General features: G+C 34.8%; 16 protein-coding genes, 1 long non-coding RNA gene, 1 other non-coding gene and 4 pseudogenes across 29 annotated transcripts; 6 read left to right on the top strand and 16 right to left on the bottom strand.

The window, feature by feature from the left end:
- Nucleotides 1-655: 655 nt before the first annotated feature.
- On the top strand, nucleotides 656-2,002 carry LOC140977764 (20 kDa chaperonin, chloroplastic-like; annotated as a pseudogene).
- A 233-nt stretch (nucleotides 2,003-2,235) lies between these two features.
- On the bottom strand, nucleotides 2,236-12,414 carry LOC140977334 (DEAD-box ATP-dependent RNA helicase 17). 3 transcript variants are annotated; one of them, XM_073442048.1, is made up of 10 exons: nucleotides 12,205-12,414; nucleotides 12,053-12,125; nucleotides 11,856-11,965; nucleotides 11,142-11,285; nucleotides 10,362-10,470; nucleotides 9,921-10,276; nucleotides 9,764-9,837; nucleotides 9,305-9,609; nucleotides 3,193-3,439; nucleotides 2,236-2,701 (listed from the first exon to the last, which is right to left on the bottom strand). In XM_073442048.1, exons 1-10 carry the CDS (start codon nucleotides 12,314-12,316, stop codon nucleotides 2,453-2,455), a joined length of 1,779 nt encoding a protein of 592 aa, XP_073298149.1. In that variant the 5' UTR covers nucleotides 12,317-12,414; the 3' UTR covers nucleotides 2,236-2,452. The 3 variants fall into 3 exon arrangements, with proteins under 3 accessions (XP_073298149.1, XP_073298150.1, XP_073298151.1); XM_073442049.1 differs by having other exon boundaries at nucleotides 11,142-11,247; nucleotides 11,856-11,951; nucleotides 12,205-12,409; XM_073442050.1 differs by having other exon boundaries at nucleotides 11,142-11,247; nucleotides 12,205-12,376.
- Nucleotides 12,415-13,448: 1,034 nt separating this feature from the next.
- LOC140977333 (3-oxoacyl-[acyl-carrier-protein] synthase II, chloroplastic-like) lies at nucleotides 13,449-20,891 on the top strand. 2 transcript variants are annotated; one of them, XM_073442046.1, is made up of 14 exons: nucleotides 13,449-14,013; nucleotides 14,679-14,881; nucleotides 14,958-15,161; nucleotides 15,579-15,689; nucleotides 15,784-15,879; nucleotides 16,009-16,054; nucleotides 16,126-16,205; nucleotides 16,922-16,990; nucleotides 17,458-17,542; nucleotides 18,592-18,746; nucleotides 18,841-18,921; nucleotides 19,482-19,541; nucleotides 20,015-20,170; nucleotides 20,612-20,891. In XM_073442046.1, the coding sequence occupies exons 1-13, from the start codon at nucleotides 13,695-13,697 to the stop codon at nucleotides 20,129-20,131; spliced, it is 1,626 nt and encodes a 541-aa protein (XP_073298147.1). In that variant the 5' UTR covers nucleotides 13,449-13,694; the 3' UTR covers nucleotides 20,132-20,170; nucleotides 20,612-20,891. The 2 variants fall into 2 exon arrangements, with proteins under 2 accessions (XP_073298147.1, XP_073298148.1); XM_073442047.1 differs by lacking the exon at nucleotides 13,449-14,013 and adding an exon at nucleotides 14,094-14,343.
- Nucleotides 20,892-22,158: 1,267 nt separating this feature from the next.
- Nucleotides 22,159-22,232, bottom strand: TRNAV-CAC (transfer RNA valine (anticodon CAC)). Its single transcript has one exon. It is a non-coding gene; the product is annotated as a tRNA-Val (tRNA).
- An 801-nt stretch (nucleotides 22,233-23,033) lies between these two features.
- Nucleotides 23,034-23,573, bottom strand: LOC140977763 (uncharacterized). Its single transcript, XM_073442499.1, has one exon. It carries the CDS (start codon nucleotides 23,571-23,573, stop codon nucleotides 23,034-23,036), a length of 540 nt encoding a protein of 179 aa, XP_073298600.1.
- Nucleotides 23,574-24,525: 952 nt separating this feature from the next.
- Nucleotides 24,526-27,148, bottom strand: LOC140977332 (peroxiredoxin Q, chloroplastic-like). Its single transcript, XM_073442045.1, has 4 exons — nucleotides 26,808-27,148; nucleotides 26,177-26,314; nucleotides 25,363-25,452; nucleotides 24,526-24,881 (listed from the first exon to the last, which is right to left on the bottom strand). Exons 1-4 carry the CDS (start codon nucleotides 27,003-27,005, stop codon nucleotides 24,663-24,665), a joined length of 645 nt encoding a protein of 214 aa, XP_073298146.1. The 5' UTR covers nucleotides 27,006-27,148; the 3' UTR covers nucleotides 24,526-24,662.
- A 5,323-nt stretch (nucleotides 27,149-32,471) lies between these two features.
- On the top strand, nucleotides 32,472-33,646 carry LOC140977489 (uncharacterized). The gene is made up of 3 exons (XR_012175415.1): nucleotides 32,472-32,561; nucleotides 32,866-32,954; nucleotides 33,549-33,646. It is a non-coding gene; the product is annotated as an uncharacterized lncRNA (long non-coding RNA).
- Nucleotides 33,647-36,318: 2,672 nt separating this feature from the next.
- LOC140977800 (auxin-responsive protein SAUR76-like) lies at nucleotides 36,319-36,881 on the bottom strand. The gene has a single exon (XM_073442537.1). It carries the CDS (start codon nucleotides 36,816-36,818, stop codon nucleotides 36,453-36,455), a length of 366 nt encoding a protein of 121 aa, XP_073298638.1. The 5' UTR covers nucleotides 36,819-36,881; the 3' UTR covers nucleotides 36,319-36,452.
- A 5,212-nt stretch (nucleotides 36,882-42,093) lies between these two features.
- On the bottom strand, nucleotides 42,094-46,505 carry LOC140977331 (sucrose synthase). Its single transcript, XM_073442044.1, has 14 exons — nucleotides 46,279-46,505; nucleotides 45,861-46,002; nucleotides 45,529-45,655; nucleotides 45,293-45,444; nucleotides 45,008-45,200; nucleotides 44,558-44,893; nucleotides 44,384-44,479; nucleotides 44,132-44,305; nucleotides 43,930-44,046; nucleotides 43,659-43,825; nucleotides 43,339-43,563; nucleotides 42,675-43,238; nucleotides 42,443-42,581; nucleotides 42,094-42,345 (listed from the first exon to the last, which is right to left on the bottom strand). The coding sequence occupies exons 2-14, from the start codon at nucleotides 45,956-45,958 to the stop codon at nucleotides 42,316-42,318; spliced, it is 2,418 nt and encodes an 805-aa protein (XP_073298145.1). The 5' UTR covers nucleotides 45,959-46,002; nucleotides 46,279-46,505; the 3' UTR covers nucleotides 42,094-42,315.
- A 4,546-nt stretch (nucleotides 46,506-51,051) lies between these two features.
- Nucleotides 51,052-53,147, bottom strand: LOC140977330 (putative pectinesterase/pectinesterase inhibitor 45; annotated as a pseudogene).
- Nucleotides 53,148-53,371: 224 nt separating this feature from the next.
- LOC140977329 (pectinesterase/pectinesterase inhibitor PPE8B) lies at nucleotides 53,372-58,303 on the bottom strand. The gene is made up of 3 exons (XM_073442043.1): nucleotides 57,795-58,303; nucleotides 54,575-55,153; nucleotides 53,372-54,172 (listed from the first exon to the last, which is right to left on the bottom strand). Exons 1-3 carry the CDS (start codon nucleotides 58,093-58,095, stop codon nucleotides 53,484-53,486), a joined length of 1,569 nt encoding a protein of 522 aa, XP_073298144.1. The 5' UTR covers nucleotides 58,096-58,303; the 3' UTR covers nucleotides 53,372-53,483.
- Nucleotides 58,304-62,036: 3,733 nt separating this feature from the next.
- On the top strand, nucleotides 62,037-63,868 carry LOC140977762 (alpha-aminoadipic semialdehyde synthase-like). The gene is made up of 6 exons (XM_073442498.1): nucleotides 62,037-62,319; nucleotides 62,663-62,745; nucleotides 62,826-63,087; nucleotides 63,172-63,258; nucleotides 63,339-63,518; nucleotides 63,863-63,868. Exons 3-6 carry the CDS (start codon nucleotides 62,839-62,841, stop codon nucleotides 63,866-63,868), a joined length of 522 nt encoding a protein of 173 aa, XP_073298599.1. The 5' UTR covers nucleotides 62,037-62,319; nucleotides 62,663-62,745; nucleotides 62,826-62,838.
- Nucleotides 63,614-74,889, top strand: LOC140977325 (alpha-aminoadipic semialdehyde synthase). 4 transcript variants are annotated; one of them, XM_073442036.1, is made up of 26 exons: nucleotides 63,614-63,862; nucleotides 64,206-64,288; nucleotides 64,369-64,630; nucleotides 64,715-64,801; nucleotides 64,882-65,011; nucleotides 65,352-65,525; nucleotides 65,884-65,966; nucleotides 67,107-67,223; nucleotides 67,430-67,505; nucleotides 68,515-68,686; nucleotides 68,921-69,017; nucleotides 69,138-69,304; nucleotides 69,956-70,013; nucleotides 70,124-70,264; nucleotides 70,782-71,123; nucleotides 71,231-71,311; nucleotides 71,439-71,504; nucleotides 72,339-72,456; nucleotides 72,543-72,672; nucleotides 72,862-72,941; nucleotides 73,250-73,408; nucleotides 73,662-73,899; nucleotides 74,065-74,173; nucleotides 74,255-74,422; nucleotides 74,517-74,586; nucleotides 74,674-74,889. In XM_073442036.1, the coding sequence occupies exons 3-26, from the start codon at nucleotides 64,382-64,384 to the stop codon at nucleotides 74,724-74,726; spliced, it is 3,165 nt and encodes a 1,054-aa protein (XP_073298137.1). In that variant the 5' UTR covers nucleotides 63,614-63,862; nucleotides 64,206-64,288; nucleotides 64,369-64,381; the 3' UTR covers nucleotides 74,727-74,889. The 4 variants fall into 4 exon arrangements, with proteins under 4 accessions (XP_073298137.1, XP_073298139.1, XP_073298136.1 ...); XM_073442037.1 differs by lacking the exon at nucleotides 63,614-63,862 and adding an exon at nucleotides 63,951-64,125; XM_073442038.1 differs by lacking the exon at nucleotides 63,614-63,862 and having other exon boundaries at nucleotides 63,948-64,288; nucleotides 68,966-69,017.
- A 95-nt stretch (nucleotides 74,890-74,984) lies between these two features.
- On the bottom strand, nucleotides 74,985-79,077 carry LOC140977327 (uncharacterized). Its single transcript, XM_073442039.1, has 6 exons — nucleotides 78,153-79,077; nucleotides 77,561-77,658; nucleotides 76,357-76,381; nucleotides 75,759-75,879; nucleotides 75,540-75,674; nucleotides 74,985-75,420 (listed from the first exon to the last, which is right to left on the bottom strand). The coding sequence occupies exons 1-6, from the start codon at nucleotides 78,634-78,636 to the stop codon at nucleotides 75,216-75,218; spliced, it is 1,068 nt and encodes a 355-aa protein (XP_073298140.1). The 5' UTR covers nucleotides 78,637-79,077; the 3' UTR covers nucleotides 74,985-75,215.
- Nucleotides 79,078-79,534: 457 nt separating this feature from the next.
- LOC140977328 (uncharacterized) lies at nucleotides 79,535-83,026 on the bottom strand. Of its 2 annotated transcripts, none has more exons than XM_073442040.1 (11): nucleotides 82,882-83,026; nucleotides 82,238-82,294; nucleotides 82,055-82,122; nucleotides 81,246-81,456; nucleotides 81,061-81,164; nucleotides 80,830-80,905; nucleotides 80,646-80,705; nucleotides 80,516-80,566; nucleotides 80,346-80,424; nucleotides 79,899-80,000; nucleotides 79,535-79,788 (listed from the first exon to the last, which is right to left on the bottom strand). In XM_073442040.1, exons 1-10 carry the CDS (start codon nucleotides 82,954-82,956, stop codon nucleotides 79,915-79,917), a joined length of 867 nt encoding a protein of 288 aa, XP_073298141.1. In that variant the 5' UTR covers nucleotides 82,957-83,026; the 3' UTR covers nucleotides 79,535-79,788; nucleotides 79,899-79,914. The 2 variants fall into 2 exon arrangements, with proteins under 2 accessions (XP_073298141.1, XP_073298142.1); XM_073442041.1 differs by having other exon boundaries at nucleotides 79,535-79,773.
- An 835-nt stretch (nucleotides 83,027-83,861) lies between these two features.
- LOC140977324 (zinc finger CCCH domain-containing protein 16) lies at nucleotides 83,862-87,780 on the bottom strand. 2 transcript variants are annotated; one of them, XM_073442034.1, is made up of 10 exons: nucleotides 87,640-87,780; nucleotides 87,016-87,190; nucleotides 86,737-86,834; nucleotides 86,533-86,628; nucleotides 86,321-86,414; nucleotides 85,587-85,789; nucleotides 85,366-85,472; nucleotides 85,103-85,292; nucleotides 84,904-84,982; nucleotides 83,862-84,372 (listed from the first exon to the last, which is right to left on the bottom strand). In XM_073442034.1, the coding sequence occupies exons 1-10, from the start codon at nucleotides 87,681-87,683 to the stop codon at nucleotides 84,334-84,336; spliced, it is 1,125 nt and encodes a 374-aa protein (XP_073298135.1). In that variant the 5' UTR covers nucleotides 87,684-87,780; the 3' UTR covers nucleotides 83,862-84,333. The 2 variants fall into 2 exon arrangements, with proteins under 2 accessions (XP_073298135.1, XP_073298134.1); XM_073442033.1 differs by lacking the exon at nucleotides 83,862-84,372 and adding an exon at nucleotides 84,401-84,794.
- Nucleotides 87,781-88,744: 964 nt separating this feature from the next.
- On the bottom strand, nucleotides 88,745-91,561 carry LOC140977322 (glucan endo-1,3-beta-glucosidase 5-like). Its single transcript, XM_073442032.1, has 2 exons — nucleotides 90,102-91,561; nucleotides 88,745-90,036 (listed from the first exon to the last, which is right to left on the bottom strand). Exons 1-2 carry the CDS (start codon nucleotides 90,524-90,526, stop codon nucleotides 89,601-89,603), a joined length of 861 nt encoding a protein of 286 aa, XP_073298133.1. The 5' UTR covers nucleotides 90,527-91,561; the 3' UTR covers nucleotides 88,745-89,600.
- An 80-nt stretch (nucleotides 91,562-91,641) lies between these two features.
- Nucleotides 91,642-95,022, bottom strand: LOC140977323 (26S proteasome regulatory subunit RPN13-like; annotated as a pseudogene).
- A 427-nt stretch (nucleotides 95,023-95,449) lies between these two features.
- LOC140977321 (DExH-box ATP-dependent RNA helicase DExH10) lies at nucleotides 95,450-104,328 on the top strand. Of its 3 annotated transcripts, XM_073442028.1 has the most exons (18): nucleotides 95,450-95,563; nucleotides 96,099-97,106; nucleotides 97,329-97,643; nucleotides 97,881-97,985; nucleotides 98,074-98,142; nucleotides 98,828-98,995; nucleotides 99,084-99,155; nucleotides 99,238-99,354; nucleotides 99,803-100,027; nucleotides 100,188-100,346; nucleotides 100,890-100,979; nucleotides 101,106-101,204; nucleotides 101,420-101,573; nucleotides 101,759-101,907; nucleotides 101,999-102,094; nucleotides 102,627-102,719; nucleotides 103,454-103,603; nucleotides 104,017-104,328. In XM_073442028.1, exons 2-17 carry the CDS (start codon nucleotides 96,132-96,134, stop codon nucleotides 103,562-103,564), a joined length of 2,997 nt encoding a protein of 998 aa, XP_073298129.1. In that variant the 5' UTR covers nucleotides 95,450-95,563; nucleotides 96,099-96,131; the 3' UTR covers nucleotides 103,565-103,603; nucleotides 104,017-104,328. The 3 variants fall into 3 exon arrangements, with proteins under 3 accessions (XP_073298129.1, XP_073298132.1, XP_073298130.1); XM_073442031.1 differs by lacking the exon at nucleotides 95,450-95,563 and having other exon boundaries at nucleotides 96,132-97,106; nucleotides 101,112-101,204; XM_073442029.1 differs by lacking the exon at nucleotides 95,450-95,563 and having other exon boundaries at nucleotides 96,132-97,106; nucleotides 103,918-104,328.
- On the bottom strand, nucleotides 103,903-105,181 carry LOC140977761 (beta-amyrin 28-monooxygenase). The gene is given in 2 exon segments (XM_073442497.1): nucleotides 103,903-104,199; nucleotides 104,391-105,181. Coding segments are annotated over 2 exon segments (471 nt in total). The 5' UTR covers nucleotides 104,565-105,181.
- Nucleotides 104,573-105,989, bottom strand: LOC140977760 (beta-amyrin 28-monooxygenase-like; annotated as a pseudogene).
- Nucleotides 105,990-106,184: 195 nt separating this feature from the next.
- Nucleotides 106,185-113,557, bottom strand: LOC140977320 (auxin response factor 19-like). 2 transcript variants are annotated; one of them, XM_073442026.1, is made up of 14 exons: nucleotides 112,896-113,557; nucleotides 112,482-112,597; nucleotides 111,474-111,572; nucleotides 111,325-111,381; nucleotides 111,058-111,213; nucleotides 110,895-110,979; nucleotides 110,198-110,288; nucleotides 109,924-110,088; nucleotides 109,690-109,812; nucleotides 109,498-109,573; nucleotides 109,242-109,383; nucleotides 107,116-108,971; nucleotides 106,801-106,991; nucleotides 106,185-106,722 (listed from the first exon to the last, which is right to left on the bottom strand). In XM_073442026.1, exons 1-14 carry the CDS (start codon nucleotides 112,951-112,953, stop codon nucleotides 106,590-106,592), a joined length of 3,348 nt encoding a protein of 1,115 aa, XP_073298127.1. In that variant the 5' UTR covers nucleotides 112,954-113,557; the 3' UTR covers nucleotides 106,185-106,589. The 2 variants fall into 2 exon arrangements, with proteins under 2 accessions (XP_073298127.1, XP_073298128.1); XM_073442027.1 differs by having other exon boundaries at nucleotides 112,482-112,594; nucleotides 112,896-113,556.
- Between the last annotated feature and the right edge of the window lie 19,404 nt (nucleotides 113,558-132,961).

The raw sequence follows: 132,961 nt of genomic DNA, 5'->3' as shown, positions 1-132,961 counted from the left end.
GATTTGTCTTTAGAGAGGAGAAAACACCGTCTTTTGAGTGAGAAAGAGAGATATATGGGTGAGAATGAGAAAATGCCGTCTTTTTATTCTATTAAAAGTCTACCAAAATCTTTAGGGTGAGTAGAAGACAATTTTTGAGTTTTTATAGTTGTACCTAGAGTTTTAAGGTTTGTACATAGAGAATTATATTAGAATCATTGTAAATCTATGGAAATATTGGATACCTATAGATTTTTATAGATTTTTAAAAAGTCAAGTTTGAATACCACTATACTTTTCATGACTCTAGAAAAATCTAATTTGGATACCACAAAACTTTTATAGAGTTTATAAAAGTCTATGTTCAATACCTCTAGACTTTTAAACTCTATAAAAGTCAATAAAAATAATTAAATTTCCAAGGTTGAATACACCTCCTTAGTAATGAATTTCAAATGACATAATTCTATTTGAAATCTAATAAAATTGTTATTAAATTTGTTTAACTTTATGGAAAACACTTTCTGAAATTCAGTAAATTTTAAATTCGTGGAACAAAACATAACCTCAATGCATGGGTCGAATTTTTTCTTAACATATTAAATTTTATATTATTCAACTAAAATTCAAATTTAAATAATCAATAGAAAAGGTGCCGATTCATCCAACCAAATGGATGGGTTTGCCGCATTTTGTTGTAGAACTTGACTTGATTGTCTGTTGGTAATCAACGGTCCTTGTTTATATCCATCGTTTTATCTTTTTCTAGTGTACTTCAACCGCTCAGTATACGACTCTCAAGCCGTTGGGAGACAGGGTGTTGGGGAAAATCAAGTCAGCAGTGGAAAAGACTTCAGATGGTATCATGCTACCGACCACTGCCCAATCAAAACCTCAAGGGGGTGAGATGGTTGCAGTTGGAACAGGTCGCATGATAGGGAAGAAATCAGTAGCCATTAGTCTAAAAGTATTGTAAAAGTTGGGTTATATTTTGGTTGTTATGGTTTTTATTCGGATTATTTTGATGCACTGCATTACGGGATGCTTCCCAGTTCCCATCTCAGACTGGCTCCCAAGTTGTGTACTTGAAGTATGCTGGGACGGAAGTGGAGTTGAATGGATCGAATCATCTCATTTTGAAGGAAGACGACATTGTTGGTATTCTTGAAACCGATGAGGTGAAAGATTAAAGCCTCAAAATGACACAGTTCTCATAAAGGTTATCTCCCCAGTTGATTTTGCTACGTTGACTTCAAGATAAATTTATTTATGCTTTCTTTTTTTACTTGTCAAAATAGTGAAATGAGCAAATTATGGATAATTTTGTGGACATCAACTCGGTCTACATGTATATGGTGCTGACCGTGTGCCATATCTTTTGTTCTTTCATAGGTTGCAGTGGCTGAAGAGAAAACGGCAGGTAGTTTGTACCTAAAAGATGCAAGCAAGGAAAAACCTTCAATCGGCACGGTAGGTTATCTTTTTGCAAAGTAATGTAGGAAAGTCTCTGGTAAGTAATCTCTTTTCCCCGCATGTCCAAAATCCTGGATTGGCATCTGCTATGTGCAGTGTACTCTTAGTCATCCTGGGTGTCAATAGTTGTCTTCTTGAATTACAGGTTGTTGCAGTTGGGCCTGGTTGCCTTGATGATGAAGGCAATAAGAAGCCATCGTTAATTGCCCCTGGAAATACAGTTCTGTACTCCAAATATGCCGGTAATGATTTTAAGGGTAGTGATGGTTCCGAATACATAGCTCTCTACAAGCTTCGGATGTAATGGCTATCCTTTCATAATTCGCCAATCCCCTTTTTCTATGGGAAAAACCATAGAGGAGAACACCATAGCTGGGAATGTAAGTTTTTTGCATCTCAATGGAGTTCAGGCTTAGTTCTTTTTTTATTTATTGATGTAAAAATGTTGGGGGCAAGAGGTATTCTGGTTTCTGAATCGCGAAGCATGTTTTGATTAGTGATTCGTAAATCCTAAGATCTAATTCTTACCTAAAAAGCTCCAGTTTGGAAAGTACGTGTTTCTTACATCATCACTTAGTTTGATTGGGAACGATTATAAATGCATTTGCGCTTGTGAAATTCAAAGTTCTAGCTCGTGTCAAGTTGTGTATGATGCAATTTCTTTGTTCAGAAGTGTGAAGATTGCAAAGTAGAGGCCTTGAAGTGTGATTCTTTCCTCAAATTTATAAGAGACAAGATTGTGAATACTACAATGTTTTTAAGTATCTAGCAAGTACGGCGACGTTGATGATGAAGCCCGACTAATGCAAAATTTGAATTCAAATTGCTGTCAATTTAGTGCTCGCACCAAAAACACCTCTGTAACATATAATTTAAGGATGACTCATGCATAGCGTCAGGAACAATGGTTTTGGTCTGCCTTTTACTATGCATTCTTCAGATTTACTATTACATCCGCACGTCTTGCACGCACTTTTCCCAGGGTTCCAGCCTTGAGAAATCAAGATTTTGCAGTCACCCTTTTCTTCCTTGAATTTACTCTCTGCTTCTCGTCTCTTTTCCTCTTCTGAAGTTGCTTTTGAATTGATTTGTTAACTAAGGAAGGCTGATCCTTCAATGCAAAGCTTTTAGCCACATGTCCTAAGTGAAGTTTCTTCACCATAAAAATCCTTTTTAGCTCACCGCGATGGGCAGTATAAGCACGCACCCACGAACAGAATGCATCCTGGGCTAACTTCTTCATCCTTGACTGGTGAAAAACATCGACCTTGTTATCAAATCTTATCATCCCAATCCCCAAATATGTAATATGCAAAGAATTTATATGTCTTGAGAATCATGAGACAGATAAATCAGCATCCACTTCTATCTTTCATAACACTAGCTAAACCGAAGCAAGTCAAATGTTGTCGTTGCCTGTAATGGGAGGAAATTTTACCGGGGGGGGGGGGGGTGGTCTAGCTAAGAAAATTAGTCTACCAAAACTTAGGACTCATAATAACAAGGTTCCTTGAGATGTCTTGACCCCAGAATAAATCAACTAGGCATATACCCATTGATTCCCGGCTGGAGGACAAGGAAAGTTTGGTTTGCAGAAACAGAGCTTAAAATTGCATTATACAAGGCATAAATGTGGTATTAAAAGAACAAATCAAAGTACACGTAAAGAATAGCAAATGTAGTGGCCAAGCCTCCAAGGTATATGCACAATATAAAGACAGTCGAAAGAAAATTGCATACCTCTGAAGAAATATAGGATTCTAATGCTCTCTCCAAGGTTAGCAGCCACGGGTGCATGTCTATTGAAACAAACTTTTTGACCTGATGCTTAAGATTGTATAAAGGGAAGCTACCAAGCAGTTTGAGAAGAGGATGTTCTGTTAGCATCACCCCGTGCTTCTCCAGGTCCTTTAGGTAATCTATTTCAACTGGTTGTAAAAAAAGCAGCGAGTCACCTTTCTCACCCAACCTGGCAGTCCTTCCAACCCTGTATTGAGCAGTGAAATATCATATCAGTTATGTTGGGGAATTACACCCCCGAAGCGACGCCAACCACGATGATAATATAGTACCCAAAACTTGCGGAATAAAATAACCAACAAGAACACAAAGATTTACGTGGTTCACCCAATATAGGCTACGTCCACGGAGCACTGCAACTTTTATAACTGGAAGAAATATTACAACAAGTGTATACACCAATACACTCAATATTTCTCACACTCCCAACCCCAGTATACCGAGAAAATAATTTCTCTAACTCACACAAAGAGAACTCCCGCACTCAAGAAAAAAATACACTCTTTTTTTCTATGCACTCTCTTTTTTATCAAAGCTAAAAAGCTTTTGATTTTGGGATACAATAACTGAAGGAATTGAGCTCTATTTATAACTAATTCCCTACAGCAATTTTGTAAACAAACCGATGTGGGATACCAATTTCTAAATATTTTATTTTGACGTGGGGCCCGCTTTTACCTAACATTTCTCCCACTTGAAGACTTGATTTCAATCATGTCTTCACACCATCATTGCAGCAGCTCATATATCTCCATTTATACTTGCAGTCCAACTGATGTTGAACACAACTTCAGTTTGTCAATGGTTACCGTCTTCGTGAGCATATCGGCTGGATTTTTACTTCCAGGAATCTTCTCCAGCATCAAGACTCCATCTTCCAGCACTGATCTGATGAAATGGTACCTAACCTGTATATGCTTTGTCCTAGCATGATAAACAGGATTTTTTGCTAAATGAATAGCACTCTGACTGTCACAGTATAATGTGCTATCTTCAAGCTTCTGACCCAATTCCTCCAGAAAGGATTTCAACCATATCATCTCCTTGCTAGCTTCTGTAACTGCAACATACTCAGCCTCAGTAGTCGAAAGCGCAACAATCTTTTGCAGCTTAGACACCCAGCTTACAACTGTACCACCTAATGTGAACACATATCCAGTAGTACTTTTCCTGCCATCCAGGTCACCACCCATATCGGCATCGACAAAACCCTGTAAGCCAAATTTTGATCTCCTGAAGCATAAAGAACAACTAGCAGTACCTTTCAAATACCTGAGAATCCACTTAACTGCTTCCCAGTGTTGCTTTCCTGGATTACTCATAAACCTGCTCACAACTCCCACTGCGTGTGCTATGTCTGGTCTTGTGCACACCATTGCATACATGAGGCTTCCGACAGCAGAAGCATAAGGAACCTTATTCATATAAGCCTGCTCCTGCTCCGTCGATGGTGATTGTGCTTTGGTTAGTTTGAAATGACTAGCCAAAGGAGTACTCACAGATTTAGCTTCATCCATATTAAATCTGCTAACCACCTTTTTCACGTACTCTTCTTGAGATAACTTCAAGAATCCATTCACCCGGTCTCTGAAGATCCTCATTCCAAGGATTTGCTTTGCAGCACCCAAATCCTTCATGGCAAATTCCTTTGATAAATCTTTCTTGAGTTTATCAATTTCTTCCAGATAAGCTCCAGCTATCAGCATATCATCTACATATAGCAGTAGTATGATATAAGAACCGTCAAACTTTTTCACATAACAGCAGTGATCAGCTTGACACCTTAGGAATCCATTTTCACTCATGAATCCATCAAACTTCTTGTACCACTGTCTTGGAGCTTGTTTGAGACCGTACAAGCTCTTCTGAAGTTTGCACACCATTCTCTCTTTTCCCCGTACTTCAAAGCCCTGTGGCTGCTTCATATAAATTTCTTCATCTAGGTCACCGTGAAGAAACGCAGTCTTTACATCCAACTGCTCCAAATGTAAGTCTTCCTTCGCCACTAGTCCAAGTACAGTCCTGATAGTGGTTAATTTAACCACCGGAGAGAAAATCTCGGTATAATCAATTCCTTCCCGTTGTTGGAAGCCTTTTACAACAAGTCTTGCCTTGTACCGCTTGCTACCATCATGCTCTTCTTTTAACCGGTACACCCACTTGTTATGTAACGCCTTTTTGCCTTGCGGAAGTTCTGTCAACTCCCACGTCTGATTGGATGACAGTGAATCCATCTCATCTTCCATGGCCAACTCCCACTTGGTTGAATCATCATTTTGCATTGCCTCTTCATAAGTCTCCGGTTCACCTTTGTCTGTCAGCAAAATATAGTGAAGTGCAGGGGAGTATCTATCAGGTGGTCTAATGGTTCTCAAAGATCTCCTGAGTTCAATCACCGGAGTTTGTGGGTCATCATCTTGTGCAGTTTCTTCTTCATCTTCCTGGTTACTGGTTTTCGATTCATTCACAGGAATGTTTGTCAATGGCACTTCATCAGTCTTCTTGACTTCAGGACATTCATCTCCAACTCCAATGTCTGACTTGTCCTTGTACAGAAGTTTCTCATTAAAGATTACATCCCTGCTCCGAATGATCTTCCGATTTTGGTCATCCCAGAAACGATAACCAAACTCATTATCTCCATAACCAATAAAGAAGCACTTCTTTGATTTCGGATCAAGTTTTGTTCTGCTTGCTGAATCAATATGAACATAGGATAGACATCCAAACACTTTCAAGAAAGAAAGGTTTACTTCTTTGCCGCTCCAAACCTCTTCGGGTATTTTGAAGTCCAATGGTACCGAAGGTCCTCTGTTGATCAGATATGCTGCAGTGTTAACAGCATCAGCCCAGAATGATTTTGGCAATCCAGACTGCAATCTTATGCTCCTTGCGCGTTCATTCAAGGTCATGTTCATCCTTTCAGCTACACCATTCTGTTGAGGTGTACCAGGAATGGTTTTCTCCATCTTGATCCCGTTCTGTGCACAATATTTCTTGAACTCATCATCTTCATATTCTCCACCATTGTCAGACCGTAAGCATTTCACCTTCAAGTTGGTCTCATTTTCCACCATGGCTTTCCACCTTTTAAAGGTCACGTAAACATCAGATTTATTTTTCAAAAAATAAACCCAAACTTTTCTACTCGAATCGTCAATGAAAGTGAAATAGTATCTCGAGCCTCCAAGGGATGTCACAGGAGATGGTCCCCATACATCAGTATGAACCAGCTCCAACTTTGCTGCTTTTGGTTCTCTACCGTCTTTTGAAAAGCTCACCTTCTTCTGCTTTCCAAAGATACAGCTTTCACATAGTTGGTGTTCAACAGTCTTTAATTCTGGTAGCTTTCCTTTTGACACCAACATCTTCATTCCCTTCTCACTCATGTGTCCAAATCTATAATGCCATAGACTTGAATTGGCTCCAGCATCCACAGCTGCTAATGTGTCTCTGCAACTGGAAGTCATATACAATGTTCCAGTTTTCTTTCCTCGAGCAACAATCATGGCTCCTTTGTTCACTTTCCAGGAACCATCACCGAAGGTCACATTGTGGCCTTCATCATCGAGCTGTCCCACCGAGATCAGATTGCGTGTCAATTTTGGTACATGTCTGACTTTGTTGATTTTCCAGACAGATCCATTTGACATCTTCATCCGTACATCACCCATACCAACAATTTCCAAGGGTTTTCCATCAGCCAGGAAAACTTTTCCGTAATCGCCAGCGATGTAATTATCAAATACATCGCGATCACCAGTGGTATGAAACGAAGCTCCCGAGTCCATAACCCAAGAATCAACAGGGCTTTCCATGGATAATAGCAGAGCATCATGTACTTCATCAGTGACAGCATTGGCATTATTCTTCGTTGATCTGCAGTTCTTTTTCAGGTGACCAGTCTCACCACAGCTCCAGCACTTCATATTCTTTTCAAAGATGTTTTTGTCTTTTCCATTTCTTGACTTGGATCTACCGCGCCATCGGTTGGAACTCCTTTCACCACTCCTGCCTCTTCCTCTGTTATCAAGATTTAGAGCAGATCTCGATGATGTTGCTTCACCCGAGTCTTTCCTGCGAACTTCTTCAGCAAGGATTTGATCTCTAACATCATTGAGTTGTAGTTTTCCTTTTCCAACAGGGTTGCTATCCGCTGCCCGCATCGGTTCCCAATTGTCTGGTAAAGACGCCAGAAGAATAAGTGCTCGAATCTCATCATCAAATTTGATGTCCACCGATGTCAGCTGGGAGACAATCGTGTTAAATTCATTTATGTGTTTTGCCACCGAAGCACCTTCTCCCATCTTCAAGTTGAATAACTTCTTCATGAGATGTACTTTGTTGTTTTCTGATGGCTTCTCGTACATGTCTGATAGAATGGTCATCATCTCCTCCGTGGTTTTGGCCTCCGCCACGTTATGCGCTACGTTCTTTGTTAGGGTCAATCGTATGACACCTAAAACCTGTCGGTCAAGGAGCTCCCAATCATCATCCTCCATCTTTTCCGGTTTCTTTCCTGATAGAGGTTGATGCAGCTTCTTACTGTACAGATAATCCCTTATCTGTAACCGCCAGAACGAAAAATCTGTTCCATCGAACTTGTTGATTCCAGGTCCTGATCCATCATCTCCGGCCATCACTTCTCTAGCCTTAGCAAAAAATCTAAAAAATCTTTTCTGATGTGGAAGATCAGACAAAGCTGCAACCACAGAGCATACTCAGAATTCTTAAGAATTTTCACAACAAGGCTCTGATACCAGTTGTTGGGGAATTACACCCCCGAAGCGATGCCAACCACGATGATAATATAGTACCCAAAACTTGCGGAATAAAATAACCAACAAGAACACAAAGATTTACGTGGTTCACCCAATATAGGCTACGTCCACGGAGCACTGCAACTTTTATAACTGGAAGAAATATTACAACAAGTGTATACACCAATACACTCAATATTTCTCACACTCCCAACCCAAGTATACCGAGAAAATAATTTCTCTAACTCACACAAAGAGAACTCCCGCACTCAAGAAAAAAATACACTCTTTTTTTCTATGCACTCTCTTTTTTATCAAAGCTAAAAAGCTTTTGATTTTGGGATACAATAACTGAAGGAATTGAGCTCTATTTATAACTAATTACCTACAGCAATTTTGTAAACAAACCGATGTGGGATACCAATTTCTAAATATTTTATTTTGACATGGGGCCCGCTTTTACCTAACAAGTTAAATGTTTGACCTTTTCACCACTCAACCAAAGTAAGATAACAACGAGCCACATCACGAATGCCAGCAAATATAGCTATTTCACTAGACCTTTTCAACCCCTAGATATGCAAAATCACAAAACCGCGTTCTTTGTGTGTGGACCAAAGACAAATTTATCCCAACAGGTTGATATAGCATCGATTTAATCAAAAGAATTCAGAAAAAATATCACTAGAATTTTAGAGATGGGATTTGTCAGTGCAAATTGAATTCATACATCTCAGAAAAAATAATTATCACTTAAATTTTAGAGATGGGATGTGTAGATACTTCATTTACTTTAAAAATTACAAATTTAATCTCAGACATGCAGTTTTGGACTGAGCATGGAAATAATGGACTCGGATGCTCTGGCCAAAATTAAATTTGATGATCACCTTCAAACGCTATCAATGAACAAATCTACCTGGCTATAAAGAGGTAAAACAAGTAGGTTGGTGCACAAAGATGATCTAAGACTAGAAAAATACTCTTCCCTCCACTCTACTTTTGGATTATCTTCGTCCAATTATCCTCAAATGTAGAAGTATGGTGTATAAGAAATAAAAAAATCTTTTTTTATTTAAATACAATTTGATTGTAAAATATCAATAAAGTTCCCAACATCACTTGTAGGCCATGTACCGGACAGAGCTTCCGGGCGAATGAGAACCCATCAATCTTTAAGGCACTACAAAAGCTGATGAACTTGAAATTCTAGAAAAATTTCAAGTGTTGATTGAGACTGGGATCCTCCAATAGATTTGTTAAGCAAAAACAGAAGAAAAGGAATGACATACCGGTGTACATATTCAGTTGCCTCTCCTGGAGAGTCATACTGGATAATGCATCTGACTTTAGGAAAATCCAAGCCTCTAGCAGAAACATCTGTTGACAAGAGAAGAGCTGACTTTTCCGTTTTGAATATCTGAAATGTTGTTTTGCGGTCCTCGTGATTCATATTCCCATGTAAACGCAAAGTTTTGCATCTCAAAAACATCTGTCTGACTTCTGCTTCTGACTGCGAAACTGGTGGCCATTGAAATTCACTAAGCAGGGAATAATGAAAATCTACAGCATCACATGTTGAAAAAAACACAACTACCTGTTTAATAAAAGGTATCGTCAGTTTCGTGGTTCCATCCTTATATCAGATTTTCCAGAAATAAATAACTTAAATACAAATAGACGTATACAACGAAAGGCACAGCAGAATACAAAAGTACATAACAAAGAGAACTTTAAAAATACACCCTAACCTTTTGGGAAGGTTCTTTCTCAAAAAGGTTCTTTAGAACAGAAAGGAGTATAACCAGTCGAGAACCGCATGGTACTGCCAAGTGATGAGTATCAGTCTGTGAAGCTAACAAAATAAAAGGTTTTGAACAGTAAGTCTAAATTTTCTTCAAGATATACCTTTAATGTATCTCTGAGCCAGCTGAGCAGGAAGCTTATATTCCTCATCTGAAGTACCATGCAACATACGAGTGGACACTTCTAATCTGTCACTTGTATCAGATTCTAGTGACACAGCATGATTGTGATTCAAATTTTGTAAGATCTTGTCATCAAGACCAATCATAACAGGATTTTCTAAGCTGATTTTAGCTAGATGATTTACTTTTTCATTTAGAGTAGCTGATAACAGCAAATTCTGTTTCTTGACTTTTGGAGCCAGAGCTGAATTTTCATTGCCAATCAATTCATGCTGCCTTGTGCCCAAATAATTAAGTATATCTTCTATGTCTTTACCATAACCAAGTTCCAGAATCCTGCCTCGAACAAGTATGTCAATAGGAATGAATTTTAAAATTCATACCTAAAGCAGGTTTAATGAAAGACATCAATATTTAATACCTATCTGCTTCGTCAAATACTGCCCACTGAAGATTGGAGTGCAGAAATGATGAAGTATTCTTCAAATGATCCAAAAGACGTCCAGGAGTTGCAACAAGAATTGACACACCTGAAATATATAATCAAGTTCCTCAAAAAATTTGAAATTTATTGTTAAAGAAGGGAGCAAGGGAAATTCACATGACGTCATGTTTTGTGTAAATTTGCTACAATGTCAGTATAACTTTGGGCAATATACATGAAAGAGATCCATTCAACCATCTACAACTCAAAAGAAAAATATTCAGGAATAAGATCCCTAAAAGTTTGGGACAGATTTTCATTGAGTTGAGACTGCAGCACTAGTAAAAATATTTGTGAGTTCGCCGGAAAGCCATTAATCACGAATCTGCAGTCGATACAATCAGAAAAGGCGAAACTTAACATGGACACTCATGATAAGATCAGATAAAAGGCTTCTAAACTAGCATAAACAGCATCAAGCACTGGTTCTAAGAACCTCGATTAAAAAAGTCAATTAGAGAGATGAAAGGGAGGTCCACAGGAAATTTTTACATTCAAGAAATGGCATCATAGTAAATGTAAACACACCCATCACTCCAATGTCAGGTTTTGCAGGATGTACAAGTTATGAGCCCTAAAGTCTAAAATAAAAATGATTTCCTGTTTTGACAACTAGATCCATACTATACTGATACCATCAAACTAAAATTATCGGCATGAAGCTTATCCAGAACAGCAAACAATTCCAAGCCTGGTAACAGCATAAATGGCTCGTACCTTTCCTTAATCTAGATTTCTCCTTTGATCGATTTTCCCCACCCATGATATAGCCCGGAACAATCCAATGAAAACGGTGCAATAACTTTTGTAAAATTTCGTACACCTGCATGCATAATTCGCGCGTTGGTACAAGCACCAACGCTATTATGGAGATGTTATGTCCTTTAGACTTCAGGGAAGGGAAGATGAACAGATTGGAAAATGGGAAAAATGCAAAATAGTATATAGAAAACTAACAAAAGTGAGCATACATCGATTTAACCCAAGCCAATACAACCTACGAGCATAATACACATTCATTAAATTAAAAATGATAAATCAACGATGAAAAGAAAATCCAACTATAAGAATCATTTCTAAATCAGTCGTACATCTTTCCAGAAAAGCCTCAATCTGCATACTTGAATATCTTACTCAGCCTAGAAATTTCGCCGATTACAAATATTTTATCCTCCTCCAATTCAAACTTCGTGGATTTCCTATTTTTATTTCATTTTATATTGCAATGGATCATATATGATACAGGAGTCAATAGTCCATACCGAATTACTGATAAAGTTTCAAAGAAGTCCCCTCCCGCACCCACCAAAAAAAAAATTGAAGCAAATGCAGACACATGAGAAAAACGCCAGAACAAACTTCTTCTGCGCGGCAAGGCCACCTGCAGATGATGGATAGGCAAGATACTCGCACGAGTTTAAAGAAGCATACCAAAAGTACCATCTGACCGCTGAATTCGTCGATCGAGATTCTGCAAGTGATGAATAATTGGAGCGAGATACGCCACAGTTTTACCAGTTCCGGTCGCTGCATTAACCAGCCTAAAATTGCATTTCCCATCACAAACTTATAAAACTAGAAATTGAGAAAGCATTAAAAAAAACCAATCAATGAACATGGATAATTACACGTGTCTGCCGGAGAGCACAACAGGAATCGTCTGCGCCTGAACCTGCGTGGGAACCTCGAATCCAAGCCTCTCTGTTCGAATGCTCAAAACAGATTTTAAACACTTTTTCTTGCCAATTTGCTAAAAGTCAGAAGAAGAAGATAACACTACCTTTGAGCTGCTCGCATAAGGTGGGGTGAAGGCCGAGGCTGGAGAAAGAGCACGAAGCGAACACCTCCGACTCGCCGTTGGTAGCTACTTTAACTTTTCTACCACCAATCATCGTAGTTGCTATGAATCAGAGCCAAATTCGCCAACTTTTCTGCATCTTTTTGGTTCCTGCTGCACACTTGGTAGGTTTAACCCACCGGAAAATAGACGGGCTCGATTTTCAGCCCATTTGATTAAAGGTGGGCGGGGTTGGCCCATGAACCAGATTTGATATTTTGAAAAATCATCACACCCCACCATTGATTTAATTTAATTTAATATTTCAAAAGCAGAGGATTAGAGGACTCTACAAAGTCGGTATTCCACTTTTCTAAGAATTGGTTTATTCTGAGATTGTCTATTTTATATATATATATAAAAGATGTGTCAATTCGATTCATATTTATTAAAATTACAAAAATAATACTTTGAATATAAAAAATTATATTTTTATGAATCGAATCGGACAAAATTGACTTACCTCAAAAGAGTTTTTCTATCATTTTCTGAAAGGTGATTAGCTTCTTAACCATTCACTTTATTAATAGTAATTTAATTGTTAAAAGGGCTAATTTAAATAGTGGCTTGAAAATATCCCTTATTACCTGTTATTCCTAAACCATTTAAATATATGTATTATTTTATTTAATTTTATGATTCAACAGTAAATATTTTCAGACACTTAAATTTGTTTTTATTTGATTTCAAATCATTTATATATTTATTATTTTTCAGAAAAATACCCAAATTATGTAATAAAACATTCATAAATTTAAATACAATAATAGTAACTGACGTTATAAAATTTTATTCGCTGATTTAAATTTGATGTAATTATATAGAAATAAACTAAAAATATCTATTTTATTCTAATATTTTATATAAATAGGAATATCTAAAATATCGATTTAAGTCCTTTCAGCGGGAAATTTTTTTGCATCAATTCGATAAATAGATCATAATGTTCATATACCGTCTCATGAAATTAGTTCGTAAGATAATTTTACAAAAGTTTTTTTGAAATTAAATTGAGAAAAAATACAAGTTAGAACATAAATAAATATCAAATTATTTGGGATTGGTGAGCCCTATTATACACCACACGTAAGCTGCTGCTCATTTGAAACAGTATGTATATACACATGTGGACTGTAGAAAAGACCAAGTGAGATATATAATACATATATATATATATATATAGATATAAGTACACAGATGTTGCATCCTGTTCATTTCCTTAGATTTCTCTCTCCCTTCAGATTCAATCAATCGAACTGGCTTTCTCGTTTATTTCACCCCCGCTAATGTGAAGCGGCGGATGGATGGATAAACTCCACTCTTGTTGATTCGAATTTCAGAGGAAACCAGTTGTTTTCTTGGGTTTCAGGTATCGTGTAGGTACGGGTTTACGTGAATTTGTAGTGTGGAGGTGTGAAGGTGAGCTGTTGAGGATGGCGGCTGCTTCATCGGCGGTGTGTTCGTGGCTAATGGCGGCATGCATGTCAGTTGCTTGTGAGAATGATTCTCCCGTTTCCATGGTCTCGACGACGTCGCATTCCCGTCTCAGCAGATGGGCATCCCGTAGGAGGAAGATTGTTCTCGCCAAGTGCGCGCCGTTGTCGTATGGCATTCGTGGCATCATGAGTTCTTGCTTAGCTTTCGAGCCCTGCGATCGATTCAAGAAATCTGAATCTTTCTTCGGCTTCGAATCGAGGAGTATCCCGCTGCATCGCAGGCGCAGGAAACTACATTTCCCTGATGCCCATTCTGGTAAGTTTTATGTTATTTCACGGGTGTGATCGGTCTAGTTTTCCGTGGCGTTGATGCGGTGTGTAAAGTTTATTCTTTAGGTGGATTGATTTTTAATTTAATTTGAGGTGTTAGTCCTTCATCTCTCTCTCTCTGTCTTTAAGTTTGATTAGTTTCAATTTAATCTAGGCTTGCTGGTGATTTGTTTCATTAGATTATTGTTTTACTTGCCCTTTTTCTCAGTAAACTTGTTAACAATCGCAAGTAAGTCTGTAACTTCCTTTGATTCATTAATTCTTGGAATCTATATAGCACGAGGAAACTGGTTGAATTGTCGTTTATCAATGATTTGTAAGTACTTTTGATTGTTCAATTTTTTGAATTAAGACCTTTGTCTAGTTTTTCTATGTTCGGTGAGGTTGGGTGAGGTTAGGTTTATGCTTTTTTCAATTTTACTGGTTGTTGCTGCCCACTGCCGTCCATCTCAACATTTTGTGCTTTTGCTTCCGAACTGACTATGAGGTACCAAAAGGTGGTCCATATTGTCTGACCAGATATATGATCATCATGCATGTGACACCTTGTGTCAAAAATTTTCCCGTGGACTTCAATTTGTTTCATGATTTTGATACCTTTGATTGTTCTTACAGTAGATCATTGACCTCTCTTGGTTATGTAAATTATAGAAGTAATGGCTATAGCTATGCAACCCGCCAATGAAGTTGTGCCCAAGAAGAAGCCTTCAACCAAGCATAGGCGAGTGGTGGTGACAGGTTTGGGTTTGGAGACACCGCTTGGTAATGACCCAGATGTGTTCTACAATAACCTGCTTGAGGGTATCAGTGGCATTAGTGAGATAGAAGCTTTTGACTGTTCCCAGTTTCCAACTGTATGGTTTATTGTGATCTCATTTTTAGCATTCTGGGTTGGCCATTCATTTTTGACTGTATGCATTTTAACTGCAGAAAATTGCTGGAGAGATCAAGGCTTTCTCCACAGACGGCTGGGTTGCACCTAAACTTTCCAAAAGAATGGACAAGTTCATGCTTTACATGCTAACAGCTGGAAAGAAAGCCTTGGCTGATGGAGGAATCACGGAAGATGTCATGGATGAAATAAATAAAGCAAGGTGTGGCGTATTAATTGGTTCTGCCATGGGTGGGATGAAGGTAAGGCTATAGTGTTGCTTTGGACAAATATGAAATTAGTGGAGGAATGGAGTTGTGCACTAACAGCCACAATTTGATGATTTTGCTTTCATGCTTTTACTTGTTGCTCATATTTCTTCAGAATATAACTTGTGTTCATTCAACACATGGCACCTTTTTCTTTTGAAATTTGTTTCCAATCCATGTTTGACAGTTCATATGCCTTGGATGAATACTGGACTGTTTTGTTCTGGTCACCTAGATCATATCTGGTATTCTGCTTGATGTTGGAAGTCTTGCAGTGGGTTGAAGCAAGCACAATATGATTCTATATCTTGGAAATATGCAATACAATTTTTAATCGTTTTAATTTAATCAAGAAAATTCTGTCTCTCAACACCAACATACTATATTCGTTGTTCCTTTGTGTCCGGGCAGGTTTTTAATGATGCAATTGAAGCTTTGCGGATCTCATATAGGAAGATGAATCCATTTTGTGTACCTTTTGCAACCACAAACATGGGTTCTGCCATGCTGGCTATGGATCTGGTTAAACGAGTTTTTTTGTCTGTTTACTACAATTGCAAGTTCAGCAAGCGATGAGTATTGTGGTATTCGAAGCTTGATTAATTATGTATTGCAGGGATGGATGGGCCCAAACTACTCAATATCCACTGCCTGTGCAACAAGCAGTTTCTGCATACTGAATGCTGCTAATCACATCATCCGGGGTGAAGCTGTAAGTCTATCGGGTTCTTCTCAAGCTTTGGAACTGAAGCTTCGTATTCTGTTTGCACTTGAAGGGTCAGCTATAAAATTATCATTGATAAATGCTCCAGCTGATTGCCGATGTTTTGTTATTTTACAGGACATGATGCTTTGTGGTGGTTCAGATGCGGCTATAATACCAATTGGTAACATTCTCTTGATTTTCATTTTTCAAACACTCTTTTCTTCAGTTTCTTGATCATAAACTTTGGTGCAGGATTGGGAGGCTTTGTTGCCTGCAGAGCACTGTCTCAGAGAAACACTGATCCTTCTAAAGCCTCACGTCCCTGGGATATTGTAATTTTCTACATTTGCGTTCTTAACCATATGTGCTGGAATTTGGCGTAGAAAACTGCTGAAAATGAGAAAGCTATCGTATTAAGTTTTATGTTTCACTTTCAAATACATTCCTTTGTTACTTTTGCTAGAGCCTGCCAAGTCAAAGCTGATGATTTGTTAATTCATGTTTTCCATTACTATATAACTCATAAATCTTTTAAAGCTGGTTTTTATATATTTGGACATTCTTCAACCAATGCACATGAAAATCTCATATATTTGGAATATTCATCAACCAATGGACATAAAAATCTTACCACTATCGGTAATAAGGATTGGAAGAACTTTTTAGTTTGTCTTGTCAGCAGGACTGTGATGGCAAACTGTGTGGCATTTCAGGGGTAAACTCTTGTGGTTGCAATGTGATCCTTTAATGAGAGACCTTAAAAGACCCTACTCTCTGAGTTTGCAAAATATGCATGAAAACAACTATTTTAATCAATTATTCATACTTTATTGCTGGATCTGCTTGTCTGTGTGATTCAAACGTTCTTCAATGATAAAACAGTTTATTTTATTACATTATCAAGGATGGAAAGTTATCCTTTTTCCCTATTCATGTGAAACGATAAAACAGTCTTTTGACTACTAGCGATGAGAAGGGAACTAAAAAAAGCCTACTAATCCATTATGCTGAGTATCACTTCCCCAGTAATTCCTTCTGTGTTGGACAGAATCGTGATGGGTTTGTTATGGGAGAAGGGGCTGGAGTATTGCTACTCGAAGAACTTGAGCATGCTAAGGTATCCCAAAACTCCAATCTGTTAAAAAGTTTGTGGCTTTGTATACATGCAAAAACTGTAGTTAGCTTATTTTATTATTTAAACTTAAGAGCATGCTGGTTTTGTTCTCGATGATTTCAGAGAGAACATGTGTTTGAAAATTTATAAGGGGAGTTATGTCTGTGTTGGTTTTGTTTTTGGCAAAAACCAGAATTTCAGTGATTGGTATGTGGGATTTTTATAATTTTAAGATTAAGATATATTATACTGTATTAGAATATAATATAATATAATAATAATAAGGTATTTTTGCTGATGAGTATAAGATTGAATTATTATGAATGATTATGTTGGAAGATGTGAAATTCAGTTTTTAAAAAATAAAATAAAAACGAGATAATTTTTGTGATTTTGTTTTTGAAGATGAGATTATTTTCTGAAATTTAAAATAATATTGCCTAAGTTTTCGATCATTTTCGAATAATCAGAAAAGAGGTGCCACTATCTATGCTGAGTTTCTTGGTGGCAGCTTCACATGTGACGCATATCATTTGACAGAGCCTCATCCTGAAGGTACCTTTGTAATTAATTTTATGGCCTTCATATTCTTGTGTAATGTGTGGAAATGTCAAGGTTCTTATTTGTCAACTGCTGAAGATAGAAAAGATAATGTTTTCTTTTAAATGCTTGACAGATTCACCCCAATCTAGCCCAAATTTTTCTCTGAAGTTTATGAATACTGTCAATCCAATCTCACAGAAAGAAAACAATTAACATATGGACAAAAACTTATGCTCTTCATCACTCAACTTTCTCAAGTCTTGTTATAAGTGAGGAAGTATTCATGCTAATATGTCACAAATCGAGAAAGGAATAAACCCACTCATTCTTAGCTCTCTCTCTAACAACCACCGAAAGAAAACAGTTAACACTGGCAGAGACAGTCTGGAATTTTACTGTAATCTTCAAATGAATGACAGTATCCAAGCACCACCTTTTGAGACTCTCAGCCTTGACCACCCTGGCTTCTAGCCTTCAAAACTGTCACTGTTAGAACCAATCCCATTAAATTAAAGCAAGATCACTAGAACTTGCAATATAATTTGACTAGTTTGTGAAATCATCAAACATGGCAAAAATTTGTAATTTTGCTGCACATTGATGTCAACATTGAACTTGGGTTGAACTATTGTTTCATTGATTAGTTAGTTCATAGCTGACTCTGGTTTTTATTATTTGATTGGACTTTGGAACTAGTTTGTTCACCAAGTACTAAAGCATGGTTGTGTATACCTATGTGTTACATACTTCTTATTGACGTCCCCTTTAATTTTTGACGGATTTGACTTATTCACCTCGTGACATCACCTGATGTGTGAACTTGACCTCCCTCCCTCGCAGGAACTGTTGCTAGATTTTTGTTTTATCCATTAATTAGGGGATTGAGCCCTTTATCCAGTTAGGCTTTCATGCTTTTACTTGATCGAAACATGATTTGGACTTGTTGGCTCTAGTAACAAAGCTTGAATCAGTGTCGATTCTGTGCAAAGACAAGATTCCATTATTTAAACCCACAAACAAGCTTTGATATAATTTGGGCTTCCTTTCTATTTTACGAGTAGGAACTGGTGTCATTCTGTGCATAGAGAAGGCTCTAGCTCAGTCAGGAGTACCTAGGGAAGATGTGAATTACATAAATGCGCATGCAACATCTACTCCAGCTGGCGACCTCAAGGAGTATCAAGCCCTCATTCATTGCTTTGGCCATAATCCCGAGGTTTCCAGATAAAAATTAGTTCTCTTTCAGACCAGAATCATAAATTGATGAAAATTTTTCTGTGCTACTTACACCTACATTTGCTTATGTGCAGTTAAGGGTGAACTCGACAAAATCAATGACTGGGCACCTTCTTGGAGCAGCTGGTGCTGTGGAGGCTGTTGCAACTGTACAGGTGCGTTGCAGATTTATATATTTTGCTGATCTAGGAAATTGTAGAGCGAGCATATTTGGTTAAGTTATTTGAGTGAAATCTGTTCGGATCTCTTCCTTCATTTGAAAATAACATTCAGCATGAAGTAGTAAATTTCTTTACCTGCTGTGTCCCCTGCAGCCAGTGACTAACAGTCGAAGTCATGGATATCTGGTCTAAAATATGAAATGATAGAAGTGAAAGTAGAGTGGACATGTACATCCTTTCTGTATCTGCTCTCAGCTATGTTGACTTGTCGAAATGAGTGGCATAGATTTCCCACTGGATGATTCATCCTTTCACTTGTTTCAGCCAACACCGTGTATAGCACTGCAGTTAGATTTCAATTGGTATCTGTAATTCATACTTCATCCTTTGTTTTTTTTCTTTAATTGAGAAATAGAAAAAAGTTCCATTTTTATGTCCCTGTAACCATTGTGTGCCCCATATCAAGGGTGTATGAATTTATGATGAACTGGTTGAATATTATTGATGTTTATGTTGAACATCAATCCGTTATTGAAGTGAACTTTATTCTACAGGCGATTCGGACTGGCTGGGTTCATCCAAATATAAATCTTGAAAATCCAGATGATGGGGTGGTATGTTCCTTTTGTCGCTATGTATCCTTAGTAGTTCTATGTGAACGGGATACTGATTAGCCACTGCTCTCCTTTTCAGTTGTTCACTTGGCTGACAAATATTTTATTCAGCTGATTAAATGTATCAAATGTTCAGTTGCTGTTCCTATTATTTCAATAGCTATGACACTTTATTGACAAGGAGCATGTGGAAAAAATATTAACTCTTGACCCTAGATATATCAAAGTAGATGAAAGCGTGCGTACTAGGTAGTTGGGCTATGAGATGGGGGATCGGCATTTCTAATGAATTCTTTTGCTTCCCATGCGAGTGATAAGATGCATTTATTCTATTTAGGATTTGTTTCACGAATGGGTATAGCATTTAGTTACCAATAAATGTGTTTTTTGACAAGTTAATTCTGCTGAAACACTCCCTTATTTACTTCATAAGGATGTATAGCGTATTGATATAGAACCACGTATTGATCCAGGATACAAATGTGCTGGTGGGACCAACCAAAGAAAGACTGGACATTAAAGTGGCATTGTCCAATTCATTTGGGTTTGGAGGCCAGAATTCATCAATATTATTTTCACCATACGAGTAGATTTTGACATGCTTGTGTTGGTCAAGCAATGTGCCAGAGGTATGTAATCGTCTTCACATTGAATAAGCCTTTCTAGATAATACCAAACTCCTGAACTATATGTCTCCACGACTAACTGATAAAACATCAGAAATAACTGAGGTTGTGGATTTGTTCAAGTATTAAATAAAAACTCTATCGAAATAAATAAAAAGCTGGATGCATCTCACTTTATGAGTTTATGTAGTGTGGCAAAAGGGTTAGCATTGTTCTACCATAGAGTAGAATCGAACATTGAAGAGATTCATTTACAACAGTAAAAAGATGGGCGCCTAATTCCAATACAATAAGGGTCTCTCAGTTTGCATTTAATTGACCCTTCGGTGTAATAGATGTTACATCAATTTCATAGAGTTTCTTAGTCAACCTGTAACGAAGTTCTGATTTAGTTGCACTTAATGTCACCTTTCTTACCTAGTCAAACGATTTTGCTGTCTGCAGGGTCTTTTTTTAGAAATCGCACGCTCAAAGGGATTATTGCAGGGACCAAAAGAAAAGAAGTGGCCTTTGAAATGCATCGGCAATCAATCAAATCTCTATAATTTCCTTGAGATTGTTGTTGTGATACTCTTTTCATCTATGTTGGAGATCTAATATGATCTCTGTGTAATCTCTCTCTCTTTGTTTTTAGATCCAAATTTTGGATGTACAACCGAACGATGATCTGGGTCTGTACATTTGTGAAATTTTGACTGATTTTTACGTAGCAAGCCAGTAGTGATATGTATTGCTGCCTGCCTTCAAATTTGTTTACCATGCTTGTTCCAAGGCTGCTTACTTTCTAGACATTAATGCTGAAAGTTTCTTGAAATGTTTTGTGTTATCTATCTGTTGATATTTGGATGAGGTTTTAATCAATTTCTCTTGTCGATGTCTGGCTAGGCAGCACTAGCATGTGGCAAGAAAATTGTTCGTTAATTTCTCCGGAATGTTGATAGGTTACACACAGGCTCATTCATTTGTCAGTGGGAGACTATAAAATGACACTCATTGAAATAATGTCAAGGATAATAAAAGATCATGACTAAGGGCAACACCCCTTTAACACCCACTCTCCAATGAGAGTGTTGGTCACAATACAACAACAATCCTTGAATTAGTATTTTGCATCTTCTGTTAAATTTAATTTATTTTCTTTTATTTTTATGCAAGTGTTATTTATTATTATATGTCGTACCGTTTTATTTTAGGTTTATAATAAATTTTTAATTTTAAGTAAATGACACTCATAAAATTAAATTATTTTACGTACTGAATATATAAAAACAAATTATTATTAATATAAAATAATAATAATTTAAATTTCTTAAAAAATTTGAAATTGAATTTATTTAATGTAAAATAAGAATAAGATGAATGAGCGGACAGCTGGACCTACAAATAATGAGTGTGAATGTTAAAATGAATGTGAGAGAATAGATGTGTTAATGTAATGTGTATGTGGCATGTGAACCCCACGATTTTTGATGAGGTTTGCTCTAATATCCATGAATCCGACAGACTGGTGATTTATAGCAGTGATCTAGCACGATAGTCGGAGTCAAAAAAAAAGGAAAAAATTTAGGGTTGATTAGATGGTACTTTTAGGGTAGTGCGCAATCAAAAGTATATGAACACATGAATAATATTAATGTTGATCGTAATGTGACAAAAATGAGTCATTATATAGCTCAACTTTATTGGTTGATGAGATGGTACTCTTTACGAATCATTAGATCAATTGTTATAATAATAATTTTGAACATGTGGTAATCGATTGATAAAAATAAATAATCAAGATCGATCTTTAATATACATATATTTCATATTATTTCAAAAAATATATATACATGCCGTCTTTTAGGTAAGAAACATGATAAATAACCAACATCAATATTAAAAACACATATATCATCTTATTTTAAAAATATATATATGCATATAATATTTTCTTTGAGGTAAGAAACATGCAGAGTGAATAAATACCGATAGATGAAAAGACCAAAAAGTGTCTGAGCCCGGGTTCGAACCGGGGACCTCTAGTGTGTGAGACTAGCGTGATAACCAACTACACCACCCAGACTCAATCGACAATATCCACAATATTTATTTGAAGAATAAATTTTATTATGATGGCATCTTCAACATTGAACCAAAATAGCTTGAAAGTTATTTAGCTACATGGTTTTGTTCTCCAACAATGGACGCATTAACGTGTTTCTAACATAACACGATTAATAAAGTTTCATTGACATAACAAATTTTTATTTTTATATACAACAAAAACATAACACGATTAACATAAATCGAGAATATGTGATTATTTAGTTATTTATCATGATAATCCTAAGACTTTATAAGCATTTTTATCCATAAATGATACAAATTAATCCGATACATATGTTTTAACCATAAAATTATTGAAAAAATAATTATATAATATTTATAGAATGTGTAAATTATTGTACTGCAAAAGGATAGAGATAAAGTATTTAAGTAACGAGTTTTTTTAATTTGTTGTCAAACTGCTACGTAATATGTAAAGCGAAAGATTTACTTAAATACATTTAAGTCCAAGATGATTATGGCAGCAGATTATTCGGCTCGATTCGGTTCGAACTTTAAATTTTTACCTGCTTGCGGATTAAAAAAATTTGTTAAATCTGATAATATTGCATATAATAACTCATATTTAGACAGACGTCCGCTGTGATTCCTGTGAATGATCCATCCATTCACGTAAAGTTCATGCAACTAGCAAGAAAACATAAAGACAATTGTATTTACAGATTCAATGTTTCTTTACTTACATCTCCTCGTCGATTGACTACAATCGGGAAACTTGTTGCAATTGTGAAGTAATCGGAATTATTATGCATATGAACTACAACACGCCACATCCGGCGATGGCTACGCGGTGGCCCATACCCGGCCACAACCGCACCACACTGCCGTTGAGCACAGCCAAATCCTGGCAACGATACCACCCCATGTCCCCCATTCTAATCGCCATCTTTCTCTCCCAATCCATGTCGCTCCACCGCCGGAACTTCTCACTCGCCGCGGCGGCGATACCATGATCAGGCTCGACTCCACCTTCCCGAGTGTCATCGTTTCTATAGTACATAACAAACTTCCCTTTCGTGCAATTCTCCGTCTCAAAAACCGAGTTAAAATTCGTTCCACCTTGCGTGGAAACTAATTTAGCAGGCACATCTGCAAGCTCGATCTCCTCCAGGCCCCTGTCGAGTAGTGGGGCACATGACGCCGACGCGGCATCTTTGGTTCGGCCACGTTGCTCCGGTCTCGGAGGTGATGAAGGCCCGATCCTCCAGAAGCAGAAGGCGGCATTAAACGCCGCCAACATTTTGTTGACGGCCGTGAAGAAGCCGTAGCTCAAGTAATCCAGAGCAAGCGCATTCATTATTGTTTGTTAGTGACCTCTCCTTGTTGGATATCCGAGTGGGGGTGGTGGGGTTTAATAGGGGAGGGTGGGTGAACCTGAGCCGTCGGATCAAAACGTCGCCAGAGCATCCCAGATTAGATGCCGAGAATCGAGAAAATAGATGCTAATTGCAAAGGTAGATCCCATTTTGTGTATTGTGAAAATAATTGGACAATTATATACTGATCAACTTGATGACCACATGAGTTTGCAGTGTTAGTTGTTCCACATCGATTAGATAAAATATCTGAGAGTTGAATATATGGACTTGGACAATCATCCTCTCTTGAGCCAACTTTTGGGGTTGAATTAGGTCAAAGTTTCAATCTTAACATGCTTTCAAAACTCAGGTTCTACTGTCATGTCTTGGATTGCCCATGGTTGGGACATCCGTTTTTCTCATAATTGGGTACCTTGTAAACTTCACGCTCTAGATGTTCATTCTTGGGCATGAGTGGTGTATATTAGTTGTCCCACATCGGTTAGATAAAATACTGAGAGTTGCATATATGGGCTTGGATAATCCTCCCCTCTTGAGCTAGTTTTTGGGGTTGAGTTAGATCCAAGTTTCAATCTTTGTAAATTTAACCTATAAATATTATCATAGTCGTTTTATTTTTTTATAACGATAAAACCCGTAACAATGCCGATAGTTAATAGTAAATAAATGCAATATATATAGAGATAAAGATAATATTACAAGCCCGCATCTGTATTTATAGTTCACAAATTATTTTGATGCCCAAGGCATGACGTAGAAATTAAAATTCAATTATGGAGGATGGCTTGAATCATAAGATACCCATTTAAATAGTATAATAAGACTCTTTTATACTGCGGAGCTTCTATGTTGATGCATCAGAGATTGGATCATTTGAAATGCCAGAACCAAGATCAAAAGAAAGAAAGAAGGAATTCTACACTTTCAACAGAAGCCAACTTCACAGCTTACAAGATCTTGAATTGGAGTTTCAATCCTCAGTTTACAGCACAAAACTTATTCACCGGATAATTTTGATTCCACATCCAGAGCTTAATATTTAAAAAACAAACTGCAGAAGTTTAATCTCAAACGGATTTAAGAAACTTCAAGGTTTCGTCAATGTGCTTTTCGGGTTGGAACTGATTGTTGTAAACCAGTCGACACACTCCATTCTTGTCGAGAACATACGTTTGTCTCCCGGGCAGAGTACCAAATAAGTCCGAGGGGACGCCCCACTCTTTTCTAACCTTATTTCCTTCATCGCACAATAGGCTGAATGGAAGTTTATATTTGCTGGCAAATTGCTGTATAGCAGGAGGAGCAAGTATGTTAATCACAGAAGGTCGGGATTTTTTCTGGATTTATCATCAAAATTATGAACCAAAAAGTTGGACCAATCAAGAAAAAGCAAGAAAATTTGATATGTTGCATTGTAGAAAAATAAATCGGCTATATCAGTAACATGATAAGTAATTTTTCAGCAAATAAAAACCAACATCCACATACATCTTTAAATCTCACGATCAGATTCATGTTAAACTGGAAGAGAAACAAATGTATTTTTTTAAAAAAAAATCAGTTCATGGGATGCTATCCTTAATAAATCTGTCCATATTCGAGCATAAAGGAAGGAAAAGAATTTCTCCAGCCTGATTAAGAATACCAAAAGCTGTAAAATATCACGTGGTTAGTCCTTACTGCTTTATGGGAAGGATTCACCAACACAGAAACAGACGCTCTCACAACTAGTGAAGCTCTATACAAGAAAGGTAAAGGCTGGTATACCTTGTGGGATGCTGCATCATCCCCACTAATCCCAACAACCTCTGCTCCAGCTTTCTTAAATTTTTCATACGAGTCCCTGAAGGCACATGCCTGTAAATAATGTTCAAACATCAATCGCCACCTATTATTTTTCAAAAGATTGATGTGCTGCATGCTTATCACTAGGTATACATTTTGTGATCAATTAAACTTCGACAAAAATTTAAGGAATGTTGAGTGGATTAAAGCAAAATTTATAACTGTATGACATGATCAATGTGGCATATATCTAATCAAAGATGAGTTAAAGTGTTGTATCCGTTCTTAATTTAATCATTGTCAATCAAGGTATCGTAAATGTAAGTACCATTCAGGACGAATCATATTTACATACTTTTAATTGCTTTGATACTAAGAACTAGTACTGTATTGTTGATTAGCCACTTAAAGCAAAATTTATGCCACTTTCTTATTATCTGTTATACTAAAAATTCAACAAGAATAAAAAAAAACACCAAATAGAAGAGCCATGAATGAAAAGGACGCAAACCCATGTTAATAGCTAACAATTTTTTGCACCTAACTATAGAAAACCAAATAAACGACACTTTCCATGAGCTCAAAATGTGAATACTGAATGACTAAGAAGCCTAAAATAGAATACTACATACATTAGTACCACAGACAATCTTATGTTGAATTAATGGCGACGTTACTTTCACTCAGGGGTCGTTCTGTGTGAGATTAGTTCAACACATTTCAAACATACGTAAACAAAAAACACAAAGAAAGAGCAGTGATATTTCATTTTATGATCAGGGGAACAAGTGTCTACCTGTTTGGTGCAACCAGGGGTTTCATCACCAGGATAGAAGTAAACAACTACAGGCTTCCCTTTGAATTTAGAAAGACTTACAGTCTTCCCATCTTGGTCTTTCAGAGTAAACGGTGGTACCAATGACCCTTCTGAAACCTTCAAGAAACGCCATAAACAAACCCAGAAATTGAATCATCACCGCATCTCAGAATTTCATTTATCCCACTCACCAGAAAAGAAAAATGCCACATTTCTGGCAGGGTAATTAAAAATTCCAAAAATTACATTTCAAGAAGATTCCTTTGGTTTTTGAGTGGATACCTTTTCAATTGAAAGCTCAATAATTGGTGGTTTTTGTCAACATTCAAAACCAACTATGTCAGTACCTTCAATCTTCACACCACTAACAAATTTTCATGTCCTAAACATCACCATCGCATTCAGAAATTATCCTCAAAACTGCTCTCAGGATTGAGTTGATATAATAGAAATTCCAACCAATTGAAGCAAAAAATTCTGCTCAGTTTTGGTTCTTGCATCAAACTGAGCTACAACCAAAGAATCTTTCGTAGACTTTTGTGTGTGTGTGTGTTGCTGTTAGATGGGGCAAGAACCTGAAAAAATAAGTGATCTAAGTAAATGTACGTACCTTGGCGAAAACGGAAGTTTTCACAGAAGAATGAGATGGAACTGAAAGAGGAGGCACATTGGAGAGCTTGAGGCCGTGAAACTGAGACCGCGAAGACTTTGTAAGGAGGGACAAATTCTGATACAATGTAGCTTTTGGGGTTTGAGCATGGAGTAAAGATGGAAGAGTGTGATTCATATGGAGTGAAATCGAAGCCATTTTGATATATAGTGATATTGATGCAACCGAGAAGACGGGTGACAGAGACGGTGTCTATTAAGTATCAAGAATTACACGATTCGTACCAAGAACTTTGTTTCGAGAAAGATAAGGAACAAGGAAGCATACGGTTAGCAGTGGGTAAGGAAAGGGGATGACGATGCGTGGACAATTGCTGACCCAACATGGAAGCTTTTTTTATTCAGCTGCAAATTTTTTAACAAAATTATTTATTAATTTTGATATAAGATACATTTAATTTAACTAACAAAAAAATTCAATTCAAAGTATTATTTTTTATTATGAATATGGATATGGTTGATTTATGTCTCACGAATAAATATTCATGAAATCAGTCTTATAAGAGACTATTTAGTAAATATTTAATGCACATAATTCCTCATCATTTATTATGTAGACAAAAGAAATGAATTTTTAAAATTTATTGAACTAAAATCAACTCGAATTGTATAATTTCAAAATCAAATCGATATTGATTTTATATTTGATTACAAAATTCTGATTCATGGAAAAGTCATATATACCTCATATATCAATCATTATTAAATCAAATGAATCAAAATGAATAGTACTACATCTAATGAATTACTAATTATTTAAGAGATATCATTGCAAAAATGACTTATATCAAATGATTTCAGGAAAATCAAACAATATATTTTATCTTTATAATATTCAACCACTGAAAACAAAAATATGTTGTCTATCGGGCACATGATTCGGATCAAGCCCAATCTGTTACAAATGTTAAAGAGAACTTTGGCAGACACTAATTACATTAAAGCCCGTTGGTGTACACAATTTCTCTGATGATCTTTTCTCGTTCAATTCAGTGTGAAAATGTCTTTCAAGTTGACCCGAGCAAAAATTGTGAGTTGCGCTGATTTTGAACTTCAAAAACAAAAAATAAGTTGAGCTTTTGGGTTTCAATAACTTTTGCACACCCATCGAGCTATCACTAAAGTTTGAGCTTATCATATAACGGTGTAACTCGAGTATTTTAAATTTAAAATATATAATGAATCTTGTTATAGTCTGGGTAAATGTGCAATTTATTGTCTGACAAACTTCTCCCATCGGTTTAGTTTCCTTGTATAGGTGGGAAAAGAAGATAACAGTGAAAAGGATTGGATGGGGTTCAAATTTGGCTTTGATCACACATGCCATGTTTCCTTGTGATGTCCCATGGAATGGACCCATTAGCTTACATTTTTATCACTTTGCAACGGTTGACCCTGTTCAAATTACTATGTATCCAATGCTTAGAAATACGTTTATTACACGTTTTTGTTTCATTCAATATTTGAATCAAAATTTACAAATGATTATATATATTGATTTTTAATAATTATATCTTGCATCATTTATCATCACTGCTCACCGTGTCAAACAGTAATTTGTACTTTACTTTAAATTCTCATTGATATATTGCCTTTAAATAAATAAAGAGGAAGTTGAAATAGCTCAGTCTATCCAAAACCCTACTTATTTTCTTTTGTCTCACAGAATAAAAAAAAATCAATAATTGGAATATAATCCGTACTTAATTATCACATGTTGGCGCATGTGAAATAGATTTCCAAATCCTTAATTGAGTCCTACCACACGTAAATTAGGGCAACTTTAATCTAACATGCCAATTTTTGAATCCTACCACACATCAGTACGTGGACATAATTAATCTGTATAGACATTTTCAGTCACATTCAAGTAACCTAATTAGTCAGGGGGAATGTCCAAAATAAATAAAGTGCGAATGTGCATAGTGATTAGAGTTTTGATATGTTGCACACCTACCGTGCACACTTATGTGAGCACCGATAAGGTGTCACTCACCTATTAGATGTGATGAAATATAGAAAAATTNGTCTTTTTATGGGGGATCGAGTCGATATGAAAAGATATGTTTGCTTAGCAGAATTGGCAACTTTTGGGCTCATTGGGTTCCTGTGGGCCAAATCTTTTGGAAGTTTCTCTCTGTGGGCATCTAACTACCTCTAGGCCCCATTTCAATACAGCTCCACAATGATACTTTTTTTTATTTTATTTTTTTATGAAACTAAATTGCTTTGCTTATAAATGGATCCAAAAGTTTTTGAAATGGACCTTGGTAAAGGTTTTTTTTAAAAAATGTAATTTTTCTTTAATTTTTTTAAAAAAATACAGAAATATCAAACAAACGTTTAACATTGAAAATGTTATATTTCAAACCTAAGGTCAAACAAAAGTTATTTGGTTAAATATTCCTGTAAAAAATCAGTTGGTAAAAATTGTAGTAGATGACAAATGAAATAGGTAAAAAAAATTCAATTCTTCTCTCAAGTATATAATACCGAAAAGAAATTCTAAAATTTTCATTTTGTTGATTTCCATTTTTTACCATGCAACCAAAGTCTTACATTGAAAGATCGAGAGGAAAATCATGAGTTAATAAGATGGAATGTTATTTTCATTGGTATGAGACATTTTGGGTAAGTCCAAAAATAATCCACTGAGGGTTTATATCCAAAGTGGACAATATCATACCATTGTAGAGATATGCACGACTTTCATGACACAACAAGTAGTATAAGATACATGGTCTAGGTCAAGTCATGTGAATGGACTCCTCGATACTTAAAAACGAAGGAGGTTAGAGCTCCCAGTAAAAATCTTTGATAAGCTCTCGAGGTGAGTGACGCTCTAAATATATCATGTAAGACGTACGCTCCAACGCGGTGAAGATAAGTGACCTCGATTTGAGGACGAATAAAGTCAAAGAGAAGGCTCGAATCATGAGAAAAATGATGAAACTTCATTTGAAAGGAGATTGTTGAGAATGCAACAAAACTACCAAATTGGAAGATCCTAACTTAATAAGATAAAATGATATCTCAATTGACGCGATGTCTATTGGTAAAGTCCACAAACAAATCTATGAAAATTTATGCTCAAAGTAGACAATATCATAACATTGTGGAGATATATATGATTTTCATGACATAACAAACACTATAACGAGTTTTTATTCACAAAAAATATATCGTTTTTATTCATAAAAAATATATCAGACTTCAGGTGTCTCTTCACTTGTTTCTTTGCTAAAAATAAAAAATTAAGGAAATTGACGACAAATATTCGAAACTTTTTAAAACCGCATGAATTGGAGGAGCTTGAACTTGACCGGCGGGACCCGCTGGGTAGCAAAAAGGAAGGTCAGTTAGCCGGAACACACATGGGCCGGCCTTTAGAACGACATAGTCGAATTAATAATAAACTCAAAATAGTTAACTAATATATTTCTTTAGGATGAAAATACATCACTCAAAATTATGAATATTTGCAAATGAAATTCAATATTTTTATATTTGATTAGGAATCCAATAGAAAGTTATTATAATTAGAGCTGGCTTAAAGTGAACTTTTGGCCCATAAATTATGGATAATGATAATCTATTCTATTTTATTAAAGTTGAGTACATGATATTAACCACCTAGATTACTATTCTATCGATAATGATAAAAAAAACTGTACATGTGCAAAGTAACTAGTAATAACGAATTGAGAGTTAAAAATACATTTTAGACAGAATATGTAAAATTTGTTAGATGAATTTGTAAATCTTGCATATATGTAATTAATTTTTTCAAAGCCTTGTATTTATTTCAACACAAAAAACTCATGTAATACCGTCTCAATGGTCAATTTTGTTATACATATATTTTATTTAGGTCACACATAAAAAAAATTACTTTTTATTATATATACGAGCATAGTTGACCCGTCACAAGAAATCTACTTTTATTTCAATACGCACATATAAAACATAGTATTATTATTTATGTTAAATTTTAAACAATATAGCTTTATTCATTGTTATGTTGTGACAAAAGGTGTGTACTTAATAAATATATTGTCTTCAAATTATTAATTAGCTCTTGTTAAATATTCTATATAAATTAATTAATCAACAACTCTAATCCAATCGTTAGTATTTTTGAATTTGCAACTAAAGGTAAACATAGACAGACAGCGGTCAAAATATATATTAAATAAAATAAATGCGGTACTAGAAAAGTACTATGTTTTGACTTGTAAGTCGTACCAGAAAACAATGAAAACCAACACCTTTCTGGTCTCCGAGTTGTGTAAAGTAAAGCGTGTGTTATGTGTAAATACTTGTAATTTATTTAAACAACTTTATATCAATATTTGGGCACTTCAAAATGTGGTATCATTTTTTTTTTCTGATTAAGAGTTTTTTTGTTCTCCCCAAAGACTAATTACAGAGAAAATGTATAAATACATATATTAAGGTTGTTTTTTGAGCTCCATGTCATATGGTGCCCCTGAAGCAATGACTTGTTCTGATAACGCTCAAGTCCGGGTTTCTTATTGTTAGTTGTCCCACATCGGTTGAATAAAATACTTGGAAGTTACGTATATGGATTTGGACAATCTTCCTTATTGGACTAGCTTTTGGGGTTGAGTTAGATTCAAGTCCTAAGCTTAAAAAATCCTAATCTTAAAATGGTATCAGGGCACATGTTTCACTACTATGTGTTGGACTGTCCGTAGCTGGACCACCCGTTCTGCCCGTAGTTGAGTCATTTGTAAATTTCAGGCTTCAAATGTTCATTCCTGAGCTTGAGGAGAGTGTGTTAGTTGTCCCACATCGATTAGATAAAATTCATGGGAGTTACATATATTGTAATACCCGAATTTTTAAAATGTGACAGTAGTTGTGATGGTTTATGACCTTACGTTATGGTATGAATGATAATGAATGTTATAGAATGGAATAGATAATGGATGGGTAGAATCAAAGGTTGAATTTGAGCTAAATAGGTAGTGGAAGTGCAGAAACGATATGAAAAATGTGGCAGTAGTTGTGATTTTTAGCATAATGTTTTGTATATTGATCCAATTTATGTGAGGCCACTTTCATTAGAAAAATAAGACATAAGGCTATAACTTTCATGTTTTGAGTTTTGTTCAAATCATTAGGGAAGACGAGCCAAAAGCGCCCTGAAGTGTGTCGTGCGCATCGTCGTTCCTACAATGACACATGTTGGGAGATTGAGCATAACTTTTTACTCAGACCTCCAAATGATATGAGGCCAATTGGAGATGCAAGCCAAGACATAGGGCTACAACTTTCCCGTTTACCACTTTTCCAAATTATGAAGGGAAGAGGCGTTTCGGAAGCAATCTTTGTAGTGGATATGCGCAGAGTGCGCGCCCGGGCGGGAATTAATGTGCGCCAGGGCGGGTATTGTTCGGAAAACATGGTGTTTTGGCCAAGAGTTCCGCGCCCAAGCGGAAAAAGACATCCGCCGGGGCGGGCCGCAAGTTGAAAAACGTTTTTTGGTGTTGGGAAGGCATAAAAAATCGAATGATATCATAATTTTCCTCATTTTTCTTCTTTCTCTTCCAACGAAACCCTCCTTCCTTCCATTTTCTACATTTCTTCTTCAATCTATGAGAGAATTGTTCAAGAAAATTATGAAATGAAGTTAGATTTGTAATCCTCTCTTCAAGATCTTCAAGATGGTGTAAGTATGTTATATTTTGTTCAAGTTTGGAAATGGGTTGAAGTTTAGAATTAATATTTGAGTTGATATTTGAGATATTTAGATGTTGGAGATTTTGAAATTGTGTTGGTTTGAAGTTTAAAATGGAATTGAAGCCAATGACAAAGTAAAATAGTTAACTCTTTAGCATGCATGTCATGTGTTTGATAAAATGATTCAATAAATGTTTTTATGGCATATTGAGGTTAAGAAATTTACGGATCTTGATTCGAAGCAGTATTGAATTAATTATGAATTTTGAACAGAAACTACTCTGTTTTGATAGATGATCAAAGTTCTTGAGTTATAGTAGAATTCAAAGGTTCAAGACTTCTCACCTACACATTTCGATCTTCTTTTGGTAATATTTGAAAGGTATGTTACGGTCGGTAACATACGATGTAAAAGTATCATTTTTATTTTAAATTGAAAATTCTATGGCTCGATGAATTATTTGTGATTTGATGATGATTGTGGCCTTGAGATGAGTTTATTATAATATCGAAATGATGATATTGATTTGCATCATTACATTGCATATTGAGCCACTTGTTGATTCAGATTTGATATGGCGGAGGTCGCCTTGATTTATTGATTTGTTGGACGTATGGGGCTATAGTTGAGTTGGCATAGTGTATGCGGAGGTCGCTGCTATGGCCTGAACACTCTCTATATGCGCACCATAGTCCTGGGATTGTAGAACACAGCACCCCACCTCGAGCGGATGAGTCGGTGGATGTTGCTGGGGGATTCTCTTTCCTTGGGTACCCTATGACCAGATGATTCACTTGATCTTGAGATTTATTGATAGCCCACAGCTTCTGATCATGCATTGCATTATATTGCATCTTTATGAATTTAATATGAAATATTTGTCACTTTAATTCTCATATGTTATTGATTGTATCATACTGGGTTTATACTTACCGGCATGTCCAGTACCTCTTGTTTTCATGTGCTTGACGGTAGGTGAGGCGAGGCTTGGGATGCCAGAGTCCAGCTCAAGGCGAGGAAATACGAGTTAGAGTGGGATTCTCGGGTCTTAGGAGCTATTTTATGATGTTGGGATTTCTTTATTTTGGCACGTTGAAAATTATATTTCAAAAATTTGAGACAATTAAATTATTTTGACGATGTTTATGTGGATTTGTGAACCACAAATTATGTATTTTACTCGATCATTTGGTTTGTTACAATTATAATTATTAATATTAGATGTCGGACCTGGGGCCCCACATATATGGATTTGAACAATCCTCTTCCTTTGAGCTTGTTTTTGAGGTTGAGTTAGGTTCAAGTCTAAATCTTAACCGTCATCGAGGATAATGAAAATAATCCTTGATTTTCAATAGTCACTATGTACCTTGGCGCTGGGGAAGTAGGTTTTAAGTGCCCGCCATTAATATAAAATTAATGCGGCTATTAATGCCTTCAAGTTGAGCTTATAGACATGGAATCAATTTTCATAATATACACTTTGAATATTCAAACATTTTTATTCTAAATTCTCTCTGAATTTACCATGTTCTTCTAGTTGATGACATTCATCCTTGTACATTTTGTTTCTCTGATGTAACAATTAGTTATTACAGTCGTGATCTTTAATATTATAACTGCATAACAAATTTGTTAATAATATATATTTTTGTTATATTTTTTCTCGCTTTGATATATTAAACTAATAAATAGTAAACTATAAAATCAAGATATTACACCAACTAATAGACAAGCTTTTTGTGACGATACCTCTCTTGAGTTCATAATCGAACATTGATGCTCTCTTTAAGAGTTGTCATAGCAGAAGAGGTGATATAGAAAAGGCTATCATCGGATTAGTGCTGATAAAAAAAATTATAGATTGAATTAAGATACATGATGAATGCATTGAATACTGAAAGATGAGTGAAAATCGTCTGGAATAAGCCGTCGCAGATGTCGGCTTCTCAAGAGGTCCGCAATGTTATAGTTGTCTCACATTGTGATATATTAAACTAATGAAGAGTCGCTTATAAAATCAAAATATTACACCACCCAATAAGTAAAATTTTTGAGACGAACACCTCTTGAATTTATAACATACTAATTTTATATTATATATTTGAAATATTATGATGCTTAGTTGAAAATTTGACCTCGGATGCGATACAATCTTCGATTCAATAATGAATCGTACTTTCATATTCTATGGATGAAATGAAAGCGAAAATCAAGAGCCTATGAATCATGATCGGTAGAGACATGCAACATGATCTAAAGATTATTATGTTTTATTAAAGACAAAATTATTTACATTTGAGCGTAAAAATATTTCCCATAATTTAATGGAGAGAAAAAAAAACTTTTGATTAAAATATATTATAAATCACATATTTAATTAATACAACTAAATGTTTACAACTTGTTGGCTTGGATTTTTCTAAAGGTAAATTGGTCTCCAATTTCCAGCCGTCGATTTTTTTTGTGTTCAGTCCTTGGGTACTTTTTTAGTACCATATTTCCACATGAAGTGTACCACATTTTGTATGACATAGTAACACAATTTTGTGGATAGAGAGTGAACCCAAAAAAATATTTTGATTTGGGATTTTTCACCAACTTCTCCTTTTTCTAAGATTTCGACTTAATTTTTTTTCAATTAAGTTCCATCCACGTATTTAATGTACATTCTGTGCACCTCGGCAGCACTGTACTAAGATTCAGCGGTGTCCAAATTCATCAAAAATTGCGATGCATTAATTGTAATAAGAAATATTTATTTCCTTGGCAAACCAAAAAAAAAGGATGAGAGAATCAAATTTTGTAATTATTTATGGAAATTCCCTCGACTTATTGATAAGGAAATGGTTTAATTATTTCTCTTTTTTCCACGAAAAAATATTTTTGATTTTTTTTTCACAATTACTGATCACATACAAAAAAAAAAAAATTTTACCGCCTTCATGCAAAATCGATGAAGTTGTATTACATTATGTTTGAGTTCAACTTGCACGTAGGACGTTGCGTTTGAGTGTGTATCTAATGATTTATATTTATTTTAGTCCATGATCTTTTATACAAACCTTATATATGAAGATGAATGTGGATCATTGAATACATCTTAAGAGTAAAACTCTAACGAGAATATCTAATTAACCATTGAATAGCAAGCGATTGCTCTCTATTAAAGTTTGGATGGGTCTTGGGGTTTTAAACTCGGCAAAACTTGTGTGAGACGGTCTCACGGGTCGTATTTTGTGAGACAGATTTCTTGTTTGAGTCATCCATGAAAAAATATTACTTTTTATGCTAAGAGTATCACTTTTTATTGTGCATATCGGTAGGATTGATCTGTCTCACATATAAAAATTCGTGAGACAATCTCACAAGAGACCTACTCTTTAAACTCCCATGCAAGAAAACTATTATTGTTTGTTTAAAAAAATATAGAATTATTTTTTATTATGAATTATGTATTAGTCAAATAAATTTATAGAAATTAAAATGAATTTTTGTAAATACATACATTGGACACAACTTCCAGGATAATCCACATCAAATGGATTGCATCATAGTGGATTTATCTAAATCCAATAGCTTAATTGAATTAGATTGAAAGTGTACTCGAGTTTAACTTGTTTTCTCTTTCAAATCATTATGCACCTATTTCTTGATTGAAGATCAGCCAACCGCACGATCACTTTCATTTGATCTCATCTCAAAATATAATCTACAGCGCTAATCAACGCATCATTATTAACATTCCTCGTAGTAATAAATAAATAGAATATACAAACTAACGAAACTACACACACCCTATTGTGGGGATTACCGCACACAATCACTCCATCATTATTTTATTATTTTCCAGAACCAGCAGTTATTGAATCGCCGCCATCAGCAGGAGTAGAAATCCACGAGCTCGTTCAAGGAATCGGGCTGAGGATCGGCATTTTCCAGCATCCACAGGAGGTGCTCGAACAGCACCACCTCGCAACCGACGGTGATCGATTCCTCGTGATCCCGGTCCACAAGCTGACGGAAAAGAGGATTTTCCATGACGTCTGAGGTGATGAGATACCTCCGCCGAGACTTGCCGACGTAGACGGAGTGAAGATCCTTGGAGGACACGGCGGATGGTTCGTCGTCAGAGGAATTGCTGGCGGCCGCGATGGAGCTGAGCTTGGCGCCTTGGCCGAGCTTGAAGGATTGCATTTTCTTAAGCACGGACTTGATTTTGGTGAGCTTGCTTCCCTTCGGCATTGTTGATCAGCCAGAAAACGGAGGAAGAGAGAGTTGGGGTTTGAGAAATTGAGAACGAAAGTTCGTTATATAAAAGGGGGAGAGGAGAGGGTTGGGGGGTGGGGGTCCGTGATGTTGCTGCAATTTCAAATATTATTCTCCATCCCTAATTTAATATCACATTAACTAATAATTTTGATTAATTCCTATAATTTTTTAACAAATATCTAGTTTATCTTAATTACAGATGATATCATAAATTCTCAAAATTTAAACTTATAAAAATATTAAGCAAAAACTTGTGTGAGACAGTCTCATGGGTCGTATTTTGTGAGACAGATTTCTTATTTGATTCATATATGAAAAAATATTACTTTTTATGCTAAGAGTATTACTTTTTATTGTGAATAACGGTAGAATTGACTAGTCTCACAGATAAAAATTTGTGAGATCGTCTCACAAAAAACCTACTCAAAATATTAATAGATTCAGCAAGTCGAAAGTTCCAACATGTTCGCGAGCAATTAAAATTATTGTTCCAAATGTTCGAAATCTATTTATTTAATATATTTTTATATTATATATTTTTTAAAAAAAATAAGTGGTTCATGAACTATCGAAGAATATAATTTGAGCTCGAGTTTTGTTTTATATTCGAGTTCAGCTCAATCTTGACATATTCTAATAAGAATCAATTAGTTTTTTTATCTGACTCGGTTGATTTAAAACTTGAGTAGTAAAAAAGCGAAAAACTAGACCACTGAAGTGGGGCCCGTTACTTGTTGCAACACAAGTTGGTGCCACTGGACACAGCTAAATTCAAGCGAGCCCATTGGACCAAAACAAACCATTGAACGAAATAATTTTTTTATATTTTAAAATTAAAAATTTTGAAATAATTAATTTCATTTCCAATTTTCAAAACTTCCGTACACGTACACATTTAATTTCAAGAAGTAATTATTATCATTATTTTTTTTCCCAAAGAAAATATAGTTTGAGGTAATTAATTTCAGAACCCAAGATATATCAATAAATGATATTAAAATAAGAGTGGTATTTTTTTTTTTGAAATGAGAATGCCTTTTAATATTGAGATATATTTATTATTATTTTTTAGAGAATATATTGAGATATATTTATTTAAGAAAAAACTTGTGTGAGACAGTTTCACGGGTCATATTTTGTGAGACGGATCTCCTATTTGGGTCGTACATGAAAAAATATTAATTTTTATGCTAAGAGTATTACTTTTTATTGTGAATATTGGTAGGGTTGACCCGTCTCAAAGATAAAAATTCGTTCTGACCTACTCATTTATGTATATTCCATTTCCTTGATTTTAGTTGATAAATAGTTTTGACATAAATAATTTAAATAGAAATAATGCTATATTTTCCAATTCAAATATAGATGGACTCTGCCAGCCTCCACGGCTCCACCGCTGATTAACATCGGAAGACTAATCATATCATTTAAGATTTCCTCCTAAGCTGCCACGCTACCGGTGTAACTCCAATCATAAATACATATGACAACATCTCACCAAACTAATTATTAGGAANGTCTTTTATCTTACGTAATGATATCTGACGTTCACATGTGCATATCAATACGCTCGATGAAAATGATCAAATTTGTGGTGGAAAACTATAATCTTCTATAAATATTATTCAAAAACTTCATAAGATGAACACTTATTTAATAATGGGTCCCATCTTTAAACTTAGTTGGGTATGTACATATATTTTGTGAAGAAACAGACATTGTTGGTGAAAGTGAAAGACATGTGGGGAAATGTTCGCAAAATTCTGTAGCTCATTTATTGTTATGTATGTCCGTTTATTAATTTAATTAAATTAATTAATTGTCTGTCTTTAATTTATAATAATTTCCAGTAGGATATATCAGACTTGTTGAAGATCAAACACCAACCGTCGGATAGTAGGAATTAATTTTGTTTGTTTTTATTAATAGAATAATAAATTTAAAAATGGAGTGGAGAAATTACTACAATTATATATTAACTAGAAAAACGACATTAATTATGCACATCTAACTATTTAATGATTAACATATAAATTTATATAATAATGATATTAATTAATTAAGAGACAAATTAATCTACATACATAATACAATGTATTTTCAAGAAGGAAATTAATTAATTAAATGGATTGAGAATGAAATTAGTTGATATTATTTGTACATAATTAACAAAATTTATTTCTTTATAATAAAAACTATATACAATAAATCAATTCGTAAAAAAAATATTAATTTAAAGGATAGGAATAAGATGAAAGTGGCAATGATAGGTGTAGTTAACGAATTGTGTGAGGAGAAGAAATTAAAATAGACAAGACAAAGAAAGCACAGCAAAGCAACATGTAGTTGGCGTCAACGCCGTTCAAGCACAAGCAAAATAAGTATAATTAATATATACTACTAACGAGAATCGTTGTGTATTTGTACAGTCTATTTTTTTAACGAAAAAACAAATGATTAAGAATATATATTATAAGGATAGTAGGTACGTAATCGAATATATAGATTGGTATTTGAGAAATTAAAGTTGGTGCATGCTTTAAAAACAAAGCAAACAAACAAGAAAGTGATTTTTTATTTTTATTTGTTAAAGTGTTTAGAAGAAATCGCACGTCTCCAATTGTGCAATGTACGTACCCCCATACATATGTCCGCTATAAATGTAACAAATACCAATTTTTGGAGGCATGCATGGGATGTTTGGTCAAGTTGCACAACGATGAATTAATTACTTTAAGAAATATGAATAGCCTCATTAATTTGTCAAGAAACATTGAGAAATAACAGTTCTTTTTTTTTTTTTGTTCAAAAAATTTAAAAAGTCTTTAAAAAAACATTAATATTGTTATTTTGTTGTCGAGTTTTGCTCATTGTACTTAGGGAGTGTTTGCATACTAACTTGTTAATTACTAGAATAAAAAACATTGAGCATCCCACCAGCTTTTGTATTTCGATTAAATTAAGAAGAAGTTAACGCAGAATCTGAGTTTAAGAAACATACAAAACCGATTTTTTTAAATCCAAAATTCGATATATATATTCACTTTTTATAGTGAATGCAAACACTCAATTAAGATAACAGAGAATAGGGATATTGTTCAATATTAAGCTAATAATAAAGAAAACAATAATAAAAATAAATTGCAAGTGCATATGTAATATGGTCAACAATAATTGAAAATGAAATGTAGATGCATGGGAGTCATTTAAGCAAAACCATGTGAGCGAAACATGGACAATACATGTTCCAAATATCGACCCTTTGAAACAATTTTAATGCAACAAGGTATATACTAGACGCCCATACTCCATCCCATGTGGAATATGTTTTTTTATTATTTAATTTTGAATCCATGTTTGTCACATATATATCTAGTTATTTATATATTTATCATGCTAGTAGTTTATTGTTTTTAGGTAAAAAAAAATATATGTAAATAATGGCCAATTAATTATCTTAACAAAAGATGTTATGTAATCTATTGTAGGATAAGATTTTATATTAGACAGATTATTGTTACTTTCAACCATTATTATTAATATACTCGCAAGATGATGTCTCCCATGCATGTTATTCCCCCATATTGGAAAATTAAACTTGTCCCAAAATATTTTATGTGATGATTGATTTTTAAAGCAAATGTCCTTTCTGAGAAGTAAACGCACATCTGCTGTTTATTGTTGCTGATAATGTTGAGCCGAAGTTGAGTAATTTTATGTGCCTTTTTGAGTTTTGTTTTTCCGATGTCGTCAATCATCATTGTGAACTCATCTTCAAAACTTGTCACTTGCCCTGACTCCCTAGTTGCTCTAACTTCTTTTATAAGGTTCAGCTGATACGATGCTCAATAGTCTGCAAAAAAAAAAAATTTTTTTTTTTTTTTTGCTGCCCATCAACCCAAGGAAGATCCAAAGACACGAGTTGGATACTTCTGTATGAGCCAAGAGAAAAAAAACAAAATCCCGTGTGTAAAATGAAGTTCAAAGAAAATATATGATCCACATGCTTGTTATCACCCTAGCTAGCTAGCTTGTCTCAAACATGGAACCCATGCAAACCCCTGGAATAGCAATGTCATTTCGTGTAATTTCTCAGCTCTACGACTTTTCTAAGCCTCAACCATAATTTTATCTCACAATGTGAGTATACATTTATCTATTTGATGTAACGTTTTGCATTTAAATTATAACAAGAGATATATANGTAAATGAGATAAAGGGCTATCTTTGCATTGACAATATTTTTGGATAGGTAACGCTCTTTTCATATCAACAAAATTTTATGAACATCTATATTTTACTCATTTTTGGGGCTCATTTTTTTTGTGACGCTTGGGGCCAACAATCACCAATAACGAGAGGTAGCACAAACAAGGAGCTGCTCTCGTAGAAGTAATAATGGTGGTCGTGCTCGTGGTAATAGTACTATTAATAGTAGTAGTCGTCTTAGTCGTAGTAATTCTAATAGATGTTCAAAAAAATAAAAAAAGTTACAAAATAAGATGTTAAAGAAAAGAAAGTTAAAATTGAAGAAGGTAAGAACCGATTAGAGCCACGAACCATGACCAATGTTGACCCGAGGCCCATTTCTGATTCTATTTCTTTGGAATATTGGAGTCCACATTCATACATCATTTGGGACTATAATGGTCATTCTCATCATCTTCCACTCAATACCTCTCAACTATAATACTCGTGAGCATTCATTTATTAACTATTTGCATTTTAGTTAATATCATGAGTTAGAGCTAGCTAGCAGTTTTGTCATACTACGTTTTCAGAGCTAACTTTTGAAAATTAGACAAAACCCTCTCATTGCATATATACAGTTGATTACTAGCACTATATTTTTTCGCACCCGTTAATTCATTCTTCATCGTCTGGCTCGTAAAAATATCTTCAACATAGGCTATAATATGAAATTTATCTTTATTTATTTAGATGGATTAGTTAATTATTTAATTTAATATATGAATTTGCCATCTATCAGCTCACCCCTTTTAAACAAGTTAGTCAAATTCTGTATGATTTTGGGCCCAAAAACATATTAATATTACAAAATTAAATAAATGATTTCGAGTACTTATTTATGTATGTAATAAAAAAATAATATTAAAAAATAAATCAGAAATTATAAACATCGTCAAGTCTAAAAAGTAAATTATTATATTAATTAATTTAGTGAGATGCTCCTTCATTTACGTCGTTTGGGGTGCCAAGGAAAGAAATGTATACCATAACAAGAGAGTAAATTAATGCTTTTTATTTATACTGATGACCCACAATGTCCAAATCACAGCATTTTCAATCGTATGACCCACAAAAACTTATAATTTGGACAAAAAACGTAGCATTTAATGCAGCAAATTCAAAAGTCTCCAAAGACCAAGAAATACAGATTTGCCTTTATTTTATTTTATTGCCAAAAAAAACTTCGTTTGACTACACACAGTAGAGGCTCCTTTTCCATTCACTCAACAGCCAGTGGAACAGCTTCAGCCTACACAAGAACAAGATTAGTCTCCATCAATATTTCAAGTAAAAAATTTTCTAGTTTTTGCAAGAAAGTTTTTAAATGTTCATAGATACAAGCCTACCAGCTTGCGGTATTTGAGCGCATAAAACATTTCAAGGTATCGTCTGATCTCCAGGCGATCCAGCTTCGAAACATACTTCCAGAACCCGTAAACACCAGCCAACGTCAGTAGCCTGTCCGAATAAATCTGCCAAGTATACCTGAACACCACAAGTTTTATATGATAGATCAGTAAGTATATATATTTATTACAAAACGAACGATATATGGTGCAAGATTTAACAGATCATTACTTCTCCTGGATACGTTTCAGGCCGCCATTCGATATTGTCTCCCAGTGAGAATGATCTTTCCTACACTTTTCGAAGAAACCAACGAGTAGTTCAGACACTTGTTCACCCTTGTAAGGATCGATATGGAAACCAGACTTTCCATGGACGATTATTTCAGCTGGCCCACCATACGAAGTTGCGAATGTCGGCAACCCGCAAGTCATGGCCTCCACGACAGTCAAACCGAAGGCCTCGTAGAATGCTGGTTGCACGAAAACGCCCCTGGTGTCAGCGATGTAACGGTAGAGTTCACCGTTCCTGACACGGTTCATTTGAGAAGAAATCCATCTGAACTGGCCATTCAGGTTGTATGTTTCTATCAAATTGTACATCTTTTTCATCTCAGCCTGTTCTTCCAAATCTTTCGACTCTTTTCGCCTGTCGCCACCGACGACGACAAGGTTAGCTAATTGCCTGAGTTTTGGGTTCTTGGCATATAGTTCCACAAGTCCAGTCAAATTCTTGACCCTGTCAAGCCTAGCCATGGTGAATATGATGGGCTTGTTCTTGTCTTTCAGCACACATCTGTCAAATCGGCATTATACAAAATGAGCATTTACGAAAAATACGAACATGGATGGATCCACGATTTCAGTTTTTGCGGGTATAAAGATGGAAAACTCACAAATGTTCTTCATTCTCAACGTTGCTATAAAGAAGTTCCTCAATTTCAGGGTGGAGGGCAGTTAGTCTTCTCTCCTTTTCGGTATACGAGAAGTAGAGGTTCGTATCCGCTCCAGGAGAGACGATGTTGAATTTGGGGTCGAACACATTAATCCCATGGACGACTCGGTACAATCCAGGCATAGTGAACGCCATATGGCTCTCGTACTGCCCCACTGTGTCCTTGCTGAAAACACGAGATTGAGAAAACTTTTATGCTAAGAACACAAATACTTGTTTTTTTGACAGATGTACTAAATCAAATTCTGAGTATATACAAACCTTCCAGCTATTTCTTGAAATGTGCTAGTGATTATGAAGTCTGTATGATTCATTGCATACAAATCGGCTGTAAACTGGCATGAAAAGTGATACTTTTCGTCGAAGTTTTTCAGGTAAATGTCAGAATCAGGATACTTCGTTTTCTCAAGTGCGTGAGCAATGGTACACTGTCCAAAAAAAATTTGAAAAACAATAGCAGGAATCAGTCTCCTGATAGAAGAAAACTAAATAATTCTATCGATGTTCATACATAGTTAATAGGGTCGTGCACCTGAGTCACTCCCAACTTGTGGGCAAGCAAAGAGGCAGCAAGGTTACCCTCGCTATAATTTCCAATAATCAAGTCTGGCTTCGCCTGCAACTCTGCTGTGATTTCTTTGGCAACATCCTAGAAAACGAAACAATGAAAAGTTGAGTACTTGTGAAAGAACTTTCAAGAGTGTAGGAAAAATAAAGAAATTGTTTCATCTTACCTCAGTGAATGTTTCCATGTAAGGCCACACCTCAAACCGGGAGATCCATTTTCGAACAATACCCTTTTCAGTTCTAAATGGGACGCGGAGTATATGTGAGTGCTCGGCCCCAAAAACTTTCTCAATTCGCTGACCACAAGTGGTTCCAACTGCATCTGGTAGCAGCCGAGTCACCTAACAGCGTAACAAGATCAAGCATAAGATTCAAATTCCATGAGAGAGAGAGAGAGAGAGAGAGAGAGAGAGACTAACTATGAGAATTCGTGGTGTGATATCGAGTCCTTGCTCCTTTATACGTTTGATCATCTCCCGCTCCAAAGCAGGAACTTGATCCAAAATGTACACCACCTGTAAAATAAGTGAAGGAACCGCTCAGAATTGCAGGATTAAATTTGAACTGCGATGAAAAATCGGGAAGTTTCACACCTGTCCCCCGGTATCAGGGTATCCCAAGACGTTTTCTTGAGCAAAGTAACCGTGAGGAGAAAGAATAACGACATTGAAAACCATAGGAATTCTGCCAAGGAATTTCTCTAGAGTGCATGAGTCCGGAGCCTCGAGAAGGTCTAAAAGCATAGAGATCATCTCTGATACTCTTTCTGCATTATCGCCCCATCCCCTCTCCAATCCAATCTCTTGGAATTTGTGTTCGAAATTCGAGTATGATGTCTCAGGAGTTAGTGTAGACAGGTACTCCTCTGCCTTCCTAAGAACAGCTTGTAGAGAATTAAGGTTCTTGATTCTGTCATTAAGCATCATTGTCTGCACAAGAAAGTCAAATTATCAAATCATAAACTAAAGCATGTTCCAGTCTTTTATGCATCATTATTTACGATATTTCGGTGATTGAATGTCAGAGTATGGTATTATATTCACCTTGCCCTTGTAGTGATGCATTCGGAGGAAATCTAGAATAGGGGTCATGCTCTCCTTGTCATGAAACATTTTTGCAGAGAGGTGCCTATTGAGGAATTCAACTCCATTCCCAATGGATTTGGTGAGAGTTGGTTTTGGAAAAGATGCAGTAAATGGCTCAAAGTCCAACTCAAGAACAAAGTTACCATTTGATCTGCACCACAGAAGACCAATTTAGCTCAAAAATTGAATAAAAGAAATAGAAAGTACAGTAAACAAGTTCATTTTTTGGATTCGGAAACCTACGTTCCATTAACGAGCTCTTCCTTGAAGTGCAGATATTCTGGTACAGTTAGTTCCTCGACGACTAGTGCATTCACATTGACTCGTACGTATTCCCAAACACCAGGCCTTAGACGAATGGCGAGTGCAACCCATGGAGGCAACACAATTGCTTCCTAGCGGAGCAAACAAGCGACGCATTTTAAGATGGGAATCAGGATTCAATAAGAAAAAATGTTAATGGATGATTCAAATTTTACCTGTGTGCAGTTGAGAACTTCTTTGAAGGCATGATCCTGCAGCTTTGCCTTATCAGCTTCGCATATTGCTTCAAACTCAGCTAAGAGTTGGTGAGGTTTTAGTATCCCCTTTCCATGGCCTTCAATCCTGCAACAAATGATGATCCGATCTCCGATTATAGATGATGACATAGTAGCTAGCTAATATTTTAAACCATATAGCAGCCTAGTATGTGGCAAACATTTTGCTCGTTGCGTCAAACAGACAATAGGCAGCGGTGGCGAATAGTAGAAGTGAACAAAATAATCAAGACTAAAACTAGTAAGTAGCACTTGATTGAACATTGAAATACCTTGACAGAAACAGCAAAATCTCGTTGCGATGAGCCGCAAGAGTGGCGTCCAAACGTTCACGAAGGCTGTGAACTCGGGTCAGAACACGTTCCGCCATTGAAGATGATTGACGAGTTACCAAATTCTTGGATATCTTTCCAACTGTAGAATGATAAAATATTCATAAATTTCGGTTGTGCAGGCCTAAAAGCGTATATATATCTAGTTAAAATTGAGCAGCATTTATTGACTGAGCCACAGTATTAATTCAATCTAGAGTGCCTTGAAATTTCAAAATCTAACACCTGCTTAACATGAACAAGCGTATGACGTAAGACAGTGCGTGGAGAAGCAAGAGTATTTATTACATGACAAAATCGTATCAAATTTTAACCAAGAGTTGTAGCAAGAATTCAGAAGGAAAACCTTCAATATTACCTTAAAATGAACAAAAAACTTAGCAACAAGAGCCAATCAGAGCTCAGAAGCAAGAAAACAATACAAAGAAAGTGAAAAGAAACAGCAAAGTGGCAATATAAAGAAAGCAAAATGAATGAGTTCTGCTTGTGATGATGGGGAATGCAAGCCAAGCTCTCCCCCCTTAAATATGCAAAAACACCCATATTCCAAAACCGCTTTTTCAAGAAAACCAGACACAGAAATGGATACACTCAATGTTGGTTTTGGAAAATGGTGGTATGAGGTAATGTAGACAGGGGACCTCCTTGGATCAATTTCTTCAAAGATTAAAAAAAATGACTCTTCCTCACCTTCCACCAGTTGTAATTATTTTATCTTGAAATTTGTTTCCAAAAGTCAAAAACCAGTTTTGAAATTAAACTTTTTAAAAAATTATTTATATGTAATAATAAACATGTTGTTATAGAGTTAACATAATGAAGGTGAGTTTTCCAAATCGTCAATTTTCTATCAACATGGTTTTATCCACTTTGCAGTTTTCCAATCATCCTTCGGATTATGCACATCATCTTTACTATTTAAAGGGTGGTGTATTCCTATTTTTTTCAATTTTAAAATTCAGTTGGTAAAAAAATATCATTTGACTTGAACTTTTGTTTCGAGTTTTATAATATAAAAGTTTAAAAATTATATAAATATCATAATTAAATTAATATTTAGTTTTTATTCATTGAATTGATTGTCATAGATTTTTTGTTGTCTTTTGACTTTTAAATTGTTTTTCACAAATACTTTTATGCACTTTCTGAAGTTTAAATCCACTTTGTCCAACATTTTGTAAATTAAATATTCTTGACCAAATTTTAACTATTAAACCAATTTGAAAAAGCATAAATTTAATCTATCGAAATTAAAGTTGTGATTTACATTTTTAGTCTTACCCATCATTTCTTCTACTAAATTTGTTTCCCTGTCCGCCTAGAGCTGTTTTCCTGTTATCATTCATCGCCCACCATAATTGAAGAATTTGAAGATATAGAAATTTCAATTTGATGAGAAAGAACATAATATAATGCAAAAATTTCTTTAACATATGATAATTGGGAAAGGGAGAAAAAAAAACATGGTACACACTAAATAATATTCTATTTAGTTATCGTACTTTAGAAATATTTAAAGTTTGATTAATCTAACTAACAATTAATATAATAGAATTTGAAAATTGAGTGAAATTCGGATCTTTAAATGTTAAAAACCAAATATACTTGGAATTATAATATACCGTATCAAATAGTACATTCGATAATAGACATCGGAATATTACTTTTACATTTTCTTTAAATGGATGGCCGTATTCCCTTTTCACGTATCTCATATGCATGCATCGCCAATCATCATCATTATAAATTACAACTCTTTTTATTTATTTTGAATTGATAAACTATCTCTTATTTTGCATTATATGGAATTTCTTATAAATTATTTTTACTTGATCATAAAAATCACATCATGATTAAAAAAAGTTATTTTTTTTTGTATTTTTATGGATCTTGACTTGAAGTAGCAAAATTATTTATTTAATTAAAAGTATAGTTTTGACATTTTATCTATTTTTTTTGGACTATGTTTTCGAAAAACAAGAAATATAATAAATTGTTGTATTATACATATATAGATATATTCATTTCCCTAGAATAAAAATTCTAATTTCCAAGATGAGAAATTACAAGGCATCGATTATTTTATAGTAGTTATATATTTGGAACGTAAAAAGTGAAAACAAAGTAAGGAAAAAAACAAGAAATAAAAGAATATACGGTAAGAAGCAAAAAAGTAAATAAAAAGAGGATAAATGATAAGAGGAATTGAATTATTGGTTGGAAGAGAATGTGGTGCTGGAGGAGTCGAAGAGACTAAAGAACAGAATCTCCAAAAAATATATATATAATTACAAAGAAAGAATTATATAATCGAGGAAAAATGGATGATTGAGTATTTTGCATTTGATTTTTAATAATTTCATTTATAATTTGTGAAGAAAACTCTGAGCAGAAAATGAATTAAGAACTTCACACCAAGTTTTCTTCTGTATTTTGCAGTAAATACTTTACACACACACGAACCTTTTATATCATACAAGTCTTATGTATCTATATTGTATGTATCTATATATATATTATTAAATAAAACATATGAAATTTCAAATAAAATCTATATTATATGATTAAAATAGAATCCCATACAGTAATTAACTTTGTATTTTTATGTATAATAAACAAATATACTTTTTCACTTAATAAAAAAATGATAACAATAAAATATACATATATTTATAATTTGAAAGAATATTTGATCATTATCGAACAAAATATTTGATTCTCCATGAAATTAGAAATGAATCCCAATCCGAACTTAAAATATATATACACGAAATTTATAGGTATTTATATATATATATATATACACGAAATTTATAGGNAAGGAAAAAGTATTTAAATTCTCTGCGTAAGGTTGACGTTTCACTTGAATTTATTCGGACAAGCTACTATTTTGAATAGTAGAATGAATATTCGGCATTTTTCCCAAATATTCTGAACTTTTATTTTTCCAAAAAAAATAAAAAAAAATCTAGAATCTGTATGACAAAAGGCTTTCTAGATTTCAAACTTTCGGGAAAAGTGTATTATCGCAAACAGTAGAAACCGGAATATCCACTGGAGATATCATTTTTATAAGGAAAGAGATATGCGCAATGTGTGTTTATATATATATATATATTTATTCTTTTGGATTAACGAAAGATATATATGTTTCTGCTCATAAAATAAAGTAAATTTGGTGAAAATTTTTTTAAAAAGGTATTCGTTTCTTTTACCAAAGTAATTAAAGTTGGAGTGGACTCGAACTTAATGTAATAAATTATATATATAACAAAATAATAATACAATATTTTTTTTACTTATAAATGGATCAAGAACACACACATGTGATGGTTTTTTAATTGTTATTAGATAGATATTAAACTGTACGCATTAAATAAGATTGGTACCTTTATATTATTCGGATTGGGAAAAATTTGAAATTAATATTCAATTTTTTTATATTAAAATTATTATTATTATTAGATCCATTATGACTTGACATCTGCAGCAACTATGATTAATTTATCCCATCAATTTGATAGGAAAATAGCACCGAATCTTGCAGCTGACATAACTTTAAAATTATGAGATTATTAGTGATTTCGATGATTAGGTTTGGCACACCATATATTTATTTAACTGCCACATCAAATCATAATTAATTATGTATCTCGTAACTTTACTAACTTAATTTCCAATTTACCATTATAATTGCACGTAACAGAAAGAAGTCAGTTTTTTTTGGTATAAGAATGATATTGTTACATATTATAAATATATAATAATATAGACAAAAACTTCTGTTAGACAGTCTCACGAGTCGTATTTTGTGAGATAGATATCTTATTTGGGTAATCCATAAAAAATATTACTTTTTATGCTAAGAGTATTATTTTTTATTGAGAATATCGTTAGGATTGACCCGTCTCACAGATGAAAATTCGTGAGATCGTCTCACAAAAAACTTACTCTATAATATAACTGTTTGCATTAACGATAAGATTTGAACGTAGATCAGAAACTCATATCGTAAATAATTTTTAAGAGTTAGGTATGAGTCATCGCTTCAAATAAACAGGGCCAATTATGTTAACAATTCCACAAGCCTAGCCATATTACTGTTTTTGTGATGGCAACAAATGAGTAAAAGGAGTCGTGTCGTCTCCTCCAAAAGCCACCAAACACGGAAGATGGAAAATCTTCAAATATCATATATATTAGCAGTTCAATGAGATAAATTACAACCTTTTTTTAAAAAAAATAAATGGAATTCATTTGATCAGATCGCATATAACAAATTATATTGTTAAATAAATATTACATTTTTATTTATAAAAATAAAATAAAACTCTTTGTGTCGGTGAGTACTCTTTCTTGGATTGGTCAACCTTTTTACAACCTTAAATTCAGGCAAACAACTTATAAGATGGAAACACTGGTTTAGTTAATACTTGCGGCGTACAAGTGGCACTTAGATTCATCGGTTACGTCTTTCATTATAATATCCAAGTAAAAATTAATTAAGGTTTTTAAAGATTCAGAAATCAATAATTAATCGATTTGGACCTATCTCATATTTTTTTTTAAAAAAATCAAATGTTTGACTCACGCTTCTTTCGAGAAGATATAGTTTAAAGCGACTCAACAAATTATAAAGTAATTATAACAAAATGAACAATTTTAATGGTTCGACAAGGGACACTGTTTTTGGTTGTGTTGTTTTTTTTTTTATAAATAATTGATCAAACCTCTCATCGCAATCTTCGTATTTTGACAAAGTCTGTGCGACAAATTTATAAAAAATATGTTGGCAAAGAAAATCAAATTCATGAATATTGGTTAAACGTTTATTTACTCCATTTCGTACTCAAAAATAACTATGTGAGTGTGTTTATATATATTTGTATAAATGTTGTTGTTGGACGCTTTCTTACCTTGAAAGTGCTTTTTTTAATTTCTATGGTGTAAAAATTAATTGAATCAAAGAGCTTGTTATATATACAACCAAAAATGACATAATTTGTGATAATTATATAAATCAAATTTCTGAATAAATGGTATATGAAAACAAATATTGTGTTTCGATAATGTTATCGGTGGCCTGCTCGATAATCCAACTTTCAAAAAATCTCATCAATATTTTTCACTCAAAAGAATCAAATATATAAATTCAATCTACGTAAGAATGCGCAATTCAACAAATGCATGTGCAGTTCAACACGAACATATCGGTGAATCAACCACTTCAAAATCCATGCTTTTTAAGGCAACAAGTTAAGAAGATGATCTCAAGTAGACATGCCAAAACGAACCGGAACACCTGCACTCCTGGGCCAGCTCTCACCCTGTAAAAATGGAACAACAGTTAACTTCATGGCATCTTCCTTGTTGATAATTTTGTAGCCTGGCCATTTTACTCTGCCAGATGTATTCGAGCCGGCACCATTGTTGTCGAACTCCGCATAATAAAGGGTCTTGAGTGCAAAATCTCCACTCCATCACATCCATCCCTCTGGTTGAATCAAATCGCCAATCTCCGATTACATGATTACGGTTCTCGAGTATTCTTTCCATGGCCTGCCAAGATAGCTCTTGAATTTCGCCTTCTCGGGCTCGAGCTTTTCGTCTTCCAATATATGGCAGTTTTGGAGCACGATCCCTGTTGTTTGTCTCTTATCTAGCCTGACTTGAGCTGTGACAATGTGTTTCTGGTTTTCCATTGGTTTTCTGACGTAGATCATGCAGTTTTGGAAAACAGCCGCTGCGTCACCGAATATGAAATCAACGGTCCCCGTGATGTAGCAGCTTCGGTAAAATTGTCTGTGTTTGAGCATATAAAGTGTCCTGGAATCCTTCCATTCGGCATTTGATGAAAATCGAACGATCAGCTTGAACTCTTAAAGCTACTGCTTGGTGCTTTTCGGGACCTGCGGTGTTCCTGAATCCAATGGATTGGGCCATGAATCCTTTCCCCTAGAGCAGCTGTAAGTTAAAGAAGAAAATTGACAAGATAAATCTTCTCGGACCCTGAATTTATACCACTGCAAAAGCACAAATGATTCTTGCTGATTAAGATACCAAAAGTAGCAGTCTGAAAAGTTGGTACTCCATCTACAAAATTCTTGCTTCCGGTGATAATCCTCTTTTGAGATCCATCGCCATACATTGTGACATTAATTACCATGTTCTTGGTGACGATCACGTTTTCTTGGTAGACACCTTCTTTAACATAAATCACATAACTGCATATTCATGCAAATAGGAAACTATGTATAAGCATGTGAGTGTAGCTAAAACAAAGTAAAATGCACAAAAGCCTATATACCGTCCGGTATATTTCTGAGGAATTGCATTCAGTGCTGCAGAAACAGTAGTAAAGTTTCCAGTGCTATCTTTTGCCACTGTCAAGTGTGGTGTAATTTTTGTGGCGTCGGCTTTCAACATTCTTCGAGGATCCTGATTGATCCAGGATAGGAATTTATCATTATCCACATCTAATAAATTTCGTTTGACATCAGGAACGTGGGACATCGAAGAAATAGAGGACAACTGAGACACAATAGCAAGAGCATTGCTGCCAAGTTCTTTTGTTATCTTCAACAAATTCTGAAACTTTGCATTTTCCACTCCTTCGGGAAATCCATCGATACACGTTTACTGATACGACAGAACTGCACTCAACCAGTTGTTAATGTCAGGCGTCCTATATGATAACTTGGTCAAATCTTTCCCTTCATTAATGCATGACATAGAGCTATTCAGTTCCTCCTTTGCATCTTTTAGGAGAACTAAACGATCATCAAATGCTGCCTTTTTAAGAGGGTCATTGAATTTGAGACTCGAGGCTTGTTTAATAACTTTATCAATCTCCTCTGAGGCAACAACAAATGAGGCTTTTAGGATATCTTTAGGCTGGATGGTGGCATTGTTCTTGAGTGTTTTAAAAGTCTATTTTCGCACGTTTGCTTGTAATCCGTCCCTGCACAGGCTGATTTTACAGCCTTCTCGGCTGTGTTAACTTGTTTTGGAGCAGAAGGGATTCCGTGATTTTGGTTCGAACTTGAATCTTGGTTTTTCTCGTACATAACAGCGCACACAGCAGCAGCAGCCAAGAGAAGAACACCGACGCTCGAAGCAACCGCAATGGTAATTCTCCTCCTAATCTTTTGCTGTCTTTCTTGTTTCCTGCGTTGCGAAATCTGATCAAAATCTTGGAATGCCATTTTTCAGGTATATGATTTCCTTGCCTTGGTTGGCCACATACAATTCAAGCCAAGGCGGGATTTTGTTGTTGTCAATCCGTTTAATAGTTAATGTTTCAAAATTTTCCCGATGTTTTTGTTGGCAATTGCTTTTTGTGGGATTTGAATAAAACGCCATTGAAGTGTCACTCTTGAGCAATTGATTGTTTCACTCGTATATTCATGGGGAAATACACGTAGTCTACATAATTTTTATCTAATCAGACATAAATAAGAAATTCAAGTACCAACGAGATGTGGATAATATCCATGCCAAATAGACTGCAAATATTAACTTAATACATTTATGATATCCCCAACGCACCCAAAATTTGTAGTATCAGACCCCTAGACCGGATGTAAACCTTACCCCGGTCGAAGGAAGCCATGTATTTCCCAATAGAAACTGAGATACAGTGAAATTAGTAGGCTGACTCGAGTCGTGAAAAATATGATAACCGGGCCATTTAACTCGAGCCTCTAAACCGGACCCCGGTCCATAGTTCATATACTCACCATAGTACAAACTATTCAGGGCAAAATCCCCATTCCATTCGAGCCATCCCTCCGGCCTAATGGCTTCGCTAATATAAGACTGCATGATAATCGTTCGCGAATATAATTTCCATGGTCGGCCTAGGTAAGTCGAGGTCGAGTTTAGGACATTTCCTTCGGTCGAAATATTACAAAACTGGATCGAAAATCCCGTGTTCTCGACCGGTTCCTTCCTGCCCTGGGCCGTGATGGTGTTCTTTTGACTCGGGAGGCCTTTACGGGCACGGATTATAGAGTTCTGGATGACAACAGTCGCGTCTCCGAAGATGAAATCGACTGTGCCGGTGATCTGACATTCTCGATAGAACTGCCTTTGAGTATGCGCGTACAATGTGTCTTGATACCCCCTTATACCGCACCGGTACAAAACTGAGAGGTCGGAATCGGACCTGAAGGCCACCGCTTGGTGCTTCTCCGGCCCGGCGGTGTTCTGAAATGTTATGTCCCGTGCTACGAATCCCTGTCCTTTCACAGCTGCATTAATCCAATTGTCACACCAAGAAACATGTAATCAGAAACTAGTTGCCGAAATTTATTTAAAAAATTGAATCAATGCTTCTTAGTTTCAAATTTCAATCTACAAATGCCTTCTTAATAATTTGTTATATTAAATGGTATGTGTAGACAATTTCAAACTCATACCAATAAAATTTAAAATTCCACCTCGCAAATGGAACAAAGAATTATAGAAAGAAAATCGATCCCCGCGGCCCGGCCCGATATTCTATGATATGTTGTCCATCCATAAAAAAAAAAACCATGACTTCATGCAATTACAAATATATTATTAGTTAACATTAATAATTATTTTATCGCACGATCGAAAATAAAAAAATCAAATTAAATGTGTAGAATAAAGAAATATATTTTTCTTACCAAATGTAGCAGAATGATACGTCGTCCATCCATCAATAAAATGGTGATTACCGGTAATAACCGTAACGTCGATGCCATCGCCGATGAGCATTATGTTCCATTTCTTCTTACTAATCTCCACGTACTCGTTATAAATACCTTTCTTGATGTATATCACGTATCTCTTTGCACTATATTCAGGTGCTGCAGCAACAGCTTCCTTGATGGTCATGAAATTCCCCGTCCCATCGGCGGCAACCACCACATCTGCCCCAGAACCGCTGGCTGTTTGGAGGAGTTTACGGTCATGGGGTTTGACCCAAACTGGGAATTGATCAATGGCTCTAAGTTTCCTTCCGCCGCCACCTTTGACAGCGCCGACATTGTTACCTTTAGGCGGAGAATTATTGAGGGTTGGTTTCACCATTGAAAGAATGTCATAGACTAGTGATGTAACTTGGTCGAGGCTCCCAGAGACCAGAGTTTTTACTATTCCATTAGTGCCATCAAACCCTTCTCTGCAAGTTTCTTGATTTGTCATGGCTCCACTCAACCATGTTTTCATGTCAGCACCCAAGTTTCCTGTGGCATTACCCTTGCCTGTATTAGAAGAAAAAGGTTTTTTAACTTTAGGAAGACAGAGAAGAAATATTACATCTAGATGAAGAAGTCTTGTATTTTTATTACTTTTTTTTTAACTTGATACAAAATGGGGGATCAACACCCCTGTTTATGCTACTTACAATTATTACGATTAAATCAACACATTTTTAATCGTCTAATTGTGAAACGGTATCCAATATCTTTATTTGTGAAATTGAGTCAATCATGTCCATATTTACAATAAAAGGTAATATTTTTAGAATCAAAAGTAATAAATTTTCATGAGTGACCCAAATAGAATATATGTCTTGCAAAAATTTTTGTGTTTGATCTAATGATTACTAATGTCTATCTAGAGAAGCTCACTAATTTTAATCCAAAATCAAGTTTAATTTCCAATAGCCTACATCGTTTCTTTAATTATTATTATAATTACTTTTATACGGAGAGTAAATATGTATTTGGGGAAATTTTAGATTGACTCCTAGGATTGTAAACTTGCATTTGTATTTAATTATTGCCTACTCAATAGAACCCACCCCAAACATTCATAATGGCGCATTAAATAGGAAACATGCATGGCAAATAACACAAAATAAATGAAATAATTTCGAGGTGGTGTTGATGTGAGATTCCCTATGTCGCAAATATGCTACGAAATTATTATAAGTGCCTCGTTACTATATAGAATGGAAGGGAGCAAGTTACGGTCCTAATCAAACCACTCCCCTGTATATATATATACTAGTATTTAACCCGTGCGATACACAGGATGATATTATTAAAAATTAGTGAAAATGAATAGATATTTAAATTGAAAAAAATAATACAATTATAAAAAATAAAAATAAAAACTATTTTTTCGCTAATTTTTAAAACTTTCTTAAATACGACGCATGTCGATTAATTTTTTTGGTTAATAATCACTATCATATATCAAAATTTTAGATTGTGTTAGCATAAGGCAATGACATGATGCTTATCATGTTTAGTGTATTGATGTCGACCACCAACCTTAATACATATTTAATTTTTTAATTTTCGAGAAGCTATATATTATTATTTTTTAACATGTTATAAAAAAATATTTTTAAATCACATTCAATAAAATTAATGAGAAATATTTTTTTAAAAATTCAGTAATTTCGTCTAAATTCACATTCACAAACAATTTTGTGGCATGACACGTGTTTGACACATTTGAATGATAACAATAACTGTTTCATCAATATCTTTATCCAAATGGGTTGTGATTATATCTACAAAATCTCTTCATAATATACACCACAACCTATTATTCTGAAAGAAAAATGAAACATGTGATCATAAGTAAATTATGTATAAATCAGAAAAGTTATTTTATTAACATTTACTATATGTATTCCAAAACAATGTCACAAAATTTTATAAGGTGTCTTTTAATAAGATGCGTACTTTCTTTAGAATTTGTTTAATCATTTTCATTACGGGACATTTTATACTATCATATATCCGTGAATTTTGTAATATAGAAGAAAATTATTACATTAGTAATACGTAATAATTAAAATTTTGTACAAATAAAATAATAATATTTTTTACTTCTCGATCATTAAAGACAGATTTCAAACTTAATGTCTCGTTGTTTCCATATGTAGGTAGTTCATAACAACGAACAAATCTAAATTTAAACAAACATTACGTTTTGGAAGGATTCAACTCATATATGATGATGAAAAGAGGAGTCATTTCAGAAATCAATTTTGGAATAGATAAATTTAGTAAGATAAATAGAATAAAATGGTTTCTAATATAATATGCAATATTATTTATATTTTAAAATTCAAATAAGACATCCCAATGGACAAAAATTATACATTGGATGTTTTTGACATAATTATACCATACATTAACTCTTTCAAATTATGAAAATCTCGAATTGCATGCATTGGGTGTCAAAACAATTCTGATGTTTTTGTATTTTAAATTTATTTATACAGTTTTTAATTAAATTGATTGATATAATTAATGCAAATTTTTTAATATAGTTTACGTTTTTAATAGAGTTTAGTGTCAATTTGAGTAAAAAAATAAAAAACATATAATACATAAATTACATTTGAATTAATATAAAAATTAATTAAATTCATAGCTGAATTAAATGAATTGATATAATCAATGCAAACCATAATTGAATTGATCATTTATTGCAGTTCATATATTTCAATATTCATGATATATCTTTTTTTTTTAGAAATGACATTTTGGCGGGAAATTACTATTTTTGGCAAAAACTCTGCTTATATATATATATATATATGTGTGTGTGCGCGCGCGCGTATATTATCTCATTACATTTAATGTTGTTGTTTTGTTTTAAAAAATAATTGATCAGCATATCATTAATTTAATTTAAAATTATTCATCATTATCAATAGGGCTACTTCTGGTCCGGAGGGGACGGAATTAATTGAAGCGGGACTAGGTTGAATAATCAGGCATGATCAAAATGGGATTTTTTTGAAGTGAAGTCCATCCCGCCCACGTAGCATCGTTTTAGATTCAAGCAAGCTCCGATCCTCTATATTTTATAGTACTATTTTCACTTTAGCTGTTGAAAAAAATAACAAGAAGATCAGAGAGAGTTCAAAATGGTTACTGTTTGGGTTTTCGGAAGCCGAAAGGGTCCAGCTCAGCTGATCCAAAGAAAAGTCCATCAAGTCCAGGCAGTCGGAGACGGCATTGGACAGCCGGAAGTCACCGAACGCACCCGCAAACTCCGACAAAATGGAGGTCACCTGCCGAATCAAGTCGGTCGCAAACGTCACGGAACTCGCGATCTCAGAGGCCGGAACGTAGAACAGCTCCGACTCCACGTGATCCGACCTCCCGAAACTAGCTAGAGTGCATAGAGTCACCACGAACAAAATCTCGGAGAAAGCCGCTCTTCTCATTTGCATATGGCCGTAACTCGCAGCAAGTTACTATAACACGAGCATGCAGAAATGGCAATATTTGAAGGGGCAGACGAGATTCAAGGATTAAACGTGAAGAAGGGGAGTGGCATTAATGGGTGGGTTGATCATGATTCATGGGGATCGATTAGAATTGCCATTTGTTTACGATTATATGTATTCGTGTAAAGTGGGGGGCAAGTGGTTGGGAGCATTAAAGGACGGAGTTTCATTTTCATTTCGAGTCAGTCGTCCATTGCATTAGCTAGTTTTCTTTTACAAGTTTATATCAGAATATATAATGTCAATATATTTAAAAAAAATTTCAATAATCAAGAGTCATTTTTTAACCTTTAATTGCAACCAATTAATTGAATCTATCTTGGACGAAAAGATTGTCTCCCCACCTAAATCCCAAGCTATAGATTTTGCCACGCGCTGAATATGTAACCCATTCTAGATTCTATAAAACATAATATATTTTGAGCACATATAATATTTTCACAGATTTACGTATTATAAGTTAAATATACTTATTTTAGCTGCACGCAGATTTAATTTTTAATAAGTTTCGGGGGATGCATGGATGGACTATTCTATTTCTGAGTGTTAAAATCAAATAAATATTAGGTCTCTTGTCTCATGAATCTATATCCGTGATACAAGTCCACCCGGCTCGTGCTCGGATGGTAAAATAATAATTTTGATACAAAAAATAATAATTTTCATGGATCTGGTTGGGTAATAAATTCATCTAATAAAATTGACCAATGAGATGGTCTCATGTGTTTTTTTTAAAAATAAATTAAAACATTCTTTTTGCAAAATAGATATGGCAATCTCCTTTTATTATTTTTAAAAAAGGGTAACGTGTAATTTACAAATTGAATATCAATTCGAAAAATAAAATATTAAAAGGGCGCCAGATCGTTTATTTTTTAAATTTGGAAAAAAGTTTGACGGTGATCTTCAAACAGCCCCGACAAATTAAAATTTTAGAATAAAGACAACGAAATAATACATAAAACCCATCAAATAAAATTTCAACACACAAAACGCGAGAAATATGATTATCTATGTATTGTTAAATAATATTCTTAGTATATATTTGGATATCGTTGGAATATTTGTTGAATTTCGAATAATATTCTTAGAGTTTTATACTTTTATATTCCTAAAAAACACGATGAATTTCAAACCTTCACAAAATAGGATTATTTGAAATAGAAATCATAAATCTCATCTTCAAAATCTAAAAAATTTCGATCCAAAGGCAATCAAAATAAAAATCAATTTTATAAACAAAAAAATAATGAATTTAAAACTCAAATTTTACTAAAATACATATAAAATCTAATAATTTTTTGGTTGATTTAGATCATAGAATTAATTAAAACAATAAATGCCTTATTATTGCGTGTATGGATTTTTAGTTAAAAAGAAATATATTGGATAAAAAATCACATGCATGCAACGCGGAAACGTGAAAAAAAAAGGTCTCTTTTATATTAAAGGCTATGAGGGCCCCAAACGACTTTTGAACCTTTTGCTTAGTAGTCGTGTCTCCAATGCCCACGCTTTCTGATTCAGTCGCTTGATTGGACATAAATAAGTTGAAGCAAATTGTGATAATTATTTTAAAAAGTAAAACGATCAATTATTAAAATAACGTTCATTTTTAGATTAGCAAACTACTCGAGTATAATTAATTAAAACTCAAATTCAATTCAGTTGAGGATTAGAGCTACTCAACTCGATATTGGTCTAATCAAATTCGAGTCGAGTTTTGATCAAACCACCCACGAGTTACTCAAAACTCATAAGTAAATTGACTCGCTTGCACTTCTATTTACATCTGATTATTAGAAATTATCTTTGCATATATATTTCGATTTACATGTAAACAGAGTTGTTAAAGAATATATCGTTCTTTGCAAACATTGCATTCATACGAGTTTTTGGTAAATTTTAATATTAACATGAAAATTGAATCAAATAATTTTATAAAGTGGAGGAAGACACAAAAAGATAATTGGGCTATGTAAAGCCCGTAAAATACATGTATTGGGCCGATGTTGAAGAGTTGGACCATTTGTGCTATCTCCAGTCCAGCCCACAAATGCCGTATTTCTCTCTTTCATATCCAGGCCTAGATGACTACTAGTTCATGATTACAGGTTTAAACGATAATACGCATTTAAAACTTTTTCTCATGATCATACAAAATTAGAGGCAGGAAATTGTCACGAGTGCATATACATGTACATACACACACCCGTGTGTATGCATATTAAAAATCAATTAAGCGACATTGGATGATTATGGTAGAGGTGGGCGTCATGTGGGTTAGGTATCCAACTAGTCGGGTGGTTGAACTCGACTCAAAATAGTTAGGATGCTCGAGACCAGATTACTTTATTAACATTCATTCATATGTATGTGAACTGATTTAACAAATAGGATCTCCTCTTACGATTCAAGAGTTTAGAAAGGCTTTTAGAATAATTAGAATATAGGAACCATGGACGATTGTCGCTGTTAGAAAAACTGCTTTCTGTTGTCGGAAGGGCTACTAGAGAGGAAGACTCCTTTGGTTGGCTCAGCTCAGGAAAGCGCTGATAAGAACAAAAACGAAGAGATTCATGTAGTTGTTGCTATTTTAGGGAATAAGATTTTCATCTGACTATAATTATCTTAAGAGAGAAAGATTACTTATCGTTTGTCTTGAGGAATAATTTCAAGAAAATGGAGACGAACTCGAATAACGTCTGATCATGTTTCTGACACCCGTGTAGAGTTTGAAGACCTATTTTGAATTTTAAAGAAAGATAAGTGAAGTGTTTGGGTGATTACTTGTTACGTAGTTGCCACCCCTCGTGGAGGATATGACAAAAAACAACACATTTTTTTTGTTAGATTTGTTATACGTCCATGTCAACAATTAAATGTGGCGGATTAGAGATTTCAGAACTCCATAAGCAAATTAAACCTAGTTATTCTTATAAATAAAAATCGAAAAATTATTTATTTGAATTACGAATCTGTGTTATAATATGCCTCATGTAAAATAAATTCTAATATATATGATATTAAAATTTTGTTTTTTTTTTTTTATTTCTTGAAAAGTTGATCTGATCCGTTCCAACTCTCCCACGTCATGTCCACATCCGAATTTTCTCATCGGTCCATATCATGTTATACCTATACATATCTACGTTTGTGTTTTTGGGAGCACGTGTTCTTTATTGAATAGTGTTAATAACAATAAATATAACATAAAAATTCATATAATAACGTCTCACGAGTCAATTTTGTGATATATATATCTGACTGATTCGATCCATAAAAATATTATTTTTATGTTAAAAGTATTATTTTTCATTACCAGTATAAATCAGATTGACCCGTTCGATAGTTAAAGATCGTGAAACAGTCTCACATAAAATCTACTCTAATGATCAATCATTAACAATCTTTACTCGTATTACATGCAAATAACAATAGAACCTACCCAAATGGTTGTAAAATAATTTTCTACAATATTTTTTATTAAACAAAATAAAATACTTTTAGGATTTTATAAAAATATTATTGATAATTTAAAAAATTAACCATATCAAAGTTAGTTACTGTAGATAAAATTAGTTGATTTAGATGNGCAATTTTCTGAAAATGTCCATTTTTATACCATAATTAGGTGATAAAATCCAATTACAAAGCAAGTCTATTTTATGTAAAGACGCTCTTCTTCTCTCGATTAATAAATTCTGCGAGTTCTTGACATCGGCATTTGCATTTGCATTTTGCGGAGGAATACACGCAAGAATCTGGAGGAAATTCAAATCTGAAAAGGGGTTTAACTTTTCAAGAAATGCGATGATAAAAGGGATAGGTTGGTTTTACTTTATTGGCACTTGATCACGTACTTTTTTTTTTTTGGGTTTAATCGCAATCTTCGAAACAGATCATCAAACCGACCGACCGACCAACCAACCCAATGTGGATCCCTGGACCAGATTTTTTGATTTTGGCTCATTTTGGTTAATTTATAGAGTTAGATGAAATTTGTTTTCTGAAATCAAGTGGGATATGTTTAGAGTTTTCGACATTATTAGACTACTGTTGTTTCTTGTGTTTGTGCATGCACGAACGGGCTTCTGCATCTTTGTTTTCCGTTTTCCTACACTTACTGATTGAGCGTACGATGAATTTTTCTTCCCTTTTTCCCAGGTATGAGGTTTCTCATAAAGAATGAACTGTAAATAATTGTATTTCTTTTGGTGGGCACTGTTTTCTATTTGTTTTATCTTTCACAATTGGCGAGGTGAATAAATAGCACGATGCCAATCAGTGGATGAAGACAAAAAATAAAATTATATCTTATTATGCATAAAGTTTTGAATTTTTTTAATTTCACGAAGTCCTGCTTAAACCCAGGCTCCTCGTGCAATTCTGGATCACCTACTCAACTATCCTGGGTTTTGCTTTGTGTTGTATGACAGTACAATTTTCCTTCTATAATCGTTACTCATTCGATTGCAGCTTTTTATTATTCCTTTTTCATCTTTGCCAGGATCCATGTCTCCAGTCTCCCTCTGCCTCTATCCCTAGCAATTCTTGTCGTCAGATTTTTATTAGCCTGAGCTTGCTCGCGAGGTTCTTTAACTTTATGCAATTCTATTTAGTACCACTAGAATCAAGTAAAGAATGAGTTAGCATAGCTTTTCTTGTCACAGTTTATAAAAAACCATGCTTGGTAACGGAATCGTTGGAATTCTCTCTGAGTCCACAAATAAGTGGGAGCGAAGGGTTCCCCTCACCCCATCTCACTGTGCATGGCTGCTGCATGGTGGCAGTGGCAAAACTGGAATATCCCGGATTATCGTGCAGCCGTCTACAAAACGAATTCATCATGATGCACTTTATGAAGATGTTGGTTGTGAGGTATCAGAGGACTTGTCAGAATGTGGTCTGATCTTGGGTATCAAACAACCAAAGGTAGTTTAGCTTTTTATGATATTTTCTCTCTTCTACAACCATAATTTTGAACCTTTGAAGTTATGATAATTTGTTTTGGTGCAGCTGGAGATGATTCTTCCTGATAGGGCCTACGCATTTTTCTCCCATACTCACAAGGCCCAAAGAGAAAATATGCCTCTGCTTGATAAGGTGCAGGGCCCTGGCCCTCATGCAATACATTGACTTGTACATTATTTGAACTCTGTTTTTATCGACTTGCTGATGTATAGGTTTTATCTGAAAGAGCTACGTTACTTGATTATGAGCTTATAGTTGGAGATCATGGTAAGAGGTTACTGGCATTTGGAAGATTTGCTGGAAGAGCTGGAATGATTGATTTCTTGAGTGGCCTTGGACNTCAAACATATTTATTATATATATATATATATAAATCAACTAATTTTAAAAAAGTAACTAACTGTGATATGGTTAATTTTTTAAATTATCAATAATATNTTTTTTGGGTTTAATCGCAATCTTCGAAACAGATCATCAAACCGACCGACCGACCAACCAACCCAATGTGGATCCCTGGACCAGATTTTTTGATTTTGGCTCATTTTGGTTAATTTATAGAGTTAGATGAAATTTGTTTTCTGAAATCAAGTGGGATATGTTTAGAGTTTTCGACATTATTAGACTACTGTTGTTTCTTGTGTTTGTGCATGCACGAACGGGCTTCTGCATCTTTGTTTTCCGTTTTCCTACACTTACTGATTGAGCGTACGATGAATTTTTCTTCCCTTTTTCCCAGGTATGAGGTTTCTCATAAAGAATGAACTGTAAATAATTGTATTTCTTTTGGTGGGCACTGTTTTCTATTTGTTTTATCTTTCACAATTGGCGAGGTGAATAAATAGCACGATGCCAATCAGTGGATGAAGACAAAAAATAAAATTATATCTTATTATGCATAAAGTTTTGAATTTTTTTAATTTCACGAAGTCCTGCTTAAACCCAGGCTCCTCGTGCAATTCTGGATCACCTACTCAACTATCCTGGGTTTTGCTTTGTGTTGTATGACAGTACAATTTTCCTTCTATAATCGTTACTCATTCGATTGCAGCTTTTTATTATTCCTTTTTCATCTTTGCCAGGATCCATGTCTCCAGTCTCCCTCTGCCTCTATCCCTAGCAATTCTTGTCGTCAGATTTTTATTAGCCTGAGCTTGCTCGCGAGGTTCTTTAACTTTATGCAATTCTATTTAGTACCACTAGAATCAAGTAAAGAATGAGTTAGCATAGCTTTTCTTGTCACAGTTTATAAAAAACCATGCTTGGTAACGGAATCGTTGGAATTCTCTCTGAGTCCACAAATAAGTGGGAGCGAAGGGTTCCCCTCACCCCATCTCACTGTGCATGGCTGCTGCATGGTGGCAGTGGCAAAACTGGAATATCCCGGATTATCGTGCAGCCGTCTACAAAACGAATTCATCATGATGCACTTTATGAAGATGTTGGTTGTGAGGTATCAGAGGACTTGTCAGAATGTGGTCTGATCTTGGGTATCAAACAACCAAAGGTAGTTTAGCTTTTTATGATATTTTCTCTCTTCTACAACCATAATTTTGAACCTTTGAAGTTATGATAATTTGTTTTGGTGCAGCTGGAGATGATTCTTCCTGATAGGGCCTACGCATTTTTCTCCCATACTCACAAGGCCCAAAGAGAAAATATGCCTCTGCTTGATAAGGTGCAGGGCCCTGGCCCTCATGCAATACATTGACTTGTACATTATTTGAACTCTGTTTTTATCGACTTGCTGATGTATAGGTTTTATCTGAAAGAGCTACGTTACTTGATTATGAGCTTATAGTTGGAGATCATGGTAAGAGGTTACTGGCATTTGGAAGATTTGCTGGAAGAGCTGGAATGATTGATTTCTTGAGTGGCCTTGGACAACGTATGCACCTTGATGTTTTCTGAGAGGAATATTTGGAGTTATAGATTCTTTTGAGCTGATATCTTTCTTTTTGAAATTCTTTCTGCACTATTTAAATGCTTGTCCAAGTACAAAAGAATGAGAGATATCAACTACTGCGTGCTCTGTGCTCATTCATTTTTGTTAGCAAGAATCTTAAAACAATTTTCGCAATTTTAAAACGAGTGTTTTTGGTAAGAATTTGTATTACTTCATCCATCCAGTCCAGATATCATACTGAATTTAGTTTTAAGACTTTTTTGGGTGTAGTTATATGTCATGCAATTCTGTATCATCTTATGTTCTAATGTTTTTTCTTCAGGGTTTCTTAGCCTTGGATATTCAACGCCTTTTCTATCATTGGGTGCATCTTACATGTATTCTTCATTGGCGATGGCAAAAGCTGCTGTAATATCTGTTGGGGAAGAGATAGCTACAATGGGACTTCCATCAGGAATCTGTCCCCTAGTATTTGTTTTCACTGGTGCAGGAAATGGTATGTCCTGTCACTGTATTGTATTGTTGCTGCCTGGTGGTTCACCTTTATCCATATTCTCCTGTGAAAATCCCGTTATCCAATTCCAATTTTCGTTTATACGATATCTTTTTAAATCTCTACATAGCTAAATATGAGTCAAGTCCTACCATACTTCCTTTAAATAGCATCCTCTTCTTTGGGCAAATGTTACGCTGGAATCTTTCTTGAGCGTATGTATATCTTTTTTTTAGTTCTCTCTCTTCGAGGAACATGATTTTTTCAGATTTATTTGACTCTATTGGTAACTTAGTTGCAAATATATGTGCTATGGATTTTTTACTTTTTTCTCTCACTTAACTAATCATATTTATTACAGTCTCACAAGGTGCGCGAGAAATATTTCAGCTTCTTCCCCATACTTTTGTGGATCCAATCAGGCTTCCTGAATTATTTGAGATGGTAATTTCTTTGAATATTCACTTTATACAGCTTGGTTTGATTATGCAAATATTTTTTAGTTGCGGATATGAAGAGTTTTTATCTCAATAACTCACTACTGCTCATTGTTTCACTTCAGTGTATAAAATCAGATCCTCAGGAAATGAATTTTTTATTGATTAAAATAAAATGTTGAGCTTCCTAGGATTGGAAATTTAGTGATGAACTTACACAATGTTTGGAAATTTATTTCTTGTATTTCTTCGTGGAACAAATTGTTCTGTACCACTATTTCACGCTTAAATATGTGGTTGGTTTTTTGTTTAATTTTATTTTTGGTATCATAAGGTTGCATGCAGAGAGATCTAAATCCTAGTCACACAGCGTATGATTTACCTTAACCATAGTATTTTGTTGTCCTCGTTGTCTTCATGGTTTTATTCTTAGACTTTAGGGACTTCTTTCTTATATTAATATTTCATGTTTTTCTTTTAATTTGACTACAAATTTTTTTCTCTCTCTCTATTTTTTCCTTTTCAACTTTAAAGATCTCCCTCTTTAGTTTGGATGCACTGCCAAGTATCCTTACATGTAATCAGGGGCGGATGTGTGTGTGGGCAAAAGTTTTGCCCAGCAGGTCTTCTTTCTAAAAATTGTTTGCATAAGCACAATATATCAAATCTCAATTTCCCTACATCAATATGGCACAATGAATTAAACTAATTAAAATAAATAGTATGTAATTTGTTTCAATATTACAGCTTGTGGCGGTGTGGCCTCATCTCTCGAGCCTTTTTAGTAATTTCTTTCATTAATCTCCTCTTAAATGTAAGTTTTAAGCAACTTTATCATCAGTTCAAGAGACCGAAGATTCAACATAATATTTTATGTTTATGTTTTTTTTACACCAATATTTTCAAATTTTGTTTTATTTATAGAAATAGGAGAAGATTTTACAGTGTCCGATTAATATAACTTTCAAGATAAATATAAAAAAGAAGAGTCGAAATATATTTCGCCCACCAGATTAAAAGTTTGTGGCTAAACCCTGCACGTAATGAATGCCTATTCCCAATGTTAGGACGGAGAGTATACTCAAGTATAATGAACTTCAATCTGAGATTCAATTGTGTTGTAACCAGTGCATTTTTTTGTGGTTAGGCCAAAAATGTTAGGGAAGCAGGGCGGACCTCAAAGAGAGTCTGTCAAGTATATGGTTGCATTGTAACCTGTCAGGACATGGTGGAACCGAAAGATCCTTCTAAATTATTTGATAAGGTGAAGGATTAAACTTTCCATTCTTTTGTCAGGTTTTGTATTAGCGGGAAGATATTTTTGTTTGAGCGGCAATGGCACAGTGTTACATGCATGTGGATAATTCGAATTACCTATTCAAGTTTTCAATAAAATCTTTTTCCATTCCTCATTGTGATCATGGGTGAAGCAAATAAATTTACCTATTACCTTTGTTGTGTTTTCATCAGGCTGACTACTATGCACACCCGGAACACTATAGACCTATTTTTCACGAAAAGATAGCCCCATTCGCTTCAGTACTAGGTCAGTATCATTTATTTCAGAGTATTAGTTTTTCTCCACATTTATGCTATGCTTTTGCTTTTAAGTATCGCGGCAGCTTGAGAAACTTTATGTTACTAAGATTTCCTGATAAATAACTTTTGCTTCATGTTTTTCTCTGGCCCCTAGGAAAATTTTCAACTTCTTGAGCAACCTTATCTTTGAATTTTCATTGAACAATTTATGGTTTCAAAGACAAGAGAGTTCTGTAACAGTTGGATTTGCATGTTTATTATATCTTACCAAGAAGCGAACCAGTTTCTCCTTCTTATTATGTTCTTTAGGAGCATATATAATTGAGCTTGATTAAAGTGCCAACTCTTCTGCATGTTTTATGAAAGCTGTCTTGGTTGCTTTTAGGTCTCTCTAGTTAAACAGTCTCAGAAATATGCTTTGGATTTGATCTTATTGTTTGAAATTTCCAAAATGTTAGTCTATTTACCTTTGAAACATACATCTAACCTTTTGTTAAGTTTTTACCTCCTTTAACATATCTTTATGGTGAATTCATCAGCCATTGCCACCGAACTTCGCAGTTCCTGAGCCGTCATTCGCAACATGTGACTGTACTGATCATTAATTTAATTGGCATTATTTTGGGCTAATCTATCCAGCAGCAATTTTGTATGAATCAAACCTTGTAAATCAATTATGCAATTCATTATAAATGAGTGCTATGAACCAACTCATGGATTTCTTCATTACCAATTCTGACTTCTTGCTTTGCTGCAAAATCTACCTTACCAATATTATCACTCCAGAATTTATTTGTTAATGTTGATCTTTGTTACCTTATGTCTGGTCACAAGTAAAATCATGGTCTTAAGGCACTCATGGAACACTCTCCTTAAGATCTCTTTTAATCTAGTCGACTTAATGAAATTGACCACCAGTCTTTTAATGCATTTTCCTGAGGCTGGTTTTTGTGGAATTTTAATCTAATTTTCAATATATTTGGTTGATAATTGGGTTCTTTCATTTGCTCTGGCAGTCAATTGTATGTATTGGGAAAAAAGATACCCTCGACTGTTGACCACCGTGCAGCTGCAAGATCTGATGAGGAATGGTTGTCCACTTCTTGGGATATCAGATATAAGTTGTGATATAGGAGGTTCCATTGAATTTATCAACCAAACTACATTCATCGACTCACCTTTCTTTAGGTACTTTTCTTTATCCATATAAATATCTGAACTGAATTGCCTAATATTTTTCTATTGGGACATAAATCAGCCACGTTAAATGGTCCCCATTGCCTGATGTTTCAGGAGCTAAAATTCTTCCACATCTATAATATACGGCAATCTTTTTCCCGAGTCACAATCACAAGATTCAAGGATGAAATTTCTCATAGTTCTTTCCGTTATCTTTTTATAATTGATAAAAATGTTTTACAGATATGATCCCCTCAATAACTCTTACCATCATGACATGGAGGGTAGTGGTGTGATATGCTCGGCTGTGGACATTCTTCCGACCGAGTTTGCGAGAGAGGTTAGAGATAAATGATCTTTTTGTTTTGTCAATATCATGTGAGTATTTATCTTTCATGGAATGGATATGATCTGTATAAAATTGGTTTCTAATCATTTCCACATTTTTATTACCACGAAGGCTTCCCAACACTTTGGCGATATTTTATCTGAATTTGTTGGGGTTCTAGCGTCTTCAAAATATCTTAAAGAGTTACCCATGCACTTAAGGAGAGCTTGTATAGTCCATGGTGGATCAGTTACTTCTCTATTTGAATACATTCCCAGAATGCGTAACTCTAATCATGAGTAAGTTACACATACCATCTTTCCTAATTTCTTTGTTTTGCCTCAATCTGGTCTTTTCTTGAGTTTACTGGCATGTTAAGAGCATATGGAGTATGAAAATCCAGTCAAACTCTGTCATCACTTACTCACTATTTTTGCCAATGAAACGGTAATCTATTTTGTTAGTATAATAATGAATGTTTTTCATATTTTTTGGTTGATGATTAATAAGATTTTTTGGTTAGAATCCACGTGTTACTTGATTGAAATCACATCATTCAAGATGATAATTTTTGTATTTTAAAGTTTAAAAAAAACAAGAGGTTGGAGAAGGAGAAAAAATTTAGCAGAGCAATTTGATTCAACGTAGAAGAGGAATATGGAGTAGTTTTTTCTCAGCAAATTGCATTCAGCGTAGAGGAGGAATATGGAGTAATTTTTTCTCCAGAGCAAATTTCATTCCGTGTAGAGGAGGAATATGGAGTAGAGTGTTACATATTTTTTGCCATACACAAATACATATATGCCTGCAAACTTGAAATGATGCCATCTATTATTGTACAACGGTACAACCCAATATTTGAGTCAAATAACTCAAAATTTCAGTACATTAATAATTAATTATTATCTCTAACATTCAGTTTCTTTGGTTTTTCTTTTTTCCTGTGACAGGGATCCATCAAGAAACCTACCAAATATCCAGTCTGAAAAGATGAAGCATACTACATTGGTATTTTTCTTTTATTTTCGCATTGCCTGAATTCTCCTGTAAAGATGATTTGTTCTTTAAGTTGTAATTTACTATTAATTAACATCACTGTTGCTCATGTGATTCTGTAGATTTCTTTGAGTGGCCATTTGTTCGATCAGTTCCTAATAAATGAAGCTTTGGATATAATTGAAGCAGCAGGTGTCTCTTTCAAATTGGTGAAATTTGATGTAGGTCAGAGCACAAAGGCTATGTCTTACTCAGAACTTGAAGTAAGTTATGCCTTAAGTAAATCATATTTCTGATGACAATGGAAGTTGTGTGTGAATTGCTCACATGAAGAATTCTGTATGCCTGCAGTAGTCTTTCCAATTATATTATTTGTTTGTTCTTCGTATATCGTAAGTGAAATTGTTGTAATAAGAAGTGATGGAAGTAAAATATCATAATACACTGGAAATTACAAACTAATGACAAATCCCTAAATTAAGAGTAAAAATGTTACAGACTGTTGTCTAAGCTCTTGGTTTTTCAGTCTTCCAATATCATTTTAGTTGCCAAAAAATGTAGAAGTTTTCAAATTATCAGGTGAGGTGATGAACCAACAAGTATCCAAAAGGGGATAATGTGTGATAAGTGTTTTACTACCTTACTTCGTTTGTAACATCAGATTGTTCACAGGTCAAAAGTCGTACGAGTTTCATCAGTTCATGATATATGTATGCCTTTTTATCCAAACGCAGTTGTTTAGTTTGCTTGTTGTTTCTGATTATTTACTGTTCTCAACAGATTGGGGCAGATGATAAAGCACTTCTAGATAAAGTCATCGATTCTTTGGCTTCACTTGCTCATCCAAGTGAGAGTCATGTTGACAGCATAAACAATGTTGTGACCCTTAAGGTTGTCAAATTCAAAGAGATGAGTCTAGAGAAGGACAATGATACAAAAACTGAAGCTGTCATCCTGATATTAGGTGCTGGTCGAGTTTGTCGACCAGCTGCAGAATTTCTAACCTCAATTGGTTGCGGTTCATCAAAAAAATGGTTAAAATCATGTCTTACGGAAGATTTTCAAGAGAATACTTGTGTCAAAGTTATTGTGGGTTCTCTTTTCCTCAAAGATGCACAAGAGGTTAGCCAGATATTCGAACTTTCAATCGTGTCCTTATGTTGTACCTCTTCTTAAAAATGATCACGGGTAGTTTAAACTAAACAACTGGCTTATCATATGGATTCCAGGTAGCTGAGGGAATTCCAAATGCAACAGCAGTTCAGCTTGATGCCTTGAATCATCAGAGTCTCTGTAATTACATTTCTCTGGTATATCTTCTGCACCTTTTTCTTGTAATAAAGCAATTTTTTTCCTTAAGATAGTCCAGACACTGAAGATGATGAAGACAAGATGTTTCTGATATAAATGATTTACAAGCTTCATGGTTATATACAGGTTGATGTTGTCATCAGTTTACTGCCTCCCAGTTTTCACAGTAACGTAGCTAGTGCATGCCTTCAGGTACAGATGCTACTTTGATCGACATAGTTAGAAAGCTATATACCGCTATACAGCTGACAAACCTGGCACTGTAATAGGGGTCAAGATTTAAGTTTGCGTGTTTATGGCAGGTTTAGGAAATTGAACTATGGTCTTGAAAAGTTGATTGATTGAAAGTTATTGAAATTTCTTTTTCCTAGTAACTTTGATAATCTGTATCAGAGCTCTAACAAACAAGTTCTTAAACATCCTTTGACCGTGCAATATCACTAGTTTAAATCACCTAAAAACCTTGACATTGGAGTAGCGGAAGGCTTAACACGAAAACAATGGTGATATCAGTATTTGGTTTGTAGGTACAACAAAATTAAATAATCTTCCCCAATGGAATGTAATGTCTGTTATATAGAAAATTTTCATACAAAAATATGGTGTTATAACTGCTAGACTTCATTTACTTCCTCGCTGAAATTAATGAATCGTATATTTTATAATATGATATGATGCTCTTTCGATTTTACACAATCAATTTATTTGGCTCAAAAGACAACCTGCATGTGGTGTACATGAATCTCTGCAGTTTCAGTGAAAGTGCCCAGACAAAGAGAGCTCCTATGATAAAATAATTTTTTGGATCCAACTTCCAGTGCCTCATTTTGTCACTTCATATTCCATCTACCTTACACATTTTTTAAATCTATAATTTCATCCCACCTTTTCAGCTAGGAAACATATTGTCACTGCTAGCTATGTTGATTATTTCCTGTTCAAATCTCCAGTGTCTCATTTTGCTATTTGGTATTCCATCAACCTTTGCTCATTTTGTAACACGAAATGTCACACCTCCTTTTTCAGCTTAGGAAACATCTTGTCACTGCTAGCTATGTTGATGATTCCATGTCCAAGCTTGATGAAATGGCTAAAAGTTCTGGTGTTACTTTTCTGTGCGAGATGGGCCTGGACCCTGGAATTGGTAACTTTTTTTGACAGTGGACAGTTGTATGAGTTGTAATCTAATTGTTTTCTTATTCTCACAAATCATATCGCTTTGTCGTACAGACCACATGATGGCAATGAAGATGATCAATCAAGCACACGTACGAGGGGGAAAGATCAAGTCTTTCATTTCTTACTGTGGTGGTCTTCCATCTCCAGATGCTGCTAATAACCCAATAGGTTACAAATTTAGGTATACTTTAACATATAATTTGACATATTTGGAAAAACTAAACGGCAAGATATAGGCTGTTACCTATGAGCAATCAACCTAAAATCTGCAATGCCTGAATGAAATGTGTCAATTTACTTCCAATCACCAAAGCCTTTGGGCAGCGGATGAATACAATGTAAAGCCTATTTTTCACTGTACTATTTTCAGTTGGAGTCCAGCAGGAGCAATCCGATCTGGACGCAATCCAGCCACGTACAAACATCACGGAGAAATAAAGCATGTTGATGGTGAGTTTACACAAGCATGATACTATGGCCCTGTCTCTACTTATTGACAAAAGAATCAAGCTATTTTGATCACCTGAAATAATGGCACTACACACAAATACATGATTCTGGTGTAAAATATTTTTGAACTTTCATTTTCTGATTAGTTTCAACCATTCGATCTACACGTTTCTTAATAGCTTGATCCCTTTCCTTTACTTTTATATGTTGGTAAAAATGAGTTCTTCCATTCAATACATCAATACATGTTCCACAATACAAGATTATTCGCTTGTTTATGATGCTAGTCCATGATTCCATGCATGCAGGGGACAGCCTCTACGATTCAGCTTCAAAGCTTAGAATACCAGATTTTCCAGCATTTGCATTGGAATGCCTTCCAAACCGGAACTCCTTGGTTTATGGAGACCTTTATGGAATAGGAAATGAAGCATTAACAATCTTCCGTGGAACTCTCCGATATGAAGGCATGATCGTGTTTTGTTCTTCATGTTTGTTCAATTTCATATGTCTTTGGTGTTTAAGTCACAAGCATATCTTGACATTTTTTCAATAACAAAATAAAACAAGGAAAAAAATTAAGCACATGATTTAAATTGTCCGACAAACTCAAATTGCCACTCGATATCCAAAGGCCCAAAATTGAGAAGTGGAGGACTTACTAGCAATTTCCCCTGCCTTTCTAATTTGATTTGACTGTGAATTTATGCCTTGGTGCAGGTTTTGGAGAAATAATGGGGACACTAGCAAGACTTGGCTTCTTTTCTACCGAAGCAATCCCCATATTAGAAAATGAGATTAGACCCACTTACAGAAACTTTATACTGGAACTTCTAAACATTCAAACCACTATTTTGGCTGAAACAAAAATAGGCGAGAAAGAGATTGAAGAGAGTATCATAGCTCTTGGTTTTTGCAAAGAAAGAGATACAGCATCGAAGACGGCTAAAACTATTGTGTGAGTCCCGTCCCATATATGTCATCAGAGAGGTCTTATTTTAATCACAGATATATGACGCTGGCTCTAAAATAGGCTTTCTGTTATATTCTTTGGTCTTCATTTACACCTTAGATGGTCTCTGTATGTGAATGAATTTTCTAATTTAAAGTTGTTTTAACGTAGATTTCTTGGATTCCTTGAGAGGACAGAAATACCACTTTTCTGCAAATGTGCATTTGATGTCACCTGCCTCCGCATGGAAGAGAGATTGGTGTATTTGGGCACAGAACAGGTAATTCGAGCTAGTCATTGAATAGATTTGTCAGTTCATAGCTGAAAATTATATTACACAATGACTACTGTTTGAGTCCAGGATATGGTACTTTTGCACCACGAAATAGAGGTAGATTTCCCAAATGGCCGACCTTCTGAAAAGCACAGAGCAACTCTTTTGGAATTAGGAAGGACTAATAAGGAGAAGGAGAAGCCATACACAGCAATGGCTTTAACTGTGGGGATCCCAGCAGCCATTGGAGCTCTGGTATTTACTCGTTTTACTTTTTTGACCAGTATATGAAACCACGAGTTATTTCAATAAAATTAAAATAATAAAAACATGTGATTTTTATGTGCAGCTCATACTCGGGAAAAAGGTAGAAGCAACCGGTGTTTTGAGGCCAATTGATCCTGAAATTTATTTGCCAGGTATGTATGTTCTGCTCTGCCCATGTATGTTTCTTGATTTCTTTAAAGTTAATTGTTTGGGTTATAATTATTAATTTATTTTTGCAGCCCTTGATATTTTAGAGGCTTATGGTTTCAAGTTGGTGGAGAAGATTGATTAACTGAGAGAGAGTTGCATGTACATCCCCCAAGTATCTTTCAGATATATTTGTATATAGATTCTCTACCTCATAAGCTAGAATCAGGTTTGCAGGGGACTTTGAAACATACTATCTAAATTTGCAGTAACTTCTTATAAAGAAACCTCTGAAATTTCGAACCAAACCGATCTTAAGTAAGTTCGGACATGACATAACCAGTATAACATAAAGGGAATCGAGACTAGATCCAATTGTCTATTTTAATAAAAAGACGAGCAATTTTCATATTTACCCCCTACATATAACTACAGAAATCACCCCGCGACAGAGAGATCAATCACCAACGACACTCTAAATTTCATCAGGATTCGTACCACTCGTAGAATGATGATGCATAAAAATACAGCTTCCTTTTTCTCTATTTTTTTCCCTCGGAAATTTGAACCGGCAACAAGAATCTAAGAAATTTTTACTATGTAATCCTTAAACACTGTTTTGGGGTGGACGTCTTTAAGAAACAACAGATGAGGTCAACTGATTTTCTACTTCTTCCCAGTTGTGTACCTTGGTGACGAGAGGATGTTGGCATATATTCTCCATCTTGCACCAAGGATATGAATTCTCATAATCGAAAAGAAGAACCTTAATCCCAGCTTCGGCGCACTCAATGGCGTATCTTGGATTATCATCAATCAAAACTTTTGCTCCCAACGACCTGTGACAAAAAGACAGTAGTGTGTCAGGCGGCTCATAAATATTCTTAAATTTTTTGAACCAAAAAATCATGAAAGCAAACTCCTAAAGAAAAAGATTGCAGCAGTTAGAAAGGTATACCTGCAAATGTCTGACTTGGGTCTTGATTGCCCATCCAAAGCAAAGTGATTGCCGAAATGGATCTCCTGAAAGAGATTCGGATAGTGTTTCTCAATCCATTCAATTGTGTGTTCTTTGATTGCATTCTGTCGGGACCTATGAAGAATCACAAATAAACTAATTATTACGTAGGCTAACAAAGAAATGAAAGTTGATACAAGGACTGCACAGGGTACATACGTAACTATGGACAAGTTGCAAGACTCGGATAAGTTTTGAAGAGCTTTTCGAGCACCAGGGATTGGATGAATCCCTTTCTTGAAATAAGAGGTCTTAAAGAACTCGTGAACTCGGATATCCGCTGCCAAAGAAATGACAACTTTTGCTAACGTACTTATCCGTGGAATCTTAGAACACGGGAACATGTTTTAGACTTGGAATTTATCAGCAGTGGCACATTATATTTACCATTACTATTCAAATACAGAAGTCAATAGTGACAAAACAAGATAGATGATAAACAAAATAGTAAACATTAAGACTAATAAGTGTTCTAAGGCCAAATAATATCCCATCAACCAAGTCAAATAAGCAGAAGACAAAAAGCGTGCCTGAAAAACAATGACGATACTATTAGTGGATCCTTTTAATGTGGAAACAAACGATGATAGAGATACAAGAACAATGACAATATAATTTGTTCTCACTTTAAGGGAAAAACATCAAGCAAAACACAAATTTGTCTTCTAATTTTTAAATATAATCAAACAGCACAAAAACCTATCAACTCACACTGAAGAAAAAGTACATGACTAAGAATATATAAGATTCTATATACCTTCATCACGTGAGCAGTTCCATATCTGTGAAAAAAAAATAGAAAGTGAATCAGAAAATTCATCTATGAAATGTAGAGATTGTATAGGGAAAATATAGGCATATAATCAAGTTATATAACAAATGAAAGTAATCACAACACCTCAACGCATGGATATGTATACAAATGCACTGGTAAGAAGAGTTTTATATCAGCTCACATAACAGAATGCTCAACCTGAGAAAGAGTGAAGTTTTCCATAATAGGCAATCTAAGGTCCTATGAACCATTTGCTCTCTGGAAAAATCCATGAAAATTAAACAACCATTTGAAAATAAAAGAAATCTCCATGGCACATAAAAAAGTAAAATATAACTTGGGATCAAATTAATAATGCTATTCTTGCAGCCATAACATTACAAACCAACACAAACATTTGAGAGCAAGAAGTCACATGGCAATTAAAAATCTTGATATAGATCCACAATTGCAATCTTTTTCCCCCCAAACAAACATTTGCAATTCTAAGAACATAGATAAGAACATTTTGCCAGAAAATTATACAATTCCCCCATACTACAACTGTTTCATCCACTACTTCAGGATCCTCACAACTCCATAATCTACTAATTAGATGCATTTATCTAATACATTATTATTAAGTTCTCTCAGTTCATTGAAGAAATTTTACTTGTAACATCAGGGGATTGGAAGTGATAGCTTAGGGAACCTACATCTACATAAAGATATGGATAGTTATGGTACTCAGGTTTCAGGTGAATAATTCTAAACTCAATGCATTAAACGAATATAAATTTAATGCATGGTAATCATTGTGTAGCAAATACGAATCCAACAACATTTACATCTGGTGTTTATCAGTAAAATTTATGCAGGTGGCTTGTGACTGATGGAGTGCACAGGCCTTCATATACAGTGATTTTAAGAAATGCAAAGAGATTCTTCGTATAGGTGTATAAAGATAAAGCTCATCTGTACGTCAAAGCCAAAAGAATTTCCATTTCACAAGTTATGTATAATATACCTGAATATCACAATATGACAGTAATACAATATTAAGGCAAACCATCAAAGAAATAAACAAACCGAGTTGCTCTCATCTTAATTCTAGGAAACATTCTCTTGTTCTGTTTGAGAAGATGTTAAGAAAACCATGCTAGAAAGTATTAGTGAAACAAGACTCTTTAAAAAGATGAAAGATTACCTTGAAAAACTCATAGACGTGGTATTCTGATATCAAGTGACTCTGAGAGTATCGATCAGCAATGAACTGATTGAGGGCTGATACAAAGTTCCCAAGAACTGAAACCAAAAACCCACAGTTGAAGCAATCGATTATAAACAGGTGATAATACTGAGTAAAGCATGGGATACTCATGAACATAATAACTGAAATTGCTATAAAATATCGACTACAACTTCTGCATATCATGCCGAGAATGGAACATAAGGGCCATGATGAGTTCCAATCGCCGAACAAATATGAGTTCCGTAAATTTTGCTTATTGCGAAACAATATAGAAAACTTTGCGGTTGATCAATGACCAAGTAAAATATTCCTACACGGGAGGTTGTTTATGCAATACTAGCATAAGATTTGATTATCACACAGGAAGTTCTAGCTAAAAACATAAGTTATATTGCACCATGGCAAATTCAAAAACCGAAGCAAACAGAAAGTTGTCAGGAAAATTCAATATACAATGGTGATTCCCTCTAAGTGAGTCATCGATCAGACATTTCCAAAAGGCTAAACTCAATCAATAAAATTTTCTCGAAATCAAGAAAAGTCACACCTTCATCAACATCAACAGCTACCATGATTTTCCGGGCCAAATGCTTCCCTGAAAACCCAGTTAAGCTTCCGCTACTTCCCATATTCCGATCACGCCCACCATTGAAAACCTTAGAATTTACACCCTTCTCCTGATCCTCAACCCTAACAACTTCCTCAGAAATGCACAATAAATGGGGAAACGCCATGGCTTTTTGCAGTCCATAACTATTCCCATGACCATTATTATCCAACAAAATCTTGCTAAAATTTTCCGAGCAGCATCCCTTTAGCCTGAAACCGTTAAGAAACCTCCCTTCACTTATATCAGAGGCTGATGAAACAGGAGCATTGGAGGAAAGCCTCCTCAAAGATAACATCTGGAAATCCCTTTGATTAAACAAAAAATTCGCGGGCGTCGCCATTAGACAACTCCTCAAATGACGGAATCGATTCAATAAACCAAATCTGGAAGAAAATAGTGTCGAAGGACGCCTCTTTATCATACCGGTGCTTGATACATTTAGTGAAACATCAACCCATCATTTCTTCCATGTTCTTGCGGGATTATTTTCCAAAAGAAAACGAATTAGTGCTGAAAAGAACAATGGCAGACGAGAGACCGGTAATAATCTTCTGGGTTCTGTGTGTATCTAGAAAATGCAGAATATTGGATCGCTTGAAATCATTATTATACAAGAATCAATGGATCATAGGACGCATTTGCCTCGACTTTTTGGAGAAAAGCACAACGATTTTGGAATAAACTGGAATGATTCAGCTCCATGATTAATCCTAAATATATAGTCTAGAAAAAGAAATATGGCATAAACATTGGATTTTCTTCCGCCTGACATTTTAATATTTCTTAATTTGTATGTTTTATTTTTGTGGTTATATGCATGGGAATCGTGCTTAATCGGCATAGCCAATGTTTTTCTCCTTTTCTAATTGCCGTGTCAATTATTATTATATATAAAAAACGCGATTTTATAAAACATCGTTGCATCGATACGTTTTCGTCCTTTTTTTTTTAATTTTCCTTTAAAAATAATAAACAAAGTAAGAGAGATTATTTAAAGATCACACATTTTTTAAAAAGATAATAAAGAAAATAAGATACAAATGGAAATAGCAGCCTGTATTACTAGCTGTTTTTTGTTTATATTTTTATTTGCTAAAATAATTTTTTAATATATGTCATTAAAATTCTACATTATTACATCTTTTAGCTATCCCACAGTAACTTTCAATTCCTTCCATATTTTTTCCCCTCTTGCCATATTAATTTTTATATTTTATTTCCACGTAGCAAAACATATTATTTGAAAGGTCGTGCTTACAAATTACGCATAATTACATAAATTTGCATTTACAGATTTTGTGATTTAGTGAAGATTATGATGATGAATTGAGGAGACCTCTCCAACAAGGAGCCTTCAATTTCATATCTAAATTCTAATTCTTACAAAAACATAAGTTGGATTGTCCACTTGAGAAATTTCTCGTGTCGTGCAATTATTGTAGAGACAGAAATATACTCTCTTTATTGAATCTGGGGAAAGTTATTTGGAAACTAATAGAGATGATTGGAGTTCTTCGCATATCAAGAAAAGTCGATCCTCAAACCAAGTTATTTGGTCCTTTATATGCAAAACCTCCGAAAAAAAAAAAAAAGAAGAAGAAGAAGAAGATTGAACCATGATCAGATTTGTTCAAGGAGGATACACGAAGTTTTACAACTTAATGTAGAAATGGAGGTACTCACAAGTCATAAAGACACGTTATGGGCCAGATGGGATGTTCTCTTCCATCTTATTTTTCATCTTGTACTGTAACGTTGCAGGAGCACAATCTAGTGGTGTTTCGCCTGCAGACAGATAACATAACATCTAAAAAACAGCTACTTTATATGTAATGTTACTCCCCCTTCAATAAAAAAAATACACACTTGGAAAAAAATGCAAATGAAACTAGGTGGTGCGATGGGCTTTACCTCCTATCTGACTAGGTCCAAATTATCAGTTTTTACAATCATGTTGTGTGGTTTAAAGAAGCAAACCTAGAGACTGAAATTGAGCTTACAATTTCAATTGACAACATAGACCGACTGATCATTGTTTCTCGAATGTCTCTTCTTTTGGAAAGATATCATAATGATTCTTCAAAATAGATCTATTTAGAGATGCATGCAGAAGGCACTGGAATCACTTACCTTGTGAATTTTTGCAGTCCAAACTTGCACCATGGTCCATAAGAGTAAAAGCTATCTCAGTTTGATTGAAAACTGCTGCCTGCATAATATACATCAAGTCAAGAGATACTGTTATTCCTACACATCTACCTTTCTGAATAGACAGTAAGGAGAATTTGACAGGAGGGTACCAGATGTAATAAAGATGAGCCTTGCTTGTCAGTATAATTTGCATTCACCCCCTGTATGATGTACAAGACATATCACAGCCAAGAAGTCTAAATCATAAATCAACAATAAAAAAGATGAGAAAATAGGTACCTGTCTCAAAAGGTCTTTAGCAGCGACCGTGTCGCCGTTTTTAATTGCTTCACGTAAACCCTAAGCAATAATGAGTAAATTATCAAGTAATAAGGATCTCCACAGTTATTATTTATTATCATGCTACAATGTAGTGCTGCCTTCATATACTTCAGTTCCAAAGACGAAGGAACATTTTATATACCTCTCCAGTAACTTCATAATCAACAGTTGATAGATCTGTTCGGCTGTTGACAACTTGACCAGGATTGAAAAATGTACTGCAAGATTTTCATCTGATTGCTTTAATATCTAAGAAACATAATAATAATAACTGTAAAAAAATGAAAAACAGTTGATCCCAATAAAGATGCACATGATAATATTTAATTCAAGAACACAGAATAGATGCCAATAATTAGTTCCAGTCGTATACCTATGCTTACTGTTCGATGTTGAACCTTTACTCTTAGGTGTCGACTCTGCTTTTTTCACCTTTTGGTTTGACTGGACTGGTGGAGTGGAGGTATTTTTTAATGGCTGTGATAAAATAATTTCATAATGATTCTGAGGTTTGCAAAAGGACAAATTTGTAGATACTAGATACAGCGAAACTCTTGCCTTTATTGTCACATGATCTGTAGGAGGAGCTGGAGCTTCACAAATGCATAAAGGCATTCCACACTTGCAATCTAGAATGTCAGGAGTAGGAAGTTTTCCAGTATTTACTTCAGGTTTGGCATCTGCAATTGCTCCGATATCTAATCTCGAAACAGAATCAGTTATAACATTAACCGCACTTGGAGAAGCTGGTGCATCATCTTTCTTCAATCTAATAATAATTTGCACCATTGTATGTTAGAAATTCAAAGACATACATCTTCATGCTGGGAACAACAGATATGAACCAAAGCGTTTAAAGTACAGATGAGATCCATCTGTGCTGTTGACAAAATAAAAGGGAGAGGTAGTATCACAGAGAAAGTAAGACAAATCGCCCTGTCTCTAAAAATTTGGAGACCAATAAAGAGCTCTCATTGAACATGAGAAGCAGACATATATTCAAAGGTATTCAGTGAATATACCATGGCATACAAGGATTTTCATGATCACGTATCCCAAATCAAGATACGGTAAAGAAATCTTAGTCTGGCTCCACCAAAAACAAGTACCATCCTCCTCAAAACTGCACATTATTCCAAGTCAAATATAATATCAGGATGTTCAAGTACACTTCTTTCACTGCAATGCCCGGAAGAATTCAAAATTCGGCAGCCCTCAAGTGAGTATCAAATTTATAACAGAGCAATGTCACCCAGGAAAAAAGGTAAAAATGTAAGGGGGAGGATAGAAAGAACTTCAGTTTGATCTAGACAGTCAAAGTCTAGATTCTTGCTTCAAAAATCATATCCATGAGCAAGTGAAATTACCTAGAGTGATCATTGTAACAAACCGCGCATACACGGACACTTGAGTGAATACCAAATTGTGGCAAGGCCTGAAAAAGAAAGAGAGGAAAATAAATTTAAGATATAGATGACCTCTACTTTCATACATGCATACAACTGTTTGTTTGTTTGTGTGTGTGAGTTGGGAGGAGGGGGGTGGCATACCATTTGATCTGATGAATGTTCAGCACATAAAGTTCGGCCACAACATCGGCAGTGATGCTACATATATGAAACGAAGGATGTGACTAGGAGGGATAAATATGTATAAAGAATAATAATATGAAATTACAAGGCATAATTTTCTGCAATCCATGAAGGGGAACTATCTAAAGTTTGGCCTTCCAGGTTTCAATTTGTCGTTTTCATAGGAACTAGAATCCACCCTTGAGAAAATAATTTAAAAAAGGTACTGAAGTAAAGCAAACTGAAAGGCAAAAAAAAAATTTGAACTTGGAAGTATCACTTCCATTTGACGAGGGGCAACGAGAAATACAAAAGCTAAAGCCACATGCATTAACCATCAGTGAGAGTTCCGCTTTCATTCCCGAATTCAAGCACGTGATTCCCATCCTCCATTTCGCACAATCTAACATAACAGATTTACATATCCGCGACCAACATAATCATCATCATCATTCACAATTTCATTTTATTGTATTCGCCAATCAATTAGCATCAGCAGATCAAATCAACAACGTTCAAAGAAATCAATTCAGTACATCCAAGCGAAAATCATCGGGGGAAAAAGGATGAAAACATTAAATCACGGAAACACAACTCAAACGGGCAAGAATTAGAATAGCTACCCGACGACGGAAGGCCGTGAAACTACATTTGCAGACGTCACAACGAGAGACTTCCTGGAACGGCGGGGGCTCCATCGACGTTACACCACTGTGCGACCCTTGAATTGGATCAAACACTATGCCCACTTCAATAATTTAGACTTTTGGTTTGGGCCGAAGAGCCACTTGGATCCAAACTCGAAAGTCCCTGCTACAGGCCCAAAATATTTTACTCGTTTATTTATTTCTCAATGTGTATTAATAATAATTTTTATTTTTAATTTAAATAAGATACTATCATCAATCCAGTGCCGCAATCAATTCATATACTCAAGCTAATCAACATATATATAAAAAAATTTAAAAATCATTTCATTTTCATTATAACTTTAAATTCATAAATATGTAAAAGCTATATTATTATAGAAATTAGTATAATACAATATTTTAAGATAATGACCACAATATTTTGGCTTCAGATACAACATTATCTAACGTTTTCATGCTACTCTAGCATATAGATGAGTGGCAAATAAACTAAATTTAACATTTGTTGATATGAGAATGAGATGAATTTGGTAAGAGAATGAATTTTATTACTTTGAGCATATTAAGTAGAAAAAAACCCCATTTGCAAAGCATATAACAAAATAAGAGTATTTTATTATTTTTTTACAAGTCATTATTCAACCTCTTTTTTAGAAGAGAAGTCAAAATCTTATGAAACTGCAACTTCAGCAGTGAATTAAATAAAAAGGCTATGCATTAATTGTCTTACACCTTTATTTGAAAGCTATTTAAGTAAAACATTTCCTTCCTATAAAACTATTTCACCTAAACCTTCTAAACACCCAATTTACAGTAATACCAAACGCTAACATAATGAAAACCTAGTCACCTCAAAAGCACTAAATACAATTTCTAAAACATGCATGTCGTCAAACCCTTGTCCAAAAGTTCACAATTTTTTTAAGGATTTAATTTTTGAATTTAACATAGCCGATACCCAAGACTTCACCACAGTCTATATGTACAGGAGTGTCATTCCACGAATTTCTATATCAACTTTCTATTCTACCCCATCCAAGTTCTACCTTCTGATTATATAAGGCAATTTTCATTGTGGTGCAAGAATTATAAATTTTTCAATCTAAAAAACTAAAGAATTATAAATTTCCAAATGTGTATAGAAAAAAGCTTAGTCAGTATACACTCTAATTGGATGTACATAAGATTCAGTACATGTGCTCCTCCATATAATTGATGAAGATGATGCAACCAAGAGCTAGCTTGTGGTGGTTTTAGACAACATTTCTCCAAGTTTCCGATTCCATCTGGATACTGCATATGATTCGAATTCATGGTTTGAATGACAATCATAGAAATTGGGAATCCAGTAAAGACCAATGTTCATGAAACTGCGGTGCAGGCATCAGTAGGACGATTCCATAGATTTCGTCCGATTAGCCACTTCTAGTAGATACAACTGCTAGGAGGCTCGTCTTCTGGAATCTGAAAGATAAAATGCAGCTATATATTAGGTCCGTAGTGACCATGGTGTTTATGAGTCCAGATGCATTGGAATTACCTAGTACTATGCTTGATTTAAACCAAATTTTTTGGACGAAAATCATGCGCTCACAAAATGCTTGCATGGAGATCATAGTCATATATCCACAGTAATTTATTTACAAAACTTCCAGCAAAGGACTGTATATTTATTTATCCCACTTGTCATTCATCTCCTATTAAAGTATAAATGATTGATAAGTACCTCAAAATAAACTTAGAAAAGATTCCGTGCAAAGTGTTATCAATCCAGATATATGGCACAAGAATAGCAATAAATTGTGCAAACATGATATCTGAAATGGTTGTCATCCCCTCTCTCTCTCCATGAATGTGATGTTGCCTTGTGCACCAAAATGTGTGCCCTGTTTCAAATCTTTCTTGTTGATGTCTAATTTTAAATCCCCGATGAATCTCGCCAGAGCGAGAACGTCTAAATTTAACCAATGTACAATGCATAATTTGACTATTCACCTCTCCAGCATTCCATTTCCAGTCGGTCTTATTCCATATGCTATGATCAACATCAGTATTTTCCTGGAGAAGGTTATCACTGCACAAGAGTCAAGAGGGTTTTCAGTTGCAAAGAATATCATCCTTAAAAACCAAGTGGTGAATGTATAAAATTTCTCTTGTTTGCAAGCATAAAGTTAATACTGGTGGCATAACTTACTGGGCGCTTATGCTGGACTGTCCGGAGACAGATTTCATATTGCTATCAGCCACATTTGCCATCTGTGATGATTTTGATGAAGTTGAAAATGGATTCAAGTTAGCATTCGTTACACTGTTGCTGGCGGGAGCTGAACCGAAGGAGAAGGAACTTTGCACAGCTTGACGAGGAAATTGGTTGACAAAGGTTCCTAACACCAAAGAAACAAAATGGCCTCAGCCAGTACACTACTTTACCAGGATAAAACTGCTCCAAATTGGTACCTGAACTGTCCAAAGGCATGTTGCTAGCCTGAAACATGCTAAATGGCTGACTGGTGTTCCGCAGTGGACTTACTTGGCCAAAGGCATAATTAGGCGAACCAGCAGACCTAGACGTAGCATGACAACAAAGAATTTGGATGTAAGTCAAAGGACCTACAATCGATTGACAGTAGCAAAGTGTAAAGGATAATAACAAACTGACTGGAGGCCTCATTCCAGACCGTGTATTCAGCGGTGCCTTCAATTGACTAAAACTTGATACCGGACGAGAAACAAACATGTTGTCATTAAGAGCATTTGAACTAGTTCCAGCAAAAGTTCTTTGCGCGCTTGGTGTAGCATCAGATGATACCATGTAAGGTTTATGTACTAGGTTTTGAAATTCAACTAGCTTGGAGTTCACTAAACTCTTCTCTCTGTCAATCTGTCTCATGATAAGAGTAGCAAATAGTTAGTAACGAAGCCAAGAAACATCACTCTCACCACATATAAATAGAGCTAATTCAAGAACAATGAAAAGCTGGTTTTGGATTTTCCCTAAAATACTAGTAAAATGTAACTTTGTAAACATTTTAAAAGCTTCATCCAGAAATATTCTGAGGTGCAGCCACTTTTTTATTCTCCAGCTCAGCTCTTCTCTTCTATCAACATCCCTTGAAGTCAGACAAGTTCAAAATCTTATTCTCAAATCACTTGAAATCCAAACCAGACCAGTATATTTGATGGAAAGAAAAGATAGCATTGCAATTTTTATTTTTTGCTTGCGTATAAATACAACAAAAATAGAAGTTGAATTATTTTTAATATGGACATATTTCACTTTGCTTAGCTATTGTCAGATTTCTGATTTTGTTTTGGTCACTTTTTAGAACTCTGGGACCGGGACTATGTTAGCCTTGAGAATAATTATCCTTCGGTGACAATATGACAACTCAACAAGTGGACATTGTCTTACAATAAAGTGCAAGCCCATTCCTCGCTTAGCATCATCATATGCTAATCCACGCAACTCTTCGTAGCTGATGTCACCCACAATGTCACAAGGTCCACTGCAGAAATAATTATGACAATTATTTACTCGCAAACAGTTTTCAAAAGCTATTTTATCATGATTCATGTGACCCTAGCTTAGATATATTACGCAGAATTCAGTAAATCACGACATACTTTCTTCTATGACCATAACAAGTAAGCTTCCATTGTGGCATCTCATTTTCGAAATCTTCCACCATCATCTGTTTGCAAGATTCAGGATTGTCACACCTTCAAATGCAACAAACAAATAATCAACTAATTATGCATGAGTTACATGTACTTGAAACATTGAAGAATAAAACTTTGAAAAAGTGAATACATAGGAGAATCACTCACTTATGGTTTGCTGCCTGCGGCTGACCGTTGGATTGCCGTGACGCAGTGGCACCACTTGCGATTCCAGAGGAGTCTCGGATCCATTTATTTTCAAACGGCTGGTGCCAAAGAAACAATGAACTGACTGTGAATACATGCCAGATGTCAACGGACAACAATTTAGGTACCTTAAAATATAAAATTGATAGATAAGCTAGGTCCCTATTCCATAACATTTATATGACGCCATCATAATTCTAAAAGAACAACACTAAGAAGCTGCAATCTGAAGGAAAGAACCTTGAATTGATTTGTTTTGGATCCAAAATCATTTCTCCCTCCAGTATGACTATTGCTCTGGACACTGAAACTAAAAGGATTTGACGTCTGCTGTTGAACTCCAAATCCAAAAGGATTGGTCTTTGATTGCTGTGGGGTAGCATGAAGAAACTTACAGCTGTCTCCATATTGACAACTGCAAGGAACAACAGATAGCGCAGTTAACTATCATAGAAATCGCCAATTCTTCATAGCACATGATTAATGTGGCATTTTCAAATTCTCTCTATTTGATGGGGAAAAAGACCTCGAGTTTCGCAAATGAAACAAATCATGATCCAACCTAATTTCTAGCTAGCACGGAAGAAACAATCAATTCCCTCCATCGAAGAACAAAGGTAAAATTAGTTCATAAACATGAAGGTAGCCGCAAAGGGACTGAAAAGTTATATAAATCACAAATCAAAAGGCTTCCACTTTGTTTCCAAACGTAAATTAGGATCTTGATTCTTGCTACAATTTTTTTTTTTTTTTAAAAACAAAATTTCGAAGATATTATAGAACACTCTAATCTTGCTGAATTGTGTTTATTTTGGCTTCGCAGCAAAACGAAAAGTAGTTCAAGTGAAAAATCGAAACGCTTACCTTCCACGCTGAAAATTCCTACAGTGTTCTCGTCTCGGAGGCATGATTGTCAATGACGCCTTTCGGGAAAAAAACACACAGATAGATAGGGAAGTGAAAACCGAACGTCAACCGGTGATTTGGTTCCGGTCTAAGTATGTGTCTATTTATATATTATTAATAATAAATAGTTTAGAAAATTAAAATTATGTTTAAAAATAATTAAGATATTTTATTTGAAAAAATAAATTAGCTGAAACATAAATTTGCTCTGATTTGGTTTTAATTATTGATGGTTTAGTTTGATTTGGTTGCATCGCAAATTTGATAAAATTAGTTTGATTCGATTTTTTATCAAATATGTGTTTTTAATTTTTAATACAACAACAAACATCTCTTTATTTTTCAAAATATTAAATTAAATGTGATCGTCTACTTATTATTGGAGGAGATCTTAATAAAAATACTATAAAATACATAATCATAATATAACACAGATTTAAACGGCCTATAAAAATTTCATGTATGTAATATATACACAAAAATTTTTGTGAGACGTTCTCACGACTCAATTTCGTGAGACGAATCTCCTATTTTGATCACTCATGAAAAACTATTAATTTTTATGCCAAAATTATTACTTATTATTGTAGATATGAGTTCACATATAAAGTACTGTGATATCTCTCACAAAAGACATACTAATATATATGTACACATGTATGAAGGAAACTGACAAATATAACCTCTCAGAGAGTGTGAGCGTTCCAATTGATGGAATAGATGCACATTTGGTCAATGATCAAGATTTAGATTCTTCGTACAAACAGTTTATCAAGTGAGCTTGTCATACAGAACTTGCTCAATGTTGTTTACATGTGATTTGCAGATTATTATGTTACTTCGAAATTCTATCCAGTGAACACCAAAAGATAGTGACGGCGAGTATCAAAATTAAACATTAGTTATTTCTATCTCAAATTTAAATCCGTATATAACTTTTTGCTTACTTTCGGTTAGATTTTTGCCATAGTTTTTGGTTTTAAACACTAAATACTTGTAGTCGTAGATTAGAACGAGAAACTAGAAAAGATATGAAAATTATTCGAATTAATTTTGTTTAGTTTCACATGTTTTAGATTTATTATTTTGTGTTTCTCAATAAAAACACAGTACAAAGCAAGTGCATTTTAGTTTAGTTTAGGAACAAGATAGGTTGCCAATATATAATCAATAATGGAAAGAAGATAAGAATGGTGAATTGCAAAACCATATTCCCTCGTGGGACAGACGCTGCTGCTGGATAATACTCTTCCGGATCATCTGAAGTGGACCTTACTCCTAAAAACTCATCCAGCCTTTGTTTTCTCTCTGCGGCAATGATCTCGATCGGAAAGCTGCAGCGACCATCCGAAGGATCTTTGTAAACTTTCTTGCCAAATCCTTTCATGTAGCAGATATCGGTTTGATTCGTCAATGTCTGAAAATACCTGTTGAACGCATACGAGACCTTCTGTTTGTAATCAAGGTGGCCGCAAGAACCTCCTTCTTTCAAGGTAGAACAGTCAGCCAAGTTACAGCATTTGTCTACCTCATCACTCACCGTCTTGTTGTCCCTCATGTTCCCGTTGAAAATGCACCATCTTGTAGGCATGTACGTGAATCCCCTAGCGATGCTGGGCCATATTTCACGGCCTTTTCCAGTAAAATCAATCCTGAATTTTGGCTCCCCATTGAACTGGTAGATCCCCCAGTGCCGCTGGAAGGGTCCCCAGTCGAGGCTCAACTTGTTCTCGTCAGACAGGCTATGTAAAAACACATCGACATTCAGTCCAGGCTTTAACGGCGTCCCTCTGGTACTGGCTATGTAAGGCCAGAGGGATCCGTAGAAACGTTCGGCGTTGGGTACCGTACCCACCAAGAGCGCGTCTGTTGGCCAGCCTATCTAGGTCACAACGAGTTTCATGTCATCATACCCGGCTTTATTCATTGCCCATAGGAATGAATGAATCATACAAGAATTCGAACGCATTATCATAGACCAGACCATTATTGTCCCTAACAATGTAGCTTGACTTTTTATCCATGAATGCAAAGTTGATGTCCAAATTGTTTTCTTGGACATATTGCAATGGTGACAAGTTCAACATTACGGGAGCCTTGTTCTCTTGCAGAAGGCGAAGGTAAGCGGTCATCATGTCCGTATATTGGGGAAGAAACTCGGCCTCTGATGGCTTTAGAGTCGTATTCAGATGTACATTTAACATATCGGTATACTGAGGGGTTGATACCTTGATTTCCATTCCATAGTTTCGTGCGTTGATTGCGTTTTGCACCATCTCCTGTATCCCCACAGAATTTTCATGTGGTTTGTTTACGAAGGAGACCGAAAAAGGTTCGTTACCCACAATCACATACCTGCAAATTAAATTATAAAGAGACTGTACATCAAAGGTGGTGATCCAGTTGTCTGATATATATACCTCATGTCGATTCTTTGTTTGAAGGTGGTGATCCAGTTGTCGATCCACTGCAACGCATTCTCGGTGGTATTAACTTTATAGAAATGATCGTTGGGGATTGAGACGGAGACAGAGAGCTGGCCACGGGTGCCGATGAAGGCTTCGAGAACGTTTCCGGACGGATTGAAAATCCTGACTTCTTTGATCTCATTCTGCAACAACAAATCCACCACCATGGATGGCATCATTTTCTGGGAACTTGTCCTACCCCAATTTATCCCTATTCTACCTCCCTCTGTCAATACTATCATGTCAACCCACATTATAATATGCATATGCATCATCAACATAATAACACAACAAGAGTGTCTCGTCATCTTCATCTTCATCTTCATCTTCATCTTCATCTTCATCTTCTGGAAGAGATGAATATGACGATGGTACATGGAATGTACTGGAGCTCTGTTTTAGGTCAAAGAAATATTCCGACCGAATATATGATGGATGCATAGTTTAAAGCATAAACACAAACATAAACTCCCCCTTGCTTACCGGAATTATTTTATGCCTAGAATTTTAGCGCTGAGTGAAAAATAGGTTTTTTTAAATGTATTTAATTCGATAGGCCAAATATTAGTTATAACTTATTAATTAATCAATACTAACTACGAACCATATGGATATTTGTAGCACACCACTAATTCAATAATTAAAAAGATAAAAACCATTTAAATCAATTATTATTTGATTAAGTAACCACTATTTTGGGAAACTATAGGAAGATATACACCTGTAAATATCCCTAATAACAAACTGTAGATATTAAATAAATATAACTTGTTATTAGATTGTTATTACTACTACTACTTTTAGCTTGTGCTTCGGACCCCTTGCTGTGGTTATAAAGGCTATTCAACAACCAGCTCCTTTTCCGATGGATGCACAACTCTCAGAGGAGATTAGAAGTTCCTGCCCTTGTGATCCTAGGGTCTCAATCCAGTATTCTTTCCCGAAGAAGCTGCAGTCTTAGATGTGACTTTATATTTCAGGATGCTATTCCTTTGTTTATGAAACCTTTTGTAATAGCTGATTTGGCTTAATTTCAGTGTTCTAAAAATCCCCCTCTAGGTGGTAGAGGGTCGCCTGCTGCCCCTCCAAATTAATCGGTCGCCTAGGCGGTTTTGTATTTTTTTAGAAATAAAAATAATAAAATTAAAATATTCACTCCAATTTAAATTTAAAAAGTCTACACTAAACAGAGCAGGAAAAAAAAAAACCGCAACGAGAAACAAGAAACAACTAGAAAAATCGAAGGGTTTCTTGCCGTCAGTAGCCCTCACTCTTATAACTGGTGGATTGCTTGATGTTAACAAGATATCAATAATGAACTTTGTAAGGTGCTTGTAAGTATACGAGTATCTTGGGAGTACAAAGTTCATCATTGATCTCATGATGTTGCTCTCCCAAGATACTCAGATACTTACAAGTATCATAACACATGTAAAAAGTTCATTATTGATCTCTTGTTATCTACTTGTCCGGTACGCAGAACCTACAGCAAAAAAAAATTGCGTTCCAACAAACACTTAAGAAACGGCATAAAAGCACAAGTGAGAAACAGTATACCACAGGCTTACCTATGTAAATGAATCAAGTTGTTGACGAAATGGGGGGCTCTGTAGCAAGTCTAACAACTCCTCAGCAGTCCATTGCCCCTGTAAGCATTCAGGAGTCAGTAAATTATGACCACATAAAGAACTTCATAACTCAGAGAATCCACAAGATATTTTACCTCGGGCAGGTGTGATGCCAATTGTTGATCTAAAGGTAATTCTTGAATCAACGGATAAATAAGTTCCGGCTTCAAAATGTCACCCAACCCCAAGCCTGAAAAGCAGGAAAATGAAAACACTTCAAGTAAGCGATGCCTAAATTATGACAACCAGTTGGATGCAACAATGGCAAAATATTAGTAGAAATGAAAGAAGAAGCAGAATGTTCTTCCATGGTTAGTCAATATACCACTAAAAATGAACAATTTTTAAAGAGCATTCACTCTAACATGATCCAAAGACTTTAAAACATATAATACAGACTCTTGGCGAAGTATTTGATAGAAACTGAAGTCCTCACGTACTGAGGAATTTGATCTGAATAATTATTGACATTCTTCAGCCTCAATGCCCTACTGAATTTAAAAAGTTAATGCAATGTGATTTGTAACAAACAGTCACGAGGTAAACTGCTGAATACTGTGCATACCAAGCACAATTGGAAGTAGTTTAAGACTACAAGGACTCAAACCTCAAATGTTGCAAAAGTATGCAGTACAGACCACAAATAGATTTGCCTTGTCAGACTACCAGTTTCGTGATTATTTCACCCGATATGAAAACTACAGGAATCAGAATATATATCATACCTGAATCTGGATCTCCAGCTTCATCTGCATCAGAAATTTAGCACAATCAGTTATCAATTAACTTCATCTTAAAGAACTTAAGTCACCTTAATTATCCAATGGAACCTAAAATACCTGCAGATCCAATATTACTTAGTATTCTCTGCAGATCTGCCAGCTTTACTGAATTACTGGTCCTGCAGAGGTTACGTCACTGGTTGCCTCTGAAACCATGCTTGGACCAACCAAATTTCCAGCTCTAGTGAAAGCAAAAAAGAGAGTATTGCTATGGATATCACGAAATTTATTTCATCTTTCATGGATTTCGTTTCAAAAAAACCAGAAACCCTGACCAAAAAATTATCAATCTATCTCTAATCATACTCTTATCTAATCAAGATCTCATCAATGTTCCACATCGAAGAACAAGTTTCTTCATGTTTACAGAAGTACCTAGACGAAATATCTTCTTCAGCGCTTTGCACAGGAACTGAGACATCAGGTTCCTCTTCACCAGGTAACTCTATTAAACAACAAGCACATAGTTAAACTTGACTTGATGGCATGTCTCACACCCAAAAATCCACCATCGAGATCATAATCATAAAAGAAAAAAATCCACAGCAATGATATTTCGGTATCCAGGCACCGACAGGGGGAATTTTGTAAAATACCTAGAGACTGATTCAGGTAGAAATTTACAGAGCTGCACAACTGTGTATCATTATCAACTTTCGGCTCCTACAACCAATGAAACATTAAATTGTATTAGGTAATTTGAATGTGTCCTAACTCCTAACAACACAGAAAAACCACCTCACAACTGACCTGCATCCAAAAGAAAGACTTCCTGTCATCAGTATGAAACTTCAGGATAAAAACCCTCCCTGAAGATTGATTAACCTGACCAATAGAAATAAAACAAAAGTTGGATGCACATCACAAAAAAATAAAAAGGATAATTCTTGTAGCCAAAGCTGCAAAAGTTCATAAAATACCACATAGCTGCACCTTTTTGAAAACTGCTTCCTCGGGAAAGACGATTTGGTCCTATGTTTATCTTTTGTTAAAGAATAAATCTGGACAACAAGCCATAGTAGTTGAAGAGTAGATGAAGATGAGAAAATATTAAAGAAAAAACATCAATTACAGTTGCTTATTGTCCCAATGAACACATGACCTTGGATACATCTTCAACAATATTTAAAGATCTATCGATCCATTGAAAATGCACGAGCCCTTCTCCACCCTGCGCAAGGAACATTAAGAATTTCGCACTGAGAAGAAACGAATTCCATAATCCATGATTAACGAAACTAACTCCAATATAAATGAAAATGATTATTGGTTTCCGGGGAAGCATTGAGAAGATACGAAGATTAGACGAAATTAACACAGAGATAACTCAATAATACTTCGTTCAGACGGCCATACCCTTCCGATACGAGTAAGTCCTTTCCGAGTATCAGGAATCACCCGATTTCCATCCATAAGCATTTTCCCAGCACGGAATTCCAGCAAAACTTCCTGGCAAATAGAACAGAAGAATCTATCATTTTAAAGCATGTCTTGCAAAAAAAAAAGGACGCAAAGGAAAGTACACATTACTTAATGCACACAGCAGGCCAGATTAACAAAATTTTACACACCGTTTTCACTTCAAATATTATAAAATACTTCGGTTTGAAGAGGTAATCCTCAAATTCCTATAAAGATCGCCACAATCTTATCTCGTTAGAGATCTTTGCAAATTTACGTCAGGTACACTCACTTACTCATTAGTTGAATCAATATCGTGACACGTGTTCACAGATTTCCAGTACAACCGGTACATACTTGAAAGTAATTCCAGAATAAATGCGGATTGGGTATTTGGGTAACATGGGAATACCCGTTGATTCTAAAATAAAAGAATATTTTCCTGTCTAGTCATTTGGGTCCAAAATAACTCATCCCAATCAGTATTAGAACATTTCCATCTCATAAATCTATATATCTTTAAAATATTGAATTAAATAAATCGACAGAATTAACGCGCGTTTAACCGTACCTCAATATGAGGAAAGACTTCAGTTAAGGGAGAATCCATCCTTGTGAACTTATCCTTTTGTCCAAAATTACCGTTCCACCCGGAAAAGAATAAGCTTTAATCATAGGAGTCACTGTTACAAATGGCGGGGTTGAACCAAAAAGGCTTCAAACCCACATGAAGCCACCCCCAGTTTCCATTTACAACCCATCACCAAACAAAAAAAAAATCTAATGCTGCGACAACACGCGATTAAAAACCGATAGGTTTCAAACACCAGTGGATTTTTCTCAGTAAGACAAGATAATTTAATCATTCCAGAAACGAAACGAAAGAAAAATATCTTTTTCACTCAAATTCCCACACAATCATAAGATTTATAAACCCTGGGGCATGCAGATGAGAGCAACACAAGGATTAAACTGAAAGCTATCTAATCCAAAAAACTAAAAATAAACACTGGATGATCAAATACAAGATCCCGTGAAATAAAGTATGTCGTACGTAAATACGTATTTTTTTCTTTTAACAAGAAGTAAATACGTACTTCTAATTTACTGTACAAGTAAAAATTTCTTCAGTTTGGTCGCTTCAGCTCCGTCATAGAGAAAAACAGGTGGAGCAACCGTTGGGATTTCGAGCTGTCAACGTCGTATGGTGGGTATGGGCTTACATATAAATACAGACATTTCTTAGCTCCAAAGTCCAATTTTTAGGCCCAATATATTACTAACCCATTTCTTAGGGTCTTATTTGTCATTATATTATATTTATAAGTTTTGTTAATAAAGTTTAACTCAATACATCATATTCCGGGAAGAATTAATTTTTATGGATCATTACAATAGTGGGAAACATGAAGCCCAACCCATTTGTATTAAATGGGCCTGGTTTCATATGGTTTATACACGAATTTAAACCCGGCAACTCACAAAGGATTCTCTTTGTACCGCTTGATAACTGAAAATTGACAATTTTCAAATTAGGGTTTGATTTTGATTTAGTCACGAATTAAATTATATTATTAATTGCAGTGAGCATTCCGTTGCCCTGGTAAGCAACCTCCTTTACTTCGATTTTTATACGTTAATATTTTATTAAACATATGGTAATGTGAATGGAATTCTTCTGAGTTTGAAGACCAAAATTTTACCTTTGTTGGTACTCAATTTGCTTTATTCGCTGGAAGCTGAAATTTGGGTTGCTGGAAAGTGATACCTGAAGCTGTCGCGCTATTCTTGTGAAATTTTTCGTCTTTCAATATTCGGTATTATGCTTGTTTGATGTTTTTTTCCGGTTATTAATTCCGGTTAGATAGTTGTAATTTGGCTTTGTGCATGTTTTGTATTTAATTATGTCTAATTTGTAATCTCTGCACCATTTCAGCGTTGCGTTATGTTTTTCAGTCTTAAAGTTATCCTATTTTATCTCTTTGTCGCACTCACACTTGCACACACTTGCGTGGATGGACATTTACTCATGTGGGAGAATGAGTGGGAGGAACTGAGTTCGCAGGAAAGATGTAGTAGTTTGTTTAGTTGATATTATATTTTGCAGACTGTTCGACATATTCTTAAAACATTTGAAGATCTACAATTTGGATTACTGGGGGGACCCACAGATGGATAAGTCTCCTACATCGCTGAAACGAAAACAACTGGAAGAGAGTGCACAAGAAAAGCAGGAAACTCCTTTGCTAGAATCTGCTTCGAAGAGGCATAGCTTAGCAAGGACATGTGTGCATGAGGTGGCAGTTCCAAGTGAATATAGCTCGAACAAAGATGAATCAATCCATGGTACCCTTGCTGATCCCATTTTTACTGGAGAAAGGGCAAAATCCTACCAATTTAAGCTTGATCCATTTCAGGAAGTTTCAGTCGCTTGTTTGGAAAGGAATGAGTCAGTTTTGGTTTCAGCCCACACTTCAGCAGGAAAAACTGCGGTGGCCGAGTATGCCATTGCCATGGCCTTTAGGGATAAACAGAGGGTCATATATACTTCCCCATTAAAAGCTTTGAGCAATCAAAAGTACAGGGAGTTGAGCCAGGAGTTTTCAGATGTTGGCTTGATGACGGGTGACGTGACGCTTTTACCCAATGCCAGTTGTTTGGTGATGACTACTGAGATTCTTCGAGGGATGCTGTACAGAGGTTCTGAGGTGTTGAAGGAAGTTGCTTGGGTGATATTTGATGAGATACATTACATGAAGGATCGGGAAAGAGGTGTTGTTTGGGAAGAAAGTATCATATTCTTGCCTACTGCTATAAAAATGGTATTTCTTTCAGCAACGATGTCAAATGCAACTGAATTCGCTGAATGGATATGTAATATACATAAACAGCCATGCCATGTGGTCTATACAGATTTCCGGCCAACACCCCTGCAACATTATGTATTCCCTATGGGTGGTTCTGGTTTGTATCTAGTAGTTGATGAGAATGAGCAGTTTAAAGAGGACAACTTTTTGAAACTTCAAGACACTTTCACGAAGCCAAATTTCAGTAATGGGAACAAAAGTTCTAATGGCAAGGCTGGTGGTAGAATCGCAAAAGGTGGAACTGCCTCTGGTGGTTCTGACATCTACAAAATTGTCAAGGTAAGTGTTCCGTACTCAATACAATTTTCAGTACAATTTCCATAAACTCGTACCTGTATTCCCATATGTTCAGTAAGAATGGGTATAGAAATATTTCAGCTTTGGATTTCCACTACAGTGCTTATTTTTCGATTTCATTTGTTTTGTTAAATATGTCTTTAATAATCATTTCCTATACATGGTATTTCATCATGCCTAAGTCTGAAATTACTGTTTTTCTAGATGATCATGGAACGGAAGTTTCAACCAGTTATAATCTTTAGTTTTAGCAGACGAGAGTGCGAACAGCATGCCATGTCTATGTCCAAACTTGATTTCAATACGCAAGATGAGAAGGATATTGTGGAACAAGTGTTTAAAAATGCAATCCTATGCTTGAATGAGGAGGATAGAAACTTGCCTGCCATTGAGCTCATGTTGCCCTTGCTTCAGAGGGGCATTGCTGTTCACCATTCTGGTTTACTTCCTATCATCAAAGAGCTTGTGGAACTTCTCTTCCAAGAAGGTCTTGTTAAGGCTCTGTTTGCAACAGAAACGGTACTATTTGTATCTGCAATTACTGCTTTAAGATATTAATTAAATATTAAATAAATACAAAAGTGTGTCCGAACCTCTGTGGTAAGAGGAATGATTTTGCTTATTACACTCAATAGAATGTGGTTTCATGTATTTCACTTGTAGACGAGACTGTTTTGTGTTAGGATGTCTATTTATATAGGTTGTCATTGGGCTATTTTGTACATCTAATAAATTTTTCTTTAAATGCATTGACAGTTTGCCATGGGGTTGAACATGCCTGCAAAAACTGTCGTTTTTACGAGTGTTAAAAAATGGGATGGTGATAGTCATCGATATATTGGATCTGGTGAGTATATCCAGGTGAGTAATTATATATTTTTTTTAAAAAAAATACTTCTGCGCTGTATCAGCTTTGTATAGGTCTGTTGACTGTTTGTTTTTACGGTAGATGAGTGGTAGAGCTGGACGTCGTGGCAAAGATGAGCGGGGGATATGTATTATAATGATTGATGAAAAGGTAGTCTATGTCCTGTCTTAATTAAGATTTGTTGAGTTAAAACTCAAAATTTCAAAGGATGGAAGTGATATTGGGCTAGATCACAATGCGATCTAGAATAAGTTCTCTCCATTGTTGATGGAAATACCGATATGAATATTCACTAGCATTATTAATATAGATTGCGATATCTAATAATTTCTTTTATGTGATGCTGGGGAAGTTTTGCACAGGGAAGGTCCAAAAGTGACAAACTTGCAATTTTTTAATGACAAATCAGTTAATGCAACTGCTGCAATTTTTGGGAATTGTTTGTATGTTTGAATTGCCTTATGTTATCATAGACTTAAAGAATTATGCAAGTGTTAAGTGATCAGTTTTACATGCAACATATGGATGAAGCTGTCCTTTTTACCTATAAGCCAAATGAAATGACAAAAGGAACAATGAAAGAGATTGAGTTTCCTGGAAGCGTAAATACATTATGTTGAAAGAATTATTCTAAAACAAGCTTAAATTGGTTGTAAAATGAAAAGTTTAGTTGTTTTCAGACCGAGAAATTTTGATCTTCCATTTTTCTTCTCGTCTTTGTCTATCCGATATTGTCTGAACCTTATCATATTGTCTTGTGTCTTACTAGAAGATGCTGCATTTGGGGTCTACGAATCTTTGTATTTAACGCTTTAATTTTTTTCCCGAAAATCAGATGGAAATGAACACCCTTAAGGACATGGTTTTGGGAAAGCCTGCACCCTTGGTCAGTACTTTCAGGCTAAGCTACTACTCAATTCTGAATTTGATGAGCCGTGCTGAGGGTCAATTCACTGCCGAGCATGTTATCAAAAATTCCTTTCATCAATTTCAGTATGAAAAGGTTTGACCTATAAGCTGTGTTTGATTTTTGTCAATACAGTGTTTATAATGGCTGACTGTGTTCAACACTTAAACTCGTGCTTCTTCAGACTTTACCTGACATTGGGAAAAGAGTCTCAAAACTTGAAGAAGAAGCTGCTGTGCTAGATGCTTCTGGAGAAGTGAATGTTTTTCCCTTGCTCATTCGTGGAATTTCTTATTTTGGTTCAAATTAAACAATAAATTTTTCATTTCTACTTATAGGCTGAGGTTGCTGAATATGACAAACTAAAGCTTGAGATTGCTCGAATTGAAAAGAAAATGATGTCTGAAATAACTCGTCCTGAAAGAGTTCTCTCTTTCCTTCTACCTGGTAGGCTGGTATGTGCGAAGAGGTGTATGTTCATCTACAATAGCAAAGCTCTGAATTAGTTTAGTGCACGCTCTATATATCTATTATTTTCCTACTGCCTCGGAGTGGTTTGCTCCATTTTCTGTTTCTTTTATGCCGTTTAATTTTATTTTTCTCGTTCGTTATTGGTCATCTTTCCTTTTTTGTGTTTTGACTACATTAATCTGCAATCTTAAATAGTGTCTATCCCATAAATTTGCATCTTTCTATTTTCTTCTGATTTGTTCAGTTTGTATGTCCTTAATCATTGGTTGCGAGTCATTACTTATGCTATGGCCAGGGTTGTGATGTTTGATGGTGAGACTGTGTTTATGAGTTTTTGCTTCACCTTTTTACTCGTACACTTTTTCATTGATTTTGGGATTCTTTCCATTCAGCTCTATTATTATTCTATCTTACATTATGATGTAAATTCAGGTTAAGATAAGGGAAGGTGGAACAGATTGGGGTTGGGGAGTTGTGGTCAATGTGGTTAAAAGACCCCCTGCTGCACCGGGTTCGTTGCCTGCTGAACTTGCTTCTTCACGTGGTAATAGTTATATTGTTGATACCCTCCTCCACTGCTCTCTCAGCTCCAGTGAAGATGGTTCTCGGCCCAAACCATGCCCTCCACGCCCGGGAGAAAAAGGTGAAATGCATGTGGTGAGTTGAGAATCTTTTGGGATGAAATAATTGTGATGGGAAAAATTATATCACATTGATTTTTTTACTTCTGAATGCAAGTAAAAGAAGATGATATAAATGGCTTTAGGGCATCCATCCTAACCGGTGAGAGGTTGATGCATATTGATTCTTGTCTCAGGTTCCAGTTCAATTGCCTCTTATATCTGCAGTAAGCAAGCTCAGAATATCTGTTCCTTCTGACTTGCGTCCAGTTGAAGCTCGGGAAAGTATTTTGCTTGCAGTGCAGGAGCTTGAAAAACGATTTTTTGAAGGTCTTCCCAAGCTTAATCCTGTGAAGGTATGTAATCTAAGATCATGTTGATTATTGTGGACTGAAATTGTATACCTGAAGTTGTATAAACTGCCTTCTCTTTAGTTTTCTACACTGTGTTCCAAGTCAGTCTCTTGGTCTATACACAGGCTCTTCCAAGACTCTGCACAGAATCTTAAGATCTTCAGATTTATAATTTAGATGTTCAAGTTTTTGTTTCCTGTATAAAAATTATTTCTCTTTACTGTCACATGTAAGATAGGAATCTTAATTAAACTGTAGAAATTCATGTGTTGTTTCTATAAATATTTCTTTTTCATTAAGAACAGGCGTCTTGATATATGGATCATTATTGTTTGGCTTCTAGTCGATTTTATGGTGTCCGGGTGATATTTTTTCGCAATTTTTCCTGTTCTGCCAGGGAACACTCGGGTCATCATTTCGATGCATCTGATGTTTCACTTTTAAATTTCCTGTTTGTTAGTAGTATGTTGGGTCTTTCTAAGGGCCATCATCATGTCTCCATGTTTACGAGGGCAATATTTTTTTGTAACTTATGTATTATATCAGGATATGGGAATTGAAGATCCAGAATTTGTTGAGTTGGCAAACAACATCGAGGAACTTGAACACAAATTGGTTTCTCACCCACTGCACAAGGTTTATCAAAATTAAGAATTCATTTTGACTGATTTTATTTTGTTTTGGTATCAGTGTGCTGCTTTTCCATGTTGATTGGAACTTTGTTTAGGTATTCACTTGTTCTTCTTTCCTCTCCTTGATAAGAAGCAGTCTCAAAGTGAAAATCAGGTGAAAAGTTTCCAGAGAAAAGCTGAAGTGAATAATGAAATTCAACAACTGAAATTAAAAATGCGTGATTCCCAGGTACTTGTCTCTTGTTGATTTCACCTATTTAACACGTCTCAGACTTTTTATTGAAAGCACAACAGGCGCATCTCACCTTGTTTTTTGGTATATCTTGGACTTATGGATTGCTACCACTCCTTTTTACCTCTACCTGTCCATTGGATTTAAATCTGTTTTGTTAATCTGCTGTTCTAAATTTCTAATCAGATTTATTTCTCCCAACTCTGTCGCAGCTTCAAAAATTTCGTGATGAGCTCAAGAACCGCTCGCGGGTTCTCAAAAAACTTGGGCATGTTGATGGTGATGGCGTCCTTCAGCTGAAGGGACGGGCAGCCTGCTTGATAGATACTGGGGATGAGCTCCTTGTTACTGAATTGATGTTCAATGGTGAGCCCTTCATGTTTTCTTAAAATTCCTGTCTGATATATTCTTTTTAGGTCAGTTTTAATTAAAATTTATTCTTTGAAATTTGTTTACTTTTAATTGATGTTGAGGCATCTTTTTGGATGAATCGAGAAAGAACAATTTAGTCAACAGCTTTGCAACGAAATTCTGAATTATTATGTTGCCAGGGACCTTTAACGATCTGGATCATCACCAAGTTGCTGCTCTGTCAAGTTGCTTCATCCCGGGAGACAAATCAAATGAACAAATACATCTAAGAGCGGAACTTGCTATACCATTGCAGCAACTTCGAGACAGTGCGAGAACAATAGCAGAGGTTTTTTTAGCTATGATCTGAACACTGTTTTTTCATTATTGCATTGAAAATTGGTGCCTACCAGAGGTGAATGTGTCTCAATATATTGCAGGTGCAACGTGAGTGTAAGCTTGAAGTAAATGTGGAAGAATATGTTGAGGCATCAGTTAGACCATTCTTGATGGATGTGATTTACTGCTGGTCAAAGGTCAGTTACATTTGACTGTTAGCTTGCGTTCTTTTTCATCACATAGCATGTCAAACTGCAACAGATGTACTGTTTAAAACTCTTGTGGACTTGTCATATTGGGTATTGGTACTTTTTCTCTAATCCAATATCTCCAGACCCTTGTATTTTTGGGCTCGCACAACATTCTCGACCATTAAAAAATTAGTGGCAGCAGCATTTGGCTTATGATATTTGTCTACTTTAGTTGGAATTAGAATCTGATTGATCTTTTTATCTTTGATTTGGAGCACAGCTAGCCCTCCTGAACCTATCAAAAGCTAATTTTTTATTGTGAATTTGTAGGTCCCGAAAATTATTTTGTGTTATTGTAATTTAATTGGCTCTTTAAACTTTTTTCAAAATGAAGAGCAAGTGCTGAAGAGATTCTTCTATTTTTTTTATATTTATGTGGACTGTTGTTTAATTTGTTGAGGGCTAATGTGTAGTGCTCAAATGTAAGACTTATTGTTGACTGTGTTGGTAATGCGCATTCTTTTATCTTCTTTTCCAGGGAGCATCTTTTGCTGAAATCATACATATGACCGATATATTTGAAGGCAGCATCATACGACTATCTAGAAGGCTTGATGAATTTTTAAACCAGGTAATTCCTTCGCTATTCAAAAGTTTAGAAAAGATAATCTAAGTTTGAACTTGATGTGTTTTGCTACATGCTATTTATATTGCTTTTACAATTTACGAAATGAAAAGGTGGTATCGGTGCTCTAGTATTTCTTGCAAAATCGTTACATCTTTTATACAAACGCTTTCATATTCACTTTACTTGTGGAAAAACGTTTGATGTAGTTTGTGGAATCTCTGAATTACTATTTCTAATTGCCTGATTCCACAGAACCAGCATCCTTTGCATTGGCAGGGGCTTGGACTGATAATCCCTGAGATAAATTCAAGAAGGGTTTTACTAATTTGACATGATTATTTCGCTCTGGAAACTGACATGTCTGGATATAATTTTTTTATGTTGGTTATTCAACTTTCATTAGAACAAAGATTTCTCGCTAAAAACTAACATGTTTGGGGGACCTGAATTTTTTCCTCTATCTTTATTTATCTGGCTCTGTTACAGCGAAAGGAATTACATAAGTTGGTATTTGGCAGTTTCCACCTTGTCTTTAAAAATAGTGTCAGAATGTGGTTTTTCATGTATTCAATTGAATTAGACAAGTCGCTTTTATTACCATACTCATTCATCCAAACATAAATACACAGTGCTTTAGTACGTTTTTGTATACCAATCGAATTATGAGATTTAACTTGTTTTCCGTGCTTGTAAGACATGATAGCCATAATTATCATGTATGTATTCTGGCTTTCTAGTTAAAAGCTGCTGCTCATGCTGTTGGAGAAGCGGATTTAGAGAACAAGTTTGTTGCCGCCAGCGAAAGCCTTCGGCGTGGTATAATGTTTGCAAATTCTTTGTATCTCTGAAGATGTAGACACTGCCAGTGTAGTTATACATTTTGCGAGGTTAGTTTATTTTCTCATCACTGTCTTTTTTTTTTTTGGCTTTTTCAAGAATTTAGTTTTCAATCAAATATTGTATGAGAATAATAATCTGTTAGGTCGCAAGTGAGAGGAAGTTTCATTAAAATACTCGAGAGTTCACTGATTTTGATCATGGTGATGACAAATTTTATAAGATATCATGTGAATGTGAAGAATTTCATTTACTTGTTAATAACATTGTTTTATTGTGAAATGTAATGTATACATGAAGTGAAGAGATAAAAGTAGAAAATATCGAGCATTTCCATAAGATAAGAGTCTCAAGTTTTGTGAAGGTATAGGTGAACAGGGAGACCCTTGGCAGGAAATGGAATCGGATCCAATGCTAATTTCTCGTTGGGAATTATTTTTTCCCATTTGTATCTCTTGACTAGGTGGTGCAAGAATACAAGTATGACGAATCAGGCATACTCGCTTCTAGGGCACATTTTCGGGCCTCCACCAAATGGGACATATGTGTGTGGAGCGGGTCCGGATCCTTCTAATCTTGATTGAACAAATTTCTCGTCAGGAAATAACTCAGGATTCTTATGTGTTGAATTTACATTCCAAAATAGCTACAACATACATCAATGTAGTAAATTAACTATTAAGCTTTAGTTGATTTGAATTGTGGAATATGCCTCTGCCCTTTCTAACAAACAATACGCTTTGAAATTAAGATTAGATTATTTTAACATTCCGTATCTTGCGTGTATGAGCTCTTATAATGTGTAAATAATTGTTTGGGAGTGAAATAATTAGTTACCTTCCATCCCCTGGGAATAGTGAAACCTTTGTACACAAAATCAGCAAGGGCTTCTCGAAAAGTGCCAGAGATTGGCGGCACGAGTCTCAGTGCTTCACACGCCACGTTCGATGAATAGTACTTCATCTTCCTTATGTCATTCCAAGTCAGCAACTCACCTTCAATTTTCGACATCGCAATCTCTATTTGTTCTGCGCATAATGAATTAGTTGAGGTGAGTTGTGAGTGTATTGGTTGATTAGAAGAATACTGAATTGCTCACCCTTGTAGAACTTTTGGTAGATTTCAAGCAACTCGGCAAGAAACTTGACGACAGAACTGCATTCCGAGGTGGTAGTGTCGGATCTTCTGAAAAATCTTGTCAGCGGCATCCAATTCAGGCATGAATCTCCCATTTTTGTCACGTTTCAGTAACGTGTTACAGAACATCGTGTGTTGGCAATGCAGTTGCTTCTGTCAGCTCTATTTTCGTCGTTTCACATTCGAAAAAAGCTCCTTCTTGATCAAATTCGTGACTTGATCGCTTTATGAAATGCGGTTCCGGGCAAATCTATCGGAACCGAAAGAAAACCAGGATTCACCACTGAGAAAAGACCCACAAGTTTATTCGTGTAGCCTGGATCCTCCACACTTAAAAATAGGTTGCACGCCGACCAAAATGTGTACTACTTACAAGAGGGTTAACAAAAACTTCTTCCTTCCCTTCCCATTCATCAGCAAAGTGCCTTTGTTCTAACCTATCCATTACGCCCACGTATCGTTGTAAAGCTTCGGCATTCAAGAAATTTGGAAGCAGTTTTCTCAGCTTAATAGTTTCTTCCCTCGTTGCTTTAAAAGTTCGGGGTTTTTAAATATTCATGAAGAGTTTTATATGAAATAGCACCATAAAGACCATGTATATATATATATAGGCGCAGCTCTAATATAATTTATGATATTACTGAATATTTTAAACCAATAAATTTTTGTATAAATCCATTAGTACATGTTAAATGAAATTTACTTGACACGGTATGTATATCTTAATCAATTTAATGGTGGAATAACACTGTAATTTGTGCTCGTTAATCTTGTTAGTTTTAGGTGGTGTATCAGGTTTCTTCAAATTTAAAGATTGGATTAATTTGGGTATATATATATAAAATGAATGTTGTCTGAAGATCAAAAGTGACGGGATCACTTAGCCTTTTTGCCATGGAATTCACGCATGCTCTATTACCACCCTCAAAGTTACTCTGGAGTGGTTTTTGGAAACCTATACTTGTTCTTTGGGCTTCTTGACAACGTTTTTGTACAGTTAATTTGACATGGGAGTTTGGGATGCTTGGAGGATTTTTTCGTTATCAACCAGAATCACACTCGGGTCTCTCCTTTGTTGAAAGAGATTTATGTTTCTGCATCACATGTAGTATGTCATATAAGCAAATAGTGCAAGTCGTTGGTTGATGGAATGTCCAATGTATTGTATTTACTCTTTTCATTGACAAACTTAAATATATGTCGATGAAAATACCATATGAGAAGAGAGCCGCAACAAGACTAAATATCTGTTGCACCCGAGCAAATTAAACCTCCAACAGTTGAACGTTCCGTTGACATTCAGTATGATAGCATTTTGTTGGGACCTGAGGAATCCTTTACAATGTAATTGGTAGTTTCTTCATCGAGTTCTTGAATTGGGTTATGTCATATGATGGCAGCCATTTGTTTTGTGTTTCTTTGGTTTTTTCTATTTTGAAACTTTACCGTCCTGTTTCTTGTTTCTTGGAAACAGAAAAAAGAACCCTCCAAACAAATCATAACAAAGTTATATATACCAAGCAAACAGATTTCAAACTCTTCTCTATAATACAGAATTTTTACCGATGAGATACAGAGACAAAAAAGCCCAACAAAAAAGAACAAAAAATATCCTAATGAGCAATATTTTCAAAAGTTGTTTGCTCGCTCTAGACTTCTTCTACACTTGTTCTAAAATCATATAACAGATTCAAGCCAAACTCAAGGATTTTCTGCCAGCCATGTGATCATTTCAGCACCTGTCGATTCGTGAATGGCTCCTATATTTGTTGCACTTTTGATGATCTTTTCGGAATTCGGAAATGGCACACTTTTTTGGCAAGGAAATTCTGCTTATTTGCCCTTGATAAGCTTCCACTGTGAAACAAGAAATAATTACAGAGTTTTACCAATATCCAGCTAGTTCACACCGTTATCGGAGCTGCTACAAGCTTGATTGATGATATTGTTCCCAAAATCTCCATCCAAGCTCATTTGCTGCACTTCTTGAGGTGAAAGAATCTTGATGCAACGCACGCAGTTCACAAATTCTCTGAATGAAAACTTGTGATTAGAAGTCCAAAATTGCATATATTGATAACGCAAAAAGATTGAAGTGATTAAAACTTACTCCCATGGATCATCTCCAACTAGTAAGACATCACTCTCATGATCCACGTAGACCAGTTTCCAGCCTATTCTCTGTCTGTCCTCGATTTGTCCCTCTATACCAAATCGACGAGCCAGATCTTGCTTAAGATCATCATAACCCGTGTAACGCATAATATCAATTGATCTTCCAACAGCTCCACGCTTGTAAACCTTTCAGGAAATCAGTTGCCAACTTACTTACGAACCAGAACAAAAACTCAGGTACAGACATGTATTCAAGAATGTGATATTTTTTGGTAATACAGATGTGCTACATCGATAGTAAAACACCAACCTTCGTATATGTCCGCATCCTTGGTATCTGCGGTGGGGCCCAGGCACCTCTATTCATGAAACTACCTTCATTGATTGTTGAATCTATTGAATTGAATGCGATATCAGGAACTCCAAATGACTGGGAAACCATTGATGATGAGAGCTCCGGTTGAGATTCTTTAGGATTCTCATAGATAGAAAGCATGCCTCCGACAGATGACAAACTAGTCGCGAAATCTTTTCCAGATCCCACCATGTCTTTCGTTATCAATGTCTCAGACATCATAGGCATTTCTAACTGAATATCAATGTTAGCACCAATCGGAACATTGTTCCTTGGATCATCCTGAACTTTCCCATCATGGCTTGCATCTCTAAACAACATTGACCGAGTATTGAAACACATGGCACTGTTGTTTTGATGTAGCTGGACATCATTCTGAGAAAGAACTGACGTTGCTGACGATGAACTATCCAAATAATCCACCTGTATACCAGCAGCGTTGAGGTATGCCTGTGACGCAAATAATCCATGACTTTGACTTTTGGGCGCATTCAATGAGGGCTTAACATCAGATTTTCGCTGTAAATCTTTAAGTAAGTTTCCATTAGATGACATAGTCTCAATATCACATATATTCAAAAGCGTCGCAGAAGACTGAGCGATCTCATCCCCCATCGTCGAACGGTGATTTTTGCCATTCATGATGGACTGAGCAGCATTCTGACAGTTGTTTGTGGATGGTGAAGCAGAACAAGATGGAATGTCGTCGGTAACTGCAGATTGGCCAGCACCAGCGGCACCAGTCAATATACTGCTGCTACCACCCGAAAGCTGATTGTTCATTGGGTTTAAAGAAATCCCGACATGCCCGGAAACCTCTGATAATATTCCTGACTGCTGTTGCTGAGGTAAAAGCTTTGGTTGCTGAGGTAAGAGCTTTGGTTGCTGAGGTGGTTGGATCCCAAACCTAAAATTGGATTGGCTATTGCTTCCCACCATTTGTTGAGTGGCATGTGACTGAAGTATGTTGGGTGCGGCTTCAGAAACATCTAACATTTGGCTTGTCGCCATAGACCTAGGAATGTCGAATAGCTGTTTATGCTGATCTTGCAGAAGTGTAACTTGAGAAGGTTGTTGCAACGCAGATTGCTGTGCTAACAGTGATTGTTGTTGCTGATGAAGCCTTTGTAGAAGTTGCAGCTGTATTTGATTCTCCGATGTATTCAAAGGATGACTTACATGATCCATGGGCTGAGTAGCCACCAGATTTGGCTGCTGAGAGTGACTCATAATCAGCTGTTGCTGCATCTGAGTTGGGTTTTGAGAAAGATTTCTTTGAAGCTGGTGATTAAGAAGAGATTGCTGCTCCTGAAGCACATTTGGCACTTGGACAGGACTCCGTGACTGCAAAATTTGAGGCTGAACTTGGTTTGCAGGTAAGGATTGACTGATCATATTTTGTCTCTGGGACTGTGAAACGTCTGTCAACTGCAATTGGGGCTGAATAATCGAACCTAAAGGTTTCAATGTGGAGGACGGGATCGGCAGCTTGTGAAGCTGGTCTAGCTGTTGTACGGATTGGGTTGGTCTCAAGGTACGAAACTGTATGTTATTTTGCTGAGAAATTTGATTCATGGGAACGCCTGTTAGGCATGATATATCCGTACCAGCAAGGTTTTGTACGACAGAACTGGATACAGGGTTTATATAATTTGGTTGAATGGAGTTAGATAGTGAAGAATTCTGCTGCATGTTCATCCATTGAACTAAGCTCAGGCCAGGGAGAGATTGGGGGTCTTTCATACCAAATTCATCACCGAGCCACGGTATCGTCCGTCTGAACATGTTATCTAGATCTGAAGAATCATCATCTGCGCAGTGAAAACATTCTTGCATCACGGAGAAGTTGAAATTTATTCGATTTGACATGAAAGAAGCAAAATCCCACAAGTCGAAACTTGATGTGAAAAGTAACAGAAGAAAAAATGTGAACGCACGTGTTTAATCACAACAGATTTACTCCGTGATAGAGCAGTTAGTTTCTCAAGCCTTGTCCCCAGATTCGAATAGCATCAGATGCTTAAATGTGGAAAGATGTATTAAACAGTTAATTACCAATATCATTTCTATTCTCATTTTACCTGGCATTCCTGGTTGCCTTGAGCGCTTTGAACGGAAGAAAGGTGGGGTAGGACACATAAAAAATGGAGCAGTTACAGGTTCAATCTCCCAAATAGACACACGATTGCGCCTTTCCCCTGCAGTTGACTCATCCCAGCCAACCTGCTCATGAAAAGTAAACTGATAATCCAATGTGCATCCACATAAAAACATGGGAAAATTTTAAAGATATAACCAAATACTTAATTTGGAGAGGAAGATTGTTAAGGAGTTGACCTGTAAGTTACGCCATTGAGAGTTTTTCCACCTGACTGGATCGAGGTCACTAATACCGGTAATTGTACCCATATATCTGCAAAATATTAAAAGTTCTGAGAATCAGGTGAATTCACTAGCACCAAATTACGAAGATGGCATTCTTAAATAATCAAACGTCATATTGTAACCAAGAAAATGTTTTGCCAGTACCTTCTTGTTCCTGATTCTTCAGTTTCAAACATCATTCGAAAGCGCATACCAAGAGATATTTGGTTGCTGCAAACTGATTTGTAGTACTTGGCCAAGGGGATGACAAATTCTGACGGGCTAGCTCTGCCAAAATTTGGAGATAAAGTAAGCAACATCAACTACAGCGTCATATTCTTCACAAAGCAGGGCCAGTTTCAAGATACAAAATAGTATGAATAAGAATCCGTTGATAACCTTGGATTGTAAAAAACAGTGAAAGGGCTGTTGTTTGCAGCAGCATGGGCAGCTGCTGCTAGAATCCCGATATGCATACTATCACTTGACAACACGGATGATGATAAGTATGTCGGTTGCCTGTTAGCTCGTCTGGTGCCCAGAAGAAGCTGCTGCTTTTCATCCCTGTTAGTAACCATGCTTATCATTCCACAAGATAGTTGATTCAACAATTTAATGTTTTAGAATTTAACAAAAAATAAAGAAATAATGGTTATGAAAGTTGCATCGTTACCTAATAAATAAGACCGAGTCACCAGCGAATAGCCTCTTTCCACTAACGAAAAGGCTCCATCCAGTCGTAAGCAAATGTCGCTTTGGTTGTCCTGTATTGCAACGTCAAACAGAGACAATCACTAATCTCTTCTTTCCATCTCTCCCAAGAAGCAACTACATAATTTTACTTGATCCTCCAAAACCTATATTCTAAAATCAATCTCAATACTTGAATTTAAAAAATGATATGAAAGGTGACTACGGAAATACCCATCTTGAGCAATTGCTCCAAAAATATCCCACAAACACGATCCGGCTACAGAAATTTTAGTCTTGTTGAAATGAATTTTCACCCATAAATTATTGTAAAACCTTTACTTTTATTTTTTAAACAACTTAATGAGGAGTTAATGATATAATTTTATAAACTGTATCATATTTTGTAGGGCGTGTGTTGGATGACTAATCTATTTTAAACAAATGAAAAAAACAAAGACAGACGCAATGAGGGGCCTAAAGCCACATGACAGTTTCCAAATAAGGGGCAGATAAAGGAATTCTAGGGAGAGATCGGCTCAATAGAACTAGGTGGCAAGTTTTGAATGTTCTAAAAAAAAAAACTGAACAAAGAATTTTTATTATTTTCCCATTTTCCATTTAGGAGCCTCTGCACCCTTCCCCTTCACTTGATCCAGCCTTTTTGCAAATAAACTTACCCCGGTAAATATGGCGAAATGTCCAAACATTATCATGCAAGTCCCGAGCCACAATTTCTTGTGCTGGTGGTTGCATTGTGAAGTCCTAGAACAAGACAAGTACTATATCAAGTGAGTTATGATTCAAGAATAAATCTAAAAAACCAAGGATTTATTTACTTACAAGAAGAGGAAAAATCTTTTCTGCAGCACGACGAGGCACAGAAAATCCTCCGTGAGTACTCGTATCACTTGCCGTCAATGTTTTACAAAAAAAATCTGTTTGGGGTTTATTTGCTTTCGTAGATAGATCTGATCTTAATAAAGCTTCTCTATCAAACTGCAAGATATCATGTCCAAAAAGTTGGTTATTAGAACATAAAATTGAGGAACCAATTGCAGAAAGCAATAAATATAAGCTACATTTTATTCAACTGAGGCTGAAGAATACCGAAGATACTGGTTGAAGTGTCATTTGAGCATAAACTTCATCCGTTTCTGGATCGGCCTAACATATTTCAAACAATGATTATAATTATCATATCTTACACTATTGTGATCTAAAGAATAAATAGAAGCTATGTGAAGAGAAGAGCATACGTGCAAAGTGACACCGTGAAGGAGGCAAAGTAGTTTCGACGGAAGATTCGAGTAGTTCGGGATTTGTGCATCCACATCTTTTTTCATGGATGCGGCAACCTGAAAGCGAACATTACTTAGTATCAGCATTACAAAAACAATTTCCATGAGTGATATTATGGAACCAAACTATGATGCAACTTCAAATCTTCGGAGAATACCATTTCAAATTTCTCTGCCAAAAAAGATAAATATTTGACCTTTATTCCATAAAAATATTAGGATCCAAGATCTTTAACTCAATATCGTAAATAATGACATGTCCAATTAAGTAATCGTTCCCCATAAATTTCCCCCTTCACTTTAGGCAAAAGTTTTCAGCCGTGTCATTTCCTAAAATTCTATATATGATGCTTGTGCCTGTATTATATTGTAATAATGTTCAGTATCCAACAGTTGATTAAAGAGAATGAGCAAATCTTGATGAATAAAATATCCAGTAGAACTTATAAACCCCATGCCCAATACAACAAATATTTACTGCACTATGAAAAATGTAAATATTTGAGATATTAATGATCTTTTTATTCTTCGGGGGCAATAATGCTCCACCAAAAAAGAGAGAGGGAAAAAAAATCCCCTCCCACCAACAACCCACCCAGCACATCTGCGCATGTTAGCAAGGTCCACTCTGTATTGTCCCTTCTCATCATCTATTTACGGCCTCCTACCCTTTTTAACTCAATCTACACCCAATTCAAATCCCAACATCTTGTTCTACAATTTATTATTCCAAACTACAGCTCACAATAGCGAGGATTGATCCACAGTACACCTAATATTATAATTAAACAGAAGAATAGACGTACACACAACTACAATACAAATATAATATATAAATAGATAATAACGAAGAGTGAAGCCAAGAATCATGGCATCCTTGCATATACAAGTCAGCAACTGAAAAAGAAGTGGGGTGGGGATGGCACCAATCCAGTAGTTTAAGTTTTGCAAGAAAAGTATACTAACCTGTTCACTGTGACCTTGAGGAAAGTAGACGACGTGGGTCCCAGCTGCCGGCAAGTTCACCAGAGGGCCGGCGCACGCTTGCCATAGCTCTGGATTTATGCTCTTCTTCTCGCCTGCTTCCACAAGTGCCACAAATTTCATTCTTCTTTTGAAGAAAAACGAAACATAAGAAATCTTGAAATAAATGTGTTTGATAAGACTCAAATTGGTACCAACTATAATGCTAGATTAAATTCCTCAAAATCGAATAGATAAAGCTTAGGCCTTGTTTAATTTGTTCGTTGTAATTTATGATGATGTTTACAATTTACAATGGTCGCCTCTATATGTACAGCTTCTTTTCATGAAGAAAATGCATAGGAAAATGAGCTGGAGATGTGTACAAATAGCAAGAAACAGGCGCAAGAGAGTGACCATCAACGGAGGAGTTGGTGTTAACCGGCTGACTTCCGGCTGCCGCTGGCATCTTCATGTTTCGTTCTCTTATTCTCCTGCCTCCAGAAATTATACCCCTTTTTCCCAGCTTAAATAAATGGACGGATTGTCTCGCTGGCGTCTCATCTAGCCGGAGAATAATCTCGCAATGAATAACTGTATTATCTCCAACTACAAGGAAAAGGGTAGGAAAAAATATATTCCAACTCCTGGAGCTGGATCAAAAAGGATAAAACCTTTCTCTGTTTACTTCAGTTCATAGTCCGGAACAAAAAGACTCTCCCGGAAAAGAAAAAAAGTGAAAACGGAAAAAAGTGTCGTCTTTCCGTAGGAAAAGTGAAAAAATGAACAACGACGGCCAGCGGAAAGAGGGGAAACAGAAGAGAGAGAAGGTGGAAAAAATTAAATGGAAGGGGAGACAAGAGGAGCTTTGGAAAAGGAGAGGATGCTGAGGATAGCACAGACCAAATGCTGCAATATCACTTTTTAAATGCCCCCTTTTCCACACACACACTCGATCCCCCTCTCTCTCTCTCTCTCTCTGTGTATCTATTCCGTATATATATGTATATATATTGCTTTCTTCTCAGAATCCCAAGTACATGTTCAAGTTTTCACCTCTTTTTTTACAAATCTCTTCTCTCATTCCAATGCTCCGCTTTTTCTTGGCCTTTCTCTCTCTCTCTGTCTCTTTCAACTCAAAGTAGCCACCTTTCCTCTTTTTTTTAAGGTGGCTTATTCGTAAATATTAATAAATTAGTGACAATGTTTGATCCATTTGTTGTATGTGTTGGAAAATTTTGATACTTAATGAATGAAAATTAAGCAAATGAATCAATGTGTTTGATTGGAAAAATTCGAAACGAAAAACGAAACTTAATGAACGAATATTAAGTTTGGTGGTTCTGAATTAAACTCGAAAAGAATTCATCAAATGTTGAAAGAAACTCAAACGAGTAGTCAGAACATGTAAGGGACGAAAATCGAAAAAAAAATTAATTTACTGACAGAGCGGCGCGCATGCGCGCGTCAGCAAGCGCTGCCGAGCGCTCTCGGCAGGAGCTGCCGAGCGGGCTCGGCCGGCAGCGCGCGGGCAGGCGCGCCCCTTCGGCTGTTTTTCGTGTCCCTTCGATTTTTCTTGCATTTTTTCATTTTCTTGGCATTGTTTGATGATTGTGGTCAGTTACAATGGCCAAGAGACACCCTTATGAATGAAAGCTCATGTCTTTTCACATGAAAATCATTAAATACATGATTATTCAAAATCAAAACATACATACATCATTTTTGCATCTTCTTCTTCTTCCTTCTTCTAAAAGAGAGAGTTCCTTCATTTCCTTGTGATAGAACTTGAATATTTGAGCGCTCATTATTCAAGTGTTGTAGTTGTATCTTGGGAGAAGATTGCCATAAACCTCTAGCACATTGTGAGGGGCAAATTCTTCTTAAGGAGAAAGTGTTCAACACTTGCCTCTACAATCCATTAATTTTGTTTTCTTCTTGTTTTTCTCACATATTTGAATACCCCAAACAACAATCTTAAGAAGAATTTTGGATTTTTGATCATTTGCAAGAAGATTTTCAATGGCATCATCATCTACAACACCACATCCAACCATTGCACAAGGAGAGAAACCAGAACAGTTTTCTGGTGCAGATTTCAAAAGATGGCAACAAAAGATGCTCTTCTATCTCACAACCTTGAGTTTGTCAAGGTTCTTGAAGGAGGATCCTCCCACCGTTGCTGAAAACGAGACAGACACCAACATGAGGGCCGCTTTGGATTCATGGAACCAAAGTGATTTTCTATGCAAAAACTACATCCTCAATGGACGTGACAATGCATTGTACAATGTGTATTGTCAAGTCAAGACCGCCAAGGAACTTTGAGCTATGCTTGATAAGAAATACAGGGCGGAGGATGCGTGCTTGAAGAAGTTCATTGTTGGGAGATTTTTGGACTTCAAGATGGTGGACTCAAAATCCGTGATGAGTCAAGTGCAAGAACTACAACTTATCTTGCACGAGATTCATGCGGAAGGAATGAGTCTAAGCGAGTCCTTCCAAGTTGCTGCATTGATCGAGAAACTCCCTCCGTTGTGGAAGGATTTCAAGAATTACTTGAAGCACAAAAGATAGGAGATGTGATTGGAGGATCTCATTGTGAGATTGAGGATAGAAGAGGACAACAAGAGCACCGAGGCCAAGGCAAGTAAAATGGCAGCAAAGGTGAACATTGTTGAATCAAGTTTCAAAGGGAAGAAGAGGAAGTTTGAGAAGCAACCACAACAAGGCCAACAACCACCAAATAAGAAGAAGTTCAAATGCACTTGTTATAACTGCGGAAAACCGATTCACATGGCTAAGGATTGTAGGAAGCCAAAGAAGGAAAATCCTCAAGTCAACGTAGTTCAAAAAAGGTCGGTACCATTTGATTTTTCTCAACTCGATTTGTCTGCAGTTATTTTGGAAGCCAATTTGGTGGAAAAGTCCAACGAGTGGTGGGTTGATACTGGAGCAACTCGACACATATGCTCCAACAAGGGGATGTTCTCCACATACACTCCATCGACCGGGAGAAAACTATATATGGGGAACTCCGCTACATCTGAGGTGGTGGGCACGGGAAATGTGGTACTGAAAATGACATCGGGTTTGGAAGTAACTCTTGTTGATGCACTTCATGTACCGGACATAAGAAAGAACCTCGTGTCGGGGTCTCTGTTGGTCAAACATGGATTTAGACTAGTATTTGAGTCTAACAAAGTTGTATTGACCAAGAATGGTCATTTTATTGGAAAAGGATATCTCGATGAGAACCCTTTCAAGTTGAATGTAATGGCTATACGCCAAAATGTTGTTGAAAGTAATAAAGACAAAAGTTCTATTTACTTGCTTGAGTCTTCTCATTTATGGCATGTTCGTTTAGGACACGTAAATTTTAATACCTTGCAACGTTTAATGAAACTGGAATTATTACCTAAACACAACGTCGATCCAACACACAAATGCGAAATATGTGTTGAAGCAAAAATGACCAAAGCGCCTTACCACTCGATTGAAAGATGTACAACTCCTCTAGAACTAATACACACCGATCTTGGTGATTTAAAGTTTGTACAAACTAGAGGAGGGAAAAGATACTACGTGACATTCATTGAAGATCATACGAGGTACTGTTACGTATATCTTTTGAGGTCTAAAGATGAAGCTCTTGAAGCATTCAAAGGTTATAAGACCGAAGTTGAGAATCAACTAGGCAAACAAATAAAGAGAGTTCGAAGTGATAGAGGGGGCGAATACGGAGCATCGTTTGATGAATTCTGCACATCTTTGGGCATAATTCATGAAACGACTGCTCCTTATTCACCACAATCAAATGGCATTGCCGAAAGAAAGAATCGAACTCTGAAAGATATGATGAATGCTATGTTAATAAGTTCAGGACTACTCCAAAACTTGTGGGGGGAAGCAATACTATCGGCTAATCACATCTTGAACAAGATACCCAACAAGAAAAATGACAAGTCACCTTATGAATCGTGGAAAGGTCACAAACCTTCCTACAAGTACCTTAAAGTGTGGGGGTGTCTAGCTAAGGTTGAAATACCAAAGCCTAAACAAGAGCAAATTGGACCAAAGACGGTCGACTGCATATTCATCGGGTATGCACATAATAGGAGTGCCTATAGGTTTATAGTGCACAAATCTGAAAATGTAGAAATGAATACAGGCATGACAATTGAGTCAAGAAATGCAGTATTTTTTGAAAATATATTTCCTTGTAAAGAAAGGAAAGAAAATGGTTCTAGCAAGCGAAAATTTGAGACGGAGCATGAAGGTCAAGGACCTACACATGAGCCAACTATAAATGAAAATGCTACACCATTGGAAGGCTCTTCAAAGGATCAAGAGCCAAGACGAAGCAAAAGGGCTAGAATCTCAAAGTCTTTTGGTCCAGAATTCCATACTTTTATGTTGGAGAATGAACCAAAAGACATACAAGATGCTCTGGCTAGCCCTGAAGCTCCCTATTGGAAAGAAGCCATCAACTCTGAAATGGATTCCATATTGCAAAACCATACTTGGGAACTAGTGGATCTTCCACCAGGTACTAAGCCATTGGGATGCAAATGGATATTGAAAAAGAAAATGAGTGTTGATGGAAGTATTGAAAAATACAAAGCCAGGCTTGTGGCCAAAGGCTATAGACAGAGAGAAGGTCATGATTTCTTCGACACGTATTCACCAGTTTCAAGAATACCATCCATTCGTGTGCTCATTGCCATTGCAGCTTTGCATAACCTTGAGATACATCAAATGGATGTCAAAACGACATTCTTAAATGGTGAACTTGAAGAAGAAATATATATGGAGCAACCTAAAGGCTTCACAGTTAAAGGACAAGAAAGAAAAGTCTGTCGTTTAATTAAGTCACTATACGGACTTAAACAAGCGCCCAAGCAGTGGCACGAAAAATTTGACAAGGTAGTATTGTTAAATGGATTTAAGATTAATGAGTGTGACAAATGTGTTTACATTAAAGGCACTCGAGAATATTATGTAATAGTATGTCTATATGTGGATGACATGCTAATAATGGGGAATAGCCAAGAGTTGATTAAGAGTACAAAGAAAATGTTGACAAAACATTTTGATATGAAAGATATGTGTGTTGCTGATGTAATTCTAGGGATTAAAATCTTTAGAACTCCAGAAGCAATAATCCTATCTCAGTCTCATTATGTAGAAACAGTGTTGATGAAGTTTAACGCTTATGACTCTACCCCAGTAAAAACGCCTTTAGACGTAAATGTCCATTTGGCGAAGAATCGTGGAGAACCAGTTTCCCAACTGGAATACTCCAGAATTATTGGAAGCCTTATGTACATCACTAACTGTACTAGACCTGACATTGCTTGTGCGGTTAACAAGTTAAGTTGGTTTACAAGTAATCCTAGTGTTGCACACTGGAAGACATTGACAATGGTGCTTAGATATTTAAAGCACACCTCAGAATATGGACTAAATTACACAAGGTATCCTGCAGTACTTGAAGGATACTGTGATGCAAATTGGATTTCTGACACCAAGGATTCCAAATCCACCAGCGGCTATGTATTTACCATTGATGGAGGAGCAATCTCTTGGAGGTCATCGAAACAAACTTGCATTGCTAGATCTACTATGGAATCGGAGTTCATAGCGCTAGATAAAGCTGCAGAAAAAGCTGAATGGCTTCGTAACTTTCTAGAAGACATTCCGTGTTGGACAAGTCCAGTGCCAGCAATCATGATACATTGCGATAGTCAGTCGACAATTGCTAGGGCACAAAACAGTATGTACAATGGCAAGTCTCGACACATTCGTCGAAGACATAATACTGTACGACAGTTGATCTCTAATGGAGTTATATCTGTTGATTATATTAAATCAAAGGATAACTTAGCGGATCCGCTTACAAAAGCATTAAATAGAGATCAAATGTACTGTCTGTCAAGAGGAATGAGTTTAAAATCTACCAAATAAAATTTTCATAGTGGCAACCCAACCTTGTTGATTGGAGATCCCAAGATCTTGGTTCAATGGGAAAACTAAATTATGAGAACTTGAGGAATCACTCCTCATTCCTAAGACGATGAGTGAAGTTGCCTACAAAGGTAGTGAGGTTAAGTATTGTACTTTTAATGATTCCGTAGCTTGCAAAAGCGGGGTAAGTAGGATACCTTTTTACAAAGAGATCACCTATGTACGTGTGAGGACGGACCGCCTCGATGAAACACGTATGAAGCCAAGATGTGTTCCATGGCCAAAACGGACACAACCGATAAAACAAATGGAAATGGAAGAAAGGTTATCATGTGGGTACAGTTGTCTGGGTTTACATGAACCGTCAAGAAGTTCAAGACATCACGTTCACTTCGTGGCCTAGTAAATCCGATTGTATTCCACTAAGGAAGGTTCAAAGCCAAAAGCCACCTCTCCTGATGTGATAATTTTTCGTATATACTCTCTCTTATGCATCACGAGCATTCATGCATTAATTTCATTCAGGTGGGGGATTGTTGGAAAATTTTGATGCTTAATGAATGAAAATTAAGCAAATAAATCAATGTGTTTGATTGGAAAAATTCAAAACGAAAAACGAAACTTAATGAACGAATATTAAGTTTGGTGGTTCTGAATTAAACTCGAAAAGAGTTCATCAAATGTTGAAAGAAACTCAAACGAGTAGTCGGAACATGTAAGGGACGAAAATCGAAAAAAAAATTTAATTTACTGTAGCAGGCGCGCACATTCGCGCGGATCCGCGCAGGTGCGCGAGCATGCCAGTGGCAGGCGCGCACATGCGCGCAGAGCGGCGCGCATGCGCGGGCGCTGCCGAGCGCTCTAGGCTCTCGGCTTGCCCGCGCGGGCGCGCCTTCGGCTGTTTTTCGTGTCCCTTCGATTTTTCTTGCATTTTTTCATTTCCTTTGCATTGTTTGATGATTGTAGTCAGTTACAATGGCCAAGAGACACCCTTATGAATGAAAGCTCATGTCTTTTCACATGAAAATCATTAAATACATGATTATTCAAAATCAAAACATACATACATCATTTTTGCATCTTCTTCTTCTTCTTTCTTCTAAAAGATAGAGTTCCTTCATTTTCTTGTGATAGAACTTGAATATTTGAGTGCTCATTTTTCAGTGTTGTAGTTGTATCTTGGGAGAAGATTGCCACAAATCTCTAGCACATTGTGAGGGGCAAATTCTTCTTAAGGAGAAAGTGTTCAACACTTGCCTCTACAAGCCATTAATTTTGTTTTCTTCTTGTTTTTCTCATATATTTGAATACCCCAAACAACAGTATGATCAACTCTCCCACCTCACAGTTCTGGGAAAGGAAGGATTGTTGAGCAGGAAAAATTAATATCATTTTCCCTTAATTAGGATATATAGTTGTTTTTTGCATGCTAACTACAAAATTATTTAATTAAATATATAAACAAACTTATGCATTATATCTGAATTATTGACTATTTTTATTTCCATTAATATAAATGGTTTCTTTCTAACTCACATAAATGGGCATGTTTGCTCTTGCACAACCACGTACTTCATTTAATTAAATATATTTGCTATTTTAAAAAAAAATTCAAAATAAATTATTATGAAATCTCAGATTTTAATTGGATGCTATCTACTAATTTAAAAATTAATAATAATATCGAAAATTATTTTCTCAACAAAATATAAGCTATTCGAAGAAAGAAACAAAAAGCTGAAAAAACTAAAGACAATAAATAATATTTAACATTTTATATAATATTAGTAAAAATGACAATAATAATAATAATAATTTTTTTTTTCAAGAAAAAGAAAATGAATGATGCGATCGATCTTTTGTTTGATTCGACTTTCGAGCTATACGGTGTAATGAGTATGATGATATCCTAGACATTTTTGTGGCATAAAAATAAATCAGTTGTTTTTTGCTAAATATTTATGCATATATTTTTTATTAAAAAATTTGTATCTAAAGTTTATAATTATTTAGTATTAGATTATTTTATATTGCAATTTAATGTAATAATTTTAATCAAAACTTTATTATGTAGGCACGCCATGTGATCACTGTGTGTCATTCAAAGAGCGATTCTAAGAAATGAGCAAAACAAAAAACAAATTATGAGGACACTCACGATGTTTAAACATGCTTGGAAACATAATTACTTACAAATCATGAGTGATTAATATGGACAAAAAGTGTCTTTTGAATAATTAAATGCATTGACCACTCCAAGCAAAAGAAAAAATATTCTTGATTTACATTTAAAAAAAAAAAAAATTTGCCTCTCGTTTATATAATTCTTGTTTTTTTCCTGTCTCAAATATATTTATCCACTTTCCACATTTATAAACTTTTTTTTACTAATATAATCATATTTAATGTGTGTATATAGTTGTATTCGATTTTCATTTCTCAATATCATTAGTATTGTGAAATTTGTTTTTCCCAATAACATTCTTAATCTTGTAAAAAAAAAAAGAAAGTGTATTATATAATTGGGACGAAGAGAGGAGGATTTATATATATCATAATTAACGAACTAAAACTTATTTGACAGATTGAAGATCTTTTAATGTCTTTGACTCTCAAAATATTCATATAAACGTATTAAAATTTCGAAAAACATATTGAAATCTAACTTTGAAATCAATCGAACCCGTAATTATAGTGATTACTCTTTCGAGAAAGAACATAATTTTACTTGTCGATAGACGAGATCATGATCTTGTTTATCATCATCATTATAATAACTAAGTGAACCTCCCTGAATATACCGGACAAAACCCTAATAAAAATTCAAAGTATAAATTATCTATTGTCTTAGAGGCAAACAAAGGATGCATATATCAAATTAGATAACCCAACGAGTTTTATGAATGGACAATATATATGATGGTAAGGAGAACCAAAAAAATCACAATAAACATTATAAATTTGGTGTTAAGTAATTTTGTTTTATAATTTTAAAATTATTCTTGAATCAAAATATATATAGCTTTTTTTTTATAAGATTTTCTACGAAAAAATAGTCTAATATAATAACTTTTCAACGATAAGACATACGATCATTAAAAATGTACGTATCACACTGTAACATGTCAATTCCTAGTGGCTTACATATTTTTCGGATTAGATAGATACCTCTTCAAGACAACATAGTTCATCCAAAAAAACCTAGAACAACAATTTCTGCTGGTGTGGAAATGTCGAGCTAGATTACCTTGAGCGAATATGAGAATCGCGCTGTCGGCGTTTGCCGTTATTCTTGGAGAAATGGCTGGTCGGCGCAGCGGCCATTTTTTAATGCGTGTATGGCTCTCCGACCGAGACGTTGACCAGCAGGAAAGATCGTGTGCATCCATAATTTATTATTATGTGGTGCATGCTCTCTTTCATTTGTTAACGTAACTAGAAGATTTATTCGAAACATATCGCTTACACTTTAAACTTTTAATTAATTTTGTTGGCAAAAACTCGTGTGAGACGGTCTCACGGGTCGTATTTGTGAGACGGGTCTCTTATTTGGGTTATTCATGAAAAAGTATTATTTTTTATGCTAAGAGTATTACTTTTTATTGTGAATATGGGTAGGGTTGACCCGTCTCACGGATTAAGATCCGTGAGACGGTCTCACATGAGACCCACTCTAATTTGTTTATCTAAAAATGGGTTAAATGGTACTATGTAAATTATTAATTGGATATGCGATTTGCATGTTTATTAAATTTTTTATTTTTCAATAGCAAATTTTTATATAAAGTCTAGTTTAACGAATTATTTATTTTATTTACTTATGCTAAAAAAATGAAAGTTTTTATTTATTAAAGTGTAATGTTTGAGTTTTTATTTTATTTATATTTAGCTTTTCCCCCAAATACAATTCGTTAAAGTAAATTGGTGTGTTTACTTTATAATATTTTATTAATAGTATATATATTAGGTATCAATATTTATATTATACACAAGCATAACAAAAACTTAAGTGCCTCGACAAAAGCAATGTGACTTTATTTATTTATCTAAAAATATAACTTAATATATTATTCATAAAATTTATATTCTACTCTCAATTAAATAAATACTATCTATGATACATCTAAAAATATAGTTATCTAAAAATATAACTTAATATTTTACGCACAGTTATATTTTAATATTTTTATTCCTGAATTTTGTTCCAGTTAAATTTTATATAAATATCTTTACGCAGTTATTGTTTTTAATTTTGTACTGACATTTACATTAATTATATTATTGTGAATAAAATATTTGATTACGTGGAAGAAAAATAAGATGTATATATCGATATTGTTTGGGATAAATAATTCAAACAATTTATTGCTGTTGAAATAATAAATAACTGAAATTACCATTAATAAATGGTATTTTCTGTATGTATTTGTTAGATTATACAAAAATAATCCACGATACATTTAAAACTTGAAATGATACAATTTACATCAAAATATATGAACAAATTAGTTTCAAGAATACTTACAACTTGATGTTTGCACAACAGATTTTGAAAATTATAATTAATTATATATATTATAAATAAGTAGTTGTGATGGGAGATATCAATTAGGGTGGGCATGGTAGATTCGGGTTGGGTTGAAACATGGACATCACAAACAATTATCAACACAAATCCGACTTGAACCCGAACTAACTTGAAAACTATGAACCCGAACAAACCGACCAATCCGAAATTTTTTTTAAAAAAATTTTCTTTTAATATATAAGTATGCAAATATTATTATTTAATTATTTAACAAAATAATTAAATAAAAATTCAAAACACGTCCTAAATATTTTAATTTAAGCATAAAATATTGTCTAAATAAATAATAATTATGTTTAGTGTATTAAATATTTAAATTCAAGAGTAGAAGTTGTGTAAACTGTTAATTACTTCATAAAAGATGCAACTTTTTAGGGAATGTAAATATTTCACAAAATAACAATTAATGAGATCAATAACAATAAAAAAATGACCAAGCATATCAAAATAACTTTAAATAAATTGTTTCAAAAATAAATATTTTACAAAATAAATATTTGATCAAGCATCATCATTTATGAATAAAATCATAAATTTGAAAGTCGAGCTTGTAGAAATTTAAAGTATATTGAATACAAAAAATATACAATTGTTTAAGATTTCAATATTTTATAAAAACAAATAGTATATAATTGAAATTTATGATATCAAAATATAATATAAATGTAGCCAATATTTTTAAATTCTGAAAAAATAAATCAAAAAGTGGGACAATCTGGGTTTAAACGAACCCAACCCAACTAAAATTTTCAAGTTCGATTTCGGGGATACAACTTGATTTGATCCGAACCAAAACCCTAACCCTAACTTGATTTTTTTCAAGTCGGGTTCGTTTTTGAAACGGCCCCTAGCCGTGAAGCTAGAATTTCCATCATCAAAATCATTAAAATAAATAACTGAAAATTTACGGTGATCAACCTATATTATTATATATACCTATAATACAAATCAATCGGTAGTTTACTTATATAAGCGACCGAGTACACATGTTATAAATATAATATTATATATATTTGTACATATTTTGTCTTGAAATTTTGTTATACGATATTAAACAAAATTAAATAAGATGAATTTTTTTTTTTACGATTATAAAATATTAAATTTTATGATCTACACAACTAAATATTTATTAGAGTGGTTTCGGAATTTCAAAAAAAAAAAAAAAACTTCACTAAAGGTGGTTACAATTTCACCCTCATTTAATAATATTTAATAATATAAATATAAAAACAAGACAAAAACTTATGTGAGACGGTTTCACGTGTCGTATTTTGTGATACGGATATCTTATTTGGGTCATCTATGAAAATGTATTACTATTTATGCTAAGAGTATTACTTTTTATTGTAAATATCGGTAAGGTTGACCTGTCTCACAGATAAAGATTCGTGAGATCATCTCACAATAGAACTATTCAAGTAACAAAGTAATGATGATTAAAACAGATATTATAATAGTAATATATAAGCACTAAAGTGACCATGAATTTATTTATATTGTTTTTTATTCATTGATTAAATAATTATAAGGTCAATAATTGCAGGTTTGCAGCGACAATATAATAATAGCCAATTATACATAACCATTCATTACAACATTAATATCTACGAGCAGCAAATTGTATATATTCTTCCACAAAACATACGATTTCATTAAGATGTATATAAATAAGTCGATCCTTACATTTATAAAAAAAAAAAATTTAAAAATACGAATGTTAATTTTTCCTGAAATATTTGTTTGTATAAATTATTGATATATGTAAGAGATTCAATCATGCATGCAAGATGACCCACCATACTTAAATCTTGCGCAGCAAAGTCACATGCCAACGTTGAATTCCAAGCCATATAAATTATTTTTCTAAACTGAAAATCCATTGGGAATGAAATATTTAAGTCAATAAATAACGCTGTGTAATAATGATTATGTACATAGAAAACTCAAAATTAGAAGATAAAAATCTAACTTTTTGTAAAAAAATAATATCATTGATATTGGAACAAAGTTCGATGTCATATATATATGCATGGGGTTGTTTTGTCGTATAACATTTGTTAATAAGAAACTTCATTTTTATTTTTATATTTTTGCTATTTTGATCATTCGTCAAATTTCAGTATTAGACATATATATATTTTTTTCATTTTTAAGCAATTTTATTCATTTTTCATCTGGAATATTGATGCGAAACTATACATGTTACCGTTATGTTGGAATTACGTCAGTGTAATATCGTTTTCATGTCAAGAAAATGACTGAAACTACAAAAAAATAATATATAAGGCTAAAATATTACAAGATTGATTATCAAAATCGCGAATATGTTAATATATAAGAGGAAAAAAAATACAATTTTTCTTTATTTATATTAAATTTTTCACAAAATTATATTCATGAGAAGATATAATTAGCCCTTTCTCTGGTACGCCTTCCATACATTTCGCCATACGAGGGCTCCTTTAATTTTTAATCCCAAATATTATTTATATAATAATTCGATAAAAATGTTATGATTGAGAATTCTTGTCAAAATACAATACACACGAACGTAGTGGTTCTTAACTGCCACCATGTGCATCTGAATAAAACACAAATAAATATTAAACAATTTTATTTTAAAATTTTACTGTATATATATATATATATATATATATTTGATCAAACAAAATAATTTCTAATAAACATATATTTGTTGAACAATTAACAGATTAATTTATTTTCCTGATTAGCTGATGATGAATTATTAATATACAGTACTACTACATGAGCGAAGGAGCTCAAGTAATACGAGAACTACTCGAGCCACACTCATTTCAAAAGTCCAATATTTACTCAATCGAGCTTGAACACCTTATTCTTTTTTTCCCGAGTCAAACCCGAGTTGATATAAACTCGGCTCGATTACACCAAACAATACGTCACGGTTGAGGTTAATGAAATGCTTTAACCCTATATTNAAAATTCATATAAAACAACAAAACACTACGCTCCAATGTTTCCTTGATTGTTGCAAATGTCTTACGTAAATAAATAAACCTTACAAACAACCAAAATAATATAAATAATAAAGGGACCAGTTTAAATCCTAGATCGGGATCGTGTAGTAGTACTCTGTGTAGTTTAGGGTACAACACCTTCATGCATACGTGGGACCCAAATCATTGACATCAAGGTGGGACATTGTGTCTCCTGATCGATGGGCCCATTTGTCTCTGAATCCATAATAATACGTCACACACGAAGGTAACCAAGATTTTAAAACAGGGTAGATTGGAATCCAATTGAAAACACAAAATAAAATTTTTAGTTTTGAGAAAAAATAGGTTGAATTCAGTTCTGAAATTTATTTGATATATGCAACGAAATAAAATCATATCACAAATTTAATGTTTTTGGTGGAAATTTTTACATTAAAATTTAATTTCTAATATAGTAATTCCTTTATTAAATGAATCCAGCAGGACAATGTAGATATAGTAGATATCTTGTAAAACGGTTTTACTGATATTTATTCGTGAGGTTGGTCAATCATACTCATATTTACAATAAAAATTGATATTTTTTCATAAACGACACAAATAGAACATATGTCTCACAAAATTGACACATGAGACCGTCTCGCAGAAATTTTTGTGATGTAGGTAAGGGTTTCACAACATGGATATTTTATGAAATGTATTTGAGGTAAAAATTTAAAATTTTTTTTTCTGAAGAGTGGATTTCGAAGTAGTTTTCCAAAAATAAAAAATAATTAAATTAAATTCTTTTAGTAATCTAACTTAGGCCAATGTGACGACTCGACTTTTTGCGGCTTAGGCTTAGGATTGTAACAATCCTATTGTGTTAGACTTGTGAGTTACGTTTTAAGAAGGGGAAAAAAACAATAATAACAAAAACCATGTAAGAAAATTGGGAAAATGAAATCTATATTTTAAATTATAGCATATGGTACGTATATATTTAATATTTTATACCAAAAAGGTAAATCCCTATTATATGCTCCTTATATATGCTTGGATCTTTCGACTCCTTACAAGAAAACCCTAAAGAAATCATATGGTTTTGTTTGGCTAGCTATAAATGGAAATCAGTATAATTTTTATTTTATTTCTAATACTTTGTTTTTAATATTTTAAAATACAGTGACTCATGATATTCTGTTTGAAAATAAATTTTAATTTTTCTTTTCATGCTTTTCCTCAGCAAATAACCCTCTATCTTTTATTACAACCTAGCTATTAATATATTTTGGTTAAAATCCAAATGTTATGGCCGACATGACAATCTTGGGATGGCCCATCCAGATATAAAACTAAAGCAGAAATTAAAGATAAAGTCACTTTTGATGAGAAAAATCTTTTGAAATAATGGAGAAATGCCAAAGATATATATGACTTTGAATATATCCTCAATGATGCACTAAAACGAAGATGGAAAATGCCTAATTTTCTATCCTTTTGAACACATTAAGATTCATACATCTTATAATATAAAATACTTTTTTTTTTGGTTTGATCGGAATATACATATATTGCTCTAAAGGTGAAATCGTTCACCTTAGGCGCCCCCTCATCCCCGGCCCGACAGGATTGTGAGAGGAGGTAATTTATTGTGGTTCAGCCAACCAACAGCAGATAGACTTTATGCTACGCCGCGCCCCTCAATATACATATATTGATTATATTTTAAGTGGATTGTAATCAAAATTTAAAGCAAATAATTTAGGTCTTTGTTTTAAAGTACAATAAGAATAAAATTAAAAATAAAAATTGATTGTTAAAATGTCCCATAATTAGTTTATTTATTTTAAAGAAATCCTTTATGTTTATAGTCGGTAGGATTAGGGATGAGGTCCATTACAAATTTGTGAAATGACACATCAATCAAAACTATAAAATGAAAATGACAATATTATCCCTAATATATTTAACTATAACTTAATTATTAAAAAGATAAAAATGTAATTCGCCGTTTAATTCCATATTTAATCAATCAATCCAAACAATTATCATTTACACTTTTTTCAACATTTGATTGAAGAATGTTATCATGAATTTTTTATATATTAATTTTCCATATATCGGTATTATTATCATTTAATTAAAATTTTAGTACAAATATTTTGTAAAATGTTTAAAAAATAATTAAAATTTTAATCTAATAAATGATTTTTTAATTTTGTAAATATTTATTTATTTTAAAAATTAAAAATTTTGATAGACAAATAATATATGATCTTTTAATATATTTTTATTAGTAACAATTTTAATAAATCAATATATCGAATTTAATGATAAATAATTCAATTTAACAGCAATATTGTTGATCTTAAATAATATAATTTTTTATATAACAATTAAATATATTTATTATATAAATAATTTTAAATAATTATTTACACGTTCTTATTTACTAATAATTTTAATACTATTTTCTATATGAGATACTGATATAGATAATTCAAAGAACTCGATATGATTGAGTTCAACATAAAAGTGGGTTGAAGACTTCAAATGTGATTGCCACATAATTTCTACCTGACATGCCCAAAATCCAAGAGAACCAAATTGCCACACAAATATAAAATTATAAGAAAATTTTAAATGAAGAAAAGGTCGATTTTTTGATTGGAATTGTCAAATTGGCTTAGGATGAGCCAAAATCCATTAAATGCAAAAACATTTTGTGTTTTTTTCTTCATGGTATCCCCACAAGCCAGCTAAATAGAGATAACTCAACCCAATAATTGTGAGACAAACCCTTCCTCTCGTAGGGTACCCTTCAATTTACTAATGAGCTTGTATTCATTCTCTGCTGATTCACGACTTTTATTTTAATTATTCGTTGAAAAGGACAACTCTTTCATTATACGTACTAAATTGATCAATTATATTATTAGGGGTCTAAATTTTCAAATTTGTGATGCATCCTTGAGAGATCAAATTTTCTTTCTCGTGGTAAATCTGATTTTTCTTTTGTAAGATGAGACCGTGAAAAAATAATATGACGATGATATATCAATATATATATCTATATATATATATATTATTAGGGGTCTAAATTTTCAAATTTGTGATGCATCCTTGAGAGATCAAATTTTCTTTCTCGTGGTAAATCTGATTTTTCTTTTGTAAGATGAGACCGTGAAAAAATAATATGACGATGATAAATCAATATATATATATATATTATTAGGGGTCTAAATTTTCAAATTTGTGATGCATCCTTGAGAGATCAAATTTTCTTTCTCGTGGTAAATCTGATTTTTCTTTTGTAAGATGAGACCGTGAAAAAATAATATGACGATGATAAATCAATATATATATATATATGAATAACAAAGTTATATGTAATTCTAATAATCTGTAAAACTCGAACCAAACATTTGATGAAATAAAAATGTGTAATTATTTAATGTTTTATTCTTAACACAAAACGATGTTATATCGTACAATAGTTGGGGTCAGGCTGGACTAAATCTTTTTTAAAAGGTATATATTAAAAGGTATATACATATTAATTTTACATGCATTAAAGAATTTACATAAATTTATTACAGAAAATATATTTTGAAAAAAAAAACATTGAACAAATCGTTTTTAGTTTTTCTTTTGAAAGTTTTTTAGTAGTTCTTTCTTTTAGATAAGTATTTTTCAGATATAAGTTTTGAGTTTGTCTTATATGTAATATTTGTTATATAAGTAATTGTTTTTATATGATTGGTTGAAGCTTGATGGTCTTTGTTAATATATTTTTATTTAAATATATTATTTTTGTGACCTTTATCGTTATGTGATGAAATTATTTGTTTTATTTTTATTTAAGATGAATATATATTTTGTTATATAAATTCAATTATTCTATCGTTACATTAAAGACATTATTTGTTATATTTTTTTGTTAACATGTACATTAAGGCCAAAAATATTTTTTCTATTACTTTATGCAAATCAAGATTGATGGAGTTGGAGATTCACTAGATCTCATACTTCATATGAGTAAATATATTTAGAGAAATATCATTAATTGTGTCAATTATATTCATGAAACGAACAAACTTTAAAATATCGTATTATTATTATTATTATTTAAATAAATAAGCATTTAAGCGAAGACGGTGACATTGGCGGACCAAAGTTAATATTTCTCTAAACTTGGTTTTTTTTGGCAAGAAATTAAAATTACAGAATTTCAGGAAATTAAAAAGATTATTAATACGAGATCATTAAAAACTAAAAAGAACCAATTTGTACGTGTCATCTGATAAAATCTCGTAACAAATTTTTCAGTCCGTTGGAATATCAGAGTTCACACGTACAATCCAAGATGTACGATTTGTCAGAAAAGACGATGAAATGACATAATGACCACTCTATTTGAAAACAAATATCAGATTGAAATTATTAATCGTGAAATCGATGCTTACAAATAGATCAATCTTTTGAAGTTTCAACTCTCTCCAACAATTCTGATTTGTAAAGTATTTTTCTAAATATCAAGTTCTTCATAGCCAAGTTGTTCGAAGAATTTTACAGCACATACTTAAGAATTTTGTATATGATAATTGTAGATCAATTCATGCTAATACATTTCTTGAGAATTACGTACTTGTAATTAACACTAGGGGTCTCAATGATAAACATATTCACACCTTGAAATTAACACTAGGGGTCTCCAGTGGCCATCTTAATTAAAATGCAATAAATATATTCACACCTTGGATGATATCGATAATGCAGGAATCGGTACTCTTTTCTTTTTTTTAAAAAAAATATACTCTTGCTTGTAAATTATTAAAAAAATACTCTTGCTTGTAAATTAGGTACATCTTAATTCTTGGGTTCTAATTAATTCCAGCTGCTTTGATTACGAGTGAGTGAACTAAATTTTATTGTAACTAATAGTTGGAGCGCACTTACGCTGTGTGTATGTTTTTTACAATTATAGCACATAGTTTTATTGTTAAATTTTTTAATATTTTCTATTAGTTATCTTTCATATTGTCTATAGCACATTACGTACAATCATGATGGTTGATTCGGTGTTTAACGTACTATTGGACATTTCGTTTATCAAATTTAAGACTAAATGACATATTATTTTTTCGATGGTCACATATTGTGCCCGGGCTGTGGCATTTTTCTTACTGAAAGAGAAAGATAGAAAGATCAAACAAGCTGCGGAAATGAGAGAGAAAGCAAATATAGACCAAAAGCTTGGATCTATAGAGAACTTAAATAAAAAATCAAAAGGTGGCCCCCACAACTCATGACGTGAAAAAAATCAACTTATAAGCCTTTCAATGACTTGGTGCTTGCCTAACTGATTTCCGTGAAACATATTTCCCCAAGAGTGATGGGATTCCCAGTGCACCCACAGACTTGGTGCTCTACATGTGTCCCAATACTTCTTTTTTTATCTCTCTTTCTTAAAATACGGTTTAGATAAAGTCGAGCTATTTCCGAATAACAAAGCTTCTTAATCCTTGATACAAGTGTCGTACTCAAGTTTATGATATGGAGTACCATGTCTTGATAATCATTTGCATAGTTTTTAGTGCGAACATGAGTGATATAACTAGGCTCAGAGGCCACTTGCATTGTCAGAAATAACAGTGTCAGAGAGCAGGGCATGGGCGACTTCAGTCATTTTCAGCATAATATCAGCCCTGCTACTGGCATATTTGAAGGATAATCTTGTTTGTTTTTGGGCTGTGTTGTTTTGTATATGCCCGATACTGTTCAGGTATATCAAATTTTGTTGATTTCTCGAGTTTAGGCTTCAGATGAGAGATTTAGTAGTTTGGAGAATATTTTTCTTGGCCATAAAGATCATCATAGCCATTGGGCTAGGCGTTGGGGGTATTTATGCTCAGGCGGAGCTAAAAGGATTCATTCACTATGGGGTGTTATGACACTGTTGATGTCCATTTGTTGCATGGAGATATTTTTTATGGTAGAAAAAGACATCATGCTGGTTGATTCGGTGTTTAACGTACTATTGAGCATTTCGTTTATCAAGTTTAAGACTAAATGACATATCATTATTCTGGTGGTCACATATCGTGCCCGGACTGAGACATTTTTCGTACTGAAAGTGTGGGGCCCTTAGCTCCTAATCGTTATTACAATGCAATTTGATTAGGGTTAATTAATCACAGCGGAAAACGAGTTTAAAATTTCTTTACAATGAGCCCAAAATATGCTATTTGAATACTAAAAATAGTATTTCATCTCACATCATAAAACATGCCCACACATAATCAAAACAACTCATGCAACAATAAATCATATCCACGGGACATGCCCCGGTATATAGATACATATATATACTGAGAAAAACATAAACCTCAACTCAAACTGTGACTCCCTCCAGAAGTACCCTCTCCGGTCTCCTGATATCCTGGAATACCTGCCATTGTCCACACACAAAGACAACAACAGCCCCCCTTGGGGGTGAGCAAAGCTCCGTATGGAACAACCAATCATATATACCACAGATATCTAAACAATGATATATGGGATGCAATGCATGTATGTCGTGGAGGTATCGGGTCAAATGCCCATCCACTGAGCACATGTCAGAATCAAACGAATCGCTATCAAATCAATGCTCGAGCTGGCACACCGACCTCAATAAGGGATACTCGTATGATAGCGTCGACAAAGCGCCATCAAATCCCAAATCTCATATCCAATCATCGGGGCCACAATTGTCTATGCTTTACGGGTCATATAATACCGGCATAGCGATTGTGTTCACAAACCCCAGAATCCAATCAAATCATATCAGGGTATCCAAGGATCATAGCTCAACGTGCATGTCATGTATCGATGTATGCATCAAACGATGTGTGTTAACAAAACATTTATTTTATACATCGATATCTCAATCTCAATGTCATGTATGCCACATCAATCAA

This window comes from Primulina huaijiensis, chromosome 5, assembly GCF_012295235.1.
Source record: "Primulina huaijiensis isolate GDHJ02 chromosome 5, ASM1229523v2, whole genome shotgun sequence".
Classification (NCBI taxonomy): domain Eukaryota; kingdom Viridiplantae; phylum Streptophyta; class Magnoliopsida; order Lamiales; family Gesneriaceae; genus Primulina; species Primulina huaijiensis.
This window is presented reverse-complemented; position numbering and strand designations above follow the sequence as displayed.

Bases quoted from the DNA above. Each gene is read 5' to 3' on its own strand.
- LOC140977325 (XM_073442036.1), top strand. From the start codon at position 64,382: ATGCTTGGTAACGGAATCGTTGGAATTCTCTCTGAGTCCACAAATAAG. The intron at 70,265-70,781 runs GTAAGTTATGCC...TGTTCTCAACAG, and splicing joins TGTCTTACTCAGAACTTGAA to ATTGGGGCAGATGATAAAGC. The intron at 71,505-72,338 runs GTACAGATGCTA...CTCCTTTTTCAG, and splicing joins TAGCTAGTGCATGCCTTCAG to CTTAGGAAACATCTTGTCAC.
- LOC140977331 (XM_073442044.1), bottom strand. From the start codon at position 45,958: ATGGCGGAACGTGTTCTGACCCGAGTTCACAGCCTTCGTGAACGTTTG. The intron at 44,480-44,557 runs GTGTGAAACTTC...CTTATTTTACAG, and splicing joins ACCCTGATACCGGGGGACAG to GTGGTGTACATTTTGGATCA. The intron at 43,239-43,338 runs GTGAGTTTTCCA...CCGATTTGACAG, and splicing joins GTTGAGAATGAAGAACATTT to ATGTGTGCTGAAAGACAAGA.
- LOC140977321 (XM_073442028.1), top strand. From the start codon at position 96,132: ATGGATAAGTCTCCTACATCGCTGAAACGAAAACAACTGGAAGAGAGT. The intron at 97,986-98,073 runs GTGAGTAATTAT...TTTTTACGGTAG, and splicing joins GATCTGGTGAGTATATCCAG to ATGAGTGGTAGAGCTGGACG. The intron at 99,355-99,802 runs GTATGTGCGAAG...ATGTAAATTCAG, and splicing joins TCCTTCTACCTGGTAGGCTG to GTTAAGATAAGGGAAGGTGG.
- LOC140977800 (XM_073442537.1), bottom strand. From the start codon at position 36,818: ATGCCGAAGGGAAGCAAGCTCACCAAAATCAAGTCCGTGCTTAAGAAA.
- LOC140977763 (XM_073442499.1), bottom strand. From the start codon at position 23,573: ATGAATGCGCTTGCTCTGGATTACTTGAGCTACGGCTTCTTCACGGCC.
- LOC140977324 (XM_073442033.1), bottom strand. From the start codon at position 87,683: ATGCCTCCGAGACGAGAACACTGTAGGAATTTTCAGCGTGGAAG. The intron at 85,473-85,586 runs GTCTGGAATGAG...TGCTACGTCTAG, and splicing joins AAGGCACCGCTGAATACACG to GTCTGCTGGTTCGCCTAATT. The intron at 84,795-84,903 runs GTGAATAGTCAA...GATTTGAAACAG, and splicing joins GGAAATGGAATGCTGGAGAG to GGCACACATTTTGGTGCACA.
- LOC140977322 (XM_073442032.1), bottom strand. From the start codon at position 90,526: ATGTACCATCGTCATATTCATCTCTTCCAGAAGATGAAGATGAAGATG. The intron at 90,037-90,101 runs GTATATATATCA...TTTAATTTGCAG, and splicing joins AAACAAAGAATCGACATGAG to GTATGTGATTGTGGGTAACG.
- LOC140977332 (XM_073442045.1), bottom strand. From the start codon at position 27,005: ATGGCTTCGATTTCACTCCATATGAATCACACTCTTCCATCTTTACTC. The intron at 26,315-26,807 runs GTACGTACATTT...CGTTTCTTGAAG, and splicing joins AAACTTCCGTTTTCGCCAAG to GTTTCAGAAGGGTCATTGGT. The intron at 24,882-25,362 runs GTATACCAGCCT...CCTGCTATACAG, and splicing joins ATGATGCAGCATCCCACAAG to CAATTTGCCAGCAAATATAA.
- LOC140977334 (XM_073442048.1), bottom strand. From the start codon at position 12,316: ATGATTGGTGGTAGAAAAGTTAAAGTAGCTACCAACGGCGAGTCGGAG. The intron at 11,966-12,052 runs GTAATTATCCAT...ATGCAATTTTAG, and splicing joins GTGCTCTCCGGCAGACACGT to GCTGGTTAATGCAGCGACCG. The intron at 3,440-9,304 runs GTATGTCATTCC...TGCTCAATACAG, and splicing joins GCAACTGAATATGTACACCG to GGTTGGAAGGACTGCCAGGT.
- LOC140977320 (XM_073442026.1), bottom strand. From the start codon at position 112,953: ATGAAGATGCCAGCGGCAGCCGGAAGTCAGCCGGTTAACACCAACTCC. The intron at 109,384-109,497 runs GTCAACTCCTTA...TTTCATGAGCAG, and splicing joins CTCAATGGCGTAACTTACAG to GTTGGCTGGGATGAGTCAAC. The intron at 108,972-109,241 runs GTAAAATGAGAA...TTCACTGCGCAG, and splicing joins AAGGCAACCAGGAATGCCAG to ATGATGATTCTTCAGATCTA.
- LOC140977328 (XM_073442040.1), bottom strand. From the start codon at position 82,956: ATGGAGCCCCCGCCGTTCCAGGAAGTCTCTCGTTGTGACGTCTGCAAA. The intron at 82,295-82,881 runs GTAGCTATTCTA...TCATATATGTAG, and splicing joins TCACGGCCTTCCGTCGTCGG to CATCACTGCCGATGTTGTGG. The intron at 82,123-82,237 runs GTATGCCACCCC...TTTCTTTTTCAG, and splicing joins AACATTCATCAGATCAAATG to GCCTTGCCACAATTTGGTAT.
- LOC140977333 (XM_073442046.1), top strand. From the start codon at position 13,695: ATGGCGGCTGCTTCATCGGCGGTGTGTTCGTGGCTAATGGCGGCATGC. The intron at 16,055-16,125 runs GTAACATTCTCT...ACTTTGGTGCAG, and splicing joins TGCGGCTATAATACCAATTG to GATTGGGAGGCTTTGTTGCC. The intron at 18,747-18,840 runs GTTTCCAGATAA...GCTTATGTGCAG, and splicing joins GCTTTGGCCATAATCCCGAG to TTAAGGGTGAACTCGACAAA.
- LOC140977329 (XM_073442043.1), bottom strand. From the start codon at position 58,095: ATGCAAATGAGAAGAGCGGCTTTCTCCGAGATTTTGTTCGTGGTGACT. The intron at 55,154-57,794 runs GTAACCATTTTG...CTTCTAATACAG, and splicing joins GGCTTCCGAAAACCCAAACA to GCAAGGGTAATGCCACAGGA. The intron at 54,173-54,574 runs GTAAGAAAAATA...GGATTAATGCAG, and splicing joins GTATCATTCTGCTACATTTG to CTGTGAAAGGACAGGGATTC.
- LOC140977327 (XM_073442039.1), bottom strand. From the start codon at position 78,636: ATGATAAAGAGGCGTCCTTCGACACTATTTTCTTCCAGATTTGGTTTA. The intron at 75,880-76,356 runs GTATATAGAATC...TTTCTTTGGCAG, and splicing joins GAACTGCTCACGTGATGAAG to CGGATATCCGAGTTCACGAG. The intron at 75,675-75,758 runs GTATGTACCCTG...GATTCTTCATAG, and splicing joins TGCAACTTGTCCATAGTTAC to GTCCCGACAGAATGCAATCA.